This window comes from Lagenorhynchus albirostris, chromosome 1 (assembly GCF_949774975.1).
Source record: "Lagenorhynchus albirostris chromosome 1, mLagAlb1.1, whole genome shotgun sequence".
NCBI lineage: Eukaryota > Metazoa > Chordata > Mammalia > Artiodactyla > Delphinidae > Lagenorhynchus > Lagenorhynchus albirostris.
The window spans coordinates 60,346,502-60,490,680 of record NC_083095.1 but is presented as its reverse complement, the minus strand read 5'-3'; the positions used below and the strand labels follow the sequence as shown (position 1 = coordinate 60,490,680).

Below are 144,179 nucleotides of genomic sequence, written 5' to 3'. Positions count from 1 at the left end.
ACATAACCTCTCATAAGATTAGACAATATTTTCAGAATTTTCTTTGCATTACCTTAGCAATTAGGCTGACATGGAAAACTACCTCTCCCATCTCATGTATATATAAATGCTGGATCAACATAAGCATACCCCCATTTGTATACATTTAAATAAGATGTAAACTAATAAAAGTATCCACATGCAAAAGAATGCAGTTGGACCTCTACCTCAGATCATATACGAAAATTAACTTAAATTGGTCCATATACCTGAGTATAAGAGCTAAAACTCTTAAAATCTTAGAAGAAAACACGGCATCAAAATTTTCATAACTCTGGGTTAGGCAATGATTTCTTAGATATGACACCAAAAGCATAAGCAACAAATGAAAAAACAGATAAATTGGACTTCATTAATATTAAAAACTTTTGTGCTTCAAAGAATACCATCAAGAAAGTGAAAAGATAATCGACACAACTGGAGAAATATTTTCAAATCATATATCTAATTAAGATGTTTTTTTATCCAGAATATATAAAGAACTCACAACTTAACAATAAAAAGATAAATTATACAATTAACAATGGTCAAATGATTTGATTAGACATTGCTCCAAGGAGCATACACAGATGGGCAGTTAGCACAAGAAATGATGCTCAATATCTTTAATCACTGGAGAAATGCAAAAAGTGCCATACCACTTCACACACACACGCTAGGATGGCTATAAGCAAAAAGACAACAAGTACTGAGTGTTGAGAAATTGGAAACCTCACACTTTACTAATATGAATTTAAAATTGTGCAGCCACTATGGGAAACAGTTTGGCAATTCCACAAAATACTGAACATAGATTTACCCCATAACTAAGCAGTTCTACCCCTTGGTATATACCCAAGAGAAATGAAAACATACATCCCACATAAAACCTTGTCTAATAATGTTTATAGCAGCAGTGTTTAAGATAGCCAAAAAACGCAAACAACCCATGTCCATCACCTGGTAAACTAGATAAACAAAATGTGGCATATTCACACAATGGAGTGTATTTTGACAATAAAAAGAAATGAAGTATTGATAGAGGCTACAATGTGGATGAACCTTGAAAACATTATCTTAACTGAAAGAAGCCAGTCACAAAAGACTATATATTGCATGATTTCATTTATACGAAATGCCAAGAATAGGCAAATCCATAGAGATAAAAGTATCTGGGGGTTCCCTGGGGGAGGAAGGAGGATACAGAGAGTAACTGTAAATGCATACCAGGTTTATTTTTAGTGTAATGAGAGGTTCTAAAACTAGATAGTGATGATGGCTGCACAATTCTATGAATATACTAAAAATCACCAAATTATGCAATTTAAAAGGATAAAATTTACAGTATGTGAATTATATCTCTGTGAAACTGTTTAAAAAAATAATTTACCTAATCTAAAACAAACCAAAAAAGGATGGGTAGTTTTGACACTAAATCAGATATGTGAAGAGAAAAACAGTCAAATGGAATCTAGATATAAATAAATCATTAAGGATGAGCTAAATAAATAGAAAATTATAAAATGAGCAATTGTGAGAAACAGATGCTGGAATAAGAAGGTCAAATATATGTCTAATAGAAATTCAAGAATGAATATAAAATGGGAGAAAGACAATATTCACAGGAGGTAATGACTGACAATTTTTCAGACTTGAAGAAGGGTAGTTTGAAAAGGTACAAGTCCTGAGCAAGACAACAAAAAACAAATTTAGAGAAATTTAAAAAACAAATTATGGGGACAACAGAAATCACTAAAATTTAGGAGAAAGATTATATAAACCTCCAGAAAGAAATTTATGAAAAAAGGAGTGAAAATCAATGTAGGATTTGGCCTATATAAACTATAATTCAAAAGTTGCAGTGAAAATAGACTTTCTTGGCCAAATACTGAGTTTATTACTCACAACACTACCAGAAAGAAATATTAAAGTAGGTACCACAAAAAGAAAATTGAACCAAGAAGGAAAACATAAGATAAAAGGAGGAATGGCATGCAAAGAAAGTGATAAATATATTTTGAATCTCAATTATATTTAGTAGATAAAAAAATAATAATTATATAAATAACTTCTAATTAGGAAATTAAAAATAAGGTAGAACTAAATTACTAGACAACAATAACCCAGAATACAGAAGATCAGTGTTAAAGCAATCCAAAGCCGTCATATTGTTCAAGAAACAGATAAAGATACAGATTAGTTTTACATCGTGGTTAATTATTATATACATATATTTAAATTTTAAGAGAGGCTGTCAACAAAATAGGAATAGAATATATAATTTTTAAACTCAGAGGAGGAAAAATACAATAGAGAAATCTATTCATCCAGAATGGGAAATGAAAAGGGTAAGAATAGGCAAATAAGTAATACGATAGAAAACACAAAATAAGTTAGAATAAATAAGTCCAAATATTTTAGTAATTGCAATAAGGTAAATGCTTTAAATGTATCTATTAAAAGATAGAATATTAGCATGGATTTTACAATTTAGGTATATCCTTAAAAGGGATACAATAAATTCAAACAAAAAAAAAGACATACAAATACTGAAAATAAAATAATAAATACAATGGAGAGTACTAACCAAACAAAAGTTGCATTAATATTAATACTGGATAAAATTGAATTTTAAAATCCGTTACAAAGGTAAGAAGTGACACCATGAAATTTCACAATGATAAAAGAAACATCAAACAAAGTGTTAGAATACAACAAGCATGTACTTGTTTACACAAAATAACCTGGCCTCAATATATAGAAAGTAAAACTAACAGAATTAGAAAAACTAAATCCACAGTTAGAATGGGATACTTTAGTATACCTCTCTCCAAAACTAAGAGATGAAGCAGGCCAAACAAACAAACAAAACAAGGATATAGAAGATTTGGATAATCTCAACATTTAGCCCTCATTTAACAAACCACTCAACTCTGCCCTTGTAGCACTAAAGCAGCCACAGACATTACATAATAAATGAGCATGTCTGCATTCCAATAACACTTTCTTTATGAACACTGAAATTTGAATTTCATGTCATTAACATGTTTTGAAACAATATTCTTTTGATTTTTTTAACCATTTAAAAATGTAAATAATATTCTTAGCTTATAGGATGTATAAAAAGTGCAGTGAACAGAATCTGGCCCACAGGCTGCAGTTTACCAAGCCTTGTACCAGACCACACATACATGCTTACAAATTCCAAATGCAATAATCTACTTTTCATAAAAAACATATAATTTCTGTTAGCAGAGAACCAGTTTATTACTGTTACTTTTAAATGAATTAAATAGCTAAATATATTTTTTCAATTTGTGAGTTTAATACAATATACTGGCAGATAAAACCGACATTAACAAAAGTCTTTGGGGCTCTGAGTATTACCTGAGTGTAAAGGGATCTTGAGACCAGTAAGTTTGAGAACTACTACATATAAAGTGTTGTTTGTAATAATGGAAAAAAGTGGGAAAATCCTAAATGTTCATTATGGTAATAAATAAATGTTAAGAGTAGATTTATTTAATAAGTAATAGATGGTTGTTGAAATGAATAAACAGGACATATTAGAAACACAGATACATCTCAATACACATTTGGCTGGCATTTAATAAAACACAGTGTGGGGCTTCCCTGGTGGCGCAGTGGTTAAGAATCTGCCTGCCAATGCAGGGGACACAGGTTCAAGCCCTGCTCCAGCAAGATCCCACATGCCACGGAGTAACTAAGCCCATGTGCCACAACTACTAAGCCTGCGTTCTAGAGCCCATGAGCCACAACTACTGAGCCTGCATGCCACAACTACTGAAGCCTGCGCCCCTAGAACCCATGCTCCGCAACAAGAGAAGCCACTGCAATGAGAAGCCCATGCACCACAATGAAGAGTAGCCCGTGCTCCCTGCAACTAGAGAAAGCCTGCGTGCAGCAATGAAGACCCAACGCAGACAAAAATAAATAAATTTAAAAAAAGAAAAAGAAACTAACCTCAAAAAAACCCCACATTGTAGTTATTTTGGCATTGCTTAATTTTTAAAATCATATATAAACGCTATATGTTTCAAAGATATATGTCTATATATATGCTATTTGTATAAAATATACATTTATTTTCATAATATAAATATGAAAAGTAATCCAGAAAGATACTCACAAAATTCTTTATACTGGCTGCTTGTAGAGACCGAAGAATAAACCTAGGAAGCAAGAATAAAGTGGGTTTCAACTCTTTACCAAAAATATATATACACATGGCAAATATGATCAAATGCTAACATCTGTTAATTTTCTATTCTATGTGGTGAGTACACAGGCAAATTTATCCCCTTCTCTAATGGGGATAAATCATCAATGCAAATCATACATTAAAGTCACAAAATGAACTACAAATACCACTTTAAAATTTCAAAACTTGAACAAGTGAGAGCAAGGAAGGCCTGGGGATTCATTTAGTATAGGACTAACTCTGAGGTGTGTGGGGTTATTCATAGCTTTCTTAAAATGCGTAGTCAGTAAAAACATTAGAAAATATAGCCAAATGATGGGAGATGCAGGTCTTTGAGGCACAGTCAATTCCACAAGGTGATGCATTTCAACCTATGGAGGAAAATGCCACTATTATTATTATTATTATCATGTTTCCAGGTGCTCCTGTATGTGGCTGGTTCATGTTGTCCAGCCATTCTGAGATCCCAGGACAATGGAAAGCCCTCAGCTTCTCAACTGGTGGGGCCAGGGTTAGGTCTCAGCAGAATGATCTCAGCAGAATGATGCCAGGGTCTGTGGCATCAAACAAAACAACTTCTATGCCTTACATTCCTTATCTATAAAATGGAGATAGTAACATATAGGCATTAAAGCTATTATGAAACCTAATGAAATCTGTATTTAAGCATTTAATGCTTGGCACACAGTAAATTCTAAATAAATTTTAGTTATTACTGAAGAAATACTCACAAACCACAGACTGGGAATAAACATTAGCTACAAACATGTGAAGTTTTTACAATGTAAAAACTTATACTGAATGAGATTCCCCTCCCCTGCCTTATACATGTAGAAAAATCAAGAGAATAAATGTATAGAGGATATGGCTAATAATTGTGAAAAATATCCAGACTCACTTACTAGGTAACTAGAACAAAGGTATGCAAATTATAAAAACTTAACACAATACTGTATTTAACCACCCAAATTGACAAAGGTTTTTTGTTTATTTAAGTCATATTTACTTATGATGTGATGAACCCAGCATTTTTGGTAGAAGGCAGGTGAAAAGTTCTTTCAGCTGGCTTAGGAGACAATTTCATAATACATATCAAAATTAACTTTTAATTTGATAAAGTAATTCCACTTTTAGATATCTGTCTTAAGGAGATATTCAGAGCTATGAATCAAAATATATATACAACCCAGTGTTTCCAATTTTTCACTATTATATATACTTCCATTTAACAACAGAGTATGATTAAATGAAGTGTGGTTCATACAAATAATGAATTTTCATGCAGACATTTAAAACTGTGCTCTCAAATAGTTTAAATGACATAGCAATATATAATTAAAATACTAAGAGAAACAAAGCAATACAAACACAATACTTAACCAATTTGTTGAATATAGGTATAGAATACAAAAACAATGCATCAAAATGTGATAGTTTATCTGTGTTTTATTATACAGCTAGTTTATATTTGTTTAATAATAAGAAAACAAAGAAAAGATATATATATGTACATATATATAAGGGGGTGTGTTAATTTATGTGTCAACTTCAGTGGACCACAGGGAGCCCTGTTATTTGGTCAAACATAATTCTGGTGTTTTTGAATAAGCTTCACAGTTAAATTTATAGACTAAATAAAGCAGATTGCCGTTCCTAACGTGGGTGGGCCGCATCTAAACAGTTGAAGGCTTGCATAGAACAAAAAAGTTGACCTTGCCCCAAATAAGAGGGAACTCTTCCTGCCTAACTGCCTTCAAGCTGGAACTGAAACATCAAGCTAGAACTGGTATTTTCCTGCCTTCAGACTTGAACTAAAACATCAGCTCTTCCTGGGTCTCAAAACTGCCAGACTTTGGACTAAAACTACACCATCAGTTCTCCTGGGTCTCCAGCTTGCCAACTGCAGATCTTGGGCCTTATGAGCCTCTATAATCTCGTGAGCCAATTCTTTATAATAAACCTCCTTCTATATATAGATAGATATTAACCCTATTAGTTCTGTTTCTCCAGAGAACTTACACTAGTACATACACTTTAAGAAGGGTACATAAATTTATACTGCTACCAGCAGCATATCAAAGTTCCCAACTGCCTGCTCCAAAGCCAATGCTGTGTGTTAATTCTCTGTATTTACCAATTTGGTACAATAAAAATACTATCACATTGTTGTTTTAATTTACAGTTATACTAGTAAAAATAGATACTGTCATATTATTAGTGTTATTTCAATTTTTATCTTTAATAAATGTTCTTCATTTGTCTATTTTTCTATTTATGTATACTTTGTAAAGAAGCTTTGTGACGGGCGTCTTGAAGACGGCAGAGGAGTAAGACGTGCAGATCACCTTCCTCCCCACAAATACATCAAAACTACATCTATATGTGGAACAACTCCTACAGAACACCTACTGAACTCTGGCAGAAGACCTCAGACTTCCCCAAAAGCAAGAAACTTACCAAATACCTGGGTAGGGCAAAAGAAAAAAGGAAAAACAGAGACAAAAGAATATGGATGGGACCTGCACCTCTGGGAGGGAGCTGTGAAGGAGGAAAAGTTTCCACACAATAGGCAGCCCCTTCACTGGCGGGGACAGGGGATGGGCAGGAGGGAAGCTTTGGAGCCATGGAGGAGAGCGCAGCAACAGGGGTGCAGAGGGCAAAGTGGAGAGATTCCCACACAGAGGATCGGTGCCAACCAGCACTCACCAGCCTGAGAGGCTTGTCTGCTCACCCACCGGGGCAGGGGTGGCTGAGAGCTGAGGCTCAGGCTTCAGAGTTCAGATGCCAGGGAGATGACTGGGGTTGGCTGTGGGAACACAGCCTGAAGGGGACTAGTGCGCCACAGCTAGCCCAGAGGGAGTCTGGGAAGAAGTCTGGACCTGCCTATGAGGCAAGAGACCATTGTTTTGGGGTGCACAAGGAGAGGGGATTCAGAGCACCACCTAAACAAGCTCTAGAGATGGGTGCAAGCCGTGGCTATCAGTGTGGACCCCAGAGACAGGCATGAAATGCTAAGGCTGCTACTGCAGCCCCCAAGAGGCCTGTGTGCAAGCACAGGTCACTAACCACACCTTCCCTCCTGGGAACTTGTGCAGCCCGCCACTGCCAGGGTCCCATGATCCAGGGACAACTTCCCCGGGAGAACACACAGCATACCTCAGGTTGTTGCAAGGTCACACTGGCCTCTGCCAATGCAGGCTCGCCCTGCATTCCATACCCCTCCTTCCCCCCAACCTGAGTGAGCCAGAGGCCCCAAATCAGCCGCTTCTTTAACCCTGTCCTGTCTGGGTAGGGAACAGATGTCCTCAAGCAACCTACATGCAGAGGCAGGGCCAAATACAGAGCCGAACACCAGGAGCTGTGTGAACAAAGAAGAGAAAGGGAAATTTCTCTCAGCAGCCTCAGGAGCAGTGGATTAAATCTACACACTCAACTTGATGTACCCTGCATCTGTGGAATACCTGAATAGACAACGAATCATCCCAAAATTGAGGTGGTGGACATTGGGAGCAACTATAGACTTGGGGTTTGCTTTTTGCATCTAATTTGTTTCTGGTTTTATATTTATCTTAGTTTAGCATTTAGAGCTTATTATCAATGGTAGATTTGTTTAATGATTTGGTTGCTCTCTTCCTTATTAAATTTTTAATTATATATATATATACTTCTTTTTTCCTTTTTCTCTTTTTGTGAGTGTGTATGTGTATGCTTCTTTGTGTTATTTTGTCTGTGTAGCTTTGCTTTTGCCATTTGTCCTAGGGTTCTGACTGTGCGTTTTGGTTATTTTTGTTGTTGCTGTTATTTAGTATAGTTTTTAGTGCGTGTTACCATTGGTGGATTTATTTTTGGGTTTGATTGCTCTCTTCTTTCTTTCTCTCTGTTTTCTAAATTACTTTTTATTTTTTAATATTTTTTTCTATTTTAATAACTTTATTTTCTCTCTTTCCTCCCTCTCTCCCTCCCTCCCTCCTTCCCTCCTTCCCTCCCTCTCTCTCTCTCTTTCTCTCTCTCTCTCTCTCTCTCTCTCTCTCTCTTTTCTTCTAAGTCAATCTTGATGCTCTGGCCAAGTGTCAGGCCTGAGCCTCTGATTGGGGAGCTGAGCTCTGAGTCTCTAAGGTGGCAGAGCCGACTTCAGGACATTGGGCCACCAGAGACCTCTCAGCCCCACATAATGTCAAATGGCAAAAGCACTCTTAGAGATGTCCATCTCAATGCTAAGACCCAGCTCCACTCAACGACCAACAAGCTACAGTGTTGGACACCCTATGCCAAAAAACTAGCAAGACAGGAACAAAGACAACCCCATTAGCACAGAGGCTGCCAAAATCATACAAAGCTCACAGACACCCCCAAAACACACCACCGGATGTGGTCCTGCCCACCAGAAACAAAATATCCAGCCTCATCCGCCAGAACACAGGCACCAGTCCCCTCCACCAGGAAGCACATACAATCCACTAAACCAACTTTACCCACTGGGAGCAGACACCAAAAGCAATGGGAACTACGAACATGCAGCTGGCGAAACTGAGACCCCAAACACAGTAAGTTAAGCAAAATGAGAAGACAGAGAAATACACAGCAGACGAAGGAGCAAGGTAAAAACGCACCAGACCAAACAAATGAAGAGGAAATAGGCAGTCTACCTGAAAAAGAATTCAGAGTAATGATACTAAAGATGATCCAAGATCATGGAAATAGAATGGAGAAAACACAAGAAACGTTTAACAGGGAGCTAGAAGAACTAAAGAGCAAACAAACAATGATGAACAACAAAATAAATGAAACTAAAAATTCTCCAGAATGAATCAATAGCAGAAAAACCGAGGCAGAAGAACAGATAAGTGACCTGGAAGATAAAATAGTGCAAATAACTACCACAGAGCAGAATAAAGAAAAAAGAATGAAAAGAATTGAAGACCGTACTAACATTCAAATTGCAGAGGTCCCAGAAGAAGAAGAGAAAAAAGAAGGGACTGAGAAAATATTTGAAGAGATTTTAGTTGAAAACTTCCCTAATATCGGTAAGGAAAGAGTCAATCAAGTACAGGAAGCATAGAGACTCCCATACAGGATAAATCCAAGAAGAAACACACCAAGACATATTAATCAAACTATCAAAAATTAAATACAAAGAAAAAATATTAAAAGGAGCAAGGGGGGCTTCCCTGGTGGCGCAGTGGTTGAGAGTCCGCCTGCCGATGCAGGGGACGAGGGTTCGTGCCCTGGTCCGGGAGGATCCCACATGCTGCGGAGTGGCTAGGCCCATGAGCCATGGCCGCTGAGCCTGCACGTCCGGAGCCTGTGTTCAACAACGGGAGGGGACACAACAGTGAGAGGCCTGCGTACCGAAAAAAAAGAAAAAAAAAAAAAAAAGCAGCAAGGGAAAAGCAACAATTAACATACAAGGGAATCCCCATAAGGTTAACAGCTGATCTTTCAGCAAAAACTCTGGAAGCCAAAAGGGAGTGGTAGGACATATTTAAAATGATGAAAGGGAAAAACCTACAACCAAGATTACTCTACCCAGCAAGGATCTCATTCAGATTTGCAAGGGAAATTAAAACCTTTACAGACAAGCAAAAGCTAAGAGAATTCAGCACCACCAAACCAGCTCTGCAACAAATGCTAAAGGAACTTCTCTAGGCAGGAAACACAAGAGAAGGAAAAGACCTACAATAACAAACCCAAAACAATTAAGAAAACAGTAAAAGGAACATACATATCAATAATTACCTTGAATGTAAATGAATTAAATGCTCCAACCAAAAGACATAGAGTGGCTAAATGGACACAAAAAAAGACCCAATATATGTGTGTACAGGAGACCCACTTCAGACGTAGGGACACATACAGACTGAAAATGAAGGGATGGTAAAAGATATTCCATGCAAATGGAAATCAAAAGAAAGCTGGAGTAGCAATTCTCATATCAGACAAAATATACTTAAAAGATTATTACAAGAGACAAAGAAGGACACTACATAACAATCAAGGGATCAATCCAAGAAGAAGATATAACAATGGTAAATATTTTTCACCCGACATAAGAGCACCTCAATACATAAGGCAAATGCTATAGCCATAAAAGGGAAAATCGACAGTAACACAATCATACTAGGGGACTTTAACACCCCGCTTTCAGTAATGGACAGATCATCCAAAATGAAAATAAATAAGGAAACACAAGCTTTAAATGATACATTAAACAAGATGGACTTAATTGGTATTTATAGGACATTCCATGCAAAAACATCAGATTACACTTTCTTCCCAAATGCTCATGGAACATTCTCCAGAATAGATCATATCTTGGATCACAGTTCAAACCTTGGTAAAACTGAAATCATATCAAGTATCTTTTCTGACCACAATGCTATGAGACTTGGTATCGATTAAAGGAAAAAATCTGTAAAAAATACAAACACATGGAGGCTAAAAAATACACTACTTAATAACCAAGAGATCACTGAGAAAATCAAAGGGGAAATCAAAAAACACCTAGAAACAAATGGCAATGAAAACACTATGACCCAAAACCTATGGAATGCAGCAAAAGCAATTCTAAGAGGGAAGTTTATAGCAATAAAATCCTACCACAAGAAACATCTTAAAGAAACAACCTAACCTTACACCTAAAGCAATTAGACAATGAAGAACAAAAAAAACCCAATGTTAGCAGAAGGAAAGAAATCATAAAGATTGGAAGTGAATGAAGAAGAAATGAAGGAAGCGATAGCAAAGAACAATAAACCTAAAATCTGGTTCTCTGAGAAAATAAACAAAATTGATAAACCATTAGCCAGACTCATCAAGAAAAAAAGGGAGAAAACTCAAATCAATAGAATTAGAAATGAAAAAGCAGAAGTAACAACTGACACTGCAGAAATACAAAGGATCATGAGCAATTACTACAAGCAACTATATGCCAATAAAATGGACAACATGGAAGAAATGGACAAATTCTTAGAAAAGCACTAGCTTCCGAGACTGACCAGGAAGAAATAGAAAATATAAACAGAACAATCACAAGCACTGAAATTGAGACTGTGATTAAAAATCTTCCAACAAACAAAAGCCCAGGACCAGATGGCTTCACAGGTGAATTCTATCAAACACTTAGAGAAGATATAACACCTATCCTTCTCAAACTCTTCCAAATTGGCAGGAACACTCCCAAACTCATTCTACAAGGCCACCATCACCCTAATACCAATACCAGACAAAGATGTCAAAAAGAAAGAAAACTACAGGCCAATATCACTGATGAACATAGATGAAAAAATCCTCAACAAAATACTAGCAAACAGAATCCAACAGAACATTAAAAGGATTATACATAATGATCAAGTGGGGTTTATCCCAGGAATGCAAGGATTCCTCAATATACAAAAATCAATCAATGTGATCAACCATATTGACAAATTGAAGGAGAAGAACCATATGATCATCTCGATAGATGCAGAAAAAGCTTTCAACAAAATTCAACACCCATTTATGATAAAAACCCTCCAGAAAGTAGGCACAGATCAAACTTACCTCAACATAATAAAGGCCATATACGACAAACTCACAGCCAACATCGTTCTCAATGGTGAAAAACAGAAACCATTTCCACTAAGATCAGGAAAAAGACAAGGTTGCCAACTCTCACCACTACTATTCAACACAGTTTTGGAAGTTTTAGCCACAGCAATCAGAGAAGAAAAATAAATAAAAGGAATCCAAATAGGAAAAGAAGAAGTAAAACTGTGACTGTTTGCAGATGATATTATACTATACATAGAGAATCCTAAAGATGCTACCAGATAACTAAGAGAGCTAATCAATGAATTTGGTATTGTAGCAGGATACAAAATGAATGCACAGAAATCTCTTGCATTCTTATACACTAATGATGAAAAATCTGAAAGAGAAATTAAGGAAACAATCCCATTTACCATTGCAACAAAAAGAATAAAATACTTAGGAATAAACCTATCTAAGGAGGCAAAAGACCTGTATGCAAAAAACTATAAGACACTGATGAAAAAAATTAAAGATGAGAGAATCAGATGGAGAGTTATACTATGTTCTTCAATAAGAAGAAACAACATTGTGAAAATGACTATACTACCCAAAACAATCTACAGATTCAATACAATCCCTATCAAACTACCAATGGCATTTTTCACAGAACTAGAACAAAAAATTTCACAATTTGTATGGAAATACAAAAGACCCCGAAGAGCCAAAGCAATCCTGAGAAAGAAAAACGGTGGTGGAGGAGTCAGGCTGCCTGACTTCAGACTATACTACAAAGCTTCAGTAATCAAGACAGTATGGTACTGGCACAAAAACAGAAATATAGATCAATGGAACAGGACAGAAAGCCCAGAGATAAACCCACGTACATATGGTCACCTTATCTTTGATCAAGCAGGCAAGAGTATACAATGGAAAAAAGACAGCCTTTTCAGTAAGTGGTGCTGGGAATACTGGACAGCTACATGTAAAAGAATGAAATTAAAACACTCCTTAACACCACACATAAAAATAAACTCAAAATGGATTAAAGACCTAAATGTAAGGCCAGACACTATCAAACTCTTAGAGGAAAACATAGGCAGAACACTGTATGACATAAATCACAGCAAGATCCTTTTTGACCCACCTCCTAGAGAAATGGAAATAAAAACAAAAATAAACAAATGGGACCTGATGAAACTTAAAAGCTTTTGCACAGCAAAGGAAACCATAAACAAGACGAAAAGATAATCCTCAGAATGGGAGAAAATATTTGCAAATGAAGCAACTGACAAAGGATTAATCTCCAAAATATACAAGCAGCTCATGGAGCTCAATATCAAAAAACAAACAACCCAATCCAAAAATGGGCAGAAGACCTAAATAGACATTTCTCCAAAGAAGATATACAGATTGTGACAGACACATGAAAGGTTGCTCAACAACACTAATCATTAGAGAAATGCAAATCAAAACTACAATGAGGTATCACCTCACACCGGTCAGAATGGCTATCATCAAAAAATCTAGAAACAATAAATGCTGGAGAGGGTGTGGAGAAAAGAGAACCCTCTTGCACTGTTGGTGGTCATGTAAATTGATCCAGCTACTATGGAGAACAGTATGGCGGTTCCTTAAAAAACTAAAAATAGAACTACCATACGACTCAGGAATCCCACTACTGGGCATATACCCTGAGAAAACAATAGTTCAGAAAGATTCATGTACCACAATGTTCATTGCAACTCTATTTACAATAGCCAGGACACGGAAGCAACCTAAGTGTCCATCGACAGATGAATGGATAAAGAAGATGTGGCGAGGACTGAGGTTGGCGGCGTGAACACAGCCTGCAGGGCGTTGGTGCGCCGCGACTGGCCGGGAGAGAGTCCGGGGAGGGGTCTGGACCTGCCGAAGAGGCAAGAGACTTTTACGTCCCTCTTTGTTTCCTGGTGCACGAGGAGAGGGGATTAAGAACGCTGCTTGACAGAGCTCCAGGGACGGGCGCGAGCCGCGGCTAAGAGTGCGCAGCCCAGAGACGGACATGGGACGCTAAGGCCGCTGCTGCCGCAGCCAGGAGGCCTATGTGAAAACACAGGTCACTAGCCACACGCCCTTCCGGGGAGCCTGTGCAGCCCGCCACTGCCAGGGTCCCGGGATCCGGGGACGGCTCCCCCGGGAGAGCGCTCGGCTCGCCTCAGGCTGCAGCGTCACGCCGGCCTCTGCCGCTGCAGGCCCGCCCCGCACTCCGTGACCCTCCCTACCCCCCGGCCTGGGTGAGCCAGAGCCTCCGAATCAGCGGTTCCTTTAACCCCGTCCTGTCTGAGCAAAGAACAGACGCCCTCCGGCGACCTACACGCACAGGCGGGGCCAAATCCAAAGCTGAGCCCCTGGGAACTGTCAGAACAAAGAAGAGAAAGGGAAATCTCTCCCAGCAGCCTCAGAAGCAGCGGATTAAAGCTCCACAATCAACTTGATATACCCTGCATCTGTGGAATACTTGAATAGACAACTAATCATCCCAAATTAAGGAGCCCTGTGGATGAAAGGCTCTTGGTGCTGCAGCCAGGAGTCAGTGCTGTGCCTCTGAGGTGGGAGAGCCAACTTCAGGACACTGGTCCACAAGAGGCCTCCCAGCTGCACATAATATCAAACAGCAAAAATCTCCGAGAGATCTCCATCTCAACGCCAGCACCCAGCTTCACTCAACGACCAGCAAGCTACAGTGCTGGACATCCTATGCCAAACAACTAGCAAGACAGGAACACAACCCCACTCATTAGCAGAGAGGCTGCCCAAAATCATAATAAATCTACAGACACCCCACCCCACCAGACGAGGACCTGCCCACGATAAAGACAAGATCCAGCCTCATCCACCAGAACACAGGCACTAGTACCCTCCACCAGGAAGCCTACACAACCCACTGAACCAACCTTAGCCACTGGGGACAGACACAAAAAACAACAGGAACTACGAACCTTCAGCCTGCAAAAAAGGAGACCCCAAACACAGTAAGATAAGCAAAATGAAAAGACAGAAAAACACACAGCAGATGAAGGAGCAAGATAAAAACCCACCAGACCTAACAAATGAAGAGGAAATAGGCAGTCTACCGGAAAAAGAATTCAGAATAATGATAGTAAGGTTGATCCGAAATCTTGGAGATAGAATGGACAATAGAATGGACAAATTGCAAGAATCAGTTAACAAGGACCTAGAAGAACTAAAGATGAAACAAGCAACGATGAACAACACAATAAATGAAATTAAAAGTACTCTAGATGGGATCAATAGCAGAATAACTGAGGCAGAAGAACGGATAAGTGACCTGGAAGATAAAATAGTGGAAATAACTACTGCAGAGCAGAATAAAGAAAAAAGAATGAAAAGAACTGAGGACAGTCTCAGAGACCTCTGGGACAACATTAAACGCACCAACATTCGAATTATAGGGGTTCCAGAAGAAGAAGAGAAAAAGAAAGGGACTGAGAAAATATTTGAAGAGATTATAGTTGAAAACTTCCCTAATATGGGAAAGGAAATAGTTAATCAAGTCCAGGAAGCACAGAGAGTCCCATACAGGAAAAATCCAAGGAGAAATACGCCAAGATACATATTAATCAAACTGTCAAAAATTAAATACAAAGAAAACATATTAAAAGCAGCAAGGGAAAAACAACAAATAACACACAAGGGAATCCCCATAAGGTTAACAGCTGATCTTTCAGCAGAAACTCTGCAAGCCAGAAGGGAGTGGCAGGACATATTGAAAGTGTTGAAGGAGAAAAACCTGCAACCAAGATTACTCTACCCAGCAAGGATCTCATTCAGATTTGATGGAGAAATTAAAACCTTTACAGACAAGCAAAAGCTGAGAGAGTTCAGCACCACCAAACCAGCTCTACAACAACTGCTAAAGGAACTTCTCTAGGCAAGAAACACAGAGAAGGAAAGGACCTACAATAACGAACCCAAAACAATTAAGAAAATGGGAATAGGAACACACATATCGATAATTACCTTAAATGTAAATGGACTAAATGCTCCCACCAAAAGACACAGATTGGCTGAATGGATACAAAAACAAGACCCATATATTTGCTGTCTACAAGAGACCCACTTCAGACCTAGAGACACATACAGACTGATAGTAAGGGGATGGAAAAAGGTATTTCATGCAAATGGAAACCAAAAGAAAGCTGGAGTAGCAATTCTCATATCAGACAAAATAGACTTTAAAACAAAGACTATTAGAAGAGACAAAGAAGGACACTACATAATGATCAAGGGATCGATCCAAGAGGAAGATATAACAATTGTAAATATTTATGCACCCAACTTAGGTGCACCTCAATACATAAGGCAAATACTGACAACCATAAAAGGGGAAATCGACAGTAACACATTCATAGTAGGGGACTTTAACACCCCACTTTCACCAATGGACAGATCATCCAAAATGAAAATAAATAAGGAAACACAAGCTTTAAATGATACATTAAACGAGATGGAGTTAATTGATATTTATAGGACATTCCATCCAAAAACAACAGAATACACATTTTTCTCAAGTGCTCATGGAACATTCTCCAGGATAGATCATATCTTGGGCCACAAATCAAGCCTTGGTAAATTTAAGAAAATTGAAATTGTATCAAGTATCTTTTCTGACCACAACGCCATGAGACTAGATATCAATTACAGGAAAAGATCTGTAAAAAATACAAACACATGGAGGCTAAACAATATACTACTTAATAATGAAGTGATCACTGAAGAAATCAAAGAGGAAATCAAAAAATACCTAGAAACAAATGACAATGGAGACACAACGACCCAAAACCTGTGGGATGCAGCAAAAGCAGTTCTAAGGGGGAAGTTTATAGCAATACAAGCCCACCTTAAGAAGCAGGAAACATCTCGAATAAACAACCTAACCTTGCACCTCAAGCAACTGGAGAAAGAAGAACAAAAAAACCCCAAAGCTAGCAGAAGGAAAGAAATCATAAAAATCAGATCAGAAATAAATGAAAAAGAAATGAAGGAAACAATAGCAAAGATCAATAAAACTAAAAGCTGGTTCTTTGAGAAGATAAACAAAATAGATAAACCACTAGCCAGACTCATCAAGAAAAAAAGGGAGAAGATTCAAATCAATAGAATTAGAAATGAAAAAGGAGAGGTAACAACTGACACTGCAGAAATAAAAGAGATCATGAGAGATTACTACAAGCAACTCTATGCCAATAAAATGGACAATCTGGAAGAAATGGACAAATTCTTAGAAATGCACAACCTGCCAAGACTGAATCAGGAAGAAATAGAAAATATGAACAGACCAATCACAAGCACTGAAATTGAAACTGTGATTAAAAATCTTCCAACAAACAAAAGCCCAGGACCAGATGGCTTCACAGGCGAATTCTATCAAACATTTAGAGAAGAGCTAACACCTATCCTTCTCAAACTCTTCCAAAATATAGCAGAGGGAGGAAAACTCCCAAACTCCTTCTACGAGGCCACCATCACCTTGATACCAAAACCAGACAAAGATGTCACAAAGAAAGAAAACTACAGGCCAATATCACTGATGAACATAGATGCAAAAATCCTCAACAAAATACTAGCAAACAGAATCCAACAGCACATTAAAAGGATCATACACCATGATCAAGTGGGGTTTATTCCAGGAATGCAAGGATTCTTCAATATACGCAAATCTATCAATGTGATAAACCATATTAACAAACTGAAGGAGAAAAACCATATGATCATCTCAATAGATGCAGAGAAAGCTTTTGACAAAATTCAACACCCATTTATGATAAAAACCCTGCAGAAAGTAGGCATAGAGGGAACTTTCCTCAACATAATAAAGGCCATATATGACAAGCCCACAGCAAACATCATCCTCAATGGTGAAAAACTGAAAGCATTTCCACTAAGATCAGGAACAAGACAAGGTTGCCCACTCTCACCACTCTTATTCAACATAGTTTTGGAAGTTTTAGCCACAGCAATCAGAGAAGAAAAGGAAATAAAAGGAATCCAAATCGGAAAAGAAGAAGTAAAGCTGTCACTGTTTGCAGATGATATGATCCTATAGATAGAGAACCCTAAAGATGCTACCAGAAAACTACTAGAGCTAATCAATGAATTTGGTAGAGTGGCAGGATACAAAATTAATGCACAGAAATCTCTGGCATTCCTATATACTAATGATGAAAAATCTGAAAGTGAAATCAAGAAAACACTCCCATTTACCATTGCAACAAAAAGAATAAAATATCTAGGAATAAACCTACCTAAGGAGACCAAAGATCTGTATGCAGAAAATTATAAGACACTGATGAAAGAAATTAAAGATGATACAAATAGATGGAGAGATATACCATGTTCTTGGATTGGAAGAATCAACATTGTGAAAATGACTCTACTACCCAAAGCAATCTATAGATTCAATGCAATCCCTATCAAACTACCACTGGCATTTTTCACAGAACTAGAACAAAAAATTTCACAATTTGTATGGAAACACAAAAGACCCCAAATAGCCAAAGCAATCTTGAGAACGAAAGAAGGAACTGGAGGAATCAGGCTCCCAGACTTCAGACTATACTACAAAGCTACAGTTATCAAGACGGTATGGTACTGGCACAAAAACAGAAAGATAGATCAATGGAACAGGATAGAAAGCCCAGAGATAAACCCACGCACATATGGTCACCTTATCTTTGACAAAGGAGGCAGAAATGTACAGTGGAGAAAGGACAGCCTATTCAATAAGTGGTGCTGGGAAAACTGGACAGCTACATGTAAAAGTATGAGATTAGATCACTCCCTAACACCATACACAAAAATAAGCTCAAAATGGATTAAAGACCTAAATGTAAGGCCAGAAACTATCAAACTCTTAGAGGAAAACATAGGCAGAACACTCTATGACATAAATCACAGCAAGGTCCTTTTTGACCCACCTCCTAGAGAAATGGAAATAAAAACAAAAGTAAACAAATGGGACTTAATGAAACTTAAAAGCTTTTGCACAGCAAAGGAAACCATAAAGAAGACCAAAAGACAACCCTCAGAATGGGAGAAAATATTTGCAAATGAAGCAACCGACAAAGGATTAATCTCCAAAATTTATAAGCAGCTCATGCAGCTTAATAACAAAAAAACAAACAACCCAATCCAAAAATGGGCAGAAGACCTAAATAGACATTTCTCCAAAGAAGATATACAGAGTGCCAACAAACACATGAAAGAATGCTCAACATCAGTAATCATGAGAGAAATGCAAATCAAAACTACAATGAGATATCATCTCACACCAGTCAGAATGGCCATCATCAAAAAATCTAGAAACAATAAATGCTGGAGAGGGTGTGGAGAAAAGGGAACCCTCTTACACTGTTGGTGGGAATGTAAATTGATACAGCCACTGTGGAGAACAGTATGGAGGTTCCTTAAAAAGCTACAAATAGAACTACCATATGACCCAGCAATCCCACTACTGGGCATATACCCTGAGAAAACCAAAATTCAAAAATAGTCATGTACCAAAATGTTCATTGCAGCTCTATTTACAATAGCCCGGAGATGGAAACAACCTAAGTGTCCATCATCGGATGAATGGATAAAGAAGATGTGGCACATATATACAATGGAATATTACTCAGCCATAAAAAGAGACGAAATTGAGCTATTTGTAATGAGGTGGATAGACCTAGAGTCTGTCATACAGAGTGAAGTAAGTCAGAAAGAGAGAGACAAATACCGTATGCTAACACATATATATGGAATTTAAAAAAAAAATGTCATGAAAAACCTAGGGGTGAAACAGGAATAAAGACAGACTTACTAGAGAATGGACTTGAGGCTATGGGGAGGGGGAAGGGTAAACGGTGACAAAGCGATAAAGAGGCATGGACATATATACACTACCAAAAGTAAGGTAGTTAGCTAGTGGGAAGCAGCCGCATAGCACAGGGAGATCAGCTCGGTGCTTTGTGACCGCCTGGAGGGGTGGGATAGGGAGGGTGGGAGGGAGGGAGACGCAAGCGGGAAGAGATATGGGAATATATGTATATACATAACTGATTCATTTTGTTGTGAAGCTGAAACTAACATACAATTGTAAAGCAATTATACTCCAATAAAGATGTTAAAAAAAAAAAAGAAGATGTGGCACATACGTACAATGGAATATTACTCAACCATAAAAAGAAACAAAATTGAGTTATTTGTAGTGAGGTGGATGGACCTAGAGACTGTCATACAGAATTAAGTAATTCAGAAAGAGAAAAACAAATACCATAGGCTAAAAAATATATACAGAATCTAAAAAAAAAAAAAAAAAAAAAAAAAAAAAAGAGGTTCTGAAGAACCCAGGGGCACAACAGGAATAAGGACGCAGACATAGAGAATGTACTTGAGGATACAGGGAGGGGGAAGTGTAAGCTGGGACAAAGTGAGAGAGTGGCATGGACATATATATACTACCAAATGTAAAATAGATAGCTAGCGGGAAGCAGCCACGTAGCCCAGGTAGATCAGCTCGGTGGTTTGTGTCCACCTGAAGGCGTGGGATAGGGAGGGTGAGAGGGAGATGCAAGAGGGAGGAGATATGGGGATGTATGTGTATGTATAGCTGATTCACTTTGTTATAAAGCAGAAACTAACACACCATTGTAAACAATTACACTCCAATAAAGATGTTTAAAAAAAAAAGAAGCTTTATAAGTCACAGATATTATTTATTTGTCACATACACTAAATATACCACAAACGTTCTCAGTTTTTTTTTTTTTCCTGTAACTCCGTTTATAGTTTATTATTGTATAAGAAACTTTACTTAGGTATGCTAAGTCAGCACTTTTCCCCAGTTTAGTTTCTGGTTTAGTGTCTTTCTAAAAAAGTTCTTCCTCAAACAAGACTATCTAAATATTTACCTATATGGCCTTCTAAAACTTCTATTATTTCCTTTTTATAATAAACTCTTCAATTCATTTGGAATTTATTTTGGTGTAGAATGTGAGATCTAACTTTTTTCTCCTTATTACATAGTCTATTTTCATTCCACTAAAATGAGATGCTTGAGGTGATCCAGTATTCGATGCCATTCATTTTTATCAGGAATAGCATTATCAGAATCAGGCAATAGAACAATGACCCCTTCCGTCAGTAAGTCTTATATGGTGGGTCTTAATTTCTGTAGGCCTTGTTTAAATCTATATTGAACTGTTTTAACTTTTTAACCTGGGAGGGCATTGGTCACAAGAGAGAATCTAAGGAATTCTATTTTATCAGGCCAAATGTAAATGACAAAGACTTAATTTTATTTTATGACTTTTTGGGTCAGAACATCCTTGCCTACTGTGGGATATTTTCAGATACTGGGTACCATGATCATGAGGAATTTAGACAAGGTAATATTTCTGATGGTTAGGATAAGGCATACCTGTTTGCCCCCTATTTTATGTTCAGTAACTCCCCTAAAAATATAGGGGGTACCTTGTTTAAATTTAGTAGAATCCCAAGGTCTAACTGTAATTCAAACCACAGTATCAATTTAGACCATGAATGTTTGCCAATTGGTACATCTCAGCTGATGTTAAAGTTAAGTTAGAACCTATATTGTAGGTTCTAAACACAATAGCCAGTGTTTTATCTTTTCTTGCATAAATTCTTTCAGTAAATTTTGAACTTCCAAATAGGTCAAATCACAGACTCCTGCTACAGTTCCTATTTCCTTCCACTACATGTAGAGATCATTTTCTTTTATCTTGTTTTGCTTTGGTTTTTGGTTACTGGATACACTATACGGGAGAGGGGAGTCCTCTCTATCCTAATAGTATTAATAAGTCTCCCATCTCCAGAGAGTTCCAAATCAGTAACATTGAGGCTAGGGTCCTCTCCCAGGATGAATGTTGGTTTTTTGGGTTTAGGGACCTTAAGATTAAGTTGGGTTTGAATTAACCACATGAAGTTGGTAAGTTCCGTACTCAGTTTAACCCAGTTTGTATTTGTACTCAGTTTGTCAGTTTGTATTACAGTTAACCAATAGAGCGATGGTATCCTCTGGTCCACACCGTGGGGTACAATGGGAATTTTTACCCTATAATCTTAAAGATCAAGATCTTTGTAACAATAGAGGCATAGGCAGCAGCAGCAGAGGCATTGTAAGGCTTTAATGCATCCTAGTGAGCTCTCTGAATTTAGGAATGTGGACTTGGGCATGCAACATGGTGACCGCTCTTCCTCACACAGCAACCAACCTGGGCCCATATGTTGCACAGGAGGTCAACGCCTGGTTCAGACATGCAACCAGGGATCACAGTATAAGAGTTGCTCCCCTGAGCCTAGAGGCAGTCATGGCTTATGCTGCAAATGAGACACATGGATAGGTCCAGGTCAAAGTCCACAACCCAGGGCCACTTTATGGACGGCCTCAAACCCCATACTCCTGTCCCTAAATGCTTATTATTGAAACTTCTAACTTGATTAGTTTAATCTATGAGATGTTTGGTAGGACTCAGCAAATGCATCAAAGCACAGCACAACTCAAAATCCAACAGAATGTAAGCTTCCTGGCCCACAGCAACACAACTCAAAACACATGCTCACCAGTAGGCAGTCGAGGCAATTGGCAAGCCTTAAGCAAGAGAAGACCCCCAGGTCTCACGATGCCAATTGTTTTGTAGTTTCCCTGCAAAGGGCAGGATCAATCCCCTGCCTAAAATTGGTTCCGATAACAAGAGACTGATGATGTCACATGTGCAACAAGACAGCATGAAAAGATTTATTAGGCTCTTGGGGAGAGCAAGGCTGGCCCCAGTGCCAGTCCAAGATGACTTGAGAGAAGAAAGGGTCAATTTTTATTATGTTATATATTCCAGATTATTCTATTTAGGTCACTTATATTTGAAAAACAGTTTTAAATTTCCTTTATACTGGGGGCCCCAACCCCTGTACCAGGGACCGGTACCGGTCCACAGCCTGTGAAGAACCAGGCCACACAACAGGAGGTGAGCAGCAAGCGAGGGAAGCTTCATGTGCCGCTCCCCATCACTCGCATTACTTCATGAACCATCCCCCCCATTGCTCCCATTACCGCCTGAATCATCCCTGCACCTCCTCACTGCGCCCCCAGTCCATGGTAAAATTGTCTTCCATGGAACCAATCCCTGGTGACAAAAATGTTGGGGACCACTGCCTTATAGGACTTTCCTGTTTTCTAAGTTTCTTTTTGTGCTTGTGGGTGAAAGTACCTCAGGTTCAGAATATTGAGTTAATCATAAACTAATTTCATGGGGTATTACAGTTATTGGTCCATTCCTTTAATTTATTGATTTATTTAATCCACTGCATTCATTCATTTCCTTCCCATTTTCTCTCTCTCTCATAGGAAAATAATATGTTTGATGTATATCCTTTATATGTATGAATTATTGTGAGTCTTCTATTGTTATGTGCATGTATTTTGATTTAAATAATAGCATCATTCTGTAGATACCATTCTGAGTATTACTTTTAAACTCAGCCCTATATTTTTAAAGATATGACCATATTTCTGGACATCTATCCATTGCTTCTGAGTGCTGCATAATAGTCTGTAATGTGCATCTACATTATGCTACTTATCCATTCCCCCAGTGATGGACAACTACCTGGTCTCCAGCTTCTCATTACCACAAATAAGACTGTAATAAAGATTCTACTACATGTCCCCTCATGGGCCTGTGTGTGAATGTCCCTGTGATGTGTAACCAGGAAACAGGCTGCTGGAACCCACGGTAAACATCTACTCATTTGACTAAGTATACCCAGATGTTTTTCTAGAATGGCTGTACCAGTCAACGATCACAAAAGAGGGAATATATTCCTTTTTAGTTGAAAAAAATTTTTTGATTTTATAAATCAAAATTAATAAAAATTAATAAACTGATAAATTAAAAATTTATAAAAATTAATAATAAAAATAATAAACTGATTAATTAATTAATTAACTGATAAAATTAATAAACTGATAAATTCTTCAAAGTTACAGAAGTAAAATACTAATGAGAAGGGCACATCTTCCTTATTCAATCATTCGTTCATCACGTATTTAATGAGCACTTATCAGTAAGTGTCATGTGTAAGATGGTATGTGCTGAGGTTACAGAGATGTCCAGACAGTTTCTACTCTAAAGGTACTTAGAGTCAAGTGGAGGGTACAGACGTGAAACCTATTGTGACAGCTATTAGCTCATACATTTGTAGAAAATATGTAAGTTGGGACATCAAAAAGGATGTTATCATTTCTGTAAGTCATCAAGGAGAAGGCCAAACTTGAGCTAGGCAGCGAAAGACATGGAGGTAATTTCCATGCACAAAGATGGGCACAAGATAGAGAATGAAATTGCCTGCTGCATTCAGGACTGCAAGAAATTAGATGCAGCTGGAGCACAGGGTAGAAATGAGAGATGAGATTGGAACATTAGGAAACAACAGATAATGGAAGGATAGCCTTGTAGGTGCTAAAGAATTTGAATGTGAGCTGACTTATGCTATAGGAAAAGCTCTCTGATATCACCAGGTACCCAAGGATATGAGTCCTGTAAATAGTTATATACATAAGACTAGGGCTCAGGAAAAAGATCTGGGATTAAAAAAAGAAATTTAGGGCTTCCCTGGTGGCGCAGTCGTTGAGAATCTGCCTGCTAATACAGGTGACACGGGTTTGAGCCCTGGTCTGGGAAGATCCCACATGCCGCGGAGCAACTAGGACCGTGAGCTACAACTACTGAGCCTGCGCGTCTGCAGCCTGTGCTCCACAAGAAGAGAGGCCGCGATAGTGAGAGGCCCACACACCACGATGAAGAGTGGCCCCCGCTTGTCACAACTAGAGAAAGCCCTCTCACAGAAATGAAGACCCAACACAGCCAAAAATAAATAAATAAATAAAAAGCCAAGCATTTGAAGCCCTTAAAAAAAAAAAAAGAAATTTAGAAGTTGTATATATATACACAGCAGTTGTAGTCAAGGGTTTGAATGAAACTGTACATTATATAAAATGTAATATTTATAAATAGTATATACCGAAGATAAAATGTAGTATAATTTTTTATACTCTAAAAAATAATTCTGTAGAGGCAAGAAGACGCCAAAAATAAGGTAAAATTTTCATATTTTAACTTTTATTTGTACCTTAAACTGCCCAATCTATCCTCATCAACTCAATTTGCACTATACTCTTGTATTTGTTCACATGCAGCTTTGAAAGTGTCTTTAAGTCTTATTCAAAAGTTTTACTATACTAATTAGACTGTCATCTCTTGAAGAACTTTACAATAATCATAAATTAAATCTTAAAAGTGTAAATGCATATATAAAGTGGCTCTGATAACCGTATTTCTTTGTTTTACATCCATAAATATCTGGTTGGGAGTAATGAAATAGTATGCTATTAAACAGTGATATTAATAAGGCACTGAGGGGCTTCCCTGGTGGTGCAGTGGTTAAGAATCTGCCTGCCAATGCAGGGGACATGGGCTCGAGCCCTGGTCTAAGAAGATCCCACAGGCCGTGGAGCAACTAAGCCTGTGCATCACAACTACTAAGCCTGCACTCTAGAGCCCACGTGCCACAACTACTGAAGCCCACTCACCTAGAGCCCATGCTCCACAACAAGAGAAGCCACCGCAATGAGAAGCCCACGCACTGCAACGAAGACCCCAAACAGCCAAAAATAGAATAAAATAAATTTATATAAAAAAATAAGGCACTGAGATTCTTAAGAATTTCACCTGATTAAGTCAGATCCATCCAGGATAATCTTCCTTTTGATTAACTCAAAGTCAACTGATTTAGGACCTTAACCAAATCTGAAAAATCTTTTCATCTTTGCCATATTCTATTGGCTAGAAGCAAATCTCAAGTTCTGTGTACACTCAACGAGAGGAAATTATGCAAGAGTATAACTCATTGGAGGTCACTTTAGGGTATACCCACCATGCATGTCCTTGTTCAATGAATATTTATTGAGTGCCCATTCTGTTCCGAGTGATCAAGACAGAACGAAGTCCTTGATCTTACATAGATTATGTTTAGTTATGGGAGACAAATAAAGGATAAATAAATAAATATATATACATATTTATGTAATACTTATATATTTACATTATATGTGTTTATGTAATATTTATATGTTTATATAATATCTATATTAAGATGTAATAAGTGCTATGAAGGAAGTATAGTAAGACAAGAAAGGATGGGAGTATATGTAGAGAAAGTTTGGCCTCATATTCCAATGAAAGATGCTCTGATTGAGTTCAGACCTAGAGGAAGACTCACTTTTTCCAATCATAATTACACTTAAAGCACGATGAAATTGTGTATCTGCTCCTTTCATTACTACCCCTAGTTGGTAGTTATGACTCCAAACCAAGAAAAAACCCATTGAAAGCATGTCTTGCACTCTAAAGACAAAGGACTGAGAAATAAAAACTTGTCCCAGTTTCTAGAACTCTGCTTGACTACGCTGATCATCCAAGTCTATTTTGGGGTAGGGATTATCCAAAAATAGGAATTACCCACTTCTCTTTGGGAGTAGAGGCAGAAAAGGGACTTAATTACAAACGTGCTGACATTTGGGAAAAGGATTTCTATCCCCAGAAAATAAGGTCTAATCAGAGTATCTTGATACATCTCTTCCTTTGAGAGTATCATGAGAACAAAGAGGAAGTTTGAGATCTCCCTGGAGTAAAAAACTAGAGTAACAACAGAAAAAAAAATTAAATTACTATAATAGTAGTCATTTATCTTTCAATATTCAGCAGTATTGGTATGGAACTGTAAGACCTAGAAGTTGTAAATAATGTCAGTCTTTATTAGAAGAGTTAATACCAATCAAAATAAGTTAAGGTCCACTACCCTTAGAAGTTACTTAAATATGTGCATGTTTTAAAATGCTGCCTTGATCCAACTGACTGATAAACATTTCATGGACCTTAGAGAGTAATTGATAAAGTTATGGAACTTTAAATTTGTAATCTCACTTTGGTTCAATCCACTTTATTGAAATGAAAGAATATTAAGTAAAAGCACATTGCTGAGGAATAAAACACTTCAGCACAGATTTTTAAAATATTTTCACTTTTATCTGCAATGAATTAAGCATTAAAAATATTTCATAAAGTTTATGAGCAGAATTATACAAGTTGGTAATGAAATGCAAATGTCTCTGTTCATTAAGGCTCAACTATTTCATCAACTTGCATACATAGTTCAGAGGGGACTGATAATTATATTTCAATGTGAAAAAATGTTTATTAATTATCAGTATGAGGCAGCTAGGTGTATCCAATTATACCCATATAATGCAGTTTCACAAAGTGATTTGATTTTTATTTATTACTTCACAGCCTTGATTTTACTGGATTTGATGGAGTTTGGCATATTCACAAAGTGAATTATAAGTTATAAAAACACTTAAATAAACATCCAGAGTCCTTAAAATTAGGAGTCTGATTTTATTGGTATTGTGTATATGTGTGCAACACAACCCTCTTTAAGATCATATAGAGAAGTATCACTGAATTTTTAAGGTTGTGGGTGTGCATACCATATTTGTTCATTTATTAAATACTTCTGTAAATTTAAACTCTAAATTTTAACCATTTAGAGTTTTGATCTTAATATTAGAAGTTTTGTTTTATAAATTAGTTATGCCAGATTCCTTTTTCAACTTCATTATAACAATTCCATAAAATAAAGTATGTACTAAAAGGAAAAATTGTGGTATCAAGATGGATCTTCAAATACGTGGGATTTCCCCTATAATACAATAATGATATTGCTTATAGGAATTTGTAACTTGATGTGCTAGTCAACCACATTCATAGTCATAGTTGTCAGACACCAGCCAATTATTCAAGGAGATGCTTTGGGGAATATCCTGGGATTGCATCTTATTCTTTAACAACCATACCTAACCAGTTTTTACTAACTTGCTCCTAAAGTTACAGAGATTTTCCTCTTTCCTTCAACCCCCAAATCAACTCTCCTACATACACGCAAACAAAACTGGGCAGATGGCTTCACCACCATGGATAGATCTGCCCTTCTTCAGAGTAACTTATCTGAATTTATCTTGCCTTTCTTTCTGATTTTTACCCTTTTGTTTTTTAGAGGTATACATCCTTCTGATCTAGCTTATTTAGTCCCATATATTCTCCATCTTTTATTCACATCTTCAGTCTTTTACACTCATTTAATTGCCCTTTTTCTCAAACATACATAACACTTCCCATTAAAAAAATCAGAAATAAAACCCTCACTTTATTCTACTATTCCCTTCACTACATGTTACTTTTGTGTTTTCCTTTACAACCACTGTCCTTGAGTTTTTAAATAAACTGCTCCATTTCCTTACCTCCTCTTTTCTGCTTAAAAACCTGAAATTTAATTTTCAATCTAATGCTCCACTGAAGCTACCATTTGGAGGTCATCTCTTACCTCCCAGGTAAATTTAAACCCATTTCTCCGTCCTCATCTTAACCTTGCTTCTTTCTCTGATCCGACCAATCGGTCCCTTCTCTTCTACCCTCTCTTGGTTTCCATGATATTTTATTCTTCTGGTTCTTCTCCTACTTCTCTGATCACGATTTCTTTGTCTTCTCACTGGTTTTACTTCCTCTTTCAATCCCCTTTAAACAGTTATTAAAGTATAACAAAAATAAACAAAAGACAAAAAGCATAATTGTGCAGCTTCATATATTTTCACAAATTATACACTCCAGTGAAACTAGCATCTAGATCAAGAAACAAGGTATTGACACCATCTCAGAGGCCAGTCACTACCCAATCCCCAGCTATCCTAACAGTCAGTCCTTAACTTCCATTCTTCTCCTTCAACAAGTAACTTTTGCAAATTCATTCACCATGACCATACTGATAAATCCCACATTGCTATTTCAAGGACTGATGCATTGTTTGAAATATTTTGCTCCTTCCTCTCCTAACCCCTCTTATTCAAGCAGATATGAAAATGTGATAGTATTTTTTCAACATCTCAAATTGTTTCTTTCTTTTCATTTCCATGTCACCACTGTGGTTTAGACCAAAAGTCAGTAAACTACAGCCTGCAGGCCAAATACAGCCCTCTGCCGTTTGGTTTTTTTCTAAATAAAGTTTTGTTGGAATGCAGCCATGCTCATTCATTTACATATTGTGTCGAAGAGCTGCCACAGAGACCATATGGTCTAAAAAGTCTCAAATGTTTACTATTTTATCCTTTACAGAAAAAAATGACCAATCCCTGGTTTAGGTCTTCACTATTTTACACTAAATTGCTGCAGTAACTTCCTACTTGGTCACAGTAATTCTAGTTCCTCTCTCCTGCACCTTTGGGTAATGGCCTTGCTATGCCTCCTCAAACACATTTCATTTTCCTCATGAATTCCTTTGCTCAGTATAAAATCAAACTCCTTTCCCTGGAAGTCAAAGTCTCTGTTACAACAAAAAGTAAGAAGTACAGACGTTAAGGAAGGGAGCAGTGGTGTACAACCTTTAAGCCACACACCACAACTTCCTTCCTCAATGCCTATACTTCGAATCCCCTATACTTTAATCCCCTTCACACATGCCTCACTCGTAGCTATAGTTTGCTGTAACTTAGATGCTCCCCTCCTCATTCCCTACAAGCATTTCCCTCTTCCATCTCATAAATGCCTTCATGGATTATACACCTTTCACAGCTGCCTCAAGTTCTAACTCCACCTCCTCCAACTCCAAAGCTGTAATCTTCCCCTTTTCTGTATCCCATTACCCTTGTAGGTTTTAACACAGAAGCTGCCTCTTGATTCTCTATTATCTTAAACTATTTAATCATTGACTTGAAGCTCCCCCATAGCAGAGCACATTACTTCTGCTTTCTAGAACACACTGGGCACACAGCAAAAACTTAACAAATACAGGTAGCTTTGATTTCTAGGCTTCATAAGTAAATTACTATCAGCAACCAGAATCCTTGTTCATAAAACAATGATAGAGTCTCTGTTACCATGGCAGACTCACGAAACTACATTTTTGATTATGCCCCCAAAGCCTTAGCATGGACTAGAATCTAGAAATTCAGGGGACTGAGCACAACTGATGAAGAAGAATATTCTACAGAAGTTTGTAGCTCAAAAAGCCTTCACTTTCATACCTTAAATCACCTCCACTTTGTCATTCTAGGTACAGTAACTTCGAAATGGCATATTTCACATTCAGTAAGTTTTCATCTTTGCCAGAATGTTCATTTTCTTAATACTTATTCAATGTCTCAAAAATCATATTGAGTTTTTTTAATCATTTTTTTTTCTGGTCTCCAAATCTAAAAATAAAGACTTTATTGCAAACAACCACAAAAGTAATTTAGAACTTGAATTCAAATGAAATACAAAACCTTAAGGCAATACATATACACACACTTGGAAATATTCATCAAAAAAAGAATAAAGAACAGGTAAGAGTTAAGAGTCTGGAAACTTAAAAATATCCAAGGATGAAAACTGCCATAAGCATTGTCTTGTTTGAAAAGGCCACTGTGAATAACTTTACAAGTTTCTCCACCTCAACTGCAAGAAAAGATCTTACTTGCAATGAGTCTAAATGCTTAGTTTGAAGTTCTCAGGACTCCAAATTGCATGGTTACCCTTCAGAGAGAAAGCAAACTCCCCATGCCAGTCTAAGAATAATGTAGTCAAGGCAGAAGGAATAGCAGACCGCAAGGATGCATCAGTCTAGGCTATTTGCCTACAATTGTGCTATCCAAGAAAATATTCTGAAAGATTCATTGTGACCTAAAGATATTGGCTGCAGTCCAGTAACAGTACCAACTATAAGTCCAAATAATAGTAATAATCATAATAATAGCAATAATACTAGTAGCAGTAACTGGTGATCCAAGAGAGTGGGCACAGAGCATTCAGCATCTATATGAGAGATCTTTCTACTCTTTGCTTCTCGCAGCAAAATTAACACATATAAACAAAAAAAGTCATTAAAAAATCCTAAATTACAAATAACAAATACCATATATTAACGCATATATGTGGAATCTGAACCAGTTTTCAAGGCAGAAATAGAGACACAGATGTAGAGAACAAATGTATGGACACCAAGGGGGGAAAGCGGGGGGTGAGGGAGGGGTGGAAAAACAAAAAAAACAAGTAACATTTACTTTCTAAGCCTGTTTCTTCTTTCCTGCCATTTCATGTTTTCTTTTGGAGTTTTATGGAATAGGAAACTATAAACCATAAAGAAAAACTCACAAGTGTTTAGGGTATAGTGATTAGGATGAAGCAAAAGTTTATGGCAATTTAAATGGCCTCTGGGACAGACTAGTTTACTGTGATTTCTTTTTGTTGATGGCAAAGTATTGCAATTTGTTTTCTGCTCCATGATTACTTCAGAGCCTAATCTCTCTCTTGCACTCTCAAGGCTCAGGAGTGACCCGTTTTCAAGGGCTTTGGGGCCTCTGTTCACTGACTGTGTAGAGGAAACATGACACCAAGATGATGCCCCAGAGCAAATGTAAATTTTACCTGGGTTCTGCTCTAAAAGACTTCTTGTCACTTAGCAGCACTATGAATTTTAATATGATTCTCATTGAAACTCAGTGGCTTACTTTTAATCTTCAATCTTTGGAGGGTATTGATCATATTCATCAGGTCACAGAGGTGCCCTTGCTGCAGGCATCAAGGCTTTTATAGAGTAGCATATTCAGTTTCTGCTTAAATTCGTTATTTTCTTCTTCTCTCTCTGAAAATTACTTCCTGATTTCAATTTTCAGCTTTTTTTGGTTTCATCTTGATTGTTACTAGCCTGAAATTAACTTCAAAAATATTGTCACCTATAATAACTGATCAACGTAAACATTTATATAACCAGTATGTGACCAAATATTCCATTCAGAAGCATTCATTCAAATCACATATATTAAGTAGTTACTGCATACACAGACAATGAGCTCAGAATTGGGAACATCATGATAAATAAAACCAAATAAAACATTTTTCTTTATGTAGTTCAAGGCTTAGTGGAGAGATATAAACCCTAATCAAATAATCATAAAACAAATGTGAAATTTCTACTACATCAAGTATTATGTAAAAGAGCCATATCATTCTGTGAGAATCCATCATAATATTTTTTGAAAGATTAGCTCATTCTTCCCTGAGGAATTGATGTTGGAACTTAAATCTGAAGGATGATTAAGAGTTAAACTAGGCAGAGTGGAGAAATGAGCATACTAGGTATAACAAAGACCCTGTGGTAGACGGGTGCCTGGTGAGTACAGGGATTGAAAGAAAGTAAGTGAAGCTGAAGCAGAGAGAGCAAGAGGGATGTTAGTATAAGAAGCTAAGTCCTGTTGATTCTACCCTCAAACTATTGTGTTCATCTCCCTCTGTCCTCACTCCTACCACCCTACTTGAAAGTAGAATCAAATACAGGTCTCTCCTACAATAATGGATCTGTCTACTATCTGCTCTTAATTCCCTTTTGCTCCCTACAATTGATTCTCTGCGCTGTAGTCAGTGATCTTTTCCAAATGCAAATTACATATGTCACTTCTCTACTTAATACCAATCAATGACATTCCACTTTTCATAGGATGATAGAACTACCAGGACTATTCAAATGGTCTGTCCCTATCCACTTCTCCAATCTCATCTCTCGCTATTTTACCCTATGCCTTCAATGCTTCTGACACTCTGACCTTCTCTCTGTTCCAACAGAGAATATTTATGCAAGCTGTTACCTCTGCAGGGAAGCTTCTTTACCTCTTTACCTGGTAACCAAATATGGCTTCCCTAAAGAAAGCCTTGGTAATGAAAACCCTACCCCCAACTTGATTAAACCATTTATATATTTTTATGGTATCCTATAAATCTCCTTCCTGATTTATATGATACATTGCATTTTGGACTCCAATTTTTCACTCTTCCCTATGTCCAAACACTTTGCCATGTAATTTTATAGCTCCTGCTACAGAAGAATGTGTACATCTCTACTTCCTTTGGGCTTAACCATGTAATTTGCTTTAGCCATTGAGATATTAACAGCCAGCCAATAAGCTAGGACATGAAAACGTCGTTTGTGGTTAGATTGCCCCCACTGTTAAAAGAACATATCATGGTTAGCCCACTGGTCCAAGAAGGATGAGACATGTGGAGCAAACACAACCTGCAGCTTAATCCTCTTCAACTGAGCCCAGCAGAGATCAGCAGAGCCACCAACCCATGCCAAAGCCATGTGAAAATTAATGGTTTTTGCTGTATATGTGTCAGAGATTTTTGTAATTATCTGTTAGCAATAACTGACTGATACAACTTATAACAGGTGTGAACTGTTTTAAAATGGGAAATATAAGGCATGTCACATTATTTGTCTAAATCAATAAAGTGCAATCAATACTATAGGTAACCACTGAGTAATTTTTACAGATGATGATTTTAGCTACCTGGAAGATGTTAGTGATAACCAGAAAAACAGCTTACTGTCACTACCTGGATGATCATGAACTAGTCACTTAACCCCCCAGGTACTCTGTTTTCCCATCTTTAAAATGAGGGGAATGGACTCAGCAGTGGTAGTAAATAGGTCTGTCTTGAGAACTGACTTCAGTTAATTGTTGTGACTTTCTGTAATGCTATGCTGACAATAGCCCTAAGGCCAAATCTAAGTTCAGTCGACTGAGTGCCATGAGCAATTAGCAATGTCTTCCCTGGACAAGAGAGGGGGGTGCTGCAGCACTAGAGCCACCTATATGACACCCTTGGATGAGAGAATCTCTAACTTTCATTCCATATTTGACACCCCATCACTCAAGGAGTCAATAAATTGATAGAGACAATAGAAGTGAGATCTAACTATAGTTTTGGACAGGTAAGAATTACCTCTTTTCTTTCTTTTTTTTTTTTATGTTTCTCAGCAAAGTGCTAATTACACAGAATTGTTTAATAAAGAATTGTGAATGTTTTATTATTTGTGGTAGCTCCATAGCTTGGGAGTTTACTCAATGGGCTTATAAACCAGAAGCCTCTTAGATGCAAGTGACAAACACTCACCTTTAACTTACAGAGGGAAAAAAAAGGTGAAACTTACTGACTTACATGATTGAGAAGTCCAGGAGTTGTTGGCTTCTTGTATGGCTAGATTTGGGGCTTAAAATCATGTCACAGGACTTAGGCCTTTTCTATCCATCACTCAGTTCAGCTCCCCTTAGTGACCCTACATGGTAATCCTGGCAGTTCTAAACTCCCTTAATAGTTTCAGGGATAAAAATGAAGACTGAGTCTTATTGGACCTAATTTACTGATCTTAAGTCATATACTTACTCCTAAACTAACCAGTTTTTCCAGGGGGAGTGTGGTATTGCATTGACCATGCCAAGGACCCAGCTGTGCCTTTTTGGAGGCATTGTAGTTGATTTTGATTTTCTTCTCCATATTTTTCCTATATATTCTGAATTTTCTACAATGACTATGTGATATCTTTATAATCAGAAAAATTATTCATAAAAAGAGAACAAATAAGGAGGAGCAAAAGTTCTGATTGGTTCTTCTTTTGGACAATATATGACATTACCACCTTTGAACCTGTCTGTTACACTCAGTTCTGGTGAAATGAGATCTTAGATCTACCTCAGTTTTCCAAGCATTATACTACAAATTAAGACTTCATTTGATACAGGCTGTTCTTCATTCTGCTAAAAATAATTTTTGCATGAAAGCTACTAGACAGCCTGACATGAGAAAACTTGATTTAAAATGTTCTTGATGTGCTAACAAAAGATCCTGGACACAGTGGTATATATCTTTGTTCTACAGAGATGACTTGGTTATTTCTTGTGTTTTACATGCCACACTTATTTGCAGGGTTCTATGATGCTTCTAAGTATAGACCTTCCACATAAACTTTGAGACAAACAAAAGGATAAAGTTAATTATAAATTTGGGAAAATCTGGTGTACCAAAATCAAATCTATGATGTAATGAATCCACCATAACGATACTAACTTTGAATATGTATTTTTGATCCAAAGCCACATACTGTATGAGATTTCCCCCAAGACCAAAGTGCACTGTTCAGCTCTCAAAAGGAATTCTTAAGATTTCTCACTATACAAGAACCATGAAATAAGACTCCTGTCAATGTGCAATAAATTTGCAACTAATAGTATAATTAACAACGTTAACTATTTTTATTTTTAGGCCACAATGAACTAAACAAGCAGATCTACATCTCACTTATCCTGAATACTAGGATACCTCTTCCTTGACTACTTTCCTTCAGTCAAATTCTAATGTTGCACCCGTGACCCCCACCCCACCCTGCCTTCAGCCAGTTCGATTTCTTCAGGTCCTGCTTCTGGAAGGGATCAGAATAAATCAACGATGCTAAGGTTAAAATAAATAATTCAAAAATGTGGTTCATTTTGCCTCTTAATATATTTTTTATGTTTTGTAACAGTTTTTTCTTTTCTTTTGGGGAAGACAGTGCTTTTATTTGTCTAAGTCAATATCTTAACCAAAATAAATGGATGAAAATTTCATCACCTTAGCACATTAGTATGCAAAATCATATATATATATACAATGTGGATTTCAGGGTACTCAAATCACATGTAAAGCCAACACCTTAAGACATACACATATTATTAAAAACTGCTTCCTCTGTGCATATTTGACTCAAACATCTACACAGATATATGTATCTAGATTTTATTCTAGAGAGACACAATGAAAATAGAATCAAAGAAATTATTTTCTGTTTCAGGAATAGCAAAAAGACAAACTTGAACATTAAAACTCACCTCCAGTAACATTTCTCTTTTTAACAACAGAAAAATTTTCCATGGAACACAGAAGTGGACATAAATCGGAATCTTTCTTTTTTTTTTTTGCTGAACGCGGGCCTCTCACTGTTGTGGCCTCTCCCGTTGCAGAGCACAGGCTCTGGAAGCGCAGGCTCAGCGGCCATGGCTCACGGGCCCAGCCGCTCCGCGGCATGTGGGATCTTCCCGGACCGGGGCACGAACCCACGTCCCCTGCATCAGCAGGCAGACTCTCAACCACTGAGCCACCAGGGAAGCCCATAAATCGGAATCTATAAAGGAGAAGTTAATTTGTCTAATCATTTGTCCAATGTTCTCTCTTCTCTGTTATCTGCAACCGAAAAGTGTTAACTTTTTAGTTACACTTTGGAGTCACTGTAGTCTGTCACACCAAAATAATGATACTGTGGATTTTGCATTATTGTGCAAAACCTAGGACTGCTACATTTCTGTAGCTTAGGTACTCAGTTAAAATACTTAATTTAAAATGACATAATTTAGAAATAACAAGCTTCTTATAAAGCAAGATTGCTTTAGTAAATTATAGCAAGCACCTAACAGTACAGTGTGCAACCATTAAAAACGGCATTTAAAATGGTATGTAGAAATAATAAAAAATGTTTATGATATGATTTTATGTATAAAAAAGCTGAATTAGTGGGTATATTTAAATCTGGAAGGTTGCTTTATGGAAAAGGGGCTGGAAGAAGTTACTGCTGCAGGTGGCCCGGCTTAGGAAGACCAGTTCTGGAGGATGGGAACTCTAAGATGAAAAGTGCTGGCCAATTCAGTTCCTGATGTCATCTTGTGCTACTGACCATGGATATGTTCAGGAGACCCTGAGGTCCAGCAGAGTTAGCCATGGGGCTGACAGGGTCTTGGTGCTCCAGCCAGGTGTCAGGCATGAGCCTCTGAGGTGGGAGAGCCACGTTCAGGACACTGGACCATCAGAGACCAGCCAGCCCCACGAAATATCAATAGGCGAGAGCTCTCCCAGAGATCTCTGTCTCAACGTTAAGACCCAGCTCCACTCAATGACCAGCAAACTCCAGTGCTGGACACCCCATACCAAACAACTAGCAAGACAGGAACACAACACCACCCATTAGCAGAGAGGCTGCCTAAAATCATAGTAAGTTCACAGACACCCCAAAACACACCACCAGATGCAGTCCTGCCCACCAGAAAGACAAGATCCCGCCTCATCCACCACAACACAGGCACCAGTCCCCTCCATCAGGAAGCCTACACAACACAACGAACCAACATTACACACTGAGGGCAGACACCAAAAGCAACGGGAACTACAAACCTGCAGCCTGCAAAAAGGAGACCCAAAACACAGTAAGTTAAGCAAAATGAGAAGACAGAGAAATTAACAGCAGATGAAGGAGCAAGGTAAAAACCCACCAGACCAAACAAATGAAGAGGAAATAGGCAGTCTACCTGAAAAAGAATTCAGAGTAATAATAGTAAAGATGATCCAAAATCTTGGAAATAGAATGGAGAAAATACAAGAAACGTTTAACAAGGACCTAGAAGAACTAAATAGAAAACAATGATGAACACAAAAAGTAAAATTAAAAATTCTCTAGAAGGAATCAATAGCAGAATGACTGAGGGAGAAGAATGGATAATGACCTGGAAGATAAAATAGTGGAAATAACTACCACATTTCCACTAGTTGAAAATTCCCTAATATGGAAAGGAAATAGTCAATCAAGTCAAGGAAGCGCAGAGAGTCCCATACAGGATAAATCCAAGGAGAAACATGCCAAGACACATATTAATCAAACTATCAAAAATTAAATACAAAGAAAAAATATCAAAAGCAGCAAGGGAAAAGCAACAAATAACATACAAGGAAATGCCCATAAGGTTAACAGCTGACCTTTCAGCAGAAACTCTGCAAGCCAGAAGGGAGCAGCAGGACGTATTTATAGTGATGAAAGGGAAAAACCTACAACCAAGATTACTCTACCCAGCAAGGATCTCATTCAGATTCGACAGAGAAATTAAAACCTTTATGGACAAGCAAAAGCTAAGAGAATTCAGCACCACCAAACCAGCTTTACAACAAATGCTAAAAGAACTTCTCTAGGCAGGAAACACAAGAGAAAAAAAGACCTACAAAAACAGGGGCTTCCCTGGTGGCACAGTGGTTGACAATCTGCCTGCCAATGCAGGGGACACGGGTTCAGGCCCTGGTTTGGGAAGATCCCACATGCTGCGGAGCAACTAGGCCCATGAGACACAATTACTGAGCCTGCGTGTCTGGAACCTGTGCTCCGCAATAAGAGAGGCTGCAATATTGAGAGGCCCACGAACAGCGATGAAGAGTGGCCCCCACTTGCTGCAACTAGAGAAAGCCCTCACAAAGAAACGAAGACCCAACACAGCCAAAAATAAATAAATAAATAAAATTAAGACCTACAAAAACAAACCCCCAAAAATTAAGAAAATGGTAATAGGAAGATACATACAGATAATTACCTTAAATGTAAATGGATTAAATGCTCCAACCAAAAGACACAGACAGGTAGACTGAATACAAAAACCAAGACCCATAAATATGCTGTCTACAAGAGACCCACTTCAGACCTAGGGACACATACAGACTGAAAGTGAGGGGATGGAAAAACATATTCCACACAAATGGAAAACAAAAGAAAGTTGGAGTAGCAATTCTCATATCAGACAAAATAGATTTTAAAATAAAGACTATTACAAGAGACAAAGAAGGACACTACATAATGATCAAGGGATCAATCCAAGAAGAAGATATAAAAATTGTAAATATTTATGCACCCAACATAGGAGCACCTCCATACATAAGGCAAATGCTAACAGCCATGAAACGGGAAATCGAAAGTAACACAATAATAGTAGGGGACATTAACACCCCACTTTTACCAATGGACAGATCAACCAGAATGAAAATAAATAAGGAAACACAAGCCTTAAATGATACACTAAACAAGATGGACTTAATTGATATTTATAGGACATTCCATCCCAAAACAACAGAATACACTTTTTTCTCAAGTGCTCATGGAACATTCTCCAGGATAGATCATATCTTGAGTCACAAATCACCTTGAGTCACCTTGGTAAATTTAAGAAAATTGAACTTGTATCATGTACCTTTCCCGACCACAACACTATGAGACTAGATATCAATTACAGGAAAAAAAACTGTAAAAAATGCAAACATATGGAGGCTAAACAATACACTACTAAATAACCAAGAGAGCACTGAAGAAATCAAAGAGGAAATCAAAAAATACCTAGAAACACATGACAATGAAAACACCATGACCCAACACCTATGGGATTCAGCAAAAGCAGTTCTAAGAGGGGAATTTATAGCAGTACAATCCTACCTCAAGAAACACCTCAAAGAAACAACCTAACCTTACATCTAAAGCAATTAAAGAAGGAAGAGCAAAAAACCCTGAAGTTTGCAGAAGGAAAGAAATCAGAAAGATCAGATCAGAAATGAATGAAACAAAAATGAAGGAAATGATAGCAAAGATCGATAAAACTAAAAGCTGGTTCTTTGATAAGGTAAACAAAATTGATAAACCATTAGCCTGACTAATCACGAAAAAAAGGGAGAAGACTCAAATCAATAGAATTAGAAAAGAAAAAGAAGTAACAATTGACACTGCAGAAATACAAAGGATCATGAGAGATTACTACAAGCAACTATATGTCAATAAAATGGACAATCTGGAAGAAATGGACACATTCTTAGAAAAACACAACCTTCTGAGCCTGAACCAGCAAGAAATAGAAAATACAAACAAACCAATCACAAGCACTGAAATTCAAACTGTGATTAAAAATCTTCCAACAAACAAAAGCCCAGGACTAGATGGCTTCACAGGCGAAGTCTATCAAACATTTAGAGAAGAGCTAACACCTGTCCTTCTCAAACTCTTCAAAAATATAGCAGAGGGAGGAAACTCCCAAAACTCATTCTACGAGGCCACCATCACCCTGATACCAAAACCAGACAAAGATGTCACAAAGAAAGAAAACTACAGGCCAATATCACTGATGAACATAGATGCAAAAATCCTCAACAAAATACTAGCAAACAGAATCCAACAGCACATTCACCAGATCATATACCATGATCCAGTGGGGTTTCTCCCAGGGATGCAAGGATTCTTCAATATAAGCAAATCAATCAATGTGATACACCATATTAACAAACTGAAGGAGAAAAACCATCTCAATAGATGCAGGAAAAGCTTTTGACAAAATTCAACCCCCATTTATGATAAAAACTCTCCAGAAAGTAGCCATAGAGGGAACTTACCTCAACAAAATAAAGGCCATATATGACAAACTCACAGCCAACATCATTCTCAATGGTGAAAAACTGAAACCATTTCCTCTAAAATAAGGAACAAACCAAGGTGGCCCACTCTCACCACTATTACTCAACATAGTTTTGGACGTTTTAGCCACAGCAATCAGAGAAGAAGAAGAAATAAAATGAATCCAAATTGGAAAAGCAGAAGTAAAGCTTTCACTGTTTGCAGATGACGTGATAATACTATACCTAGAGAATCCTAAATATGCTACCTTAAAACTAATAGAGCTAATCAATGAATTTGGTATAGTAGCAGGATACAAAAGGAATGCACAGAAATCTCTTGCATTCTTATACCCTAATGATGAAAAATCTGAAAGAGAAATTAAGGAAATGCTTCCATTTACCACTGTAACAAGAATAAAATACCTAGGAATAAACCTACCTAAGGAGGGAAAGACTTGCATGCAGAAAACTATAAGACACTGACAAAAGAAATTAAAGATACAAACAGATGGAGAGACACACCATGTTCTTCAATAAGAAGAAACAACATTGTGAAAATGACTATACTACCCAAAGCAATCTACAGATTCAGTGCAATCCCTATCAAACTACCAATGGCATTTTTCACAGAACTAGAACAAAAAATTGCACAATTTGTATGAAAACACAAAAGAACCCGAATAGTCAAAGCAATCCTGAGAAAGAAAAACGGAGCTGGAGGAATCAGGCTCCCTGACTTCAGACTATACTACAAAGCTACAGTAATCAAGACAGTATGGTACTGGCACAAAAACAGAAATATAGATCAATGGAACAGGATAGAAAGCTCAGAGATAAACCCATGCACATATGGTCACCTTATCTTTGATAAAGGTGGCAACAGTATTCAATGGAGAAAAGACAGCCTCTTCAATAGGTGGAGCTGGGAAAGCTGGACATATAAAAGAATGAAATTAGAACACTCACTAACACCATACACAAAAATAAACTCAAAATGGATTAAAGAACTAAATGTAAGGCCAGACACTATAAAACTCTTAGAGGAAAACATAGGAAGAACACTCTATGACATAAATCACAGCAAGATTCTTTCTGACCCACCTCCTAGAGAAATGGAAATAAAAACAAAAATAAACATGTGGGACCTAATGAAACTTAAAAGCTTTTTCACAGTAAAGGAAACCATAAACAAGATGAAAAGACAACCCTCAGAATGGGAGAAAATAGTTGCAAAGAAAGCAACTGACAAAGGATTAATCTCCAAAATATATAAGCAGCTCATGCAGCTCAGCAGCAAAAAAACAAACAACCCAATGCAAAAATGGGAGGAAGACCTAAATAGACATTTCTCCAAAGAAGATATACAGGTTGCCAATAAACACATGAAAGGATGCTCAACATCACTAATCATTAGAGAAATGCACATCAAAACTACAATGAGGTGTCACCTAACACCGGTTAGAATGGGCATCATCAAGAAATCTACAAACATTAAATGCTGGAGAAGGTGTGGAGAAAAGGGAACCCTCCTGCAGTGTTGATGGCAATGTAAATTGGTACAGCCACTATGGAGAACAGTATGGAGGTTCCTTAAAAAAACTAAAAATATAATTACCATATTACCCAGCAATCCCACTACTGGGCACATACCCAGAGAAAACCATAATTCAAAAAGGGACATGCACCTCAATATTCACTGCAGCACTATTTACAATAGCCAGGTCATGGAAGCAACCTACATGTCCATCGAAAGAGTAATGGATAAAGAAGATGTGGTACATATATAGCATGGAATATTAAAGGAACCATAAAAAGGAATGAAATTGTGTCATTTGTAGATGTGGATGGACCTAGAGACTGTCATACAGAGTGAAGTAAGTCAGAAAGAGATAAACAAATATCGTATATTAACCCATATATGTGGAATCTAGAAAAATGGTACAGATGAACCAGTTTGCAAGGCAGGAATAGAGACACAGATGAGGAGAACAAACATGTGGATACCAAGGGTGGGAAAGGGGAGGATGGGATGAATTCCATATATATGGAATCTTAAAAAAAAACAACAAGGTTCTAATGAACCTAGGTGCAGGACAGGAATAAAGACGCAGACATAGAGAATGGACTTGAGGACATGGGAAGGGGGAAGGGTAAACTGGGACAGAGTGAGAGTGTAGCTTTACATATATACACTAGCAAATGTAAAATAGATAGCTAGTGGGAAGTAGCTGCATCGCACAGGGAGATCATCTCCGTGCTTCGTGACCACTTAAAAGGGTGGATAGGGAGGGTGGGAGGGAGACGCAAGAGGGAGGGGATATGGGGATATATGTATACGTATAGCAGATTCACTTTGTTATACAGCAGAAACTAACACAACAATGTAAAGAAATTATACTCCAATATAGATGTTAAAAAAAAAAAAGCTGAATTAGAAAATGTGTCACAACCATAAATACAAATGGTTAAAGACAAGGCTTAGAAAGAAACTTGCAAAAAGATGAAAAGTTGTGATTGAGTACTGGGATTAGAGATGATTTATTTTAATATCTTCTTCAATATTGGTAATAATGATTTCAATTGAAAGGAACAAAGTTAACATCTTCATACTTAGCTATGGTTGTTTCCATCATTAACAGATATTCATAGATATGCTTGTGAGAGTTCATAATATCAACTGTCTTTTATTTCTTAAACACCTAGTTGTGGAACATAAATCCCCCTGTTAAAGCATCCTCTATTTAAGATTTCTCACCTGACTTCCCCATGTCTTCTTAGTCAGTGAATGCTATCAGTTGATGAGTTTGATTCATTTTCCTTCAGTTAAGAGCAAATATTTTTGTTATTCAAATTATGTTCATCATGCTACTAATTATATACAAAGCATTGTTCCTTCAAACTCTTTCATGACATTATTGGTATAAAGTAAGCATATGCACATCTTCACCAAGGATTTCAAGCTAATGCAGCTTAAAAAACATCAGTCTACCTAGAAATATGCATATGTTGACTTTACTTTGATTTTGTAACTACAAAGGAAAGTAAAAGGACAACTGATTTGAAAATGTTGTCTTGCATACATAAAAATGAATAATTGAGTATCAGACTTATGAAACATTTATATATATATATGTTACACATACACACACATATGTATACAATTTAGATATACAATTTAGATTTGAATATTCATCTATTGCTTCATGCCATTGAATAGGGGGAAATAATCTTCCTGCAATCATTAAAGCAATTTTGGTATCTGTCATGACATAACACTCAAAAGGCAGCTACAGGGATGCAGAACCTTGTGTGTCAGGGAACACAACCCTACCACCAGATAACTCCCAGAAGTCATTATCATGGTCTCAAGAAAGATCCCTAGAGGTCCTTCTCTTTCTCTCATGTTGCCTTTATCACCATCACCACAGCCCAACTTTCTCTCCTTTACCAAGCTACCACCTACCCAATAATGAAAAACTCCTTGTCTCAACTTGAGTTGTTAAAATTGAAGGTCACAATGCAAAAATGTGTGAATTTGATTTTTTCAATAGCTTAGTTCCACAGTGGACTTCTGCATATCCGAAATTTAAACAGTAAAATTTAAAGCCCACGGCATCACATTCTTCTCCCACCATACCAAATTTCTATTACATCTCAAAATGGCAAGAACCATGGCCTATAGTATGCAGAATCATCACTTTGTTCTAGCCACCTTCTCTCTTGAGAGAAACCCCTGTGATCTTTGATGTTTTCTCTCAGACTCACTCATGTTCCTGCCCAGACCCTATTATGGTCAGTATGTGACTCTTTATATCTCATTTTGATAATCAGGGTCCCAAAGGACTTTTGTCTCATCAGTATCAGAAGTAATACTAGAAATTTAATTTTAAAACCTATCCTAAGCAAGAAGAGATGAATGCGTTTAGTATGCTGTATCATTATAGTAAGAGTCATGATTTCTTGAGAATTTGGAGGCCAGGCATTATGCAAAACACTTTTAATCTCATTTGATCCACACAAAAGCCCAGTCGACAGATAAAAACATTGAGGAATATTCAAATTCAAGTCTGACCGACTCCAATGCTCTAGCACTGTACTCCACTACCATCTAATACCTATACTGAATAGGTCTATACCTAAATCCAGCCCCCATGCCTAAACTGCCCTGTTCATCATCTCTATGCTCAGGCCATAGGTCCTGCACTCATATTTATTAAAGACCTTTAAACAAACACAATGTTGGCTATAAAATGAGACCATTTTCAGAAGGGAGTCAGGAACTTGAGCCCAGGAACAATGACTAAGAGAACAACAAACATGTCTTCATAGCCCTGTGATAGAAAGGCACAGTTGTGACTTGAGACACAGGGATAACAAGCAGCTGTCTTTGAGTGGATATATATTTTCATTTCTCTTTGATATAAATACCTAAGATCTGAATGGCTGGGTTAAACACTATATGCACATTTAACTTGTGGAGAGACCTACAGTTTCTCCAAAGTGATTTGCAATTTTACGTTTCCATCACCAGGATATGAGAGATATACAAACTGGCAATTTGTATATCTTATTTTGTGAAGTCAATATTCAAGTAGTTTGTCAAATTTTCTATTGGGTTGCTTATCTTCTTGTAACTGAGTTGTAATTGTTCTTTTTCGGGATACAAGTCTTGTCAAATATACATATTGGAATGTTTTCTCCCATTCTATGTCTTGTCTTCTCATTTTCTTAATAGATATCTTTTGAAGAGTAAAAGTTCTGAATTTTTATAAGGTCCAATTTATCATTTTTTTCATTTTTCATGAATATTTTCTACTTTTTAAATAGTTTTACAGCACTAGATTTATATTTATTATGCATTTAAAGTTAATTATTGTGTATGACATGAAGTAATGGCTAATAATGTTCCTATTTAAAAATACATCTTTCTAATTGATTCAGCATCATTTGTTTGAAAAGACTTTTTCCCCCATTGAATTGTCTTGACATTTTTGTTGAAAATCAATTGACCATGTATTTGTGGACTATTCCTGTGCTTTCTACTGTTTCGTTGACCTATGTGCCTATCCTCTTGACAATACTCCAATGTCTTAATTGCTGTAGTTTACAGCATATCTTTAAATCAGAAAATATAAGATCTCTAAATTCGCCCTTAAAAAATTATTTTGACTATTCTAGGTCATTTAAATTTTCATATAAATTTTAGAATTAGCTTATCAATTTCCAAAAACTCTTGCTATATTTTGTTGGAATTGCATAGAATTTAAAGATCAATGTCGGAAGAATTGATATTTTAACAATATGAAGTTTTCCAGTCCATGAGCATGGTACATTGTTCCATTTAGTTAGAGTATCTATAATTTCTCTAAGCAATATTTTGTGAGTTTTAGTGTAAGGTCATAAATGAATGTTATTACATTTCTTTAATAATGAATAATTAATTCAACTTCAATAATCTCATTTTCTAATTGTTTCCAATTGTTTGATGTCAGTATATAAAAATGCAGTTAACTTTTATTCTACAAACTTGATAACTTCATTTATTACTTTTAATAACTGTTTTATCGATTTCTAAGAATTTTCTACATAAACAGTCATGTTGTCCAAAAAAAACACAACAGTTTTACTTCTTCCATTCCTAAGTTTATGCCTTTTTTGAAATTGCCTTGTATGGGAATAGAATCTAAAAAAGAGTGGACATATGTATATGTATAACTGACTCACTGCTATGCAACAGAAACTAACACATTATCAGCTATACTCCAATTTAAGAAAATATCTTGCCTTATTGTAACAGCTAAAACCTCCAATACAATGTTGAAACAAGTAGTAAGAGTAGACATATTCATATTGTTGCTGATTTTAAGGGAAAAGCATTTAATATTTAATGATTAAATATAATATTAGCCACAAGTTTTTCCATAGATGCCTTTTTTTAAGACTGAAGTAGTTCCCTACTGTTCCAGTTTTAAAGTTATTTTAAAATCATGAGTAAGGGTTAAATTTTGTATAGTGTTCACTCTTTATTTATTGAAGTATCATACGAATTTCCCCCTTTTTATATTAACATTTATTTTTGAATGTTAAATCAACCTTGTATTCCTTGAATAAACCTCACTTGATCATGTTGTATTACCCTTTTAATATATAACTGGATTCAATTTTTAGGAACTCATCTGTGTATATGTTCATGAGGGCTACCTGTCTAGTTCTTTTTTTCTTTAATACTAATGTCTGCTACGTGGATGATGAGCACAACATGCAATACAGTGCCAGGGGCTCCCAGTCCTACTTCACGGTGGCCCATGCCATCTCTGAAAGGGTGGAGAAACAGTCGGCCCTCCTCTTCAATGGGACCCTGAAGCATTATCAGCTCCAGGGCCTGGAATGGATGGTTTCTCTGTATAATAACAATTTGAACAGAATCTTTGCTGATGAAATGGGGCTGGGAAAGACAATACAGACCATTGCACTCATCACTTATCTGATGGATCACAAAAGACTCAATGGCCCCTATCTCATCATTGCCCCCCTTTCGACTCTAACTGGACGTATGAATTTGACAAAGGCTCCTTCTGTGGTGAAAATTCCTTACAAGGGCACCCCGCCATGCGTCGCTCCCTTGTCCCCAGTTACGGAGTGGCAAATTCAATGCCCTCCTGACTACTTATGAGTACATTTTAAAGACAAGCACCTTCTTGCAAAGACTCGGTGGAAATACATGATAGTGGACGAAGGCCACCAAATGAAGAATCACCACTGCAAGCTGACTCAGGTCCTGAACACTCACTATGTGGACCCCAGAAGGATCCTCTTGACTGGGACCCCCCTGCAGAATAAGTTCCCGGAGCTCTGGGCCCTCCTCAGCTTCATCCTTCCTACAATTTTTAAGAGCTGCAGCACGTTTGAGCAGTGGTTTAATGCTCCATTTGCCATGACTGGAGAGAGAGTGGACTTAAATAAAGAAGAAACTATATTGATCATCAGGCATCTGCATAAGGTGTTGAGACCATTTTTACTGAGGAGACTGAAGAAAGAAGTTGAATCCCAGCTTCCAGAAAAAGTTGAATATGTGATCAAGTGTGACATGTCAGCTCTGCAGAAGATTCTGTATCGCTATATGCAAGTCAAAGATTCTGTATCGCTATATCCTTCTCACAGATGGTTCGGAGAAAGATAAGAAGGGGAAAGGAGGTGCTAAGACATTTATGAATGCTATCATGCAGTTGAGAAAAGTCTGCAATCATCCATATATGTTTCAGCACATTGAGGAATCCTTTGCTGAACACCTGGGCTTTTCAAATGGGGTCATCAATGGGTCTGAGCTGCATCGGGCCTCAGGAAAGTTTGACCTACTTGATCGTATCCTACCAACATTGAGAACGACTGATCACCGCGTCCTGCTTTTCTGCCAGATGACGTCTCTCATGACCATCATGGAGGATTACTTTGCTTTTCGGAACTTCCTTTACCTGCGCCTTGATGGCACCACCAATTCTGAAGATCATGCTGCTTTGCTGAAGAAATTCAATGAACCTCTGTCCCGGTATTTCATTTTCTTGCTGAGCACAAGAGCTGGAGGCCTGGGCCTAAATCTCCAGGCAGCTGATACCATGGTCATTTTTGACAGCAACTGGAATCCTCATTAGGACCTGCAAGCACAAGACCACGTCCACCACATCGGCCAGCAGAACAACGTCCGCGTGCTGAGACTCTTCACCGTGAATAGTGTGGAGGAAAAGATCCTCGCAGCCGCAAAGTACAAGCTTATTCTTTTTGTTGCAGTGGTAAGTGGGAGTGTTTCCTTAATTTCTCTTTCAGATTTTTCATCATTAGTGTATAGGAATGCAAGAGACTTCTGTGCATTGATTCTGTATCTTGCTACTTTATCAAATCATTGATTAGCTTTTGTAGTTTCCTGGTAGCATCCTTAGGATTCTCTAGGTATAGTATGTCATCTGCAAACAGTGACAGCTTTACTTCTTTTCTGATTTGAATTCCTTTTGTTTTTTTTTCTTCTCTGATTCCTGTGGCCAGAATGTCCAAAACTACGTTGAATAATAGTGGTGAGTGGGGCAACCTTGTCTTGTTCCTGATTTTAGAGGAAATGGTTTCAGTTTTTCACCACTGAGAACAATGTTGGCTGTGGGGTTGTCATATATGACCTTTATTATGTGGAGGTAATTTCCCTTTATGTCTACTTTCTGGAGGGTTTTTAATAAATGGGTGTTGAATTTTGCTGAAAGCTTTTTCTGCATCTATTGAGATGATCATATGGTTTTTATCTTTCAGTTTGTTAATATGGTGTATCACACACTGACTGATTTGCATATTTTGAAGAGCCCTTGCATTCCTGGGATAAACCTCACTTGATCATGGTGTATGATCCTTTTAATGTGCTGTTGGATTCTCTTTGCTAGTACTGTGTTGAGGATTTTTGCATCCATTTCATCAGTGATATTGGTCTTTAGTTTTCTTTTCTTGTGACAGCTTTGTCTGGTTTTGGTATCAGGGTGATGGTAGCCTTGTAGAATGAGTTTTGGGAGTGTTCCTCCCTCTGCTATATTTTCGAAGAGTGTGAGAAGGATAGGTGTTAGCTCTTCTCTAAATATTTGATAGACTTTGCCTGTGAAGCCATCAGGTCCTGGGCTTTTGTTTGTTGGAAGATTTTTAATCACAGTCTCAATTTCAGTGCTTGTGACTGGTCTGCTTATATTTTCTATTTCTTGCTGGTTCAGTCTCAGAAGGTTGTGCTTTTTTAAGAATGTGTCCATTTCTTCCAGGTTGTCCATTTTATTGGCACAGAGTTGCTTGTAGTAATCTCTCATGATCCTTTGTATTTCTGCAGTGTCAGTTGTTATTTCTCCTTTTTCATTTCTAATTCTGTTGATTTGAGTCTTCTCCCTTTTTTTCTTCATGAGTCTGGCTAATGGTTTATCAGTTTTGTTTATCTTCTCAAAGAATCAGCTTTTAGTTTTATTGATCTTTGCTACTATTTCCTTCATTTCTGTTTCATTTATTTCTAATCAGATCTTTCTGATTTCTTTCCTTCTGCGAACTTGGGAGTTTTTCTTCTTCTTTCTTTAATTGCTTTAGGTGTAAGGTTAGGTTGTTTCTTTGAGATTTTTCTTGTTTCTTGAGGTAGGATCGTACTGCTATAAATTTCCCACTTAGAACTGCTTTTGCTGCATCCCATAGGTTTTGGGTCATCATGTTTTCACTGTCATGTTTTCTAGGTATTTTCTGATTTCCTGTGTGATCTCTTGGTTATTTACTAGCATATTGTTTAGCCTCCAATTGTTTGTATTTTTTACAGTTTTTTTCCTGTAATTGATGTCTAGTCTCATAGCGTTGTGGTCGGAAAAGATATTTGATACAATTTCAATTTTCTTAAATTTACCAGGCTTGATTCGTGACCCAAGATTTGATCTATCCACGAGAATGTTTCATGAGCACTTGAGAAGAAAGTGTATTCTGTTGTTTTTGGATGGAATGTCCTATATATATCAATTAAGTCCATCTTGTTTAATGTGTCATTTAAAGCTTTTGTATCATTATTTATTTTCATTTTGGATGCTCTATCCATTGGTAAAAGTAGGGTGTTAGAGTCCCCTAGTATGATTGTATTACTGTTGATTTCCCCTTTTATTGCTGTTATCATTTGACTTATGTATTGAGGTGCTTCTACGTTGGGTTCATAAATATTTACAATTGTTATATCTTTTTGTTGGATTGATCCCTTGATCATTATGTAGTGTCCTTCTTTGTCTCTTGTAATAGTCTTTATTTAAAGTCTATTTTGTCTGATATGAGAATTGCTACTCCAGCTTTCTCTTGATTCCCATTTGCCTGGATTATCTTTTTCCATCCCCTCACTTGCAGTCTGTATGTGTCCGTACGTCTGAAGTGGGTCTCCTGTACACAGCATGTATATGAGTCTTGTTTTTTTGTCCATTCAGCCAGTGTATGTCTTTTGGTTGGAGCATTTAATCCACTTTCATTTAAGGTAATTATCGATATGTATGTTCCTTTTACCATTTTCTTGTTTTGTTTTTGTTTTTGTAGGTCTTCTCCTTCTTTTGTGTTTCCTGCCTAGAGAGGTCCTTTAGCGTTTGTTGTAGAGCTGGTTTGGTAGTGCTGAATTCTCTTAGCTTTTGCTTATCTGTAAAAGTTTTAATTTCTCCATCAAATCTGAATGAGATCCTTGCTGGTAGAGTAATCTTGGTTGTAGGTTTTTCCCTTTCATCACTTTAAATATGTCCCGCCACTCCCTTCTGGCTTGCAGAGTTTCTGCTGAAAGGTCAGCTGTTATCCTTATGGGCATTTCCTTGTATGTTATTTGTTGCTTTTCCCTTGCTGCTTTTAATATTTTTCTTTGTATTTAATTTTTGATAGCTTGATTAATATGAGTCTTGACGTGTTTCTCCTTGGATTTATCCTTTATGGGACTCTCTGCACATCCTGGACTTGATTCTTTCCTTTCCCATGTTAGGGAAGATTTCAACTATAATCTCTTCAAATATTTTCTCAGACCCTTTCTTTTTCTCTTCTACTGGGACCCCTATAATTCAAATGTTGGTGCATCTAATATTGTCCCAGACGTCTCTGAGACTGTCCTCAATTCTTTTCATTCTTTTATCTTTATTCTCCTCTGTGGTAGTTATTTCCACTATCTTATCTTCCAGGTCACATATCCGTTCTTCTTCAGTTATTCTGCTATTGATTCCTTCTAGAGAATTTTTAATTTCACTTATTGTGTTGTTCATGATTGTTTGTTTGCTCTTTAGTTCTTCTAGGTCCTTTTTATTTCTTGTATTTTCCTCATTCTTTTTCCAAGATTTTGGATCATCTTTACTAGCATTACTCGGAATTCTTTTTTAGGTAGACTGCCTATTTCCTCTTCATTTGTTTGGTCTGGTGGGTTTTTACCTTTTTCTTTCATCTGCTGCGTATTTCTCCATCTTCTCATTTTGCTTAACTCACTGTGTTTGGGGTCTCCTTTTCGCAGGCTGCAGGTTCGTAGTTTCCATTGCTTTTGGTGTCTGCCCTCAGTGGGTAAGGTTGGTTTAGTGGGTTTTTAGGCTTCTTGGTGGAGGGCACTGGGGCCTGTGTTTTTGTGGATGGAGCTGGATCATGTCTTTCTGGTGTGCAGGATCTCATCCTGTGGTGGTTTTGGGGTGTCTGTGAACTTATTATGATTTTAGACAGCCTCTCTGCTAATGGGTGGTGTTGTGTTCCTGTCTTGCTAGTTGTTTGGCATGGGGCGTCCAGCACTGGAGCTTGCTGGCTTTGGGTGGAGCTGGGTCTTAGCATTGAGACGGAGATATCTAGGGGAAGTCTCGCCAATTGATACTACATGGGGCTGAGAGGTCTCTGGTGGTCCAATATCCTGAACTCAGCTCTCCCACCTCAGAGGCTCATGCCTGACACAAGGCTGGAGCAGCAAGACCGTGTCAGCCACATGGCTCAGAAGAAAAGAGAGAAAAAGAGAAAGAAAATAATAATAACAAAAAAATAAAATAAAATAATTAAAATAAAAAAGTAATAATAAAAAAGGGAGAGATCAACCAAACCAATAAACAAATCCACCAGTGATAACAAGCACTAAAAACTATACTAAGATAAATATAAAAATCAGAAACCAGTCAGTCGCAGACCAGTCAGTCCCAAGTCTACAGTTGCTCCCAAAGTCCACCTCCTCAATTTTGGGTTGACTTGTTGTTTAATTAGGTATTTCACAGATGCATGGTACCTCAAGTTGACTGTTGGGATTCAATCCACTGCTCCTGAGGCTGCACGGGGAAAATTCCCTTTCTCTTCTTTGTTCACACAGCTCTTGGGGTTCAGCTTTGCCTTTGGCCCCACCTCTGCATGTAGGTTGCCCTCAGGCATCTGTTCCTGCTCAGACAGGATGAGGTTAAAGCAGCGGCTGTTTAGGGGGCTCTGGCTCACTCATGCTGGGGGGAGGGAGGGGTATGGTAGTGATAATTGGAATGCGGGGCAAGCCTGCAAGAGCAGTGACCAACATGACTTTGCAACAGCCTGAGGCATGCTGTGTTCTCCCAGGGAAGTTGTCCCTGGATCACAGGACCCTGGCAGTGGCGGGCTACACAGGCTTGTGGGGGGGGTGGGGGCCGCATGTGGATAGTGACCTCTGCTTGCACACAGGATTCTTGGTGGCTGCAGCAGTGGTGGTAGGGTTTCATGCCTGTCTCTGGTGTCCAAGCTGATAGCTGCAGCTCGTGCCCATCTCTGGAGTTCGTTTAGGTGGTGCTCTGCCTTCTGTGGGCAGTCAGGGAAGGAATCCCCTCTCCTCACGCACCCCGAAACAATGGTCTCTTGCCTGTTAGGCAGGTCCAGACTTTTTCCCAGACTCCCTCCCAGCTAGCTGTGGTGCACTAGCCTCCTTCAGGCTGTGTTCACGCAGCCAACCCCAGTCCTCTCCCTGGGTTCTGACCTCTGAAGGCTGAGCCTCAGCTCCCAGCCCCCACCCACCCTGGTGGGTGAGCAGACAAGCCTCTCAGGCTGGTGAGTGCCGGTCGGCACTGATACTCTGTGTGGGAATCTCTCCACTTTGCTCTCTGCACCCCTGTTGCTGCGCTCTCCTCTGTGTCTCTGAAGCTTCCCCCACCCCCCAACCCCCATCTCTGCCAGTGAAGGGCCTTCCTAGTATGTGGAAACTTTTCCTCCTTCACAGCTCCCTCCCAGAGGTGCAGGTCCCATCCCTATTCTTTTGTCTCTGTTTTTCCTTTTTTCTTTTGCCCTACCCAGGTACGTGAGGATTTTCTTGCCTTTTGGGAAGTCTGAGTTCTTCTGCCAGTGTGCAGTAGGTGTTCTGTAGGATTTGCTCCACGTGTAGATGTATTTTTGATGTATTTTTGGTGAGGAAGTTGACCTCCACATCTTACTCCTCCACCATCTTGAAGGTCCCCTCATGTTGTGATTTATATTCTTTCTCTTTTTGTCTTGGTAATTCCTATTAGGTATATTTCAATTTCTTTTTTTATTATTATTATCATTAGACTTTATTTTTCAGAGCAGTATTAGGTTTTTTTTTTTAGAGCAGTTTTAGGATTAGAGAAAGCTGAGTGGAAAGTACAGAGTTTCTATAAACCCCCCACCTCCAGTTTTCCCTATTATTAACATCTTGCATTGATGTAGCATTTTTGTTGCAATTGATGAGCTAATATAGAGACATCATTATTAACTTAAGTCCATAGCTTACATTATGGTTCATTCTTTGTGTTTTATAGTCTATGGGTTTTGATAAATGTATAGTGACAGGTATCTACCATTACTGTATCATACACAATAGTTTTAATACCCTAAAATACTCCTGTGCTCTACCTATTCATCCCTCCCTCTCTCATTCTAAACTGTTTGCAACCACTGATCTTTTTTACTGTCTCTATAGTTTTTGCCTTTTCCAGAACATCATACAGTATGTAACCTTTTCAGACTGGCTTCTTTTACTTAGCAATATGCATTTAAGTTTCTTCCATGTGTTTCATGGCTTAATAGCTCACTTTTTATTGCTTACTAATGTTCCATTTGATTGATGTACCAGTTTACCTATTCACCTATTGAAGGACATCTTGGTTGCTTCCAAGTTTTGATAATTATGAGTAAAGTTGCTATAAACATCCAGGTTTTTGTGTGAAAGTAAGTTTTCAACTCATTTGGGTAAATGCTAAGGAGCACAACTGCTGCATCATCTTATGAGTATGTTTAGTATTACAAGAATCTACCAAACTGTCTTCCAAAGTGGCTGTACCATTTGCATTCCCACCAGAAACGAATAACATATAATAATAACATATGATAATAATAACATATGATGTCAAATGTATATCTTCTTTGTAAGATGTCTGCTCAGATCTTTTGCCCATTTTAAAGTGGGTTGTTTGTGTTCTCCCTGTTGAGTTTTAAGAGCTCTTTGGGTATTCTGGATACCAGTCCTTTATCAGATATATGTTTTGCAAAGATGCAAAGATTTTCTTCCAGTCTCTGGTTTGTCTTTTCATTCTCTTAACAGTGTCTTTGCAGACAAAACATTTTCCTATTTTAATGATGTCCAGCTTATCAACTCTTTCTTTCAGGGATCATGCTTTTGCTATTATCAGATAGGTCACTGCCAGACCTAAGGACACCTAGAGTTTCTCCTATGTTATCTTCTAGGAGTTTTATAATCTTGCATTTTGCATTTAAGTCTACTATCCATTTTGAGTTAATTCCTGTGGAAAAGGTAAGTTCTGTGTCTAGATTCATTTTTTTGCATGTGTACGTCCAGTTGTTCTAGCACCATTTGTTGAGACGACTACCCTTTCTCCATTGAACTGTCTTTGCCTCTTTGTCAGAGATCAGTTGATTCTATATGTCAGGGTCTATTTCTGTGTTTTCTGTTCTGTTCCATTGATATACTTGTCTATTCTTTCACCAGTACCACCCTATCTTGATTACTGTAGCTTTACAGTATGTCGTGAAGACAGGCATGGTCAGTTCTGACTTTGCTCTTCCCCTTCAATATGTGCTGAGTATTCTGGTTCTTTTGCCTTTCCATATAAACTTTAGTATCAGGTTGTTGATATCCACAAAATGACTTGCTGGGATTTTGATTGGGATTACAGTCCTATAGATATCAAATATTCAAGATGACTGATAGAAGAAAGAGAACTGTCAACCTGAAATTCTATATCTAAAAGAATTATCAAGTAAAAATGAAGATGAAATAACCTTTTAGGTGAATGAAAAACAGCAATTCATTGCCACCAGAACTACACTAAAGAAAATGCTAATGGAAATTCATCAAGCTGAAGGGAAATGATACCAAAAGGAAGACTGGATCTTTAGGAATGAATGAAGAACACTGTAAATTATAAATACTTGGGTAAATATAATAGAGTATCTTTTTAGCTTATTTAAAATATACAGGACTATTTAAAACAAAGTTATAATACTGTCCTGTGGGGTTTATAGCATATATAGATGATATATATAACAATATCATTCATTTACTGAACTTCAGTTGCAACAGGAAAAAAAAATAACTAAACTTGGTTGTTTAGATGAACAGTATAAAATCTTCAAAGTTTCTCTAAATAATGCTAACTCATGAATTTTCACCGACTTCAGAAAAAAAATTTTGTTAAAACAATTTCTACACTGACCATTAACCCAAATTGCAAATTTTACATAACCATGGGAGTTTTAAGATTCTCTAGTGTTTAGATGATAATTTTAAGGCCCAGCTAGTGTAGGCAGCTGATCCCAGTTCACAGCTGAAACTAGGATCTAGGTTCCCAGACTCCTCATCAAGTACTCTGTATCTCTTTGGTTTCTTTTATCCTTATTTGCCTTCATGTCATGGTCCATGTTATTTTTGATTCTCTCTTTTAAAGTTTTTTTTGGAAACCTGCTTTCTTAGAGTTTTCCATACACAGGAACTGTTTCTTCTACTCCTCACATAACCCTTCCAATGCCTACACCTAAGAGGGTTCTACAAACAGTGGCCTCAAAAATTCTTGCTGAGTAAATGAACCCTTGTAAGTGAATATAAGCCATGTGAAAGTTCAAAGGGACTTCAAGGAAGTGTACGAAACAGGAAGCGGCACTTGCACTGCTTAAAAAATAAACAGAAAAAGCGAACTCTGAAGTGACCCAGACACTGTCCCTTCCCAAGCCATCCCTGACCAGATTTGCTGAAACATAGGCAGACTTTCATCCTTCCTGGAGTCAGCATGTGTTCCAGTTGAGCTTATTGTTTTCCTTTCAGCTTCCCTATAACTCAGCCTCTGTTTACATTTAATAAACTAAACGTGTTTCTCTAGGCTGAGATTTAAACCAGAATTTGATCCCTAGCGTTTTGCACAAGAAACGATGCAAATGGTGATACAGCTGCTTGTGCCAGCTTCAAGGAACAGCAGCATAATTCTCAACAAATCATCATTTAAGCAGAAAATGAAATTGTTTTATTTTTAGATGATCACTTAGACCTTGATTCTTTTTAACATCATAATAAGCCTCTATATTGTGGAAGACATGAGTCCTCCAGATAAATTTCCCTCTCTCAAAGGTTTCTTGATTGAGAGTAGAGAACCCAAAACGCAGAACAAAAAGCTTGGCCAATTTGCAATCCATCCAAGTAGCAATCATGTGGAATTGTATGATTTGTAGAGTACCTAGAAACTTTTTAGTACACTGTAGCTAGAAAAATTCAATAATGATTTATGTTAAAGAAAGTAACAAGTTGAAAAGTTTACTAGTAATTCAAAGGTGCTATTTGTGCCATAAATTACTTAGTTCCCTAGTATTCTTAATTTAAGGTAGTAATTATATAGTACTTGTAGAATTCTCAAGCTAAATAAAGATTCATAACATCTCTCTACCTATCCCTTCCTTTCCATTTCCTCTGTGTCCATCTTTTTCCAATCTTCTCCCTTTTGTTCATGGTTGGTTGTAGTAGCTACCTCACTTGCTTCCTAAAGTCCCTCTGCCCACTTTAACCTGTGCTGCCAATTATTTTTCCAAACACATTTTTTTCACCAGTTACTTCCTTGCTTAAATTATCTTAGTAACTCTGGTTATCTACTTTATATATCCCAAATTCCTTAGCTTCACATTCCAAGTCCCATGACCTAACACCCAACTCCCCTATTTAGCAACTGCAGCCCCCCGCCCCCAACGCCTGTCCCTTCCATCTCGGCTGGACACATTTATTCTCTCATGTATTCCTCCTCTTCTCTCTGATCCCAATTCACCCCCATGGGAAGCAGACACCTTGTGCCCTCTTGTCAACCCATCCAAACACTACAGCCCACAGCATATCTCATACTCAGTATCACTTGATAATAGATTCGTAACTCTTGCTGAGTTTTCCTTTTCAGTGTTTAATTTATATTTGGTGACCTCAAAAGAAAGTTATTCTCTTAATCATATCCTCAATCTTCCCTAAAGATGATTGGGGATCAAGGGCCACACACTCCACCCTTTCTTCTTCCTGCCCATCCACAGAGTTATGAACTAAAGAGGTCCAGGTCTGGCTCCAAGCAAGGCCTAATCATTTCTCTGAGCTGTAGTTTCCTCATGTATGAAATGGAGACAGCACCCACCTCAAAGGATTATTGTAAGTATCAAATAAGAAATCTATAAAAGGTATTTAAAGCATCTGCTGCAGCATAAGCACTTAGTAATAGCTATTATTATTTTTCATATTTAAATTATTACCACTCCTTCTTGTTTTTGTTTTTTATTCTATGCAACTTTTAAAGGCCTGGAGACAGTTTCCAAGAAGACGTGAGGGTGGCTGAGGCATGTGTAGCTGTGGACAAATGGGCCTAACTCACCTTCCTTTGCTCTCCACATTTCTCTGTCAATTTCTTTGAACCCTAAGAAGTGAGGTCATTTACACCATGACAGTAAAAGGATATGACACTCAGAGTTGGACTTTTATTGGAACTAGAAAAATCAGGCCCTTATCCTGCTTTAATCTGGGTCTATGGAACCAACTAATACTGTCAAAAAAGTCACTGGATGGGATACTTGCAATAATTAGATCCTAGTAGTTCATGCGTGGTGAGTACTGTTAGGACCTTGTTAACAAAGATATTAGCATGCTGATGGCCACCAGCAGATAAGGTCAAAAGAACTGAGACTAGGCTGTGTAGCACTGAGGATGCAGCACTGCTGCCTGCTTGGAAAGATCAGAGTCACCTTCTACTCCATACACTCTACTAAAAGCCGAACCACTATTATAGGAAATCAACTGCTAAGTCACTTCTATTTTGCCAAAATTTGTTAGTTTTAGACAGAGCTAACTTCAGAGAAAATAGTTCTTTCACAGAGACTCTCTAGGGACATTTTTTTCCTTTTACTTTGCTGGTGGTCTGGACCTGTTGCTTGAGGTAAAGAAACATGATTCCATAAAAGTCAATGCCTTCCTTTCTCCCTCCACTCCGTTTTCCTGCCTTTCAACATATGACTGTCAACAGCTCATGGGTATTCTGTGCACAATTCGAAACTGTTTACCAAGAGCAACTTTCCGACCAACTGTTTGAATGTGGGTAGGACACTCTGTATTCTGAAAACTTTCGAAGGTCCTTCAGGGCCTAGAAAAAGGCCAAACTCCACTGGCTTGTATTCAGAACACTCCAAAATTTTATTCCAGCCTATCTCTCGAGTCTAATCTCATAGAACCTCCTATAGCATACCTCATGTTTCAGCCTAATTAATTCATTCATCCAAGACATAGTTATTGAACACGTACTTTGAGCCAGACCCTGTACTAGGTACTGAGGATTCATTGATGACACAGTTTCTGAGCCAGTGGAAATTAGAATCTAGCAAGAGACAGATATTAAGAAAATTAATTACTCAAAAATTTAAATACAATTGTGGTAAGCACAACACAAATATATTGCGAAGTGTGCAATGACAGTGTATAACAACAGAGTGCTTTACCAAGCCACTGGACGTTAAACTTTGTGAAAATTATGTATAATCTGGACTGTAAGATTCAACAGATGTTAGTCAGGTGAAATTAGAATGGACAAAAGGAATATTCCAAGCTGAGGGATGGGTGTGGTTGAGCAGAGTATCAGCAGTTAAGTCTGAAGAATAAGTCAATCATGAGGGACTTGTGAAACAATTTGAATATTTGACCATTTTTCTTTCACATCATGAGATTTCCTGCTTTGGGTTTTTGTGCCCTGCGTTCCCTCCTCCCTATGTATCTAAATATGATTGATCCTAAAAAGCCAACTTCACGTGCTGTGCCCTCCATCCAGGGATCCCTGTTCATTGAAACTGGGCACACCAAGGTAGAAAGGGGCTCCTGTGGTCCTCAGTCCTCAGTGGCTTCTGTTTAAATGCCTTGACTACATCGTTCCTACACAGCTCAACTTCTGTGCCTCAGAAATCTAGAAATTCATAGAAACCCAGCCTCCCTATGCACACAATGCAGGAGTTTTCTATAATGTTTATCAGATAAATATCCTTAGGGTGCTTCCACCAAACACTTTGGGAGTCCACTTTTCTCTGAACCCTCTTTACCCCCCAGATTTTTTATTAGTGTCAGCTAAATTGCTCCCCTCTGTTTTCACGATCCTCAAATGTCCTTGGCATGATCTCAGTAAATCCAGGCTTTGAGAAAGCAAAGCTGGGAAGACACAATGGTTTACAATCACCTTTTGCTTTTGGCCCCCTAATTTAGGCACTGGAAGGTCTGAGGAATAAGTAAAAGGAAAACATAAATATCCTGCTGTATTTTCCCTTATCAATTAGATGGGAACCCTATCTATGGTGTGAGTAGGATTTTCACAGCAGTAGTTCCAACACACAGAAAAATGCTGATATCTTCCCCAGGTTTTCCAGGGGACCAGTTGATGAGTCTGTGAAATGGACAATTTTCTTGCCCCTCCTTGGGTATCTCTTGCTTTCCCAACACTGACCACAGAATATCCCCCAGTCCGGATAAGGCTTAATGGTCTTACTTTACCATGGGATTAGACAAAAGCAACACTATGAAGATTCAGTTCTGGCAACTCATGAGGGCTGCCCTTCTACCCAGACTCCAGCCACATCTTTTAACTTTCTCTGTGGTATCACTTGGAAGGATGCCCATATTATCATTCAAACTCACTTTGGACAGTGAAAGGGCTATATATAATTATGCTGGGCAACAGGCATAAACAGACTGTTCTAAGTAAACTACGACTTAGGTCATCATATCAGTCATTCCCCAGGCTCTAGGCCCCAGATTTCAGGCACCTACATTACAGGACAGAGCAGGAGGGTATCTGCTATGTAAGCACTCAGGCCTTCCCCTACCCAGGGATCCATGGGCAGCCTGATAAGTGTTCCATCCTCTTTCTTCCCCTCTCCTCTCTTCTAGTTTGTGATGTTTGATTACAGTCATGGTCCTTCTCTGCTCTCTCAAACCCAAAACATGCCTTAACTCCCACGTTACTAGCAATAGATTCTCAGAAGGCTATCTTAGAAACATTCACCCTTCAAGACTACATAGCCATCTTCTAAGTTTCTTTTTGAAGTATTATCTCCAATTTTAAGACCCATACTCTCAGTCTTAAGGCACCATATTAGTAGCTGATATAAAGGCAAATAACTCTGATGATATTCCCTGCTCCTTTCTCCTGGCCATCTGGCTCTCTGAAGACTATGACTAGGATTCTGACCTGATATCCCAAAAATACACTATAAATTGGCTGTTAAAACATTTAATATTTCAGTAAGTTTTTTCTTTGGGGGGTGGCGTACATGGGCCTCTCACTGTTGTGGCCTCTCCCGTTGCAGAGCACAGGCTCCAGACGCCCGGCCCAGCGGCCATGGCTCACGGGCCCAGCCGCTCCGCAGCACGTGGGATCTTCCCGGACCGGGGCACGAACCCGTGTCCCCTGCATCGGCAGGCGGACTCTCAACCACTGCGCCACCAGGGAAGTCCCACATGGTAACGTTTTAATAAATAATCTGTCACAGCTATAAATAATCAATTCTTCCTTTTCATAACCATAGCACACTGTACCTTATTACTTTTGGCTTTCTGCATATGAATATGTTTGTATATATATACATGTGTATCTTTAGTTGTCAGTTAATAAGATTTGTAAAGGAAGTAATACAACTTATTCTTCTTTCTTTAATGCCTCATAATAACCAGCACAAAGTAGGCTCTGAATAACCATTTGAAAAATGAATGAATGAATGTTTATAAAGCAATGATAATGCTATTTCAAATTTTAAATGGAAATTATGATTTCCAAATAGGAAAAAGTAAGATTAAAAATGCTGATACAGGGCTTCCCTGGCGGCGCAGTGGTTGAGCGTCCGCCTGCTGATGCAGGGCACACGGGTTCATGCCCCGGTCTGGGAAGATCCCACGTGCCGCGGAGCGGCTGGGCCCGTGAGCCATGGCCGCTAAGCCTGCGTGTCCGGAGCCTGTGCTCCACAACGGGAGAGGCCACAACAGTGAGAGGCCCGTGTACAGGAAAAAAAAAAAAAAAATGCTGATACAAGCAATTTATTTTATTCCCGAACTCATTCAACTGCTATCAAACATCATTCTAACTATACATGCTCGAAAGGCTAGATGTGGTTTAAAGTATTAGATTTCTGACGAAACTAAGGAATAGGCCAGGAATCATCATTATTTAGTATTAGTAACTCACTCCTTGGGAAGATATTCTTGTCTCAAGACTACTAAAGAAATGAATTGACATTCTTATCTCCCAAACCTAAGTATCTTGAATTGTTGTCAGCTCAGTATGAACTGACATACTCAGTATGAACCCTCAGCTAAGTCTGAACACTCAAGGTCTAGGTCTACAGACCTAGACAAAGGTTATACTACAAGTTTGTTCCCAAGGACAAACATTGGGTTTTAGCCACCAAAAGATAATTAGATGATAGCAATATGTGGGTATATTATAGATGCATTGCACAAATCTTCACAGTTGCAAATTGCACTGCTTATGGATTTTCTTAATAATTTTTATATGCTCAATCCACCCTACTGAGGCTAGCAAATACCTTGCTTTAGAGGACTGAAATTAGTTCACATTCAAATCAAGTGATGAGTAACATAAGGAAATACTTCACAGAAACATAAAATTCCTTAAGGCTTTAGAGCTCAAATTTTCTTCCTTATTTTATGCTCTTAAAACATTAATTATTACAGGGCACTCATATAGAGACACACAGGGGAACAAGACCAACTGTGTTTGTCTTAGAAATACATTTGCTTCTGTGAAAGGACCATGTTCATTTTCTATTTAAACCCAATTTATCTTGTCACATTGTTAGATTAAGGCATTTCCTAAATATTTTAGTGTCAAATAAAACCATCACCCTCATTAGCTTGAGGAAATTGGAAAGATCAAATTGATGAGAGGTGTCAAGAGTTCTAAGTTTTTAATTTTGATTGTGGCAAATAGCCCAGCCCCATGCTATTCATTAATAGCATAAGCTAACCTGGAATGTACCTGTCCATACACACACACGCACACGGTGTGTGTGTGTGTGTGTGTGTGTGTGTGTGTGTGTGTGTGTGTGTGTGTGTGTGTGTGTGTGTGTGTGTGTGTGTGTGAGAGAGAGAGAGAGAGAGAGAGAGAGAGAGATTGTGGTGGTGTTTTGGATTTTCCCTCAGGCACTCTAGTATTCAAGCCTTTTGAATTCTTCTCAGCATTTTTTGCTTGAGAAGAAATCATTTTGGGAAAGCATTAAAAACATAGCAAATGTCACTGTAACATAAACAACATTCTTAATACTATAGCAATGTCCTTTGGCCCTGGACACCTGCTCTCCAATAAATACACCGAGATTACATTCTCCTTTGAATCCACTAAAATCCGATTTTATATCATTGATTTGGTCAAGGACTAAACATGCAAATCCTGGAGGTATTCACCTTCCCACTCCAATACCAATACCAATAAGAACAACAAAAAAATTCCCTTGACTCAAGCAGGACCTATTAATAGACAGTAATAGTGATTATTGCTGACCACAAAATATCACTCTTAATAACATTCCAGTAACCAAAATATGTTACTGGGGCTCTGGAAGAAGCTAAATTCTAATGAGTAATTCATGCAAGGAGATAAGATTGAATAACGACAAAAAGGGATTTCTAAAAAAAATACATGGGCCTTATATTTTATAGAAAGACCAGGACAAAAGCATAAGGACCTCAGTATCAGTGCTTTATTTTACTACTACAAAGATGATTTTTTTTTTTGCAGGGCCTCTCACTGCTGTGGCCTCTCCCGTTGTGGAGCACAGGTTCCGGACACGCAGGCTCAGCGGCCATGGCTCACGGGCCCAGCCGCTCTGCGGCATGTGGGATCTTCCCGGACCGGGCCACGAACCCGTGTCCCCTGCATTGGCAGGTGGACTCTCAACCACTGCGCCAAAAGGGAAGCCCCAAAGGTGATATTTTGAGGGCAGAGTTAACCTTTAGCTGCACATTCTCCAGCTCTGATTTCACCCTGTAATGTCAAAGAATGTTCTCAAAGAAGAAAGCCAAAGGAACAAAAATTCTTGTTAAGTGTTCAACAATTTTCACTGACACTAGCTCCTTCATTTGCATAAATTGTTAGGTAGCCAAAACAATCAATCAACAAATATTTATTATGCATCTGCTTTATTCAGGGTCCTGTGCTAGCTACAGAGGGTACAAAGATGTATAAATCACAATCTCACCCTCTAAGAGCTTATACTCTAGCTCCAGAATTGCAAATTTATGGCACATGTGCCATTATTCCCTCCTCATAGATTTTGACTGACACAAAGTTCAACTCTTTGTTAAAGAGGCATCAGCCATATATTATGTCTGCCTTACTCCAACTTGGTGCATGAAGAATTGAATAGCTCTGCACCAAAGGTTTACCCCTTTGTAGCTCCATGCATGTGCAGCCTATGAACACCTTAAGATGGAATGGAGAGTTGGTTCATCATATGTGCCAACTATAGTAGGTGGGTATCAGAAGCCTATGAAGCGGACTTCCCTGGTGGCGTGGTGGTTAAGACTCGGGGCTCCCAATGCAGGGGGCCCAGGTTCAATCCCTTGTCAGGGAACTAGATCCCACATGCATGCCACAACTAAGAGTTCACATGCCACAACTAAGGAGCCCGCCTGCTGCAACTAAGAGGTTACACCTTACCCCGTGGGTCAGGATGGCTACCTGATGTAAGGGTGTAAAAAAGACCCCCTTGCCTTTGGGAAGGACAACTTCTGCAGCAACATTCACACTCCAGAGCTCCCCGTGGGAAGAGGCCAAGGCTAGATTTCTCTTGTAACATATGTTTGCTTGACTTCTGCTCTATTATGCTTCCTTCATTCCCTTACAGGTTTCTCTAGAGAACACTCCCTCTGTAAATAACTGCCACAAAAATCTCATGCTTCTAGAAACCTTACCCAAGACCATTGGTACCAGGAGTAGATCTACCAGGGATGAAGAATATAAAGTTGGTTGAGGGAGAATTTTTTTTACTAGTGCAACTCTCTTCCTGTTTCTCAGTTTAATACCATGGGAAGGGATTCTTGAGTTGGCTTATATACACTTGTGGGATGGCTCTTAAAATCTTGAAAAAGGTGATGGCCCACTTTAAACGTATGCCAGAATTTCTGTGACAGGCTGTGGAGGAAGAAATTAACAGGTTCAGAGTAGTAGATAGAATAGAACTATCATATAAGGTCATAAAATCTACCAGCTGACTACATTTCTGGAAACAGCCAGGGAACATTCCCCTTGCCAAGGCAATACGGAACGCTCAGGTGAGGGGTCACCAGCATCACTGAAAAGTCAAAGTTCAAGTGTGGTGGTTCTCTGGAGACCAGTACTAATCGTCAGAGAAACTGTTGCAGAACTGGGCGCCTCAGCAACAGTAGGGAATCCAAAGTAGGAAAAGCTAAAAGGTAGCATTTAACCATCATTGACAAGGAAGAAGTAATTATTCAAAATGGGGAACAAGTTGGAATGGTAGCCAAGAAAGCCTGACTCAAAGGGACCTATGGATATCGCTCATACTCACTTCTTATGTATCCCTAAAGGCAAGATAGTCAAATATCCAACAAGCGTATTGCATAATATAATCAACAGAGATTAAGAAAGGATGAGGAGAAGGCTGAGATCAGGCCTCCTAGAAAAGTCACGATCCCTTTCCCCATTTCCAGACCTAAGCCAGCTCTTTGACCCAGAACAAATCTACTGACAGAAAGCTGGTTCCCCTTGAGGAAGGTCCTGCAACATCATAGCCAATATACAAAGCAGTGATTCCCCCAGACTTTCTGCCAAACAGACCTATGACCATTTACTTGTTTGGCTGTACACTGGAGAAAGGGGACATTCAGCTCTTTCACATTATCTGAATAACCCCATATCAATTAAAGAAATTAAATTCATTCATTCACCAGTTGTTTCACTGGCAAATTCTATCAAACAATTAAGGAAGAAATGATATCAATATTACACAAACTTCTAGAAAATTGAGGAGGAGAGAATACTTCCCATATTCCCACATCCATAAATACCAAACCCAGACACTAATATGTGAGGGCTCAAAGCTCCATTATGGCCTCCCTATTAGAGTAGGGGTATATGGAAATTGAGCAATAAATGGATTTCTGGACTAACGTCATCTACGGTGAGTCCACTGAGTCCACAGACACATCCAGTGGTATTTTCCCAGTTTCCAAATGGATAATTGGACTAGCCATCTCAGACACTGACAGGACCCTAATGTAGGCTCTTTTGAGCCTAATGAATAAAACCACTATACTAGTGAAGGCGAAGCAGAAACCCCTGAAATTGCCACTCCCTGTTCGCAACTAAGATAGTAAATAAAAAATATACTGCACCCTCAGTAGAATAGCAGACATTAGCATCACCCTCAAAGACTTAAGGGATGCAGGGGTGATGGTCCCATTTTGTTCCCATTTAATTCACTAGTCTGTCCCCTGCAAATACCAGTTTGGATCATAGTGTGTGACAATTAAGTAGAAGCCTCAACTGCAGATAACGCACCAGATGTGATATCAGTTGGTATGCCCCAACTGAGCTCACAGATGTTCTTTTTCATTCCCATCAGGCAGGAGAATCAGAAACAGTTCTTATGAACACTGGACGAACAACACTCTGCATTCACGGTTTCACTCCAGGGTTCTGTTTACTCTCCTGCTTTTGGTCACAATATTCTCTTCCTCATCATGAGCAAGAAAGGACTAAAGGGAAGAGGAACAATAGGTTGTCTTATCTTTTTCTTTCTTTCTATGTCATTATTTTCAGTGTAAGTGGTTGGCTAATACAAGAAAGTAACATGAGTGAAAAAGGATATGATAGGGTTTCTTGGTTGTTCATGTTTCTTAGAAAAATATTACCTTCTGGGCTTGCCTGGTGGCGCAGTGGTTGAGAGTCCGCCTGCCAATGCAGGGGACACGGGTTCGTGCCCCGGTCCGGGAAGATCCCACATGCCGCGGAGCTGCTGGGCCCGTGAGCCATGGCCTGAGCCTGCACGTCCGGAGCCTGTGCTCCACAATGGGAGAGGCCACGACTGTGAGAGGCCCACGTACCGCAAAAAAAAAAAAATTACCTTCTTTCTTCATTGGAAGCAAGTCTGGCACAAACATAAAGCATGGCCGCTTGGAGTTGTCACCTCCCCCTAATTACTCAATTATAGATGTATCATGCTTACCTTGTACTCACTTTGAGTCTCCCTGAACTTGTATGCATCCTGGGTCCTCCAGAATGCTGTACTCATGGAACATCACAAACTCTGGGCAAATGGAGTGATGAGGAAGAGTGGACACACCTATTGCATGTATTTCTTCTGCTCTGCTCATACATATATTCATTGCATTGTCCCATCAAACTTCACTTACAAAACATAAGTTCAAAGATAAAATTCCAAGATGGTGACAGTAGAGCATTAAACCAAGCACAATACCTTTCTGAGCTTTGGAGTCTCACGCAACTGTACAGGTCACACTCCACTGAAGCCAGTCCTGCCAACATGATGCTTTGTAGAAATTTTAGTGAAGAAATGCACAAATGAATCTCACTAAAAAAGAAAAAAATGAAAGAAATTCAAATTAATATAATGAGTTTTTTTAATCTATCAAGTTATCAAACTCATTTTTTTCAGAGATAATACCAGTAGGGGTGAAGGTACAGTGAAGTGGGAATTATTAAACCACACTGGTAGATTGTTTCTACATTTCTGCTGTAAAGACTCTAAGCAGGGTTTGCATTCTTTAATATAGCAATTCTACTTATGGAAATCTAATCTAAGGAAGTATTTCAAAATTGCAAACAGATTCATATTTGATCATGTTCATTGCAGCATTATTTTTAAGAAGGAAGAACTGAAAACAACCTTAATGCCCAAGAGTGGCAGAGTAACTAGAAAAAGTTTAATTTTTCTATGTGATAAAATATTAGGCCATCATACAAAGCATGTGTATGAAAAATATTTCTTATCATGAAAATGCCTCATAATATTAGTTAATGAAAGGGTAGAAAACTATGTACACATAATTGTTTTAATAATTACATATTTAATAAATATATAATAAATATATACATATTAAAGACCAGAGGATTTCAGGAAAACACAAACAGTGCTGACCCTGGTAGTGGTATTACAGGTGATTTAGCTTTCTTATATGTTTCCTACTTCTCCTTCCTTCTACCATCCTTGACTTCTTTTGAAATTAAAAATATATATATTAAACAGCTATCAGAGGAAAGGCTTCAAACTAATTCTAAGCCTTTTTGGACTTTATTAATATTGTAGAATGCATTCACTTGTATCTGGTACATTTTTAATAATTTGTATTTCTCATCATCCCTTCAATTGCTTTCTGAAATCAACTGCTTTTAGCTCATGCTATTAAGCCTAAGAGAGGGAGATAAAACAGTGCAAAGGTAATAACAGTTATATCGACAAAAGAAGAGCCAGGCATTCAAACAGCTTGTGTATTTGCTATTTTTACTCATGTACAGAACTGAAATTTCAATTGATCCTTGAGCCCAACACTTCTTACCTCATCTCTCTATGAGATGAACTCTGATAAAACTGATATAATTAGGTACTTGAAACACTGTAGAAACGGCCTCAAGGATGCTGTTGCTGCTCTTGTATACAATTATTGCCTCTGTAATTATCATTATGTTTTCATATAATTTTAAATAGTATTTATTCTTTTACATTTCCTATTTGTGCTTATGTTTCACGGTTAGGAAAAGAAATACAGATATATCACTATCATAAATTGATCAATACTTGAATATTCATGACAAAGATATACACACACACACACACACATACATACATACACACTTCTACTGATATTAATAGAAGTCCAAATGGTCATTTCTAACCATATATTTAATTAATAGGAAAAGCAATGAATCTAATCTCTTAATTTATTCAAGCCATTGCAAGCAACTGCCTACGGAAAAGCAGTTTGTGTATTATTTTGTAAAGAACCTTAAGTTGTGTTTGAACTTTTTAATGAACAGAGAATGCATCATCTCCTCTTTCCTAAATAGATAAACATTTCAAAGGACAACACTCAAATTGGAAATACTTAGGTCTAGATGACCTGCCTGCCCTTTGCTGGACTGACTGAATTAAAAGAAAGTTTATATCCTCAGGACAGAGCATCTCCCTGCGTTGCCCCTCCACACATCAAGATTAGGAAGTTTGCATCAACCTAAGATTCTCAAGGTTGGAGGTAAACCCTGCAGGTCATTGAGTCTATTGGTTCTCAAATGAGTCTTCTTATGTTGTGGTTCTAGTGATTCTCTGTGAAATAAGTAAAAACAGAGACAAAATAATGTGTGTTTCATAAAGCTAATTGTATTCAATTCAAAGTCATGTCCTTTAATGTCAGACAATATCCTTTTAACTTTTTTGGTATTAAAATATCTTTTTTTATGAAAATTAAGTGGCTGTCTTCTTTGATTTTTAATATTCTTACTGAGAAAATAGACGACTGGGGGTTAGTTTTATTAGAAAATTCTCTGTTCCATGAAAACCTAAAGTCCTAGATCAGGTAAACAAAAATCTTGTTTCTACCCAAGACTGAGGCAGCTGGTGAGCCACGACCTGTGGGCTGTGGTGGGCAGGGAGCTTTGGAGGCAAACGGAATAGGATTTGAAGTCTGTGTAACTTTAGAGAAATGACTTAACCTAGTAAAGCAATTCATTTCTTTGCCTATACCAGTTGAACTAAAGTTACCTTTTCCTCAAGTTGTGAAAATTACAAAATGAGTGGTTGGCTGGCTCTTTAATAGCTCAATGCAAATGTCACCTTTTCAAAAAGGTCTTGCTTGTTCCACCCTATCTAATGGGCACCCTCTCCTCACCCACCCACCCAGCCATTCTCAGTCCCACATCAGGGTACTTATCATTCTCTGGAATAATTTTATTTTCCCAACCAGGATATGACTCATGAAAGAAGGGACCTTGTCTGTCCTATTCCCATTGCATCCCCAGCAATTAAAATATATGGCCAAAACATGGTAGTACCTTTCTACCAATGAATATTCATTGAATAACGAATGAATATTAAGTGTTCAACACAGAGAAGACTCAATAAATGTTAGTTCCCTTCCTTCTGACCGAGAAAAAAAAATCCATCTCCCTAAAATATCATCTTGGTCTTCATCCTCTGAGGCCATCAGCACCCAACCCCATTACATAAGGTATCTCTCTTTCCAAACACATATTCCCAAATAGGGAGTAATTCTTTAGGTAACTTATTTGATGAGGTCATCTTTATTTCAGAGCTGGCTACAATTAAGAATGATTATGGGATGGCAACTTCAAATTGGGCTTTGGATGCATATTTAGTTTGTTGAATAAAGAGAATGCCTAATCTTTGAGATTTATACAGATTGCCAGGAAAATGTCATTTAAAGCCTTCCATTTTAAGACTATGTATAGTATCTGATAATTGCTTATATTAATTTGCATTTCAAATCAGTATTGAAAAGATTCACCAGGCAGTTGTCTTCAGCTAAATTTTCCTATTCTGCTAAAAGCTAACATTAATGAGGAAAACATTTAACTTAACATAAACATGCTAAGTACTAATATTAAAAAGGAAAAGGAAGGAGGGAGGGAGGGAAGGAAGGAAATAAAGAAAGAAAGGGTGAGAGAAATGTATTCCCACACAGCAAAAAGCAAAACCATAAATAAGAAAATTAAAGTCTTCAGAGTGTCTCTAAATCTCAGAAATCAAGCCTCAGGGAAGATCCTATATACCTGAGACACCAGAAATGACCCTTCCTGAGTAGGCCAAGGCTCCAGCCCAACAGAGAAGTGTGGATATTTTTTGGATTTATTTTTCTTTTTTTGGCAATAATGCAAATATACATGTCTGGGAGAAGATAACAGAAAGATGAGTGGGACAACCCCACTTGATCTCAGCTGTCATCCATCACTCACTCTAAGTACGAAATTAGTGCCTACATTTAAAGGATTGGCAGCCATTAAAACACACATGCCAAAGCTCCAACTAGTTTCCCCTGGCAAAAAGAGTGTCCTGTGCAGCTGTGGAAGTGCTGGGGAAACGGGCTGAGTAGCACTGGTGAAAACACAAGCCAAGACATGGTGTGCCAGTTCCTGTTTAGCACAGTGCTAGGTACTGTAAAGGATACCTAGACTTCCAGTTTGGGATTCAACATGTTAAAAGCTTGGAAATCATCACTTCCATCCTTAGAAAAGAAAATGTTAAACAAACCGATGATCAGTGACTTTTCTTGGAAACATCAGAGAACTGAGGTTTCAGGGCAAGCCTCCATGCCGGATTCTGGAGAGCCACAGCTGAGATCTGAAGCAGAAGCATTGGGGCCAAAAGCTGGTAGAAACACTTAAGTGGTAATTTTGATGAATTGCTGGAGACTGAAAATGGACTAGCTTGAGAGTGAGAGAATCCTGGGACTGCAGGGTCTTAGGGGACCCTTATACGTTCATGAATTTCACCTCCAGGAACCTAACCAGTTTCTTCCCACCAGTGAAGAGCCAAAAAAGATCACCTTGTGGCTATAGCGAGGGACAGGCAATCATAATCGTTGTGAAATACATCAGAATGCTCTCCATAACAAAGATCTACTTTCCAGAGCTTTACCCCATCTGGAAAAAGGGCATTTCTCCCCTTCTAGCCTTCATCTCATTTGAAGGTTGGGAGAGGGAAACTAAGAAACACACACGAGGGTCATAGCCCAGAGACACAGGGCCACTAAAAGACTGAAATTTAATAATAAGATTATAAAATGCTATCCCTCCTGCATTACTTACCACCACACCAACAGGGTTTTAGTACAATAATAGTGAATTCAGGTCTGTTTAAGAAGAAATTTTTAGTGAAACCCAAGAACAACAGGGGAGACAAAAACAAAGATATGAGAGGAATTGAAGCCTGTGGTATCTATAGCTATGACATTAAACACAGTGCAACTGCTAGCCAAATTAACATAAAAATTTACACTAAAGTCTACGTACCTCATTTCCTATTACTCAATACATCATGTCCGGCTTTCAACAACAAAAATACAAGGTAAGAAAGAACACAGTGTGAAGAGACAAAGCAAGCATCAGAATCAGACTCCAGTATGACACAGATGTTGGTTTTATCAGGCCTGGTCTGGAATTTTAAATAACTATTATTAATATGCTAAGTGCACTAATGGAAAAAGCAGACAACATGCAAGAACAAATGGGTAATATAAACAGAGAGATGGAAACTAAGAAAGAATCAAAAGGAACTGCTAGAAACCAAAAACACTGAAACATCAACTCATACCAGTCAGAATGGCCATCACCAAAAAATATACAAACGATAAATGCTGGAGAGGGTGTGGAGAAAAGGGAACCCTCTTGCACTGTTGGTGGGAATGTAAATTGATACAGCCATTACGGAGAACAGTATGGAGGTTCCTTAAAAAACTACAAATAGAACTACCATATGACCCAGCAATCCCACTACTGGGCATATACCCTGAGAAAACCATAATTCAAAAAGAATCATGTACCACAATGTTCATTACAGCTCTATTTACAATAGCCAGAACATGGAAGCAACCTAAGTGTCCACCGACAGATGAATGGATAAAGAAGATGTGGCACATATTTACAATGGAATATTACTAGCCATAAAAAGAAATGAAATTGAGTTATTTGTAGTGAGGTGGATGGACCCAGAGTCTGTCATACAGAGTGAAGTAAGTCAGAAAGAGAAACTCAAATACCGTATGCTAACACATATATATGGAATCTAAAGAAAAAAAAAGGTTCTGAAGAACCTAGGGGCAGGACAGGAATAAAAACGCAGATGTACAGAATGGACTTGAGGACACAGGGAGGGGGATGGGTAAGGTGGGATGAAGTGAGAGAGTGGCATGGACATATATACACTACTAAATGTAAAACAGATAGATAGTGGGAGGCAGCCACATAGCACAGGGAGATCAGCTTGGTGCTTTGTGACCACCTAGAGGGGTGGGATAGGGAGGGTGGGAGGGAGATGCAAGAGGGAGGGGATATGGGGATGTATGTACATGTATAGCTGATTCACTTTGTTATAAAGCGGAAACTAACAGACTATTGTGAAGCAATTATACTCCAATAAAGATGTTAAAAAAAACAAAACAAAACACTGTAACAGAAATGAAGCATGCTTTTGATGGGTTCATTAGTAGACTGGACACAGGTGAAAAAAGAATCAGTGAGCTTGAAGACAGGTCAATAGAAACTTACAAAACTGAAATATAAAGAGAAAAGAGGATAAAAAAGAAAAAAGAATGTAACATCCAAGAACTGTAGGATAATTTCAAAAGGTATAACATATAATAATTGAAATATCAGAAGGAAAAGAAAAACAGCAGGATAAATACCTGAAGTAATATTGGCTAAGAATTCCAGAATTGATGATAACAACCCACAAATCCAGGAAGCTCAGAGAATACCAAGCAGGATAAATACCACATATATACATATATACATATACATATATACACATATATGTATATGTATATATATATACATATATATATATACACATATATATATATATACACACACATATATATATACACATATATACATATGCATACACCCCCCCCCCAGGCATACCATATTCAAATCACAGAAAATCAAAGACACAGAGATAATCTTGAACAAAGCTAGAGGGCAATGTGGAGGTCACGAAGGGCCTTGACTAAGGTAGTCTCTGCAATGTGATAAGGACAAAAGTCTGAATGGAGTCAGGTATGGAAGAAAGTGAGGTAAGAATGTGGAGACACTGACTCAAGAAGTTTTGCTATGAAAGGGAGTAGAAAGATGAGCAGTCTCTAAGGGGCATCTGGCATAGAAAGAAAAATCCATTCAAGTTTAGAAAGCATCATATATTTGGCTTGAGCCAAACCAGGTGAGAAGGACTGTGTGAGCAAAGACAGAAGACCTGCATTTTTCACAGAACTAGAAAAAAAAAATCTTAATATTTGTATGGAGACACAAAAGACCCAAATAGCCAAAGCAATCTTGAGAAAAAGAAAAGCGGAGCTGGAGGAATCAGGCTCCCTGAATACAGACTATACTACAAAGCTACCATAATCAAGACAATATGATACTGGCACAAAAACAGAAATATAGATCAATGGAACAGGACAGAAAGCCCAGAGATAAACTCACGCACCAATGGTCAACTGATCTATGACAAAGGAGGCAAGGAGGCAAGTGACTTCACACTATACTACACAGCTACAGTAATCAAGACAATATGGTACTGGCACAAAAACAGAAATATAGATCAATGGAACAGGATAGAAGGCCCAGAGATTAACCTTTGCACATATGGTCACCTTATTTTTGATAAAGGAGACAAGAATATACAATGGAGAAAAGACAGCCTCTTCAATAAGTGGTGCTGGGAAAACTGGACAGCTACATGTAAAAGAATGAAATTAGAACACTGCCTAACACCATACACAAAAATTAACTCAAAATGGATTAAAGACCTAAATGTAAGGCTGGACACTATCAAACTCTTAGAGGAAAACATAGGCAGAACACTCTTTGACATAAATCACAGCAAGATTCTTTCTGACCCACCTCCTAGAGTAATGGAAATAAAAACAAATATAAACAAATGGGACCTAATGAAACTTAAAAGCTTTTGCACAGCAAAGGAAACCATAAACAAGATGAAAAGACAACCCTCAGAATAGGAGAAAATATTTGCAAATGAATCAAAGGACAAAGGATTAGTCTCCAAAATATACAAACAGCTCATGCAGCTCAATATCAAAAAAACAAACAACCCAATCAAAAAATAGGCAGAAGACCTAAATGGACATTTCTCCAAAGAAGACATACAGATGGCCAACAAACACATGAAAAGCTCCTCAACATCACTAATTATTAGAGAAATGCAAATCAAAACTACAATGAGGTATCACCTCACACCAGTTAGAATGGCCATCATCAGAAAATCTACAAACGATAAATGCTGGAGAGAGTGTGGAGAAAAGGGAACCCTCTTGCACTGTTGATGGGAATGGAAATTGATACAGCCACTATGGAGAACAGTATGGAGGTTCCTTAAAAAACAAAATAGAACTACCATATGACCCAGCAATCCCACTACTGGGCATATACCCTGAGAAAACCATAATTCAAAAAAGACACATGTACCTCAGTGTTCACTGTAGCACTGTTTACAATAGCCAGGACAGGGAAGCAACCTAAATGTCCATCGACAGAGGAATGGATAAAGAAGATGTGGCACATATATACAATGGAATATTAAAGGAACCATAAAGAGGAATGAAATTGGGTCATTTGTAGAGATGTGGATGGACCTAGAGACTGTCATACAGAGTGAAGTAAGTCAGAAAGAGAAAAACAAATATAGTATATTAACACATATATGTGGAATCTAGAAAAATGGCACAGATGAACCGGTTTGCAAGGCAGAAACAGAGACACAGATGTGGAGAAGAAACATGGACACCAAGGGAGGGAAGGGAGGACAGGATGAATTGCGATATTGGGATTGACATATATACACTAATATGTATAAAATAGATAACTAATGAAAACTTGCTGTATAGCACAAGGAACTCCACTTTGCTGTACAGTAGAAACTAACACAACATTGTAAAACAACTATACACCAATAAAAAATAAAATTAAATTAAAAAAAAAAAGAAAGGCAGGAGACCTATTTGAATACAGCCAGCCACTCTCTGTCTCCTTCCCCCATTGGTTTTGGTCCAAAGCTTCCTTTTTCTGAGGTAGTGATGCTGTCTTACCTTCGGGGAAAGAAGACATGGGCCATCATATTTGTTTCTTGTTTACGTTATGATGATCAGCCCTCTGCGTCTAAACACTAGGACATTTAAGCAAGTGTAATGTAAACTTTGTACTCACAACCGAAGTTTCATTACTAACACCAATAAATGGCTCACATTTGGGGAAACTGAGGGAAATGTGGCATTCTGTTAGCATTAGCTTTGGAATCTAGAGGAAGACCCATTTTCTCCTCAGGAGAAGTTTCCCCCCAACTTTCCCTAGCCAAAGAATCATCACAGAGAAAATGAACAAATAGGATGGATAGATAATAGATTCAGTAAGTAGATGGAAAGATAGATAGATAATTTATTTAAGGAATTGGCTCATGTGATCGTGGAGACTGACAAGTCCAAAATCTGCAGGGTGGGCCAGCAGGCTGGAGACACAGGAAAGAGTCGACATTGCACTTCAAGTCTGAAGGCCATCTGCTGGCAGAATTCCCTCTTCCTTCAGGGATTTCAGTTCTTTTTCTACTAAGATCTTCAACTGATTAGATGAGGTCTGCTCACATTATGGAGGGCAGTCTGCTTTACTCAATGTCTACCAATTTAAATGTTAATGTCATCTACAGAATATTTTCACCAAAACATCTAGACTAATGTTTGGTCGAATATTTGGTTACCATGGCCTAACAAAGTTGACACATAAAATTAAGCATCACAAGTCCACCGCTTGTCAACTTGGCACCCATACAGATCTCCTCAAATCATACTGAATCTCCAAATAAAAACAGTAACAAGGTCATACTTCCACCTGACATGATATAACTATCTTGGCTACACCAGAAATACACTAACCCTTTCCCCAGAAGAGGATGCAAAGTCCTTAGGTGATTTGCTCATTTTGCCAACAGACCTCAGGTCTCAGAATAGTGCCCAGGGAGGAGCCTCACTAAAAAGAACAGTAATGAACACATGGGCTCCCACAGAATGTCAATTTTATGGCTATTTTAAGAGGTCCTTTAATTACTTGTTTTCTGGGGCAGTAGGTCTGCCACATAAAACCATTTTCTTTTAGCTGGTGAATTATCAATTTTAGCTGGGCTTATTTCTGTACAAATACTATGTAAAAGAAAAAACTCATGAATTAGAATTCCTCTTGCATTTTCTTTCCCTTCTCCATGTGATATTTTAGCCCTTTGGGGGAGGGACAGAAATCTGCACTACAAAAAGGATACTTGGTACAAACACCATGAACAGTAAGTATTGATAACTGATTGCAGGCTTGGGAAAAAGCTAAATACTAACTTGATACCAATGAATTTTCCACCTTAAAGACTGTGGTTTCACTAGTAAAAAATTCGAGAACCCAGTTTATTGGAAGAAACTTGCCAATGGGAAAGGTACAGTGCTGATAACTTTGTACACTATTGACCATAAGCTTGCCTCCTGTCCTGGTTCACATATATTTTTGCCTTATAGAATTCTTAATGATATCCAGACCTCCTGCTTGGTAAATGTAAGTACTAATACTGTTTCTATAAGAGCATTTAGGTATGTTCTATCCCTTGCAAATAGTAGGTGCTAAATCATATTTCTGGAATGAATATAAGAAATGAGGGAACTAGAAATAACAAGTGTTGGTGAGGATGTGGAGAAAAGAAACACTAGCACACCACTGGTAGGAATGTATTTGGTGCAGCCACTATGGAAAACAGTACGGAGATTCCTCAAAAAATTAAAAATAGAACTATCATATGATCCAGCAATTCCACACCTTGGTATTTACCTGAAGAAAATAAAAACACTAATTAGAACAGATATATGCAAGTCCATGGTCACTGCATTATTTACAATAGCCAAGATATAGAAACAACCTAAGTGTCCACTGATAGATGAGTGGATAAAGAAAATGTGGTGTATATATACAATGGAAAATTATTCAGCCATAAAAAGAATGTAGTCTTGCCGTTTGCAACAATATGGATAGACCTTGGGCATTGGGCTAAGTGAAATATATCAGGCAGAGAAAGAAAAATACCATATGATTTCACTTACATGTGAAATCTAAAAAAAAAACAACAACAAAAAACAAACAAAATGAACAGATTGGTGATTGACAGAGGCAGGGAGTGGGGAGTGAGCAAAATGGGTAAAGTGGATCAAAAGGTACAAATTTCCAGTTATAAAATAAATAAGTCATGGGGATATAATGTATAGCATGGTGACTATAGTTAATACTACTGTATTGCATATGTGGAAGTTGCTAAGACAATATATATTGAAACTTCTCATCACACAAAATAATTTATAACTATGTGGTGATGGATGTTAACTAGACCTATAGGGGCTATCATTTCACAATATATACAAAGATTGAATCATTATGTTGTACATCTAAAACTAATAAAATGTTATATGTCAAGTTTACCTCAATTTAAAAAACAGTAACAATAATAAACATTTTATTTTAAAAACTATATTAAAATAAAGACCTACAGGTTCCTATTTCTTAACCCACAATCACTCACAACATGTGCTTATCTAGTATAATGGCAGGAAGATTTGCCCCAATTTCTTTTGCTACCATATATCACTGAATCTGAAGACATTAACTGTAAGACGTGTAATTTATTTACCACTAAGAAATTTTAAATGCTGTCAACTGAACTATGCCATGCCTGAACCATACGAAGAACCTCGATTTTACAAAGGTTGATGTGTATCTTTCAATCAGTAAGTACAGTATTAATGAGACAGGCTGGGACCTGGGACCCTTTGCTGCAGCGCTGCAATGCTTGCACCTGGACGTACCTCTCCTCGAGCAACAAAATACAGAGAAACTGTATGGGACTAAAAATAACTGTGTGTGTGGGCAGCTGAAGCAAATTCTGGACCCAAAAGATACAAAGAGACCAAAAAACCCAGCTGCCGCTTTTGAGGAACCTGGAGCAAAAACAGGGTGCCAGGAGCAAAAGCAGGGCACTGCATATGTCCCTCCACACACCACCACCTAAGGGGTGGGGAAAACACCTAAGCCACCCCTCTGGCCCAACCCCTGGACACATCCCTACCCTCACCCCATATACGAGAAAGGTTCCCCTTGGGGAGCAAGCAAGCAAGGGAGCCTGTTGTTTGTTCTTGCTCCCCCCTGCTGCAGCAGGGGCCCCAATAAAGCCTTGACTGAATTTCTTGTCTGGCCTCTAGTCAATTTCTATTGACTGGGGAAGGCCAAGAACCCTGGCTGGTAACATTAACATTATGTAAGTATTAACAAACTACCAGGAAATCCATTTTGTGTACCCTACAGAGCCTTGTACATAGTAGACAATAATCTTAAAAGCAGAAGAAAAAAGTAAGAAATAAGGGAATTGAATTTGTAAATTAAACAAAACCTAAGACCAAAAGTAAAGCTAGAGATTAGAAGAGGAACTAAAAGCTGCTTCATCCCAGAACTGGAGGGGTAGAGTGAAGTGAATTCGGGTCTCAGGCTAGAGGAGGGATGAGCTCAAGGGTTGTTAGGTTCTCCAAACCTGTAGTAGCAGTAACATCACCCAGTGCTCCCATCCCGTGCCAGTCCAACGAGGTACTGCAAATTGTAATGGTAAGATATCCGCTCAGAAAACTGTCTGCAGAAAAGACATTTTGACACATAAAGCTTGTTGGTTCTGGCCCTTATTAGTAAGTGCTGTTTAATGTTTGTACTGGAGAAAATTTATTCCTCCCCGCTGCAAATTCAAGTCCACCCAGAAGCTCAGAACATGACCTTATCTAGAAATAGGATCTTTACAGATGTAATTAGTTAAGGTAAGGTCATACTGGATTAGCGTGGACCCTAAATTCACTGACTGGTGTCCTTTTAAGAAGGCTATGTGAAAACACGGAGACACACAGGGGAGAAGGTTACGTGAAAACAGAGGCAGAAACTGGAGTGATGTGTTCAAAAGCCAAGGATTGCGGCCAACTACCAGAAGCTAGAAGAGGTAAAGAAGGATTCTTTTCTAGAACCTTTGGAGGGAGCGTGGCTTCAGACTTCTAACCTCCAGAACCATGAAAGAATAAATTTCTGTTGTACTAAACAACCCAGTTTGTGGCAATTTGTTAAAGCAACCCTAGAAATAACACAGTATTTTTCAAAATAATAATTTGCAACCAGAATCTGTAATTTATAGTTTTTAAAGCTATTTATTAGGTTTTTAACTTATAATAGTAATACAGACTCAGTCTACCAAATTAAAATATGGAAAATTATAAAGTTAAAAGTAAAATTAGAATATAGAAATTTATAAAGTAAAAGCCCTACCTTTACATCCCAGATCCTGCCCCTGCATATTTACACTTTTTACCTTTTCTATGGATACACGCATAAGCACTTTTTTAAAATAAAAATGGGATCATCCTATGCATAATGTTTTTTAGCTTTCTTTTTTTCAGTAACTATATTATGAAATATATGGGCATCTTTACTTGCCAATATACAGAGATCAACATCATTCTTTTAATGGGCTGCATAATAGCTGCATTATAGCTACCATCTCATAATTCACAACATTTTATTCAATATATATTTATTATCAGCTGTGGGCTAGGCATGAAATTCCTGTTTCCAAGGAGTAGAAGAGATAAATAAGTAAAAAAGAAATTGTATTGCCGTGTGATAAATGTTTCAGCAGACACAAGCACAGAGGACTGTGAGAGGGGATGGGAAGGGTGCTTCAGGCACAGAGAACAGAGTATACAAATGACAGGAGATATGCAGAAATAATCCTTTGGGGCAAAACAAGCAGCAGCTCATCATTCTCCAAGAGACTGCAAAGAAAGAATGATCTACACGTGAGCTCTGGAAGGTTAAATGTGGTCAATTTTGCTGGATTTAAATAGACTCGTTTCAAGAAGGGTATGTAAAATTATTTAATGATCAGTTGGCTCAACACAGTGCACTATGTGGCCTGAGTACTTTATCAGTTTAAATAAGTATGATTTGTTCTACTGGTACTTTCAAAGATGCACACTTCATTTCGTATGAGTCTTGTGCGTTGGCACATGGACCTACATGAATCATTGCTTAAATTTCTAGGAAGTTTTTTCAAGGAGGAAGCTCTGAGGTGGGGCTCCAGACAGGTACCATCCTAGAAAATGAAGCCAAAGAGCAGAGCTAACAGTGTTGAGGAATCTAAAGGCAAAATCCTCAAGCTTGATCTAACTGAACCCCACATAAGGATGATTTATTACCAAAGGACAGAAGAAAATGATTAGCCTTAATGAAGCACCTCGTAGTTCATGCAAATTGGATTTGATTCACCACTCATGTTGGACTTCTAGCTAATCAACTTTAATCACAGGCATGCCTAATGGGCCTTCTGCCTGAGGCCTTGCTGTACTGCCTGACTTCATTATTAAGTGATGGGGTGGGAGGGCAAATGCCTACAATATGGAATGGAGTGGGACAGAAGAGACACCAGTTCACTTCCCTGTGGTAATGCCTGAAACCTTCTTTCCACCTCATCCTCTCCATTCCAGTTACCAGAGGAGAAAGCAGGTCTAAGTTGTTTTCCTTTAATGAAAAAGGGCGCAACTGCAGCAGGGAAAATTAGGGCAGATCCCCCCCCCCAAAAATTAATCTGTATTAATATAAAGAGAACATCCCTATTCCTCATTCTGTAGATGTTCAGAGTAGCACTGGCATTATCAGAGACTCAGCCTGGCCCAGCGGCAGTACCATAAGGAAATGGAAGAGAAGAACCTGGACATTCCCTTTCAGACAGTTTTATCTCACCTGATTTTTGTTTTAAAGTCTGAAATAACTATGTAATGGAAGTGGTTATCGTGTTATTAAGCAGAAACTATCACTGAATTCTTCCTGAATGGCTGATGCCTCAGTAGCTACTGGGAAAACTCTTTTATGAAGGGTGCGTGCATGAGTAATGGCTGAATGCTATCTGCTCTTGCACCTGGCAGTCAGTCTGAAAGTGTCTGCGCCAAAGGGGTCCTCACTGGGACCAACATTTCATCCAGTTACAAAAGTAGTTTATCAGCTGCAGGAACGGAGAGACTTCCTCAGCTAGTTAAGACTTGCCTTATACTCACAATCTCTCATTCCTAGTCTTAGAATATTTTCCACTTAGCAGATTCTGCTTCCTGGCTTTGTTGCTAAATCAGCCAATAAGAACTAATTTCATGTCTCCTTTGAATCCTGTCAATCTGACTTATTTTGAGGGAGAGAAAATGGGGGCGTCAGTCAAAGCAGTCACATCTCACAGTCCCTCAGACAGCTTTTCAAGAGGAACTCAACTAAATCACATTTCATTCACTGAGATGGATATTTATTCAGAGCTCAGCACAAGGGGAGCTGGGTCAGTGGAGGGAGCTGGCTAAGCCAGTGACCAAGAGCTTCCACACAGAAACCTGGTCTTAGGTGCCTTCTGCCAGGGATGTCTCCCACCTCAGACTTCGCATTCCACAAACCAATACAATTTCAAAAGCCAATGTGTATTTACCAACTTTTTATTTGGCCTGATTAGCAAATTAAAATTAACTGCCAACTACTATTGCTATCATTCAGAAGAGGACATTTTTAAATAGGAAAACAACAGGAAATTCTTAACTAAAAATTTTTTTTAAATTGAAGCATAAAACTAGCATTATGAAAAGCTTACTTTGCTGTCCTTGTTTTTTCCATTTTCTTCAAATTGGTGGAAACCTTCCCACAGTAGAGTGCCCTAGAGGACAAGAACAGCTGTTTTCCTCCTGATTGGAGGAAGACAAATAAGGAGGGAAATGCGACAAATGAATCAGTGTGACTTGTTACACTGTTCTGTGTCCTCCAGCAAATACACCCAGGCACAACTAGAGACCGTTTCTATGTCCAATGACCACTCACTGCTCCCAACACCCACCTCAGGACCCCCTTCTGAATGCCTCCAGAACCCCACATTCCATACTGTCTTTTTAAAAAGTAGCATGCTTATGATATTCAAAATTGAAAATAAATTTTGAGAGATAAACCTTGTTTACAAGCCAATGTATACAAGGGAAAAAAAAAAACCCTTATACTGTTTCTATTTCAAGACATTCACACTCTATAATAAAATAGCAGTGTTCTCTCAAATCATCTAAAGTTTTCTTTAAAGAAGCTTTAAACTTTCCAGTGCTGATGTTCATTGCAGACGACTCTGTCACAAGGCCACCTGATGTTGTTTATCACCGTCCTGCTAGTACCATGTGGGTTACCTTAGTCACTTCCTGTACTAGGGACTATGGGGCTAGGGAAGTAAACATCACAAGTCCCCTGGGTTCATCCTTTGGACAAGTTATTAAACCTCTCTGAGACTCTGATCTGTAATGTGGAGAAACTAATCCTTCTCAACTCAGAGCATTATTGTAAAGATCAGATAAGACATGTAAAAATAACTTGTAAACTGTGAAATTATCTACACATATGAGGTATTGTTGATGTTGCTTTTTAGTAGAAAGAAGCAATGAAAAACCAGAATAATATTTCAAAAATAACTTCCCAAGTGATAATAAAAATGATGATGATGATAATGATGATGGCACCAAGAAGCAAAAATAAGAAAATAACATTTCTCGCGGGCTTTCTTTGGGCCAGGTATTGTTCTAAGCACTTTTTATGTTTTTTTTTCATGTAATCCCACAACAATCGCATGAGATAAACACTGTTAACCCAGTTTAATAATGAGGAAACTGAATTTTAGAGAATTCAATAGCCTTGCCAATTTCACACAACTTAGCACAAAGCAGAACTGAGATCCAAGCCTTGGTTCTGTCTGATTTCATAAACTCTATCAGCAAGGCTTAGCACAAGTTTCTGCAGCCACAAAAAGACCTTGTTTTTAAAGCCAGACTTAGGGCAAAGAGAAAAAAATAAGCAGAGGTTGGCCTAAATCTTAAAGCAGACGGTATAACACTGCCTGATGACAGAAAAGAAATAGAAATATTCAACTATTTTGCTTCCTTTTATACCATTAAGAATAATAATTGTCAGTTTGGAAAGGGTAGAATAAATACTATTAAAAAAAAGCAAAAACTAGTATTGAATTTTGATACTGAAAGGAGCCTCAAAAAAATCATACAGTCCAATGTTTTTGGTTTACACATTTTAAAAAAATGCAATTAAGTTTCTTGCTCAGTCACAAGTACATGGCAATGCTTGGGTAAAACTAGACTCCTGGCTCCAGCCTGGTGTAGTGCTATTTTCACCTACTGCATTTGAGTGATAATAATGAAACAAAGTCCCTGGGTTCTAATGAGTGAAATCACACAGGGTACTGAAAACTAGAATTATAGAATGTCTGATGGCATTTTTTGAAATCGCGGGAAATGAGAAATGTATTAGAAAATAAGAGTTGTTCTTAAACTGCATAGCAACTGGAATAAGCACCGTTAATTCATGAAAAGGTTCTGCCACTCTGCACCAGAAAGTTGTCTTAAGCAGCAAAGGAGAATTCATACTTTATTTAGCTCTATACATCAACACCTAGAGAGCTCCCTACATTTAAAATGTTATAAAAGTTAACTGAAAATGGGTACTCCTTTACTAAACTATAAGAACTATATGCATCTCATTATATATACACTAGATCTATCACCTGCCATGATTAAAAGAATCATTAACCTCTTTTAAATAATGTTTAATAGAAATACTTAAAAATTAATATTGTCATTTCAGTTATTTCCTGTAATTTTAATAATTACTGTAGGGTTGAAATAATTTTCAATTTGGTCACTCCATTTATCATTCTATGTCCAGTGTACAAATGAATAAGCTCATGCTGCTGCCTTGCTCTGGCCATACTACAAAGAGTTGCCCCTGTAAGAGGACATTCAGTATAAGCATCTGCCTCTTTGATTTCCTTATAGTCATAATAAGGCAGATTCTCTCTAGGTTCTACAGATATTTGCAAGAAAAGAGGTTCAGTGGAACTGATATTCTCCAAAGCCAAGCCATCACCAAAACTCACTGAAATGCAGAGGGCTATACACCATAATTGTTTTTTGGTTTTTTAATTGTCTGGATCTAAATGCTACACTCTTAATAATTTCTGTTCTCGTCTCCAATGTATTGTATTCTAATGTGTTACTGTATTCCAATGTGATTTTACCAGTGGAACAGTATGTCCATTTAAACCCAGCTTTACATTTCAAACCTCATCAGTGGGGGGGAAGAAAAGCACAGAAACAGAATAGCATAATTGTAGGGCTCACCATTTGTTTTTCTTTTCGAAATCTTTTAGTAGATATAGTGTGTCTTTATCAGTTGGCAGCCAAACACCCCTCTAACTGGACTTTATGATACCTGCCTATGCAAAATAAAAATCGTCTCTCGGGCTTCCCTCGTGGCGCAGTGGTTGAGAGTCCGCCTGCCCGATTCAGGGGACACAGGTTCGTGCCCCGGTCCGGGAAGATCCCACCTGCCGCGGAGCGGCTGGGCCCGTGAGCCACGGCCACTGAGCCTGCGCGTCCGGAACCTGTGCTCCGCAGCGGGAGAGGCCACAGCAGTGAGAGGCCCGCGTACTCCAAAAAAAAAAAAAAAAAAAAAAAAAAATCATCTCTCTTAATTATCAGTTACCAGCTTCTCCTCACCCCCAGTTTCTCCCAAAAGTGAATTCTGGCATACTATTTGGCCTCTCTTTTAAGTCAAACCACTGCAATATTTACGATGGTTATTATATGGTTATCCTCCCTACTTTGTGAAAAGCCACTCAGGTCTTTTGGTATTCTGTGGAAACAGATGACAGACACCTAATCTTATCCAACTTGAAAGCATATCACTGGAGTTCTGGTATAGATGTACACTTCTTCTTCTCAAAGGAAGTAGGGATAACCTTTAGCAGTCTTACTTTTCTGGGATAGTCTGGATTCTTCTTTCCATTGAACATGTTCTACAGATTTACTTCCTTGCATCCTACTGCCAACTGAAAAAGATGCACAACCTACAAGTTGAGAATTACGTTTTATTCTGCAGACTTGCTAAGGACTTAAGCCTGGGAGGCAGCCTCTCTGATAGCTCTGAGGGACTTCTCCTAAGAGGTAAGGGAGGAGCCAGGATGTACAGGAGTTTCTGCAGTGAAAAGAAGGTAGTCAGAGCATCAAAAGATTACTGCTAATTAAAGAAAAAACAAACATCTCAAGTTAATGAATTTAGCACTATTCCGTGAATGGGAAGATGCAAGAGTCTGGGCTCACTGAAAGCATTCCTTTGATATGCACCTTAGCTGTCTAGGGCCAGTATCCTGTTTTTCTGCATCTGAATCCTCTCGGGGTGCACAGTGGGTGGGGGAGGTGGCTGCAGTGGCTGATGGCTTGAAGCCTGCAACATCCTTTGTTTACTGATATGATAGGCAACAATTTTTGTCCACACTATACTGTTCTTTTTAAAACCATCTGTCTTAGGATATTACTTTCTTAGTTTGGGATGAGCACTGCTTTTCAGAGAAACTCACTGATGCGGGTCAGGGCAGGCTGCCCCCAAATATGCCACTCTGGCATATTACTGAATACTCTGAATTAAAGTTACTTAAGAAACAGCCAATGCAAGAAGGACAGTCTGACCCTCCTTTGTCCTCCTGAAAGCAGGAAATAAATCTCCCATGTGAAAGCTACCCTCCCTGGACCAGGAAGTAAAGAGACATCTTTATCATCAGAGATAGGAAATTCAAGGCCAAGAAGGCTGTATAAACAAACCTCCTTTACTAATTTACTATCCCAAGCTCAAACCCCTTTGTCTTGTCAATTCACAAATATATTGTTTCTTTGTCTAAAATGTATAAAAGCTTCCTGCTTTGCTCACTTCTTTGGGTCCTATGAGGCCTCCATGTGTACAAAATTACATTTGGGGTTTTTTTCTCCTGTTAATATGCCTTGTGGCAATGTAATTATTAGATCAGCCAGAAGAATCAAAAGGGATAGGGGGAAATTTTCCCCTCCCCAATATCACCAACTTCAGCTTATGAACTCACCTAAGCCACGGTTTTACCAACTAATTTCTCTCAACTGATATCAGGATATTTCTGTGTAAACTCTCAAAGCAACCATCCTCTCCCCCACTCCATGCCCCAGTGCTGCCCTCGGGCCTAGGGTAGTGATTGAAGAGATATTTGTGTTTACTTCAGGACCAATATGATGGTTACAATCTCATTTTCAAAAGAAAGCAAGTAAACTGACTCGATTTTTTATTATGGCTCTTATATCGGTTAAGCAATAATTAACTAATGTGAAAATTAATCAAAAGGCTAAAAAAATAGTGTATCTTGACATCAACAGGCATTTTTACAAAGTCTTATATGGCAACCTTATATAAAAGACAGAAACATTTAGATAACAAAACATTTAGGTGAATTCTTAGCTGGTTGAACGACTCTTTCCAAATAGTGTTGGTCCATGGCCTCCAAGTTGTACCCTTGACTCAGCTCTGTTAACATGTCTAATTAATAATAATAGGTAACATATATTAAACCTTACTCTTGGCTAGGGTTAAGAATTTTAAGCACTTTATATGTTAATGATTTATTCCTCACAAAAACTCTATGAAATAGGTACTATTAATATCCTCCATTGAAAAGATGAGGAATTGAGGGTGAAAAAGGTAAGGGCATCCACCCAAGATACACAGCTAGTGCATAGAGTCAGGATTTTTCCCAGGCTGTCTGACTCCAACCCAGGCTTCTTTCCACCCCATTCCCCTGCCTCTCTACCAACTATGCATAGATCTAGAAGTCAGGCTTATTAAGTTTATATAGGGCATAAAACCAAGAGAAATGGCTAATTTGTTGAATGAAAGAACTGAGACAAGCAGAAACTAATAAGATCAAATTCAAACAGGATAGAAATGTTAAGCCTGCATTTAGATTCAGCAAAATCAATTCCATACCTATAAAGAGAAGTCCTTTTATAAAAATGTATGTAAAAAATACCGAGTTGTTTCAGATGACTAAAGGCTTAATATGAGTCAGCAGTGCTCCTGTTAAAAAAATGTACCCTGCATGCATATCCAGATCAAGGGAGACAGTACTGCACCTTTCAGTGGTCAGACCATCTCTACATGATTGAGTTGTGTTCTGCTATCTCATTTTAAGACAGACCTTGGTCATTTGGAATGTGTTCAGAAAAGCCTTGCTAAGATAGTAACTTCATCATAGCCCTGATGGTTAAATAAAATATATTATGTTTGATGACAAAAGTTTTAGGATGGGCAGGGAGGAAAGGCGGGTATCATAATCCACAGAAACAGAATTTAAATATTTGCTGATTACAAGATAGTCTTATGAAAGATAGAGTGGTTATTCTGCATTGTTCCAAAAAGACAAATCAGGATCAATGAGCCAAATTTATAGGAAGCCAACTTTCAGCACAATGTTCAAGGAAGAATTTTCTCATAAGCAGAGTTACCTAAAAGTTAAATGGTTGATAAGCAATGGGTAAAAGAAGTCTTTACATACTAGACACACTCACTGGAGTATATATGAGTTAAATAGATTGATGTATTGGATTTGTTTTAAATTAGAAAAATAAGAAAATGTGGATGGGAGAATAGCAAAACATTCATCATTGCTTAAGCTAGATGTTGAGTACTCAGAGATTACTTCTACTGTTCTTTCTACATCTGTATGTAATTGAAATTTTTACTTACACAAAAGAAATACATCGCCTCGGGGTGTACTGAGGTCCCTGTTTTTGGATACGTTCACACAGAGACCAGAGGTCTACTTTGAAAAGATATCACAGAGTAAACAGAATGTTGGACTTCAAGGATCTTTCTAAGATTCTGATTCTGCAAAGGAAGCTAGCAAAATATTGTAAAGTAATTCAGAGAAGATAACCCCTACCCAGCCTCTGTTATTACTGACAGATTTTTGCTGCTTGCTCATCATGTCTCCTACCTGCCACCTTCTTTTGCTCTCTGATCACCTATCTCCTCCCTGGAGATTTGGATGCTGACAAGGTCAATTACTACATGGCAGAAACTCACATAGTGAGCCTATTGCTGAGAAACTCAAAGCTGTCATACAGCCTCCAACTGACAACTTTCTCAAACATGACACTTCCACATATAAAAACAGGTTACTCTTTGAAGAAAGATTCAAAATATTTTACCTTCCTTATAGCTACCGTTTGAAATCTACCACTAGTTAATCATGAGAGGTCTCAAAAAGGAGTGCAATGGCTGTCAAATGTGAATACTTGAGAGAACCTTTCTGAGGAAGCTATTTGAGAATCAAATGAGTCCACCTGCGACAACCTAGGTATATAAATAACAAAAATGATTGGCAGGATATTTCAGTTTCTCAGGCATATCGTGGTATTGCACTTCCTGGTCATCATGTGGTTGGGTGGGGGTCATGTAATTCCGACCAAAGAACAAGGCAAGAGCCTCCAGATCTCTTTTTTCCCACTGCAATGGCTGACAGTAATGTTCAAAGGGCAAGTGTTCCATCTGTATAGGTCCCTGCATGATGACAATGAATGAGCAAAAGTCCTTTGAGATGCCATGATGGACATGCAGCTTACGTGCAAAACAAGCCTTCATTGTTTTAAACCAATGATATTTTGGAGGGGCTTACTACACTTGATAGGCAGACTCTTTAAATGGCCTTCATGATCCTATCCTCTTGAGTGTGGGCAAGACCTGTGAATATGGTAGGATATCCCTCTCATGATATGCAAAAAAAAAAATAATGCAGGTATTGAGATCCTTTATCAGTTGACTTTGAGTTAATCAAAAGGGAACTTGTTCTGGGTGAGCTTGACCTAATCAGGTGAGCCCTTTAAAAAAGAAGAAGCTGGGCTTCCCTGGTGGCGCAGTGGTTGAGAGTCCGCCTGCCGATGCAGGGGACACGGGTTCGTGCCCCAGTCCGGGAAGATCCCACATGCCGCGGAGCGGCTGGGCCCGTGAGCCATGGCCACTGAGCCTGCGCGTCCGGAGCCTGTGCTCCGCAACGGGAGAGGCCACAACAGTGAGAGGCCCACGTACCGGGAAAAAAAAAAAAAAAAAAAAAAAAAAGAAGCAGCAGCAGAAGCAGACACTCCTACTGGCTAGAAGAAGCAAACAGTCATGTTATTAATTGCTTATGGACAAGGGCAGTTTCTAGGAGATGAAAGAAGTCCCCAGCCGACAACTAGCAAGAAAATAAGGATCTCAGTCATACAGCTGCAAGGAAACAATCTCTGCCAACAGCCAGTGAGCTTGGAAAGGAACCTCAAGCCTCAGGTGGGAGTGCAGCCCCAGCAGACATCTTGATTTTCAGAATTGTAAGGCTCTGAACACAGGACCCACCAAACCCATAACCGTAATTCTGACCCACAGAAGCTGAGAGATAATAAATTTGTCTTGTTTTAAGCTGCTATGTTTGTGGTAATTTGTTATCATAACAGAAAATGAATACATCACAGTATAACTGAGTTTATCCTGGCTAATAAAGTGGGAAAAATATTAACTATGTTATGATTATTATAGTAATAGAAATACTTTGGAAAGGAGAAAAATCAGATTGATGAATAGCACATCTGTACAGTGGAATACCAGATAGCCATTAAAATGAATGAGGTAGGTCTGTACGTCCTGTTACTGAACGATTTTTGACATATTCAATGAAAAGTAAGGTACAGATCATGTATACAACATAATCCCATTTGCATTTTTAATGGATATATAAGTATGTTTGCATATCCAACTTCTGGAATCAATACAGAACTATTAACAATTACTGTATCAACGAAGAAAGCTTGGAAGTCCAGGGTAACAGGAAGAATGGACTTTTATTGTATAAACTTCTGCACTGCTTGAATTTTTATCATGTGAACATATTGCCTTTTCCATTTAAAAAAATTGATAGAAATGAAAAACAAATCAACCCACATTTATTGAATATAAACTGAATGCAAATCACTTTACTAGGTACACAGTTGCACAAACAATCATGGAGTGGCTGCTTGTTTAGCGTTGCATTGGATGAGACAAGTATGAAAAAGTTAATGGCAACACAGAAAATTATAATTTCTGCATAAAATTGAAAAAAAGGGTCTGGAAGTTAATGAAGTCCCAAGGGGGCATAATAAGAAAGAATATGCAGATGCTGCAAGGATGGAAAAAATGTAGGCTTTCAAGAAGGGCACCATCTCTGACAGTGCAGAGTCAAAGTTGCCATATTAAAGTGCTCTGCCCTCCTTCTAGCTAAGTCTGAAGCCGATGAGTTAGGTGCTTACAGAGGTAAATCTGGCTTGTAGTAGATGTTGCTGGTGCCTTGAGTCCCATCTCCTTGGACCACCTCTGATTTTAGCCACATCTGTGCTGGACAGTTCCATGTACCTTGACAGACTCCCACCACGTGAAACTTTTGCTTTTCTTCAAAGATCAGACCCTTTGCCAAATCTGTGGGAAGCCAGCCCCTGGAAGTGCTGGGAAGTAAACATCTTGGACGGTAACCCTCAACCAATGGCAATGGGAGCCAGTGAATAAATGCTCCTGCCTCCTATACCTAAGAGAGAGAATTCTGGGAGGCCTTCTGTGAGTTAAGCCCCCAACTGTCTTCAGTGGCGAGAACATTTATAATGCAGCTTATTGGCTTTTCCTTCTCCCATCTCACTCTCCTCCCTCCCTTCCTCTTCTTGAAGGGAGTCTTTCCTGAACTCACTTCCCAAATAAACTATATGCACCTAAATCCTTGTTTCAACCTCTGGTTTTGTGCGTATCCAAACCAAAGCAATGTTTGTTAATGAAGAAGAAAAAGCAAGCAGTTTTAAACTGTTGAATATGCAAAGCAATGGTGAATTGCTTCTTGCAACATTATTTTTAGTTGTAGCCTAAAATAATCTTAAATCTCTAATAAAAGTGCTCACAGTGCCTCTTTAGAAGAAAGGATTCTACAGGGTGGCGGATGGCATTCAATCCTAGAGAAAGCCCATTGTGCTAAATGAGGCCTGTTCTAAGAAGGCTAAACTGTAGTTGCTCCTGGCAGGAGGCATTTCAAATACTCACTAAATTCTCCTTACTTTCATTTTACCTCGTTATGCTTCATTATGCCCCAAGTAACGCAGCAAATAATTCCCTTTGGCCCTTGCTGTTTATTGCTTTCCAAATATAGAACAAAATGCTTATCCTTCTCTTTCTCACTGTCCAGCCAAACTTACTCATCACTCCTCTTAATGTCATATCATTCAGTCATTCTGACTGCCCTTCTGTGAATTCTTTCTTGCTGTCCACATGTACCAAGTGTTCCAAGTACAGAGCCTCATCTCAGAAGCAGGGTGCCTAAGACAGGCTTCAGAAGATTTCAATTTGGATAATAGTAACAAAGAAGAAAATAGCTCCTTTGTCCACTTTCTTTAAAATCCTTGCTACATTGAAAGAGCCAGGAGAATTTGTAAGCCACTTAATTTCACAGGGGAAACCTAGAATTCTCAGATTCCGCTCCATCAGAGCAACTACTTACAGTAGATTTTTCTCAGATACACCTGTTTCCTTTGTGCTACGCCTTTTGATGTAGGTATAATTAAGCTGATTGCAGCCCCAGCTGGCCACTATACCCAAGGAAAAAATCCAGTATCAGTTCAAAATGATTGCTCTAACCATGCACTTTTCTCTCTACCTGTTCGCTCTAAAGATGGTTGTATGGCTTCAAGGTTGTTGCTGTTAATATTAGGGAAAGTTTTATTCTTTTGTAAATCTCCATCAGCCCTTTCCTTTTTCTCCAGAATTGCTTCTTCTGGGGCCCAGCTGGTTTCCTTTGACAACTACCTTCCTTTCCTAAAGTTGCTCAGGATACAGAAAAGCCTGCCTCTCATAATTCCCCATATTTGTTCCTGTGGTCACCTCCCATTCCACATGTGCTTCCTCTCTGAGGCAATTTAGTTTCTGAAGCTCACTGAGCGGAGTTCAACTTTATTGTAAATTATGTCCAGATTTGCAAGTTAACTAAGTAAAAGAAATTTAAGGAAAAAAATTAAATCTTTAACCTTCTCAGTAAATTTTAACTTCAGGGAAACAAAGAACACGTTGTGCTAAGTTTGACATCACTAGATTTAAACAAAGGACTTATATTTGTATGAGTATATGATCAGGCTAATGTTTCATGTTAATACTTCACATTTTATGACACTCGCTGTGATAATTTATGAGACCTCAGTTTGGGACCACTCTGCACAACATATATAAAGAGGTAGTAAACAGAAGTGGCATTCCATACCAGACACACTTCACATGTGTTGGCTCATTTGATTTTCACAACAATCTCCATCCTACAGATGATCAAACTTAGTATAAGTGACCTGCTCAACTTACTAATTATAACCACAGGCAAAAGAAAATCTATGCACTCTCCACTTCATCAAACTGCTTCTCAGTAACAGACATAATTTCTGTTCTATATGCTCAAAGTCACCACAGTAAGCATACGTAATTCAGAGACAAGATGTCACTCTTTCCTACTTTGTCAATATTAGAAATATGGATTGTTGAATAGGCAGGAAACCCAGACCTTAAATATGTATCATCTTTAGAGAAATCATGCAATATAATCTCCTGCTTCTTGTTAAAATTCCTGTGATGTCAGAAAGTATTTTTCGTAAATTCTATTAGGAAGCTATGGAAAACACTGTTCGTTGGTTGGCTGACCCAACCATGATTCCCAATCCATTATTCCTAACCATCTTCCATGAGTGGGAACAGAAAATCCTGTGGCTAAGATACATGCCAAAGTTGGCTAAGGGATTTCTGGGGAAACTTTTGCCTTCCTGACAGATGCCATAATTTTCTCTCTCCTTCTTAACTTAAATATGGATATAAAGACTGGAGCCAAAGTAGCCACCTTTCAACCATGAAGGAAAAAGGCCAAGAAAATCATGGTGACATGGGGCCCTGACATTGTTGAGCAGCTGAATCTACAATAATAAACCCTTCTGTGTTTACACCACAGAAGGCTGAGTTTAACCTTCCAGTGTTTTTGTTATTTACAGCTGAATGCATTGCTAACTGATGCAGGAACAAAACATTTTACAGTACAGTTTGGTTCCTTTAAATGAGATGGTATTATAGCAATTGGTGTCATCTGAAAAACAATCTAGATCAATGCTGTTCAATAGGCTTTATGTGATAATGGAAATGTTCTATATCTGTGTTGTCCAATATGGTAGCCATGCATGACTATTGAGCACTTGAAATGTGTGTAGTGCAACTGAGGAACTAAATTTATTTAATTTTAATTAATTCAACTTTAAATGTAGGTGGCTAGTGGCTACCATGTTGGACAATGCAATCTAGACATTTTGTGAGTTGTGACATACATGTCAAGTCTGTGGTGTTTGGGATGAGACACTGAAAACTTGCACAAACCTACTCAAAGCAAATAAATTATCTTTTATTCAGCCTGAACAAATATACAGTAATAATCCAAAAATTGCAAAAAGCAGCCAAATATTTTAGTAGTTTTAAGACTGTCTCTATTGCCAGAGCGAAATCTTCAGCTGAAAGATTGCCTGCGGTCCTGAACGTGGTTTAAGTACATGTCTTTTGGATGAGTGACAACAGTGAATTCTTAAGCTGAAAATACAGAAGATTGCCTCCTTTTTCTGACAGGCCCCTCAAAAACATTGGCACAAGAGAGTAATTATTTTTAAAATACATCAATAAGACAAGTTCATTTCATCCAAGTCATCACATCTATAACGACTGCAGTGGGCAAGACCTACTTTTAGCAAAGCGTATTCTGGGGGCCCCTAATCGACTTCATCAGCAACTCTGTTTCATATTTCATACCGTTTTCCCCAATTACATTCACTCCCCACTTTGTTAGTTTACCCTACGGCTCTCTTCCCCGACTCCTAAAAAATGTTTTAAGGAAGTCTTTCTAGAGGAAGTATGTTGTAGGCTGAACTGTGTCCCCCCAAAGCTTATATGTTGAAGAACTAACCCCTGGTACCTCAGAACGTAACTGCATGGGAATGTAGTGTCTGCTATATAATAACCCACCTAGTCTGTGGTATTCTGTTATAGCAGCCCTAGCAAACTAATACACAGTATCTGCCAAATTTATAAGTTGCTCTACTTAGAGAAAACTCAGGCCAAGTTAGATAAGACAGGAGCATAGAGGTAAACTCATGGGGAACGTACGTTTGGTAGCTGGACTTCTGAGTTCTGCACAGTTCATGTGTCTGAAATTACCTCCTCAGTTAGTGAGAATGTATGGGGCAGGTAGTATAAGTAGAGAGGGGATGGTGGAAGGAAATTATGTAATCAGTCAGAAAAATCTCAGACTTAGATAGTAACAGCAATTATTTCATACAATGTTAGGTCTAAAAGAGACACTAGAGACAACTTAATTCAACATTCTCTTTGTATAGGTGATAAAACTGAGGCCCTGAAAGGACAGCAGCTTGCCTAAAATCAGTTGGTCAGTGGCAAAACTAGGACTAGATCCCAGTCTCTGGTTCAATGTTCTTGCCTTGATTCCATCCTATGTTGAGGAAAGAACATATTCAGTTTTTCTTATTTTTTATTAAATACATGCAAAGTACTTATAAATAAGAAATTGTATCTGAAAATTTATCTCTGTGCCCCAGATTTAAATCCACCATTTATCAGTTTATGTCCTTAGGCAATCACTTAACCTGTTGAGGTCTTGGTTTCTTCATCTGTAAGATGATGGTGATAATGGTGCACTTTCTATCTTATAGGATTGTCTCAATAACCAAAAAAAGGTTATTATTCAAAACGCATGAAAATGTGTTTTGAATATCCCAGTGATTTATCATTTCAAGGTAATAGTATTATAGTTTATTGTAGCTGAATGTTAAAGTACATTTTTTATTACTCATGATGGCTTTACTCTTAATACAAGTCCACTGTCTTGAAACAGAAATAAAAATAGCTTCCTTTAAACCCAAACTGAGCATCAGAACTAGTCATCTCAAGGGAAAATATCCATGACCTTTCCAAGAGGTTTATTTTTTATTTTTTTAACATCTTCATTGGAATATAATTGCTTTACAATGTTGTGTTGGTTTCTGCTGTACAACAAAGTGAATCAGCTATACGTATACATATATCCCCATATCCCCTCCTTTTTCGAGAGGTTTAGATGGAATGGTTCCTTGCATCTGTGTTCATGTTGCCACAGTAGTTATTACCGCTTGCAAAAAAATCAGAAAATCTGTAGTTCATTTTCCCCTTCGTTAGAAGATGATAGAAAAATGTTCATATACACCTGTCTCTGAGGGCTTCAAATAAACATATACTGTAAATTCAAGGCAAATCTTTGGAGCCACTTATAAACAAAGTCTATGAAATCACCTCCCGCACCCAGTGATTCCCTTAGCCAACCTGGTCTTCCTCACTGGGGAACTGGCCACAGGAATAAAACTATTTTACTAGCTCTTCGGCTTCCTTATGAAGGGACTGTGAGTGCTGACATCTTTATTTCCAAGTCTGTTTTTGGTTTTCACTAAAGGATTTATACAAGAACTTAAGTAGTATGTGTACCAGGCAATCACCAGTGAAGTCAGATAGCTAGATGTACCGTACAGAGCATCCGTCTGTTGTATTCTCAGTACTTTACTATTAAATTTATTTATATGTATACATTTATACCATTTACTTATTAAAATCAATAAGAACAATGAAACCCTTCTGATAATCACAAGCAGTTGAAATCAAGAAGTCAGTTACAGTATTTTATCAGCTTCTACTTCCAAGGTATTTTTGCGTTGTATTTAGCTTTAAAAAATGTTTTAAAATCACAATTCACAGATATGAATAGTACAGGTGATAAGAATTTGGGGTGCAATAACATGATACACATTAACTAAAATGCCTCTCCAGTAAAATGTATTCTATTGAGGGCAGGGCCATTTCTGTCTTATGGGATGCTGAATCCACAGCACAGGCTCTAACACACATCTCCAAAAATAATTATTTATATATTTATTATATGGTTCCATTGGTTGAAAGAATATTAGTGGGAAATTATGTTTTCAAAATTGATTCTCTGTTAATGTCTAAAAACTTCGTGTATTTCTTCCTGTAAATAAATTAGACAGGAAGCACCAATTAACTCTATCAGTTATTAAGTTATTGTCTCTCAGTTTCAAACCTAACCTTCTATAGTCTGCTTAGTGATTCTGAGCTGGGACTCTGCAAACCATATTTCTGTATTGCAGGTTGAATCCACATTAGGCAATTCTAACACGGGCACCAGAGAGAGAATGAAAGTCCAGAGGAGGAGGAAGTAACTTGTTGGCTTGCAGTTTCTGTGAACATCATCCCAGCCATGCTGCTTCACCTCAGCAGTGGTAGTTCCTTCCTGTAGCAGCAGCTGAATCATACTGCAGTTTTTCTGGAATGTGTAGAACCAGCCCCATTATCTCCCCTATCCATGGACTTAACAGTACCATCCAGAGAGGTCTAGATTCCAAGCCCATGGAGAAGGTCCTCTGAATTCAGAGATTCCAACATCACCAAGCAGCACCTCCTCCTCAAAGGTCTGAATTTCAGCTCAGTGAGGTCTCACACCCTAAGATTCTAAGTTCTAATAATTACCACCTCTTCCCTTTGCTCTTTCAGCAAACCTAGGGGCGGTTCCTGCTCCTCAAACTTTAGCATGCCTCAGAATCACCTGGAGAGCTTATAAATCACAGATCCCTGGGCCCTCCTACCAGAAATTCTGACTCAGCATGTTTGGGACAGGGCCTGAGAATTTGCCTTTCTAACGAGTTCCCAAGCAATACAGAGGCTTCTGGTCTTGGATTCAGTATGGTTCTTGTCTTTAGACTTGAATGTAACACTGAGTTCCTAGCCAAAGGAAAATGAGATGGGAATAATCCAAGACATGTAGTGGCATTATAGTTAATCAAATTATCATCTCTGGATAATTGTGATGGAGTTCCTTGGCAGGTCCCAGTGGCTGCTGCATTTGAGCATGATGTCAACAGAGACAATAACCAGGACAGTGATGTAGGGTCAATTCTCCTGAGTGCACTGACTTGCTTAAAGAAAGAAAGTGAAAAGCTTGGGTCTTTAAATATGATGCTGGAGCTCAGAGGAGGAATAGTGACATCTGTTTGGACATGGATGAAACTGAGAAATTTAAAAACTCAAGTCACTTTGACTATCTTTTGCTAGTGAAAGAAGCTTGCTCTCCTATGTTTGGGGAGAGTAGCCTTCCTTTGCATAAAATTGTAATAACATCACCTAGAATAGCTGCCCGATGCCAATTATCCTAACAACCCCTCATTGCTACTAGACCCATACCTAGAGTAAGATCTCTGCATGGGAAGGGGGGCATCCTCATTTAATTTAGTCTGGCTGGGACAGAAGGTAGATACATTTTGGAGAATTAACATGGAATATCATAAACTTAATCAGGTGTTGACTCCATTGTAGCTGTTATTCCAAATATAATATTTATATTGGATCAAATTACAGCAACTATGGTACCTGGTAGGTACCTATTGACCCAGCAAATGTTTTTTTTCTCCATACCAATTAAGGATCATGAAAAAAAGTTTGCTTTACTTAGGTGGACCACCAGTATACCTCAGAACTACTTCAACTCTATTCACTGCCATAATATGTTGCACAGGGATCTTATCATCTTGGTATTCCATGCAATATCATACTGGTTGTGTTAGCAGAATAATGATACCACAAAGATACCTACATCCTAATCCCCAAAACCTGTGGATTTTTACCTACATGACAGAAGAGGCTTTGCAGATGTGATTAAGGCTATTAAGGGAGTTTATCCAGCATTAACCAAGTGGACTCAATATAATCACAAGGTCATTATGAGAGGAGGCAGGAGGGTCAGAGTCAGAAAGAGAGTGAAGAAGATATGATGATGGAATCAAAAGTCAGAGAAAGAGTGATTGTGAAGGAGGGAGAGGGAGAAAGAAAAAGAGACTTGAAAATGCTGTTCTGTTGGTTTTGAAGATGGAGGAAGGGGACACAAAGTGAAGGAATGCAGGTGTCCTAGAGAAGCTGGGAAAAACAAGGAAGTGGATTTCCCCTTAAAGCCTCCAGAAGGAATGTAGCCCTGCCAACACCTTGATTTTAGGACTTCTGACCACTAAAATTGTAAGATAATAGATTTGTATGGTTTGAGTACACTAAGTTTACAGTAATTTGTTACAGAAGCAATAGGAAAGGAATATACTGGTCCATTACACTGATGACATTAGGCTGACTGAATCTGATCAGCGAAAAATAGCAAGTACTTTAGATGCCTTAATGAAACATATGTGAACCAGAGGTTGGGAAATAAATCCTGTAAAACTTCAAGGTCCATCACCTCATAAAGTTTCAGGTGATTCTAAGTCCTAACGGACACTAGCTACCTTGGTATTAATTGTAGTACTTATTATTTTATCTAGTAGTTATAGAACAAAACATTCTCTTATTTTGATCTCTTTTGAAGTGACTTGTTCTCTAGAGTCTCTTCAATAAAAATATATTTACCTTATTTCCTGTTTATATAGACATTTACATTTTATTGTCTGCAGAATTTTAATTTTAGTACCAAAAATACCATATTTGAACACAGATTCAAGATGTTTTAAAATTTTAAACTTAGAAACTGTCACCAAAAAACTATATTTTTATAATGCTAAGTTTATTTAAAGCATAAGGTAAATTAATATTAAATATATTAATTTTGTAGATGTATATTATAGATATACTTTCAGACTAAGAAATAAAAGAGATCCAGTTAAGAAAATAATGTGCTGTACTTTGAAAATAAATGTCTTAATGTATACCACCATTTTCTAAGCTTTTATTAAAGTGTTTTTGTAAAAAACAAATCCTATGACCTTATAAAATCAAAATTACAATTATTTACTAAGAATATAGTATACACTAAGCACTCTGAGATACATTAAATTAAATGCAAAGTTGGAGAGGTCATAGTTTCCACTCTCTGAAAGCTTGCAATTTGGAGCTTAAATAAAGTATTAAAATGTTAAAAGCTACCTAACAGTAAATAACCACAGTGCAAGAAGAATAACCACCACAACAAAACCATGTAGTGACATTACCTGTCAAAAGAATTGAATACAACATGAATGGACCTGGAAGGTATTATGCTTAGTGAAATAAGTCAGACAGAGAAAGACAAATACTGTATGTTTTCTCTTATATGTGGAAACTAAAAACAAAACAAACCAACAAATATAACAAAACAGAAACAGACTCACAGATACAGAGAACAAACTAGTGGTTATCAGAGGGAAGAGTGGTAGAGACAGGGGTGAAATAGATAAAGGGGCTTAAGAGGTACAAACTACTAGGTATAAAATAAATAAGTCACGAGGATATAATGTACAGCACAGGGAGTACAGTCAATATTTTATAATAACTTTGGAGTATAATCTATAAAAATATCAAATTACAAAAAACAAGAATAGTAATCTAAATGAAGCTGAGGAAATCAGTAAACTTTGAGGAAGTGGGATTTGAGCTGAGTTTTCAAGGAAGGAAAGGTAAAGAAAAGAAGCAGAGAGCATTCTACACAGGTGGAATGATGAACAAAAAACTCAGACTCTTAAAAGAGAAAAGGACAATTTTTAATTTTACAGAGAGAAGTTTGAGGCTCAGAAACGTTAACATTGGTAAGGTTCTGTATCTGCATGTTTGAAATGTTAAGATGTGTTCCTAAAGGCTTCAAAGATTCAAGGGCCCTCAAGTCTACAATGACAGGTTCAGAGATGTCCAGTGCAACAATTTCTACATTCGGATAGTAACACACGAATTAACTGCAACATTCATAGAAGAACTGAAGTATTCTAAATTGGCAGGGATGAGTCTCTTTCGCCATGGTCATCTACTTTTTAAGTTCCCTAAACTTAACTGATAGCCACTGTGTTTTACACATTGTAAAGAAAGAAAGTCCAATATAGTGGAAAAAGGTAACTCAAAGTCAGAATATTGAAGTCCTGATCCACTTGGACTACATGATTTCTAAGCTCCATGAGCTCTAAAATCCTACGGCAACATAAATTTTTGCTAGGCCAGGATAAAGAGTAAAGCAGAACACTATCCTTCCAACTCTAATCCCAATGCTGTATTTAGGTTAACTTCTCTCTCAAAACTAATTAAAATCACTGGCTCTTTCAGGGCAACTTGATCTGCATATCTGACTCATTTTCTTGCAGTGGTAGAAATGGAAAGAAACACAAAGGAACATAGCTCTGAGTCCACATGGCCCCATCTGTATGCAAGTCACCAAACAGAATACAAGACACTCAACACCTATAATGTCAGAGTTGTTAAAGCAAGTAATTTCCTTTTCCTGACACCATTTTCATGAACCTTGTCAAAAAAGTCTCTTGCACATTTCTTAAGGTCTAAGAGGCTTTTCCAAGGAAATAGCCTCCCATATTAATACAAATCCCTTCCAGTTTTGAGCTGAGAAGAGCTCGGGGGAGAATCTCCGGGTGAAAGGATAACTGTACAAGTGATCCTCCCTACTTCCAAAACTTCACTTTCCAGAACTTTCTCACTGTGCTTTCCATGACAATTATTTTGCTAGGACCCTAAGGATACACCATTCGCCTTTTTAAATTCTGGCCCAGATTTCAATTCAACCACAGTATCTTTTCCTTATCTTCTTTTAGACATTTTAAGCTGATATTTTGAAAGGGTCTTTATGTAAAAATTAAAAGAAACAATCAAAAAAATCAAAAGGCATGGCCCACTTTACAAAGTGTATATTTCCTCTCCTGAACTCTTAATTCATTCACTTATACCTCACCTAGGCCTACTCCATTCCATACCTGTTTGAAGCACAAAATCAACATTTGAACTCTTAGGTTTAACCCTTCTTCCTATTACCCTCTTGGTCACCTTTCTTCCAAGTCACATTGTGGAGGAGGGGTGTTAGTCACTCAGACCTTCTGAGGAAATGAAGAGCTAGGGGACTTGATGTGCAGTGCAACCTTCATGTTCTACTAAGAGTGCATCCGTAACAGTGAAGGTACAGGAGCTTAAGTCTCCATCCCTCACTCCCCAGTGGTTGGAGCTACTTCCTCAGAACTTCATTATCAGTCTTCTTGAATTTGCGCCAAAAACAAAAACAAACAAACAAGTAAACCCTCAGGAAATAACTCTACAATTATACAAAATAACTTTTAAAATTTTCATAAATTAAAAAAATTCGGGAACACTCACTACTTCTTTCCCATAGCATCACACAGCAAGCAGTGCACCTCCCAGCCCCTCCTTGAGGCCCTGTAGGCTTTCTCAGTCATCATGGTCTCACTGCACAAATATAGCCAGAGGTGTTAAGTTTCTCTTAAATTTGAAACTAAAACAACATCATAGTTACAAATCCTTCCTCCAATCTGATGCTGGGAATGACATGTAACATTAATCTCATCTTCCCTTTAGGGCTTGCCAAAGGTCAAAAAATTTTTTGACTGTAAATGGCTCTCAGCATTGATACATCCTGAAACCATCTGTGTGCATCAGGAAAGAAAGAAAGCTCACTTGCTTCTACGAAAAAAATTCATGTTTTTCATGCTCGGGGCCTTACTCCTGAGAATCAAATTGGAAAACACCATTTCTAAAGGCACATTCAAAGACAGAGACAATCTGTGAAGGAAAAAAATAGCTCTAGAAACAAGTAAACAATTCTATACTTGGATCTTTTGAAAACAAGAAAAAAGTACTTTGCAAAGGAACAAAGTCTAGGGAACTCAGAAAAACTGAAGTCAATTGTGAACCTGATTTGCTGACGCTCTTCCCATAAGAGGAGGCCTGTGCTTTTTTTTTTTTTAAAGGTTGCCTTGCCCATTATATAAGAAGCAGAATTTTAGTTTTTTCCTTCATAATATACCCACAGAAACTACACTGCAAGCAACTTCCCATTGCCTGGAGAATAAAGGCCAAACTCCTTGGGATAGTTTCCAAACCTCTTTATGACATGGCCCCAGCTTGGCCTTCTGGCCATATCTCCCCTATGATCTCCTACGTAGTGCTTGTTCCAGCAGTACTAGTTCTTAGCAGTTTCTCACATTTGTCACATTCTCTCAGGTCTATGCACACACACACACACACACATCCCTGGCTATTTTTGGAACGCTCACGTCTCCCACCCCACCATCTAGCTAACTTCTATTTCTCCTTCGAGACTCAGAGTAAGTGTCACCTATTGGAAGTCTTTTCTGATTCCCGTAGGATAAAGCAGATCCCTCTCTGTTTTTATCGTCCTCTGCAATCTCTGTGTTAATGCCCACACAGGGTGAATTTAGGTAAGAAAGTTCTCTAATGGCACAGTGATCTTAATCCATTATCCCTCATGGACTGAATTTACAGAGAGATTTTTTGAAAAGACTATACCCGCAGTAGCTGTCTTACAAATATGAATACCCAAGAATAGCTTTATAAAGAAGATATAATACCAAAGCACTAAATAACAAATTTTTATACATTTAAAATTATACTAAGGTTTATATTCTTCCGTGTCTTTGAAGCAATTCTTTTTATTTATTTGTAAGTATTGATTTATAAGTACATAGAGATTTCACACTCTTGGAAACAAGAGTCCCCTATTTAAATTTTTATAGCTTCCAGAAAATATAAGCTAACATTTAAATGAATCCAGTGGCGGATCATATTTATAAAAGCCATCTGAATCATATATATTATACATTCTTGTACATTGTATTTTCATAAATAAGGCATCTCTGTAGAGTCAAATACACCTAGATAAATATCATCACAAAAAACTGTTAGAATGACTAGAATAGACTTAAAATGAACATCCTTCCTGTCCCAAGTGTGTTTTGAGCAGGGGTTGGAAGATGGAGAGGATATGCACTTTTTTTTTTTAATTGGGGTACAGTTGCTTTACAATGTTGTGTTAGTTCCTGCTGTACAATGAAGTGAATCAGCTGTATGTATACATATATGCCCTCCCTCCTGGACCTCTCTCCCACCCCACCCCCATCCCATCCATCTAGGGCACTGCAGAGCTCCCAGCTGAGCTCCCTGCACTATACAGCAGGTTCGGGCTAGCTATCTGTTTTACACGTGGTAGTATATATATGTCAATCCCAATTCATCCCACACCTCCTCCCACCCATTCTGTGTCCACATGTCCATTTTCTACATCTGCAACTCTATTCCTGCCCTGCAAATAGGTTCATCTGTACCAATTTCTAGATTCCACACATATGTGTTAATATACGATATTTGTTTTTCTCTTTCTGACTTACTACACTCTACATGATAGTCTCTAAGTCCATCCACATCTCTACAAATGACCCAATTATATTCCTTTTTATGGCTAAGTAATATTCCATTGTATATATGTACCACATCTTCTTGATCCATTCCTCTGTCAATGGACATTTAGGTTGTTTCCATGTCCTGGCGATTGTAAATAGAGCTGCAGTGAACGTTGTTGTACATGACTCTTTTTGAATTATGGTTTTCTCAGGGTATACGCCGAGTAATGGGATTGCTGGGTTATATGGCAGTTCTATTTTTACTTTTTTAAGGAACCTCCATACTGTTCTCTATAGTGGCTGTTATCAACTTACATTCCCACCAACAGTGAAAGAGGGTTCCCTTTTCTCCACACCCTCTCCAGCATTTATTGTTTGTAGATTTTTTGATGGCAATTATGACTGGTGTGAGGTGATACCTCATTGTAGTTTTGATCTGCATTTCTCTAATAATTAGTGATGTTGAGTATCTTTTCATGTGCCTCTTGGCCATCTGTATGTCTTCTTTGGAGAAATGTCTACTTAGGTCTTCTGCCCATTTTTGGATTGGGTTGTTTGTGTTTTTGATATTGAGCTGCATGAGCTTTTATATATTTTGGAGATTAATCCTTTGTCTGTTGATTCATTAGCAAATATTTTCTCCCATTCTGAGGGTTGTCTTTTTGTCTTGTTTATGGTTTCCTTTGCTGTGCAAAAGCTTTTAAGTTTCATTAGGTCCCATTTGTTTATTTTTGTTTTTATTTTCATTATTCTAGGAGGTGGGTCAAAAAAGATCTTGCTGTGATTTATGTCAAAGAGTGTTCTTCCTATTTTTCCTCTAAGAGTTTCATAGTGTCTGGTCTTACATTTAGGTCTTTAATCCACATTGAGTTTACTTTTGTGTATGGTGTTAGGGAGTGTTCTAATTTCATTCTTTTACATGCAGCTGCCCAGCTTTCCCAGCACCACTTATTGAAGAGGCTATCTTTCCTCCATTGCATATTCTAGCTTCCTTGGTCATAGATTAGGTGACCGTATGTGCGTGGGTTTATCTCTGGGCTTTCTATCCTGTTCCATTGATCTATATTTCTGTTTTTGTGCCAGTACCATACTGTCTTGACTACTGAGGCTTTGTAGTATAGTCTGAAGTCAGGGAGCCTGATTCCTCCAACTCTGTTTTTCTTTCTCAAGAATGCTTTGGCTATTCGGGGTCTTTTGTGTTTCCATACAAATTGTAAAATTTTTTGTTCTAATTCTGTGAAAAATGGCATTGGTAATTTGATAGGGATTGCATTGAATCTGTAGACTGCTTTGCGTAGTATGGTCAAAGATTAATAAAGAGCATAGCAAGGTCAATAAAACTAGAAGCTGGTCCTTTGAGAAAATAAACAAAATTGATAAACCTTTAGCCAGACTCATGAAGAAAAAGAGGGAGAGGACTCAAATCAATAAAATTAGAAATGAAAAAGGAGAAGTTACAACGGACACCACAGAAATACAAAGCATCATGAGAGACTACTACAAGCAACCCTATGCCAACAAAATGGACAACCTGGAAGAAATGGACAAATTCTTAGAAAGGTATAACCTTCCAAGACTGAACCAGGAAGGAACAGAAAATATGAACAGACCAAACACAAGTAATGAAATTGAAACTCTGATTAAACATCTTCCAACAAACAAAAGCCCAGGACCAGATGGCTTCACAGGCAAACTCTATCAAACATTTAGAGAAGAGCTAACACCCATCCTTCTCAAACTCTTCCAAAAAATTGCAGAGGAAGGAACACTCCCAGACTCATTCTACAAGGCCACCATCACCCTGATACCAAAACCAGACAAAGACACTACAAAAAAATAAAATTACAGACCAATATCACTGATGAAAATAGATGAAAAAATCCTCAAAAAATTACTAGCAAACGGAATACAACAACACATTAAAAGGATCATAAACCATGATCAAGTGGGGTTTAACCCAGGAGTGCAAGGATTCTTCAATATATGCAAATCAATCAATGTGATACACCATATTAACAAATTGAAGAATAAAAACCATACGACCATCTCAATAGATGCAGAAAAAGCGTGTGACAAAATTCAACACCCACTTACAATAAAAACTCTCCAGAAAGTGTGCTTAGAGGGAAACTACATCAACATAATAAAGGCCACATAGGACAAACCCACAGCCAACAACATTCTCAATGGCAAAAAATTGAAAGCATTTCCTCTAAGATCAGGAACAAGACAAGGATGTCCACTCTCACCACTATTATTCAACATAGTTTTGGAAGTCCTAGCCATGGCAATCAGAGAAGAAAAAGAAATAAAAGGAATCCAAACTGGAAAAGAAGAAGTAAAACGGTCACTGTTTGTAGTTGACATGATACTATATGTAGAAAATCCTAAAAATGCCACCAGAAAACTACTAGAGCTAATCAATGAATTTCGTAAAGCTGCAGGATACAAAATTAAGGCACAGAAATCTCTTGCATTCCTATACACTAACAATGAAAGATCAGAAAGAGAAATTAAGGAAACAATCCCATTTACCACTGCAACAAAAAGAATAAAATACCTAGGAAAAAAACCTACTTAAGGAGGTAAAAGACCTGTACTCAGAAAACTATAAGACACTGATGAAAGAAATCAAAGATGACACAAACAGATGGAGAGATATACCATGTTCTTGGACAGGATATGATTTTTATGGAAGAGATTAAGTAACAAATACTGCAAGATAGTATGATCTTCTGTAGGTAAACACTGGTGAATTTTGCTTTGCTAAAATAAAGAAATGTGAATAGATTGTATTGTTAAAGTAGAAATTATAAACCAATAGGTAGTAGGAGAGGGATACAAATTTTGAGTTGTGGGGGAAGTGGAGTAGTATATGGGCTTAGGGTGGGAGTGAGACAGAGATCCTGGATGACAGCTGAAGATCTTTGGAATCAGAGCAAAGGTCTATTTGACTGACTTAAGCAATTGGAGGAAATTTGGGAAGAGAGATGCAGAGGAAACATAGGTGTTATGACAGAGTGATTCTAATGATCAGCTGGAATATAAATTGACAGAAGTAACCAACCAAAAAAGTTTAAGGAGTAACAAGAGGGAAGTTTCTTTTCTAGTTACTATAGGTTTTCAAAATGATAAAATAATGAGAAATAAATGCAGTGTGGTATTTGTCTTAAGAATCGTTACACAAAGGAATAGAAAGCCTAGAAGTAATCCAAAGTATATGTAAAAATATAAAGTATATTTAAGTGACATTTCAAACTACTGAAACCAACTCAAGAAAAACAATCTGAATAGACCTGTAACAAATAAAAAGATTGAATTAGTAATCAAGAAGTTACCCATAACCTCTTTTGACTATACCTTAAATTAGCCTTTAGGAATCCACTGATATATGTTTGAGGCATAAAAGAGAACAGAACATTTGCTGTTTCCAATGTCAATTCTCTCTCTTTTTTTTTAAAGATCTTTTCTTGCAATTATGAAATAAATTACAGTTTGGAAAAGTGCATTAAAAAAAAAAAAAAACTTACCCACAAAGAAAAACTTAGGCCCAGATGGCTTTACTGCTGAATTCTATTAAACATTTAAAGAAGAATGAATACCAATTTTTCACAAATTCTTCCAAAAATTCGAAGAGGAGGGAATACTTCCCAACTCATTCTATCAGACCAGTATTACCCTGGTACCAAAACCAGACAAAGACATCATAAGGAAAAAGAACTACAGACCAATATCTTTTATAAATATGGATATAAAAATCCTCAACAAAATACTAGCAAACTGATTCTAGCAAAATACAAAAAGAATTGTATACCATGATCAAGTAGAATTTATCCCTAGGGTAATTTAACATCTGAAAAGCAATTAACGTAATACCCTCTTTGGACAGAAAAAAACCCCAAAAAACGTATGGTCATCTCAATAGAAATAGAAAAAGAATTTGATCAACACCCTTTCATAACAGAAACACTAAACAAACTATAAATCAAAGGGAACTTCCACAACCTGAAAAAGGACAAGTACAAAAACCCCAAAGCTAACATAATACTTAATGGTGAAAAACTGCATGCTTTCCCTCTAAGATCAGGAATAAGATAAGGGTGTCTGCTGTTGCTACTTCCATTCAACATCATATTAGAAGTTCTAAAGAAAGCAATTGGGGAAGAAAAAGAAATAAAACTTGTCCAGATTGGAAGAGAAGAAGTAAAACCATCTCTATTCACAGATAACATAATCTTGTCTGTGGATAATCCTAAGGAATCCACCAAAAAACTATCAAAACTAATGAGTTCAGCAAGTTTGCAAGATATAAAATCAATATACAAAAATCAATTATATTTCTATACACCTGCAATGAACAATCTAAAAATGAAATTTTTAAAACTTCATTTATAATAGCATCAAAAAAGAATAAAATGCTTAAGAATAAATTTAGCAAAGTGTAAAATTTATGCTCTGAAATCTATAAACATTATCCAAAGAAATTAAAGATGAAAATCACCCCATCTTCATGAATTAGAAGACAATATTATTAAGACAGCAATATTCTTCAACTTGACCTACAGATTCAATGCAATCTTTACTAGAATTTCAGCTGATTCCAATATTCATATGAAATTGCCAGAGAACCAGAATAGCCAAAACAAGCTTAAAAAAGAATAAAGTAGGAAGACTCACACTCCTCAATTTGAAATCTTAGTACAAAGTTACAGTAATCAAAACAGTGTGCTCTGGCATAAGGATAGACATATAGACCAATGGAATAGAATTTAGAGTCCAGAAATAAATCCATATGTCTATAGTCAACTGATTTTCAACAAAGGTACCAAAATCATTCAATGGGGAAAAAAAAGTCTTTTCAACAAATGGTTTTGGTACAACTGGATAGCCACATGCAACAGAATAAGGTTGGATCCTTACCTCATACCACTTCCAGAAATTAACTCAAGATGGATCAAAGACCCAAATTTAAGCACTAAAACTATTAGAAGAAAACATAGGGGTAAAGCTTCATCACCTTGGATTTGACAATGATTTCTTAGATATGACACCAAAAGCACAAGCAATAAAAGAACAAATAGATAAGCTGAATTTCATCAAAATTTTAAAAACTTTTGTGCATCAAAGGATACTACTAAGAAAGTGAAAAGACATCCATAGAATGGGAGGAAAGTTTTTCAAAACATATATGGAATAAGGGTTTAGTAGCCAGAATACATAAAGAGCTCTTGTAACTCACCAAACAACCTGATTAAAACATGGGTAAGGCACTTAAATGACATTTTTCCAAAAATGATAAGCTAATGACCAAAAGCATATGAAAAGATGCTCAACATCATTAGTAATTAGGAAAATGTTAATCAAAACCACAATGAGATACCATTTCACACCCATTAGGATGGCTATATTTTTGTAACATGGAAAATAGTAAAGTATTTACAAGAATATGGAGAAACTGGAACACTTGTACATTGCTGGTATGAATGTAAAATGATGCAGCCAGTATGGAAACCAGTTTGGCAATTCCTGAAAAGTTAAACATAGAATTACCATACAATCCAGCAATTCCACTCATAGACATATGCTATAAATAATTAAAAATAGGTACTCAAATATGTGTGCATGAATGTTCACTCTAGCACTATTCACAACAGCTAAAAGAAGCAACCCAAATGTCATCTGTCAACAGATGACTGGATAAACAAAAGTTGATATAGCCATACAACAGAATATTATTTGGCTATAAAAAAAAAGAATGAAGTACTGATACATGCAAGAACATGCATGAACCTTGAAAACATTATGCTAAGTGAAAGAAGTCAGTCACAAAAGCTTAAATGTTATATGATTCTACTTACATAAAATGTCCAGGGACTTCCCTGGCGGTCCAGTGGTTAAGACTCTGTGCTTCCAATGAAGCAGGCACGGGTTCGATCCCTGGTCAGGGAAACAAGATCCCACATGCCGCACAGCAAGGCCAAAAAAGAAAAAAAAATGTCCGGAATAGGTAAATCTATAGAGACAGAAAGTGGATTAGTGGTTGCTTAGTGCCAGGGCACTAGGCTGTAAGGGAAGTAGGGGATGAAAGGGTGATAAATAGTTTCTTGTTAAAGTGATAAAAATATTCTAAAATTAATTGTGGTGATGGTTGCACATATCTGTGACTATATTTAAAATCATTGAACTGTATGATTTAAATTGGTTAATTATATAGTATGTGAATTATATTTCAATAAACCTGTTTAAGAAAAATACAAAGAGAGAGAGAGAGAACTGGAGGAATATACACCAAAATGTTAATGATAATGAGATTACGAGCATGGCCAGTGGCTCACCTTAAGAGTTTAAGCAAACTTCACATTCTCAGGACAATTGTTGATACGAGTGAGTGCTTAATAAATATTGGTTGCTACTAAAATATATATATATATATATATATATATATATATATATATATATATATATACACACAAACTTCAAAGAAAAAAAACAACTAAAAATCACTCCAGGCCAAAATGTAGTAAAAGGGACCAAATTCACCCTCCTGCTTGGAGCAGCAAAAAAAAAAAAAAAAAAAGAAAGAAAAAAGAAAAGAAAACAACAAAAACATGTTAATAAAACAAAACATTTTTGAGGCACTGGATGTCAGATAACAAAGGACAGTGATCCCTAAGAGACAGGAAACAAAAACAAGGTGAACTCACAAATTGCACCAGTTTACTGTCTTGAGTTTCCAACAGTGCAGCAGGGAGGGGGAAATCAAGAGGTGCCAGCAGACTCCCTGAGTTGAGAGGATCAAAGAAGCTAGAAATCTCAGGATAGAGTACCAGAGAGGAGAAAACTGCATAGAAAGGGAACTCCAGAGAAATGTAGATAGTTCCTCCCAAGTGTTCAGCTGATTACTGATCAACGCATGTTCTTAAGGAAAGTACTCAAGGCCACAGAAAGAACTACTCCAAAAAATTAGAAGTAACAATGCCTGGTTTCCACACAGGTCTGGGACTAGTGCCTGTTCCCACCAACCAGACTGGGGAACCTTATGATTCACAGGGCATTTGGCAGAGAACACAGAAGGGTTTTACCTCAATATTGGGTGATAATTAGCCCTAGACTGAGCACTGCTGTGGTCACACCTAAAAAGTCTTAAAAGTAACAACATCCACAGTATATAAAGAATCATGTATTCTCAAAACTCAGTAAGAGACCAAACAATCCAATTAAAAATAGGGGAAAAAATCTGAACAGACACTTCAAGAAAGAAGATATACAGAGGCCAAATAAGCACATGAAAAGATATTCAATATCACATATCAATAGGAAAATGCAAATTAAAACCACCATGTGATAACACCTCACATCCACTAGGACGGCTAAAATGTCAACGACTGACCATACCAGTTGTTGGTGAGGATGTGGAAGAACTGGAACTCTCATCACTACTGGTGGGGATGTAAAATGGTACAATCACTTTGGAAAAGGGTTTTGTGGTTTCTTAATAGACATCTGCCATATGAGCTAGCCATTCCCGTCTCCCACCTAGGAGAAAGCATATGTCCATACAAAGACATACAGGAATATGCATAGCAGCTTGTTACAGATAAAAACTGGAAACAATGCAGATATCTATCAACAAGGTGAATAAACTGTGACATTTTTACAATGTAATAATATTCAGCAATATAAATAAACTACTGACACATGCAAAAATACAACTGAATCTGAAAATAATTATGCTGAGTAACAGAACTGCCAGACCAAAAAAAGGTGCACATACTGTATGATCTCATTTATTATAAAATTCTAACTAAACTATAGCAATAGAAAGCAGATCAATGGTTGCCTGGATATGGGGCAGGAGAAGGATGAGGAGAGAAAGAGAGGGACTATACAAAAGGCATGAGGAAATCTATGGTGATGATTTCACAGATGCATACAAATGTCAGAACTTTTCCAACTATACACTTAATTTGAAAAACAAAAGTTCATGCCACGACAAAGTTTATGATTTCCTGTTATACAATGAAATTCATATTTTATACATTTTACCTACTTTTTTCCTAAATGAAAAATAACTTATAAAAAGAGAATCATGACAATTTATAACAAAGGAAACCTTAGAGATTATTTAATATATTTCCCTCTTTTTCAGAAGAGGAAATTGGCCTCCAGAGAGGTAGATCTGCCCAAGGTCGTCACATCATCGGTAATGACTAGGAAAGGGCTGCTGGCAGTACTCTTTTTATACTACTTGGTTCTTTGAGTGTTTCAGACCTTAAGAATAAAATGTCCTCTGTGAACATACAGACTATATATATTATTACAACTATTCCTGCAGCTCATTCTAAGTTTTCATTTGGTAGGTAAGAATATTTGTAAGTGTACAAATTTTATCTGAATTATTTGCATACCATAACAGTATTTACTCAGAGACTTCAAGTTTTGAAATGAAATACATTTTTCATATGAATGAGTCTGACATATCTGTCTGGTAACAGGAAGCTTATAAAATAGGTCTTATAATATTTGAATTCCTTCTTACTACAGTTTATGTAAAAAACCATAGACCATATCTTTGGACTGGGAATATACTTAAGTATTTATATAGAATGTATATTCAAAACAGAATCTAGGTTTATTGCGGACTGTGGCCAGTTGAACTAAAAATAATTTAGTGCCAGTAATATGAAAATGTATCAAGATTGCAAATAGTCTTCAAAAGCAAGGTAAGGTCTTTTGAAACAAGGCTTCACTATAGAAATCCAATAACTAGGATTTTCTTTGGAACACTAAAGTGGCTGTTATTTATCATAGCAATGTGGGAGACACATTCAGAGATCTATTTTTATTTAATTTTTTTTGTTGCACCACACGGCATGCGGGATCTTAGTTCCCCAACCAGGGATAGAACCCGTGCCCCTTGCATTGGAAGCATGGAGCCACTGGACCACCAGGGAAGTCCTGGAGATCTATTTTTAAGTAATAGGCAAAAGGACTTATGTTTTCTGCTGTAATTGGTAAATATTACAAATCTACACGCTACTGAATTTTTCACTCCCCATCTCCACCTCCTCTTGTTCTCTCATTTTTCCAAAAATAACAAAACAAAGAAACAAACAAAAGCAAAACAGCATAAAATAGTCTCTCCATGTTTCCTCAACGCCCCGTTTGCTCGGTGACATATATTCTAGCAGGACAGTGGAGAGAAGACTCTGACTTGAAAAACTGAAAGCCTCCATATTTATGAGCCAATCTATGGCTTACCCAAATTCAACGGTTTTAGTGGAAAAATATTCAATAAATATGTATATTTTAGACATACTTGCAAATTCTAGGTACCTCAGAATTCATTCATAAAATATTCTGAAACATTTCCCAAATGTGCTGTGCTAAGCAAACATTAAGTAACAATAATCCTTTTGCTCACCCCTTGGGTGGAAATTTTCACACATTAAAAGAGAATTGAGGATAATGGCATTAGGCTGCTCCAGCCTTGACTCGATGGAGTGCATCTGCAGCACTCAGTATTTACAATGTGCACAGGATGAATTCTCCTACCTAGCAAAAACCTCAGCCTCAATACCTGCTAACATTTGACTCTATGTAGTGTGATACAGGTTTTTAAATGCTGTCCTGACCCAGTTTTGAGGCCCTGGCTAGAGGCTGGTCATTTCTGCTTCCTGAGCAGTCAATTAAGCCCACACCCTGAACCACCTCCAATATCAGCTCTCACACTCTTGGCCCCTATACACCTGCTCTAATTGCCCCAGGGCCAGGTACCAGACAACCAGGGACAGCCCCTATGCCCCAGAGTCTACTGACACTGCTCACATTAGCCAATCCTAAACGTGCTTGCCCATTCTTTCCCTCAGAAACTGCAGTATAAAGGCACTTGCCCACAGTTCTCCTCTCTCCCTCTGCCTTGTGGCTGACCCTAGTTCTTCCCTGAGTGGCCCTGCACGGTGTGCTGTGTTCTCTCCAGGGAACTGTGAGTCCAACAAACCACAAAACCCTTTCTGCCTTCTATTGATCTGTTTTGGCCTCACCATACCTCACCCAAGGTAATATGGTGAAAAATAAGGGAGGGAGGGAAGGTGGGAGAGAGAGAGGAAGGGAGAAGGAAGAAAGGGAGGGAGGGAGGGAGGGAGGGAGGGAGGGAGGGAGGGAGGGAGGGAGGAAGGAAGGATTTTAATTGGCTCTTAAAAGCAACATATTTAGTTTTGCTAAAATTTAACTCAAACCAATAATATCTGTACAGAGTGTAAGTTCCTTATGGAAGAAGTCTGAAATGCAGCAACAGTTTACAAAATATGATAAGCTATGTCTATTTACATATTGAGAGCACCTAACATGTCAAGCCATGTGCTTATATCGCATTACCTCATGTAGTTCTGAAAAAGACCAGCGAGGTAGAGCTACTATTATATCTATATTAAATACATGAATCTGAGGCACAGAGAAAGATACAAAAATTGTCTAAAAGGACAGAGCTAGCAAATGGTGGAGCCGGGATTTGAACTCACATTTCTCTAAAACCAGAACCTAAGCTCTTAAGTCCTAAGTGATACTACCTTCAAATAGCTGCTCGTCCAACAAATATTTATTGAGCACCTATTTTATGACATTGTATTATATATTAGAGAAAAAGGCATCGAATTGATTCTCAGAATGCTTATTTCATAGTGACAGTGAAGTTATTTTACCTATAAGAACAAGATAGCTTGATAGGTATTGGATGGATGTTATCTAGGGTGCTACAGAAGTATAATCATTTACTTAAGTAAATAGATTTGTACCACTACTATCCTTTGCCCCCTGCCTCCATTTACTTACACACACACACACACACACACACACACACTCCTTTAAATTGCTCTTTTGGCTAGTTCTACCTCTGCCAAAGGATGAAATCTCAGTAAAATCTCATAACGTTTTTCTGACTACTCTCAAATACTAAAAAGTCCTCAGGTCACTTTTAGCCAAAAGAACTTTCTTTTTCAGTATCTGAAAAGAGTAATTTGGAGCAATAATCAAACCCTGCACAACCTTCAAAGTTAAATTGTCCCCAGCTCAAGCCTGCTGCAGCTCAGGAAGCCTACAGTGAGGGAGGCAAGCATGGTTCCTACCACCTGCTTCAATTCCTTGCCTGGCCTTCCACTCCTCTCTCTCACTCTATGGCTTCTGAACCCCTGGGAGTGAGGGGAGGGCTGTTCTCCAGACTCGGTGCATGTCTACACTCACAAGGCGCTTCTGTGGATTCCTCAGAAATTCAGAATCCCCCACTGGAAGCCTCTCGTTGCATGTCCCAGGACAGATGTGGTACCTATAATTCCACTGCCTCTCCCCAACCTCTATCAGCCCCAACATTCGGTGACCCGCCCCGCACAGACTCTTGGTGAAATGCTTTCAACAGCCAACCTCCACCACCACGATCTGCAGCCCCTTTGAAGACTTGCCCTTTTTTCTGTCCACTCTTTTTTTCTTTTTTTTAGATTCTTTTCCCATTTGGCCATTACAGAGTATTGAGTAGAGTTCTCTGTGCAATACGGCAGGTTCTTATTAGTCTTCTATTTTATATACAGTAGTGTGTATATGTCAATCCCAACCTCCCAATTTATTCCCCTCCATGCCCTGGTAACCATAAGTTTGTTTTCTACATGTGACTCTACTTCCATTTTTGTAAATACGCTCATATGTACCCTTTCTTTTAGATTCCACATATAAGCGATATCATGATATTTGCCTTTCTGTGTCTGACACTTCACGGTATGACCATTTCCAGGCTCTAATTGACATTTCCTTCCTCTGTATGGTCTTCAGAGGAAATGCCACCACCCTGACATGGGGAAAGTGCAGTCTTCCCCCAACGCAGCTCACCCTCAGCACTCTGAAACCTGTGGAAGACATGTGTCCATTGGACCCCCAATTCTCCACTGTCAAGCTCTGCAGGAAGCACCTGGCCATCCTCCTCCATGATGGGGGAAGGGAGCAGCGTACCTCAGACCCCAGCAATTTTGCTTCATCCACTCAGTGCTTTCATACCTACATGACCACATCCTTGGCATGTCTAACATGGGTGCCCCAGCACCTCACTTTGAATGGGGATGTTTAGCAAATATTGTTTTGTTCTCAGTCTTTGAGGCTTCAGCCAAAACCCAGACAGAGTGTCATTTAATATTCTGTTTCAGAAACATAAAGAAGGATGCTCACCAGACTGAATAATGCATAGCACAGCAAAAACTGTCTGTCTCTATATGGTTGTTTTCTAATATTTTCTATTAAGGAAAATGGATTTGTCTTCTAATTCTCACTCTGCTCCTAGAAATGCTCTGTGAACCTGAGTAAATGATTAGTCCTCAGTGTTTTCACCTAAAATTATACGAAACTATAAAATTATTTAAAGTTTGTTGAAAAGTCTCTCCAAGAAAATATAGCTCTGTCATTTGAGGCTAATATACATCAATCTTTCTAGCCCAGAAAAGACAAAAAACTAAAAATTAGCCAGAGAGCAGCAGGAGAACTGCCTTTGAATAAACCCAAATTCCTGACATCGTGCTCTACATCTCCAGGAGGAATTAAAACTCTCACCTTCCCAATCTCAGAAGCAAGTTACTCATATCAAGCCTGACCTTATGCCCCAGTTCTGATCACTAAGCTTCTACATTGTTCTCTTTGCCGTGTTCCTTACCTTGTTAACCTGACTAGTAGACAGGTTCACCCAGGACAATCCTCCTCCCAAAGGCAAGGACCCGCTCTGAATTTAAGCCAAGCATGAGGATGACGGTGCCTGTTGGAAGACTTCTCAGAAGTAAGCACCTGTGATTCATGAATACCCCATACTCCTGGAACCACTGTCTTCTTAGGGACTCCACCTTCTCAGAATGAGCTCTCTGTTAGCTGTACCCTTACCCTAGGAAAGGACACAGGTCCACTGCCACTTCAATCACAGCACCTGCCCCACTCCAAGATCCTAAAGCATGCAAGGTATTGGCATAAATGCCAAATGGAGCTAACTGGGCTAAAAGCATGCATCTTTCCAAAAATGCATTGTTTACAGTATTTCCTCCTTTAACCTTTTACTTTTAAAGAATAAATCTTTCTCTAGTGTTTTCATGGCTGACATAGAGTAACTGCCTTATTTTGATTAAAATTAAAATTGAATAATTTTCTTCTCTGTCCTTAGAGCACAGGTTCCACAAACATGAAGTAGGTAATTGATCTTATTTAAGAAATTTGCAATGGAACAATAAAAACAATTAAGTGCAATGACTCTAGTACAGATGTTCTGAATCCAATATTTCTCAAAAGGCTTTGACAACATCCAAAGTTGTATGAAAATATTTGGCAGTGGTAACTCAAAATTTAAGTATTCTGTTCTTTTTTCAAGCACTAGCCAAGAATGGAAGAGTCTTCACGAACAATCTAATTGAGAGGTTCTGGAAAACAAATCTGTAGCACATGGTCATTTTTTCTCTGTTGATGGCTCAGCTGAGCCAGTGACATTTATGAGTCCATGGCTGAGGGCTCTATAGGTTCTGGATCAATACAATCTTTCCTAAAGTTATAGACTGAATGTTTGTGTCCCTCTGCCCCTAAATTCATATGTTGAAGCCCAAACCACTAGTGTAGCTGTATTTGGAGTAAAGTAATTAAGGTTAAATGAGGTCATAAGGGTGAGGCCTTGATCTGATAGGATTAGTGTCCTTCTAAGAAGAGACACTAAAAAGCATGGAAAATGAAAGGCGACATGAAGACATAACGAGAAGGCAGCCATCTGCAAGTGAGAAAGAGAGACCACACCAGAAACTGAATTGCCAGAACCTTGATCTTGGACTTCTTGCATCCAGAACTGTGAGAAAATAAATTTCTGCTGTTTACGCCATTCAGTCTATAGTACTTTGTTATAGCATCCTCAACCAACTAATACACCCAGGAACTTATCAACGGAGGAGAGGACGAAAAGACATTTTCTTCCTCTTTCTCCAAGTGGGATCCCAGAACTTCCCCAGTGTATATTAAAATATTAATATCTTGCTTTCACACAGTTTATATGCATAGTCCTATTTATTCTTCACAATCTTGTAGTTAGGCAGAGCTAGCATTATTAATCCCGTTTTACAGATGAGATGGAATGTGGCTAAGCCAAGATTAGACATAGAACCTTTGACTCCTAGCCCAAGCTTCTTACACTGCACCTCATGCCAGCTGACTGAGAGTAGCTTTAGAGATCTTTCCACTCCTGAGTCAGCTCACAGTTAGAACATCTCTGGGAATCATAGCTCTGGTTCCAGGATAAGACACTAGACTTCAAAAGGGGTACCTCTTAACAGATAAGCAGAATTATCTGCCATCGGTCAGGAGAACCATGAGCTGTTAATAAATAAAGTTGAAGAAAAAATTAAAATTAAAGCTGGAGTTGTGCTCAATTTCAATAATTTTAATTATTAATTTAGAGTGATAGTCATTTTGACCTTTTAACAAAACCTTCTTTATATACCATTTTTGAGTTTTGACTATCTGTGGACACAACGGAATAAATCTTGGCCACTCTTTGTCCTGGAACACACCATCTACAGCTCCTCCTGGGAGAAAGAGCTCAGCTACAACTTAAAGTTCAGTACATTCACTCTTCTGATTAATTTGGAGCAGTGGAGCAATTAAAGAACAGATGCTATGGATTAATGTTCCACATCACATTGAGAAGCCCTTCTATAGGCCCTGGTGCTATTTTTAAAATATCTGAGCTCTGAATGTCACTCCATTAATAAAGATTTCAGCAGCTTAGTCATTAACACCAACAAGACGTTATCATTAGAACAACATATACTTTCAGGCTCATTTTTCTGTTGTGCAAATCAATGATGAAAAACTTCAGAAACTGAACCAATGTTAGATCGTTTAGTATAACTGATTTGGGGCTCATATTCAAAACATTTATTTTATCCATACATAATATCTTAAAATATGTCTCTTTCCTAATAGGCAGCCAAAAACCCCTATTACTGACATTTGGTTTCAACTCGCCCTAATACAGAATGTCTCTCTTTGCTCCCTTTTCAACTGTTCCTGAGGATGACTGCCAAACCCTAAGGAAAAGGGAAAACTTGGTTGCCTTTAGCATGTAAGCCTCTCAGTGTCAGCAGTTACACCATTCTCTCCTTTAGGCTGAGTTTGTACTGTATTGGAAAATAGAGGCCTCTGAGTATTCATGCCTCTTCGGATTGGCTGTCAAAAGCCCTTCACGTGCAATCTTCTTATTTGGCCCCAAAGAAGACAGTTTCTTCTAAATAGTGCTCAAATGGTTATCCCATTCAGAAAGAATGGAATATTTGTTTGATATAGAACATAAATTTATTCTAGTTAAAATAATATTTTGTTTGTAGAAATTTTTATGTGCATCCAGAGAAAAGGGAGATTTTAAAATCAGAAATCTCAAAAATTAATGGGAAGCATTTTAAAAATAATTTTAAGGAATTATAAACAACCTAAATATCCAGTAATAGGGATTTGGTATGGGGATATCTATGTAGATGTAGATACAGATATAGATATAGATATGGAGAATGAGATTTCCATTCAATAAAGCACTCTGTATCTAAAATAAATAATCCTGATGCTTCCAGTTCTATATAATAGACTATTTACATAGATACTTACCTTCTCTTCCTCAAAAATGCCTGTAAAAATTACAATCAAGAAATACAGAAGCTAGCAAGCACAGAGCAGCACTAAAAAGGGGAAAAAGAGCCATCAGCAGACCAGAGATTTATTAAAATCTTTAGAAAATGGCAAGTAGACGAATCATACTGTCAGATGAAACAAGAGCAAAGAAGCAAATGTTCCAGCACTGAAGACACCTGGCTTCACTCTGAAAAAAGTGAATGCTGAGCAGAATGAAGAGAAAGATCAAAACCTAGACATATCGCCATGAAATTTCATAACACACCAAAGATAAAGAGGATATGCCAGAAACTTCCAGGAAAGGGCTATGGAAGTTCCCTATTGTTTGATGTATTCATTATCTGAGTTCTTACAGCCATGAGATTGCATAGGGAAGCAGTCATGGCTCAAAAATATTCATTAATCGACTGGCCACTTGTAAAATTAGTCCTGATTCAAATACTCATCCCATATCACACTGACATCTGTCCTCACCAATCACATCAGAGTCTATTTTGGTCAATTTAATTGAATTTTTAATAAATATATGATTAAAATATGTAAGCCATAAATATTTAATAAATGTAAAATAATAAATATATAGCATAAATTGACTTTAAAGTAAAATTGCAAACCTTGAAAAGATGTTAGATTTCATAGGGTTGATAAAATTGTTGGTGACTTGAGTCACCAACAAAGCTACTGCTAAATGAGAATTTTAGCAGAGTTAGATCAGTTTAGGATGGATGAGGAGAAAACCAACCAGGAGAATGGTAAATAAGAAAGGGTCATCAAGGGAGATTCATTTAAAAATCAAAGAATTTAAGACAGGCCCTTGTAGGGAAGTCTTGAAATATTTTTGCAGAAATTACTATCTTTATGATTGTGCAGGAAAGTGAAATATGAACTTGGAAGATACCATATCATTCTACCATCTATTTTTATCAGAAAATGGTAACCCCCAAACAATCCAATTTAAATAGATTTATATTAAGAGGACTTTTCTAGTGCTACTTTCCCAAGAAACAGGAGACTTCCTATAGATAGAAAGGAAGCAGAAACAGGATGGCATTGTATTACTCTCATTAGCAAGAATAAGTGCTGAAAATAGTGAAAAAAAGCCTGTAAAATTCTGAAAAAAATGACTTTATATCAATAATTCTATACATAATCAAACTACTAATCAAATATGAAAGTAAAACAATGACATGCAAGAATTCTGAAGGTTTACCTGCCATGTACTCTTTTGAAAAAAGTACTCCAGCCATATTTTAAAAGAGGAAGGAGAAAGAGAGGGAGGGAGAGTGGGAGAGAGGGAGGGAGGAAGAAAGAAAGGGAAAGGGAAACCAAGAATATGGAATGAAAGGTATGAGGAGATTTCTGCTTTAGGTAATGAAAGACTGAGTAGTTTAACCAAATCTAACCACACTCTGGGAAAAAAAAACACAAAAGCTTGATTAAATATATTATTTTAAAATCTTCTTAAAAGCATCAAAGATATATCAAGACAATAAGGAATTATAGGACAAAAATCCAACACTTGGGAAAAGGTTTGCCCTGTGATCACTGGCTGACCTGAAAGAGGTAGCTGATATGTGCTTTGATAGCCTCTTAGAGCTAAGGGGAAAAGTCAGAGTTCAGGGCTCACCCAATACTGGGAATTGGGGCCCCCAAAGGGCTACACCCTGAGAATAGTGATAAAACAAAAATAACTCAACCTTGTGCAGACGGTAGACTCACTTCTTTTTAAAATATCAATAGCCCATGAAATCTCAGGCTGTGAGACTGCCTGAGAACACTCTAGGTTGTCAGTACCCCTCTTTGGAGGAAGAGAATATCATCCTAAGTCTCAAATTATTTCAACAAATACTTTTTCAAACACAATGCCCAGCATACGCCAAAGCATGAAGAGAAAAGATACAATGAGCAAGAACCAACAGTGATAAAAATAACCAAAATAGTCAGGCATTATCATATACAGTAAAACTATGCTTAACGTTTTCAAGGAGAAGAAAAATAAGCTGTGAAAATTTCAGCGGGGAAGGAACTAACAACTATAAGAAGTAACTTTGCAGATTTAAAAAAGAAACAAATTGAAATTCTACAATGGAAAAATCCATTTAAAAAATTAAGAATTCAGGGCTTCCCTGGTGGTGCAGTGGCTGAGAGTCCATCTGCCGATGCAGGGCACAGGGTTCGTGCCCTGGTCCGGGAAGATCCCACATGCCGCGAAGTGGCTGGGCCCATGAGCCATGGCCACGGAGCCTGTGCTCCACAACGGGAGAGGCCACAACAGTGAGAGGCCTGCATACCGCAAAAAAAATAAATAAATAAATAAATAATAAAAAATTAAGAATTCAATGGAATTTAACAATATATTGGACAGTGGAAGAGACAGTTAGTGAACTGAAACCAGGTCAGAAGACACTCCCCAGCATGCAGCATACAAGAAAAAGATGGAAAACATGGAAGAGAATGTAAAAGACTCAGAATTCCATGAGAAATCCTTAAGTTCTGGCATCTAGAAGAATAAGAATGGGCACTGGTCATTTTTGTGGAGATTTTAGCCTAGAATTTTCCAAAACTCATGAAAAATATCTGTCTTCCAACTTAGGAATCCAAATAAATCCCAAACAGATCATAGTGAAATTGGATAAAACCAAAAAGATCTTCAGTGCAGCCAGAGCAACTCACCTTCACGAGAATAACAGTAGACTGACAGGTGACTTCTGAACAGCATCAATGCAAGTCAGAAAGAAACTGCTAACCTAGGATTTGTAACTAGCAAAAATAAAATCATTTTCAGATGAATTAAAAAACTGAAAGAGTTCACCATTAGGACACCTGCATCCAAAGGAATCTGCAAAGTATGTTTTCAGTTCACTAATTGTCTCTTTGACTGTCCAATATGTTGTTAAATTCTCACTGACTTCTTCCAGAGAAAAGGGAAATGATGGCTGGAAATCAAGGGCTCAAAAATACAAAAAGAATAAAAAGAAAAGAAAGTTGTAAATGTGAGTAAATCTCAATAAACACTGATCCATTAAAAAATAATAATATTTACATAAGGAACTATGTAAATGAAGTTAAGTGTTCTAAGCAGCTTGTATTACCCAGGAAGAGAGTAAAATTATCCATTAATATTAGACATTGATAAGTCAATGATACATTTTGTATAGGGAAAGAGCATAATACAACTAAAAGAGGGCAAAAAAAATCAATGATTAAAAAAAATCAATTGGAAGTCAAGAAGGCCAGACTCCATAGGACTTGAGGATATCTGCTGGGCCTCAGATTTTCTATTAAGGATCTGGGGCCACCACGGTCTCCAGCTATTAGAGTAGATACCAAATCAATTTGTTGGGGAAAGCAAGCATTCAGAAATTCCTGTTTATTTTTTCAATACATAGGTGCTATGATGACATGGGGAGTGTCCCAGTTATTCAGAATCATTTCAACAAACTTGCTATGATAAGCATATCACATTCAAGACAGTCACTTCTTATATCCTGGGAAAGAATGGCAGATATGGAGACTTTTTTAGGGAGACCCTGGCAATTCTCCTCCTGATTTTCATTCCTCAAAAGGTAAAGATGGCAAATACGAGCTAGTAGCGGCAGCAAATTAGCTTATTCCTGGAGATTAAAGATTTAATGACAAAGAGTGATGTAAACAGGCAACATGCAGAAAATCTGGTGGCAGGACTGTTCACCTAAGTGCTTTGTTACATTCATAGAGGACTCGAGGAAGTTAAAGGTAACCAGCGAATGAAATCAAGGATTCAGACTCTGATTTGAGCATCTTCCAACATTACAGAGGAATAGAGTCCTGTAAAGTGCCTCAGATATTTTCTATTCTGCCACATTTATTCTAGGTTTTCCTTTGTGATCATGATCAAAGATCTCAACCTTTCACCACCAGTTTATGTTGACTACAGGACTACTTGCTTCTGTCATCAAAAGCTCCTTGAAATTTGTTATGTCTGTTTCTGTGTGCATCAATATTCTGCAATTTTGCTCTTTGCCACTACATGTGAGATGGCTTTAAAATTTCACTGCCTCTTTTTTTTGAAAGCAAAGTAGAAGAAACTAAAAGTGATTGAGTAAGATAAAATACTTATTCTTTCCAGGTCCCAGGTTATCAGCTGAAATTGTAATACAGGAATCGCATCAGAAAGTCTTTGACAAGAAATGATATAATAATAGGCACCATTATTTTTAATGTAGCTGGATTCTTAGAGGAAATATTTCCAAAGCCACACTTTTTGTGCACTTCTTAGAGAGTGATTTTTTTAAAGAAAGTCATTCTATGTATTATATATATTTTTTCTGTTTCCTGACTAATTTTTTACCAGAAATGGAGAAGAAATAGCAAATGTGTCATTATTTTAATAGGATGATTATTTGTCAAAGTGAGGTTTGGGGTTTAATTATAGTTTTAATGCATGTAGTTTAACTTCAAACTGAAGTCCCTTTTGTGAAAAGACAGGTGTGTGAAATTTGAATACAATTTTAGAAAAACAATGAATACATTGCCAATTATTAACTTTAACAAGTTAAATAAATAAAACCATAATTCACTAATCTGAAACTATTTAGATTCAAACAAATATTTATTCCTTTGTCTGGCATCTTTATATGTTTAGACAATGTGACCAAATTAAAATGGTTCATTGCTGAGTGACTACAAAACTGAACTTTTAATGAGCAAGGAAAGTGAGTAACAGTAGTCTAGCAGGGGAAATTTTTCTTCAGAACAATGGTTTTAAGAGCTTCTTTGTAAAAGCTAAAGCCTAAGTTCTTTTGGGAATTTCTCAGAGACTTAATTTTAGCGGTTAATAGTAATTCTCAGATACAATTATTTATAATTACTTACATTTCAATGAAAACAAATATATAAATATTAGAGACTCTAGAAGCTTTGGAATGTAAATTTCTATAAATTCATAAAAGAAAATTCTTTGTAATTTTAACATTAAAAGAAGTTTTGTGGATGATTGGTTCAAGATGGCGGAGTAGGACGTGTGCTCACTCCCTCTTGAAAGAGCACAGGAATCACAACTAACTGCTGAACAATCATCAGCAGGAAGACTCTGGAACTCACCAAAAAAGACACTCCACTTCCAAAGACAAAGGCAAAGCCAAAATGAGATGGTAGGAGGGTCGCAATCACAATAAAATCAAATCCCACAACTGCTGGGTGGGTGACACACAAAACTGGAGAACAATTATACCACAGAAGTCCACCCACAGCAGTGAAGGTTCTGAGGCCCACATCAGGCTTCCCAACCTGGGGGTCTGGCAACGGGGAGGAGGAATTCCCAGAGAATTAGACTTTGAAGGCTGGTGGGATTTGATTGCAGGACTGCAACAGGACTGGGGGAAACAAAGACTCCACTATTGGAGGGCACACAAAAAGTAGTGTGCATATCAGGACAGGACACGGGGGAAGGAACAGTGACCCCACAGGAGACTGAACCGGACCTACCAGCTAGTGTTGGAGGGTCTCCTGAAGAGGCGGGGGATGGCTGTGGCTCACCACAGGAACAAGGACACGGGCAGCAAAAGTTCTGGGAAGTACTGCTTGGCATAAGCCCTCCTGGAATCTGCCATTAGCCACACCAAAGAGCCTGTAGGGTCCAGTGCTGGGTCACGGCAGGCCAAACAACCAACAGGGAAGGAATTCAGCCCCACCCATCAGCAGACAAGCAGATTAAACTTTTAATGAGCTCTTCCCGCAAGAGCAACACCCAGCTCTAGCCACCAGTCCCTCCCATCAGGAAGCTTGCTCAAGCCTCTTAGATAGCCTCATCCACCAGAGGGCAGGCAGCAGAAGCAAGAACTACAGTCCTGTAGCTGATGGAATGAAAACCACATTCACAGAAAGATGGACAAAATGAAAAGGCAGAGGAATACGTACCAGATGAAGGAACAAGATAAAACCCCAGAAAAACAACTAAATAAACTGGAGATAGGCAACCTTCCATAAAAAGAATTAAGAATAAAGATAGTGAAGATGATCCAGGACCTCAGAAAAAGAATGGAGGCAAAGATCAAGAAGATGAAAGAAATGTTTTAAAAAGATCTAGACAAATTAAAGAACAAACACCTAGAAGAATTAAAGAACAAACAGAGATGAACAATACAATAACTGAAATGAAAAACAAACTACAAGGAATCAATGGCAGAATAACTGAGGCAGAAGAACGGGTAAGTGACCTGGAAGACAGAATGCTGGAATTCACTGCCGCAGAAGAGAATAAAGAAAAGAGAAAGAAAAGAAATGAAGACAGCCTAAGAGACCTCTGGTACAACATTAAAAGTACCAACATTCGCATCATAGGAGTCCCAGAAGGAGAAGAGAGAGAGAGAGAGAGGGGACCCGAGAAAATATTTGAAGAGATTATAGTTGAAAACTTCCCTAACATGGGAAAGGAAATAGCCACCCAAGACCAGGAAGTGCAGAGAGTCACAGTCAGGATAAGCTCAAGGGGAAAAGACCAAGACACATAGTAATCAAATTGACAAAAATTAAAGACAAACAAAAACTATTAAAAGCAACAAGGGAAAAATAACAAATAAATTATTAGGGAACTCCCATAAGGTTAACAACTGATTTCTCACCAGAAACTCTACAAGCCAGAAGGGAGTGGCACAATATATTTAAAGTGATGAAAGGGAAGAACCGACAATTGAGATTACTCTACCCGGCAAAGATCTCCTTCAGATTTGATGGAGAAATCAAAAGTTTTAAAGACACGCAAAAGCTAAGACAATTCAGCACCATCAAACCAGCTTTAAAACAAATGCTGAAGGAACTTCTCTAAGTGGGAAACACAAGAGAAGAAAAACACCTACAAAAACAAACTTAAAACAATTAAGAATATGGTAACAGGAACATACACATCGATAATGACCTTAAATATGAATGGATTAAATGCTCCAACTAAAAGACACAGGCTTGCTAAATGGATACAAAAAAAAGACCCATATATATGCTGTCCAAAAGAGACTCACTTCAGACCTAGGGACACGGACAGACTGAAAGCGAAGGGATGGAAAAAGATATTCCATGTAAACAGGAATCAAAAGAAAGCTGGAGTAGCAATACTCATATCAGATAAAATGGATTTTAAAGTAAAGAATATTACAAGAGACAAGGAAGGACACTACAAAATGATCATGGGATCAATCCAAGAAGACGATATAACAATTATAAATATATATGCGCCCAAGGGGACCAGGGGAAGATGGCGGAAGAATAAGCCATGGAGATCACCTATCTCCCCACATATACACCAGAAATACATCTACACGTGGAACAACTCCTACAGAACACCTACTGAACGCTGGCAGAAGACCTCAGACCTCCCAAAAGGCAAGAACCCCCCCCCACGTACCTGGGTAGGGCAAAAGAAAAAAGAATAAACAGAGACAAAAGGATAGGGATGGGACCTGCACCAGTGGGAGGGAGCTGTGAAGGAGGAAAGGTTTCCACACACTAGGAAGCCCCTTCTTAGTCGGAGACTGCGGGTGGTGGAGGAGGAAAGCTTCAGAGCTGCGGAGGAAAGCATAGCAACCGGGGTGCGGAGGGCAAAGCGGAGATATTCCCGCACAGAGGATCGGTGCCGACCAGCACTCGCCATCCCGAGAGGCTTGTCTGCTCACACGCTGGGATGGGCGGGGCTGGGAGCTGAGGCTCGGTCTTCAGTCACAGCACAGGGAGAGGACTGGGGTTGGCAGTGTGAACACAGCCTGCAGGGGGTTAGTGCACCATGGCTAGCCGGGCGGGAGTCCGGGAAAAAGTCTGGACATGCCGAAGAGGCAAGAGACTTTTTCTTCCCTCTTTGTTTCCTGGTGCGCGAGGAGAGGGGATTAAGAGCGCTGCTTAAAGGAGCTCCAGAGACGGGCATGAGCCGCGACTAACAGCGCGGACCCCAGTGACGGGCATGAGACGCTAAGGCTGCTGCTACCACCACGAAGAAGCCTGTGTGCGAGCACAGGTCATTATCCACACCCCTCTTCCGGGGAGCCTGTGCAGCCCACCACTGCGAGGGTCCCAGGATCCAGGCACAACTTCCCCAGGACGCACGGCCGCCTCAGGCTGGTGCAACATCACTCTGGCCTTGGCCACCGCAGGCTCGCCCCGCACTCAGTATCCCTCCCTCGCCCCGGCCTGAGTGAGCCAGAGTCCCGGAAGAGGCTGCTCCTTTAACCCCGTCATGTCTGAGCAAAGAACAGAGGCCCTCTGGCGACCTACATGCAGAGGCGGGGCCAAATCCAAAACTGAGCCCCGTGAGCTGTGAGAACAAAGAAGAGAAAGGGAAATCTCTCCCAGCAGCCTTAGAAGCAGCGGATTAAAGCTGCACAATCAACTTGATGTACCCCGCATTTGTGGAATACATGAATAGACAACGAATCATCCCAAATTGAGGAGGTTGACTTTGAGAGCAAGAATTATGATTTTTTCCCCCTTTTCCTCTTTTTGTGAGTGTGTATGTGTATGCTTCTGTGTGAGATATTGTCTGTATAGCTTTGCTTCCACCATTTGTCCTAGGGTTCTATCCATCCGTTGTTTTTTTTCTTTTAAAAAAAAATTTTTTTCTTAAAATATATTTTTTATTTTAATAACTTTATTTTATCTTACTTTATTTTATCTTCTTCCTTTCTTTCTTTCCTTTCTTCCCTCCTTCCCTCCTCCCTCCCTCCCTCCCTCCTTCCTTCCTTCCCTCTTCCCTCCCTCCCTCCCTCCTTTCTTCATCTCTCTCTCTCTCTCTCTCTCTCTCCCCTTTTTCTCCCTTTTATTCTGAGCTGTGTGGATGAAAGTCTCTTGGTACTGCAGCCAGGAGTCAGTGCTGTGCCTCTGAGGTGGGTGAGCCAACTTCAGGACGCTGGTCCACAAGAGACCTCCCAGCTCCACATAATATCAAGCAGCGAAAATCTCCCAGAGATTTCCATCTCAACACCAACACCCAGCTTCACTCAACGACCAGCAAGCTACAGTGCTGGACACCCTATGCCAAACAACTAGCAAGACAGGAACACAACCACACCCATTAGCAGAGAGGTTGCATAAAATCATAATAAGTCCACAGACACCCAAAAACACACCACCAGATGTGGACCTGCCCACGATAAAGACAAGATCCAGCCTCATCCACCAGAACACAGGCACTAGTCCCCTCCACCAGGAAGCCTACACAATCTACTGAAACAACTTTAACCACTGGGGACAAATACCAAAAACAAGGGGAACTACAAACCTGCAACCTGCAAAAAGGAGACCCCAAACACAGTAAGATAAGCAAAATGAGAAGACAGAAAAACACACAGCAGATGAAGGAGCAAGATAAAAACCCATCAGACCTAACAAATGAAGAGGAAATAGGCAGTCTACCTGAAAAAGAATTCAGAATAATGATAGTAAAGATGATTCAAAATCTTGGAAACAGAATAGACAAAATGCAAGAAACATTTAACAAGGACCTAGAAGAACTAAAGAGGAAACAAGCAACGATAAACAACACAATAAATGAAATTAAAAGTACTCTAGATGGGATCAGTAGCAGAATAACTGAGGCAGAAGAACGGATAAGTGACCTGGAAGATAAAACAGTGGAAATAACTACTGCAGAGCAGAATAAAGAAAAAAGAATGAAAAGAACAGAGGACAGTCTCAGAGACCTCTGGGACAACACTAAACCCACAAACATTCAAAGTATAGGGGTTCCAAAAGAAGAAGAGAAAAAGAAAGGGACTGAGAAAATATTTGAAGAGATTACAGTTGAAAACTTCCCTAATATGGGAAAGGAAATAGTTAAATAAGTACAGGAAGCACAGAGAGTCCCATACAGGATAAATCCAAGGAGAAATACGCCAAGACACATATTAATCAAACTATCAAAAATTAAATACAAAGAAAACATATTGAAAGCAGCAAGGGAAAAACAACAAATAACACACAAGGGAATCCCCATAAGGTTAACAGCTGATCTTTCAGCAGAAACTCTGCGAGCCAAAAGGGACTCGCAGGACATATTTAAAGTGATGAAGGAGAAAAACCTGCAACCAAGATTACTCTACCCAGCAAGGATCTCATTAAGATTTCATGGAGAAAGTAAAGCCTTTACAGACAACCAAAAGCTGAGAGAGTTCAGCACCACCAAACCAGCTTTACAACAAATGCTAAAGGAATTGCTATAGGAAACAAACACAAGAGAAGGAAAAGACCTACAATAATGAACTCAAAACAATTAAGAAAATGGGAATACGAACATACATATTGATAATAACCTTAAATGTAAAAGGACTAAATGTTCCCCCCAAAAGACACAGATTGGCTGAATGGATACAAAAACAAGACCCATATATATGCTGTCTACAAGAGACCCACTTCAGACCTACAGACACATACAGACTGAAAGTAAGGGGATGGAAAAAGATATTCCATGCAAATGGAAACCAAAAGAAAGCTGAAGTAGTAATTCTCCTATCAGACAAAATAGACTTTAAAATAAAGGCTACTACAAGAGACAAAGAAGGACACTACATAATAAACAAGGGATCGATCCAAGAAGAAGATATAACAATTGTAAATATTTATGCACCCAACATAGGAGCACCTCAATACATAAGGCAAATACTAACAGCCATAAAACGGGAAATCGACAGTAACACATTCATAGTAGGGGACTTTAACACCCCACTTTCACCAATGGACAGATCATCCAAAATGAAAATAAATAAGGAAACACAAGCTTTAAATGACACATTAAACAAGATGGACTTCATTGATATTTATAGGACATTCCATCCAAAAACAACAGAATACACATTTTTCTCAAGTGCTCATGGAACATAATCCAGGATAGATCATATATTGGGTCACAAATCTAGCCTTGGTAAATTTAAGAAAATTGAAATTGTGTCAAGTATCTTTTCCGACCACAACGCTATGAGACTAGATTTCAATTACAGGAAAAGATCTGTAAAAAATAAGAACACATGGAGGCTAAACAATACACTACTTAATAATAAAGCCATCACTGAAGAAATCAAAGAGGAAATCAAAAAATACCTAGAAACAAATGACTATGGAGACATGACGACCCAAAACCTATGGGATGCAGCAAAAGCAGTTCTAAGAGGGAACTTTATAGCAATACAATCCTACTTTAAGAAACAGGAAACATCTCAAATAAACAACCTAAACTTGCACCTAAAGCACTTAGAGAAAGAACAAAAAAACCCCAAAGTTAGCAGAAGGAAAGAAATCATAAAAATCAGATCAGAAATAAATGAAAAGGAAATGAAGGAAACGATAGCAAAGATCAATAAAACTAAAAGCTGGTTCTCTGAGAAGATAAACAAAATTGATAAACCATTAGCCAGACTCATCAAGAAAAAAAGGGAGAAGACTCAAATCAATAGAATTAGAAATGAAAAAGAAGTAACAACTGACACTGCAGAAATACAAAAGATCATGAGAGATTACTACAAGCAACTCTATGCCAATAAAATGGACAGACTGGAAGAAATGGACAAATTCTTAGAAATGCATACCCTGCCAAGACTGAATCAGGAAGAAATAGAAAATATGAACAGACCAATCACAAGCACTGAAATTGAAACTGTGATTAAAAATCTTCCAATAAACAAAATCACAGGACCAGATGGCTTCACAGGCAATTTCTATCAAACATTTAGAAAAGAGCTAACACCTATCCTTCTCAAAGGCCAGAAACTATAAAACTCTTGGAGGAAAACATAGACAGAACACTCTATGACGTAAATCACAACATCATCCTTTTTGACCCATCTCCTAGAGAAATGGAAATAAAAACAAAAATATACAAATGGGATCTAATGAAACTTCAAAGCTTTGGCACGGCAAAGGAAACCATAAACAAGACCAAAAGACAACCCTCAGAATGGGAGAAAATATTTGCAAATGAAGCAACCGACAAAGGATTAATCTCCAAAATTTATAAGCAGCTCATGCAGCTCAATAACAAAAAACAAACAACCCAATCCAAAAATGGGCAGAAGTCCTAAATAGACATTTACCCAAAGAAGATATACAGACTGCCAACAAACACATGAAAGAATGCTCAACATCATTAATCATTAGAGAAATGCAAATCAAAACTACAATGAGATATCATCTCACACCAGTCAGAATGGCCATCATCAAAAAATCTAGAAACAATAAATGCTGGAGAGGGTGTGGAGAAAAGGAAACACTCTTGCACTGCTGGTGGGAATGTGAATTGGTACAGCCACTATGGAGAACAGTATGGAGGTTCCTTAAAAAACTACAAATAGAACTACCATATGACCCAGCAATCCCAATACTGGGCATAAACCCTGAGAAAACCATAATTCAAAAAGAGTCATGTACCACAATATTCATTGCAGCTCTATTTACAATAGCCAGGAGATGGAAACAACCTAAGTGCCCATCATCGGATGAATGGATAAAGAAGATGTGGCACATATATACAATGGAATATTACTCTACCATAAAAAGAAACAAAATTGAGCTATTTGTAATGAGGTGGATGGACCTAGAGTCTATCATACAGAATGAAGTAAGTCAGAAAGAGAAAGACAAATACTGTATGCTTTCACATATATATGGAATTTAAGAAAAAAAATTGTCATGAAGAACCTAGGGGTGAGACAGGAATAAAGACACAAACCTACTAGAGAATGGACTTGAGGATATGGGGAGGGGGAAGGGTAAGCTGTGACAAAGCAAGAGAGTGGCCTGGACATGTATACACTACCAAACGTAAAATAGATAGCTAGTGGGAAGCAGCCGCATAGCACAGGGAGATCAGCTCGCTGCTTTGTGACCACCTAGAGGGGTGGGATAGGGATGGCGAGAGGGAGGGAGACGCAAGAAAGAAGAGATACGGGAACATATGTATATGTATAACTGATTCACTTTATTATAAAGCAGAAACTAACACACCATTGTAAAGCAATTATACTCCAATAAAGATGTAAAAAAACATATATATATATATATATATATGCACCCAAAATAGGAGCACCTCAATACATAAGGCAAATGCCAACAGCTATAAAAGAGGAAATCAAAAGTAACACAATAATAGTGCGGGGCTTTAATACCTCACTTTCACCAATGCACAGATCATCTAGACAAAAAATTAATAAAGAAACACAAGGTTTAAATGACACAATAGACCAGATAGATTTAATTGGTATTTATAGGACATCTGATCCCAAAACAACAGAATTTACTTTCTTCTCAAGTGCACATGCAACATTCTCCAGGATAGATTATATCTTGGGTCACAAATCAAGCCTCGGTAAATTTAAGAAAACTGAAATCAAATCAAGCATCTTTTCTGACTACAATGCTTTGAGATACGAAATCAATTACAGGGGAAAAAAATGTAAAGAACACAAACACATGGAGGCTACACAATACGCTACTAAATAACCAAGAGATCACTGAAGAAAACAAAAAGGAAATTAAAAAATACCTACAGACAAATGACAATAAAAACACGACAAACCAAAATCTATGTGATGCAGCAAAAGCAGTTCTAAAGGGGAAGCTTATAGCAACACAATTCTACCTCAAGAAACAAGAAAAATCTCAAATAAACAATCTAACGTTTCACCTAAAGGAACTAGAGAAAGAAGAACAAACAAAACCCAAATTTAGTAGAAGGAAAGAAATCATAAAGATCACAGCAGAAATAAATGAAGTAGAAACAAAGAAAACAATAGCAAAGATCAATAAAACTAAAAGCTGGTTCTTTGAGAAGATAAAACTGATAAAACTTTAGCCAGACTCATCAAGAAAAAGAGGGAGAGGACTCATTAATAAAATTAGAAATGAAAAAGGAGAAGTTACAACGGACACCGCAGAAATACAAAGCATCACGAGAGACTACTACAAGCAACTCTATGCCAATAAATGGACAACGTGGAAGAAATGGACAAATTCTTAAAAAGGTATAACCTTCCTGAACCAGGAGGAAATATAAAATATGAACAGACCAATCACAAGTAATGAAATTGAAACTGTGATAAAAAAAAAATCTTCCAACATACAAAGCCCAGGACCAGATGGCTCCACAGACGAATTCTATCAAACATTTAGAAAAGAGCTAACACCCACTTCTCAAACTCTTCCAAAAATTTGCAGAGGAAGGAACACTCCCAAACTCATTCTATGAAGCCACCATCAACTTGAAACCAAAACCAGACAAAGATACTACAAAAAAAGAAAATTACAGACCAATAGCACTGATGAATATAGATGAAAAAAACTCAAAAAAATGCTAGCAAAGAGAACCCAACAACACATTAAAAGGATCATACACCATGATCAAGTGGGATTTATCCCATGTATGCAAGGATTCTTCAATCTATGCAAATCAATGTGAATCACCATAGTAACAAATTAGAAGAAAAAAACCGTATGATCATCTCAATAATGGAGAAAAAGATTTTGACAAAATTCAACATCGATTTATAAAATCTCTCTAGAAAGTGGGCTCAGAGGGAACCCACCTCAACATAATAAAGGCCATATATGACAAGCCCACAACAAACATCATTCTCAATGGTGAAAAACTGAAAGCATTTTCTCTAAGATCAGGAACAAGACAAGGATGTCCACCTTCACCACAGTTATTCAACATAGTTTTTGAAGCCCTAGCCACAGCAATCAGAGAAGAAAAAGAAATAAAAGGAATCGAAACTGGAAAAGAAGAAGTAACACTGTCACTGTTTGCAGATTACATGATACTATACATAGAAAATCCTAAAGATGCCACCAGAAAACTACTAGAGCTAATCAATGAATTTCGTAAAGTTGCAGGATACAAAATTAAGGCACAGAAATCACCTGCATTCCTATACACTAACAATGAAAGATCAGAAAGAGAAATTAAGAAACAATCCCTTGGGGTCCCCTGGTGGCACAGAGGTTGAATCCGCCTGCCGATGCAGGGGATGTGGGTTCGTGCCCCGGTCCGGGAAGATTCCACATGCCGTGGAGCGGCTGGGCCCGTGAGCCATGGCCACTGAGCCCGTGCGTCCGGAGCCGGTGCTCTGCAACGGGAGAGGCCACAACAGTGAGAGGCCCGCGTACCGCAAAAAAAAATACACTAACAGATCAGTGGTAGGGCTTCCCTGGTGGCGCAGTGGTTGAGAGTCCGCCTGCTGATGCAGGGGACACGGGTTTGTGCCCCGGTCTGGGAATATCCCACATGCCACGGAGCGGCTGGGCTTCTGAGCCATGGCCACTGAGCCTGCGCGTCCGGAGCCCGTGCTCCGCAACAGGAGAGGCCATGGCAGTAAGAGGCCTGCGTACCGCAAAAAAAAAAAAAGAAAAAAAAAAGGAACAATCCCATTCACAATTGCAACAAAAAGAATCAAATACCTAGCAATAAACCTACCTAAGGAGGTAAATACCTGTATTCAGAAAACTATAAGACACTGATGAAAGAAATCAAAAATGACACAAACTGACGGAGAGATATACCATGTTCTTGGATTGGAAGAATCAATATTGTGAAAATGACTATACTACCCAAAGCCATCTACTGATTCAACGCCATCCCTATCAAATTACCAGCGGCATTTTATACAGAACTAGAACAAAAGAAACTTAAAATTTTTATGGAGACACAAAAGACCCCAAATAGCCAAAGCAATCTTGAGGGAAAAAAATGGAGCTGGAGGAATCAGACTCCCTGACTTCAGACTATACTACAAAGCTACAGTAATCAAGACAATATGGTACTGGCACAAAAACAGAAATATAGATCAATGGAACAGGATAGAAAGCCCAGAGATAAACCCACGCACCTATGGTCAAGTAATCTATGACAAAGGAGGCAATGATATACAATGGAGAAGACAGTCTCTTCAATAAGTGGTGCTGGCTAAACCTGACAGCTACATGTAAAAGATTAAATTAGAGTACTCCCTAACACCATACACATAAATAAACTCAAAATGGATTAAAGACCTAAATGTAAGACCAGACACTATAAAACTCTCAGAGGAAAACATAGGAAGAACACTCTTTGACATAAATCACAGCAAGATCTTTTTTGACCCACCTCCTAGAGTAACGAAAATAAAAACAAAAATAAACAAATGGGTCCTAATGAAACTTAAAAGCTTAACAGCACAGCAATGGAAACTATAAACAAGACGAAAAGGCAACCCCAGAATGGGAGAAAATATTTTCAAATGAATCAATGTACAAAGGATTAATCTCCAAAATATATACACAGCTCATGCAGCTCAATATTAAAAAAACAAAGAACCCAACCAAAAAATGGGCAGAAGACCTAAATAGACATTTCTCCAAAGACATACATGGGGCCAAGAGGCACATGAAAAGCTGCTCAACATCACTAATTATTAGAGAAATGCAGATCAAAACTACAATGAGGTATCACCTCACACCAGTTAGAATAGTCATTATCAGAAAATCTACAAACAACAAATGCTGGAGAGGGTGTGGAGAAAAGGGAACCCTCTTGCACTGTTGGTGGGAATGTAAATTGATGCAGGCACTATGGAGAACAGTATGGAGGTTCCTTTAAAAACTAAAAATAGAATTACCATATGACCCAGCAATCCCACTACTGGGCATATACCCAGAGAAAACCATAATTCAAAAAGATACATGCACCCCAATGTTCATTGCAGCACTACTTACAAGAGCCAGGTCATGGAAGCAACCTAAATGCCCATTGACAGATAAGTGGATAAGGAAGTTGTGGTACATATATACAATGGAATATTACTCAACCATAAAAAGGAACAAAATTGGGTCATTTGTAGAGATGTGGATGGACCTAGAGACTGTCATACAGAGTGAAGTAAGTCAGAAAGAGAAAAACAAATATCGTATATTAATGCATATATGTGGAATCTAGAAAAATGTTAGAGATGAACCAGTTTGCAAGGCAGAAATAGAGACACATGTAGAGAACAAATGTATGGACACCAAGGGGGGAAAGCGAGGGAGGGGTGTTGGTGGTTGTGGGGTGAATTGGGAGATTGGGATTGACATATATATACTAATATGTATAAAATAGGTAACTCATAAGAACATGCTGTACAAAAAGTAAATAAATAAAATTCAGGAAAAAGAAAAGGAGTTTTGGTGGGTTTTTTTGTCCTTGATTGTGTTAAGAAGTCCTTTTAAGTTCTGAAATTGACTAAGAAGAATCTGAGGAACTGCAGCTTCTTTATATTTAAAAGTAATTGACAAAACTCATTTGTTCACAAAAACTTCTTTATATTTTAAATTCTATTTATGCTTTATATACCATCTTAGAAGCTGAGTTTTACTTAAGATACATGGTGTTTGGCTAGTTATTTCCATACAGAATTCATATTCTAGATTTTTAGAGTTTTTAAACATGGAAAAGAGTTCAATAATCAGTTGTGATTATTTGTAAATTCTTAAGTTTTAGAATCTGTTTGCATTTGTGATTTTTCAAATAATATTTAATCATTCATGGCCTAATTAAGTTTAATGGAGAGCACTATTTTAATCCTAAGAGAAAAATGACAATTCAAGCAACATACATCTAAAATATGAATAATTTTATATAAGGTGAAAAGTTTTTCTGTTTTACTTTTTCATTTAGAAATATTAATATCTTGTTTGGCTCTATTTAAATTTACATTGATTTATATACTTTGCATTTGTATTCATTTCTATTTTATGTAAAATTTTAAAAAATAATTAGTATATTAAAAATAAAAGTCCAAAAAAGAGAGAAAAGAAGAAATAGAGAACAAGCAGAACAAGCAGAAATTACATGAGACACTAGATTTAACATGAATATGTCAGTAATTACATTTAATATAAATGGCCTAAATGCTCCAATTAAAAGGAAAAAATTACCAGATCAGATATATATTTATGTAAAATATGTAAAATATATAAAATAGTTATTTAAAACATACAGTGCAAGGTTGCAGGTAATATATTAAAAAAAGATACACTATGAAAACAGATATATTGATACCAGAAAAAAATAGGCTTTAAGGCAAAAAGCATTACTAAACATAAAGATGGTCACCCACTTCAAAAGGTTCAATACACCAGGAAGATAGAGCATTATTAAATTTAACATAATGGAATAATGTAACTGTAATAACTAATAACATAAACTGTAAGTATAAAAAGCAAAATGTTAAAGGATAAGGAGAAATAGACAAATTCATAATCATTCTGTGAATTATAACACACCCTTTCAATAACTGATAAAGCAAAGAGACAAAAACCATAAAGGCCCTAAAACAAGCATCAACAATTTCAAAAGACTGAAGTTATACTGAGTGTATTCTCTAATCAGCATACTTTATCAGAAACTGTATATTTCTAAAAAAAAAAAAATACAGATTTTGCTAGTAACCAAGATGGAATAACATACACTATATTTACCTTCCTACTATAAACAACTAGAAAATCAGATAAAATATATGAAATGACAATTTTCAGACACTGGACAAAAAGTAAGACAAGACTGTGATCCACAAAAGAAGAGAAACAAGCAAGATGAGCCCTACTATTGACCAAGCTTGTGCCCTGGGAGACAGTTACCAGGCTGCAGTGAGGAGCTGAGTGGGAGAGGGCCAACATAGAGCTGGGTAATTTCCTAAGGACACAGAGCTGGGAACAGCTTGTGTTCTCATCAGAAAGAGTGGAAAGATCTTATAGTAGATGAGAAATCAAGTGAAATCTTCAAAAGTATATTGCCTAAATGGTGGGACTACATTAGCTATAGATTAATGGCCTAAGAAAATTAAAAGCAAACCTCAAAACATTCCAACTGATACAAAGTAAATTCATTGCACACAAAAGTAAAATTCAATCGTATTAAAAGGAAAACAAAATCTAGCACCAGAAATGTACAATTTACATCTATCATCTAATAAAAAACTGCCATGCAACAAGCAGGAAACTATAACTTATAACAGGAAATATCAACCAATAGAAACAGACACAGAAACAGAGATGATAGAACTAGTGGACAAGGATGTTAAAAATGCTTCATATTTCAAGAAGGGAGAGAAAACATGAGCATGCTGAGAATAGAAATGTAAGGTAAAAACAAAGAACCAAACCAAACTTTAAGAGATGAAAAATGAATTTGAAATTTAGAATACACTAGATGGAATTAACATCTTACTAGATACTGCAAAAGAAAAGATCAGCAAATTTGAAGACAGAGGCATAGAAACCATCCAAAATGAACATAAAGGGAAAAAAACTTAAAAAATTAGAAAGCCCAGAATATCAGCATTCTAACATACATGTAATTGGTAGAGAAGAGGGACATGAACAGAAAAAAATTTTGTGAATAAACAGTGACTTCTTTGAAATTTAATGAAAAACTATATAAAACCACAGATTTAAGCTCAATAAATGCCAATCAGAAGAACTATAAAGAAAAAAAAATGCCAAGGCATATCAGAATCAAATTGTTAAACATCCATTGATAAAATCTTAAAAACGGCCAGAAAGAGAAAAGACACATTATGTATAAAGGAACAAGGATTTAAATGACAGCATACTTATCAAAAAATATTCAAGCCAGAATATAATAAAGAGACATTAAAACACTGAAAGAATACAGTTTGTCACATAGAATTCTTCAGTCAGCCAGAAAAATATCTTACAAAAATAAAGACAAATAAAGATTTTTTCAGAAAAATAAAAGTTAAGAGAATTTATCCCTAGCTCCTGCCCTGCTAGAAATGTTAAAGGAAATTCTTTAAGCAGAAGGAAAATGATACCAGAGGAAAATCTGACTCTACACAAAGGAATAAAGACTGCTAAATGGTAAACATGTGAGTAGACAAAAATATATTTCATCTTATTTTTAGATCTCTATAAAAGATCATTGGCACTTTAAAGCAAAAATAATAACACTGGATTGTATGGTTTACAGCCAGTGAAAAGTACAATGGCTAACTATAACAGTACAAAGGATGGGAGGGAATAAATGGATGTATATTTTTGTAAAGGTTTTACAGTAAAGGGAAAGTGTTATGATAGTATTTGAAAGTAGACTGTGGTAAATTAAAGATGTATAGTTATCCCTAGAGCAACCACTAAAATATAAAAATAAAACAGGTATAGTTAAAAACTTATTTAAAATAAAATGGAATTTTTAAAAACGCAACTAAACAAAGGACACCATAAAAAGAAGAAAAAGGAACAAAGAACAGAAGAGACAAATAGAAAACAAGTAGCAAGCTGGTAGTTCTAAATCCTGCCATATCACTAATTACATTAAACATAAATAGTCTAAATACTCAGTTGAAATGCAAAAACTGTCAATAATGTGAAGACCCAACTATATAATATGCATAAGAAACCCACTTTAAATATAAAAAGACTAATAGGTTAAAATTTAAATGATGGGGAAAATATAACATGCAAAAATTAATCATAAGGAAAGTGGCATGACTATACTAATATCAGAAAAATTAGGTTTCTGAAAAAAAAAATATTACCAGGGATAAAGAGGTTCCTTTCATCATGATAAAGAACTCAATTCAATAAGACGATAGACCAGTGCTAAATGCTTATGCAGAGCTTCAAAACTCATGAAGCAAAAATGGATAGTGCTACAAGGAGAAAGAAATAAATCCAAATTTATAGTTGGAGACGTCAGTATTCGTTTCTTAACTGTAGTAGGATAAGTAGACAGCAAATGGGTAACGATACAGAAGACTTGAATGCAGCTATAAACCAATTTGACTTAATTGACATTTATAGAAAACTATGCCCCCAAACAACAGATTAACATTCTGTTTAAGTGCACACAAGTCATTCACAAAGGTAAACAATATTCTTTACCATAAAGTCTTAATAAACAGAAGATTAAAACCATACGAAGTATTTATCAGACTACAATGGAATTAAACTAGAAATTATAATAAGAAATAATTCCAGAAATCTCCAAGTATTTGGATATTAAACAATGTATTTATAAATTAGCCATGGGTCAAAGAAGCACCACAAAGAAAACTAGAATATATTTTGAACTGAATGAAAAATTTAAAACTACAACATATCAAAATTTGTGGGATGCATTCTAACAAATTGCTTAGAGGGAAAAATAAGTGCTTACATTAGGAAAGATCTAGAATTCATGATATAAGTGTTCACATCAATAAATTATATAGAGAAAAAATTAATGAAATTTTTAAAAATGGTTTTAGAAAGCAGGCTCTTCAGGATGTGATTATGGAATCGGATCACTCACTGGTCAGGCAACATCCAGTCCTCAGGATGATGAAAAGTGTGTGGTGGTAACCCCTCAGGTGTGCTGTCACATCACAATTATTATGACCGTCACCTGGGCTGAATTGGGACAGGGCACAAGTGGAAAAGTAAGCATATACAATTATTCAGTTATTTTGGTGGCTGGGCCTTTTTCTCTCATTTGTGTTTTAATTCTTTTTTTTTTTTTTTTGAGGTACACGGGCCTCTCACTGTTGTGGCCTCTCCCGTTGCGGAGCACAGGCTCCGGACGCACAGGCTCAGCGGCCATGGCTCACGGGCCCAGCCGCTCCGCGGCATGTGGGATCTTCCCAGACCGGGGAACGAACCTGTGTCCCCTGCATCAGTAGGCAGACTCTCAACCACTGCGCCACCAGGGAAGCCCTATTTTCTTAATTTTTTATGACTAGCATAAACTACTTTTCTAATTAAAAAGACATTTAAAAAAAAATTCGTGTCCGAGATTTGGCAACATCTGAGATTGACACCATGAAGAAATCTCTAAGGCCAAAAAGCGTTTACCCTATTATATATAAGTAACAAAATCATTGCATTTTAGAACCCCAATGTACTTCAGGGATAAACCAGATCAAGCAGTTCATTTTACTGACTAGGAATCCAAGAATTATAGAACTGAAGAGGATTGTCTAGGGTCACGCTCAAGTTAGCAGAAAATCTAAAACTAAAATAGTGACCAAAATTTCTGAAATATAAATGAGAACATACAATCTGACTAGGTTTTGTCATCACTTTTAGAAGAAAGATCATCTGAAAAATAGAATTTGGAGGTTCAAAAAAAAGTGGCACCATCAGAATATTTAGATAATCTATGGAGTTAATGGGACACAATATTATAAACTGGCACTATTCAAAGTACATTGTCACAATGCACATAAAACTTTCTTTGCTGTAAACCCCCCCTCCTGTTTTTGCCTTTTCAGAAAAACATACTGAGCCTGAATAATTTTTCACACATGATTCTCTCATCTTTTCTCCTCCAGTTAGATTAAAAATGAATAGAAGGTAGGGATTTTCTCTTAGCTTGATCATTTTCCTACAAGAATCCTCCATAGGCATTTACTTAATATTTGTTGATTTTGTTTCTATATACAGGTGCAGACAGTTGAAAGAAGCAAGAATCAAAGAAAAAGTTGAACCATGAGGATTTCTTTTCACTATGATTCCAACTTTCCTATTAAATGTCTTGACAATTATTCTAGATTATGCAATTGAACAGTAAGTAAAACTTTGGGGGAAAAGCTATGAGTAACACCTCAAGCCTGGATATCTCTGTGTGCCCTCTGGAAATAGTGCATTAAACACATCCATAGACCCAAGATCATGTTGGGATTGGCCATTACAGGGCGCACTGTCCCTTTTTTACACTGTCAATAATCCTCCCCATCAAGGATAATTGAGGGGAAGGGTGGGCCCAAATTTGTCAGACAGCTACCAAGCATACAGCCTTCCTCAGTAGCATGCCCATCCACATGCAGCCTGCAATCAAAACTGTCCAGAAAGCATGCACCCTCATTTTGTTCTTGTTAACAGCTAAGAGAACCACAATGATTATGATTTATTCAAACTCAGCCCAAATCTTTCATGAAAAAAAAAATGGGCCTGGTTAAAAGGGAAGAAGAAAGGATAGAGTTAGAGTTCCCATGAGAATCCTTCCAATTTAAATTCTGACTGGATCTTTATGGACCTCAAGTGAAAACATTAAAAGAACCAGAAAGAGAAGGGGAAAAGGCAGCCTTAGAGCATAGCAAACTGGAAAAGAAATCTGCAACATGGATTCCCCAAAGACAATTAGCTTAATTATTTCCATGAGCATCCACTGCATTCAGTGTATATTGATTGACTTTATTGCTAATAAGACTAAACGACCTTGAACATTTCTATACAGTTACATTCCACAGAGCATTTATTTTCAGTGGTATTTTGATAGCAGTTCAGCTCTTACACTCTAGAAGAGATTTTCTTTTGATATTTAAAGTTGGTACACAAGGGGAATACTATATTTAAACATCTGTGGGGGAAGGGGGTAAACGAAGAAAATCAAATATAAATCATTATATAATTTCTTCCAATTCTGAAGTTCTATAATCCTATATTCTACTTCTATATATTTCTTTATAGCTACATGTGGACTTTAAATTCACCTTTGATAAACATGAAGGGGATCAAAGTTTTACTGTTTCAGAAAAAAAATAATTTGAATAAATAAAGTTACAAGGAAACTAATAATTAATTAACTGATAAATAAGAGAATCTAAGATATGGTCAATATTTCTAGTAAATAGATCTGGGCCTCTGGAATGCACTGAAATGAAATGGACTATTGAGCAGCCCATCACTGGAAACCCTCAGCTAAAAGGGACGTACTCAAGGAAGCTGGAAAGGGGATTCCTGCGCTGGAGAGGAGGTTGGGCTAGGTGATTCCACAGGTTCCTTCCAGACATGATACGGGTACCACGAACTGGCATTTCTAGTCAAGGTGACATGAAAATCAAGATGTAATGTGGCTCAAATGTTGCGGGGATGTGGCCCTCGGGCAAGGAAGAACTCCAACTCAGACTTCCTTTGCATGGAGTAATGGGTGGTGGTAGGATCTGCTCTGTCATTGGATAAATTTACAGAGCCTGAGACATAGGCCCCTATCTGCTACTACAAAAGGGCTGTTAAATGCAAAGATCACTGTGCAGAGACCTGCATGAATTCCCCTTCTTTCTGCTCAACAGCTGACCTACAGACTCCATGGATGGAAAACCTACCAACAGCAGCTCCTTCTCCAAGAGGCCTCCATATAAAAACCTAAACAGATTTATCACTGCTACTTGTGGAAAGACTTCAAGTGTCCTAGCTAGTTCTCTATGACTGAATTCTTCAGGTTAATTTGGAGAGTGGAGATGCCAGGAGTGATGGAACCAGTACAAGCACAGCCTTAATATGGGACACTGTGAGAAAACAGCCCTGGGGTGAAAGAGGCTGAGGAAGCAGCCAGGGCTGCCATGCAGGGTTGTTCATTTATGCACTTTCCAGGGGCTCCGTATTCAAGAGGCATCACTCACACCATAGACAATTTTGTCACACTTTTATTTAACTTTATTGACTCAAAATATGGGTGATTTGCCTATTAACTGACAATTTTCTAGCAGATAGCAGCACTGCCTGCTGTTCTAACAGAATCAGAATATTGCAAACATTGCCTGACAACAAACAAACATAACTGATAATCAAAAGGCCTTGCTGGTCAAACATCTAATATAACCTGTGTTTTTACACAAGAAATTACACTTCTGACTAGTGTACTGATAGGTAAGTATCTGAAAATGTGAGCCAAAAAGTTCTCTATTGGTATTAGTGCACAGGTTAAATGTGATGCTGTACAGTGCAGTTCATATCAGCTGCTATTTGCTTACTGAATCAGAATAATATTTCTGAGTTCTTCACTTAAATCTACAAATACTTTCATGATGACATAAATTATTACCTAACAACAAATATTCATTTCCCATCAATAATACACAAAGTAAATATTACTTAGGTATAAATTGGATATTCCTATGTTGTCACCGACTTAATATGGCAATTGATTATCTTTTGTTATGGAAATTCTGGCACTACAAAGTTTAACTGCCATTAAAATATTTTAGCCTCTTGCAACATCAATATTATTTAATGCTATATGCAAAATGTGCAGGAACCAAAATTTAATCAGTAATATCCTTCAAAGAATCAAAGGGGATAAGAAATTCTTTGAAGAAACATGAAGCGATGCTGTTTACTAAAATTATATCATTGATGTTGAACCAGTTGCAGACCTTCTTGACTCTGACACCAGCTTCTCTAACATTGAATTACCAGGAAAAGGAGAAGATTTAATTCACCTATAAATCTCACTATCAGCCTAGCTATGATCCAAAACTGTTTCAAAAGGAATTTTTTCTTATACTGGATATGACAATATTGTCTTTAAAAGAAAGGCTTATGAAAATGAAGAATATCATGGCCTCTTCATAGTTCTAGATATTTGCTAATATAGTTCATGGACCAGCAACATCACTTTTAACTGGAAGATTGTTAGAATTACAGAAAATCAGGCCCCACCAGACCTACTGAATTAGAATCTACATTTTAACATGATCTCCAGGTGAGCTGAATGCACACTACAGTTTGAGAAGTACTGTTCAAATGACATATATAATTTGAAAATTAC

The 144,179-nt window shown here is 37.8% G+C and overlaps 2 pseudogenes; both read left to right on the top strand.

The window, feature by feature from the left end:
• The first annotated feature begins 46,198 nt into the window (after positions 1-46,198).
• On the top strand, positions 46,199-114,964 carry LOC132527947 (probable global transcription activator SNF2L2; annotated as a pseudogene).
• An 801-nt stretch (positions 114,965-115,765) lies between these two features.
• On the top strand, positions 115,766-141,115 carry LOC132527938 (general transcription factor IIH subunit 3-like; annotated as a pseudogene).
• The last annotated feature ends 3,064 nt before the right edge of the window (positions 141,116-144,179 follow it).